This window comes from Cygnus atratus, chromosome 14, assembly GCF_013377495.2.
Source record: "Cygnus atratus isolate AKBS03 ecotype Queensland, Australia chromosome 14, CAtr_DNAZoo_HiC_assembly, whole genome shotgun sequence".
Lineage (NCBI taxonomy): Eukaryota > Metazoa > Chordata > Aves > Anseriformes > Anatidae > Cygnus > Cygnus atratus.
In genome coordinates, this window is record NC_066375.1 from 12,282,217 (window position 1) to 12,405,672 (window position 123,456).

Sequence of the window (123,456 nt, forward strand, 5' to 3'; positions counted from 1 at the left end):
GGGTGCATGAGAAAATTAGCAGTCATTTAGTTTGAAATTAAGTCCTTGCATTCAGCTGAGTGTGGGGTGCATACCCTCCTGTTAAGCCCTGACATATTTGCCATCCTAAAAAAATAAATGAAATGTAAGTATTTAGTTTCTCTTTGTGACACACAAGAGAACTGCAAAGATAGAGCAGAAAGGTTTTTTGTTGTCTGTGGTTTTATTGAAGAAATTATGCTTCCTCGACTAACAACTACTATATTGCCATTGTAGTAGTGCATTATTGTATGTCCTTTCCCCCCAGCTGGAACATTATGGTACTTGACTAAGGCATACGGAAAAATGTCCAGAAAAAAGTAACATTTAAGCTCACAAATTTCTTGTGGGGGTGTTGATCCTCTCTGTTATTTCCTAGAAAGGCAGAAGAACAAGATACAAGCAAACCAGGATGTCTCTGGACTGCACTAGTGACAATTGCCTGATACAGGTGATCGAGGAATCAAGGACAGGAAGTTCTTTGCTGGACTGGATACTTACAAACTAGTACGAACTGGTGTGGGGTGTCATCCCTTAGCCTTAGGGATGACACAATGGTGGAGTTAAGGATTCTGAGAGGAGAGAACTGAGCTGGTAGCAGGCTCTCAACCCTAGGTTTCAGCAGCGCAGGCTTTGGCCTGTTCAGAGACTGGTTTTAACAACCCCGTAGGAGGTGGCCCTGCGAAGGAGTGCAGGAGATTTCCAAGTTTTACATTCTCCAGGCTCCAGAATGGTACACCCCTATGTATAGATAATGAAACAGAGGTAGTGGAAGGCTTACATGGGTGAACTCTACTGGGCCTGGCTGGGATGGAGGTAACTTTCCGTGCAGCAGCTCATACAGTGCTGTGCTCTGCACTTGTAGCTAGAACAGCATTAGTATCACACCAGTGCTTTGTCTACTGCTGAGCAATACTGGCACAGCATCAGGACTCCCTCCAGCCTCCCCCCCACCAAGAGCCAGCAGGCTGGGAGTGGGTAAGAGGTGGAGAGGGGAAACCACCAGGGCAGCTGACCTAAAACAACCAAAGGGATATTCCATATCATATAATGTCACACTCAGCAATAAAAGGTGGAAAACGGGAAGGAGATATGAGGGGTTGTCCTCATTATGAAAAATTCTGTCCTTCCAAACAACGGCTACACATATTGAGGCCTTGATTCAAGGATGTGGTCAAGCATTGCTTGTTGGTGGGAAGTAGAGAGTAATTTATTTCCTCTCTCCCTGTGCTTCCACGTGGCTTTTTTTTTCCCTTTAGTTAGTTTGTTTAATTTTCCCTTAATAATATTTTTACCTTAATTATTACTTTTCCTTTAATGTAATTATCCATATCTTAACCCGTGAATTGTTTTTTTTCTTCTTCCCCTCCTCTTCTGAGGAAGAGGAGTGAGAGAATGGTTGTGGTGGAGTTCAGCTGCCTAGCAAGGTAAAACCACCACAGTTCTTTTTTGACTCCCAAAGTGGGGCTTGAAGGAGCTTCTGCCATAACTCATAACATAAAAAGGAAGCATACAAAAGATGAAAGAAGGAACAGGTTGTCCCAGAGGAAGGCAGAGACACTGCCCAAGTGTGCAAGGATGAAATTAGGAAAGCCAAAGCCCATCTGGAATTGAATGTCATAAGAGATGAGAAAGGCAACAGGCTTTTATGGTATATCAGCAGCAAAAGGAATACTAGGAAAATGTATATCTGCTGCTGAATGACATGTAGAGGTGGTGACAAAGAACAAGGAGAAGGCCAAGGTGCTCAATTCTTTCTTTGCCTTGGTCTTTACCAGTAAGATTTGCCCTGAGGAATCTCAGGTCTCTGACACTGGTAGGAAAGTCTGGAGCAATAAAGACTTACCCTTGTTGGAAGAGGATTGGGCTAGGGAACATTGTATAACAATCCCTAAACAGGATATGCACAGGTTCATAGAATGGGTTGGGAAGCACCTACAAGTGTTGACGGAGCTGGCTTATGTCACTGCAAGGCTATTCTCGTTCTTTGGAAAGTCATGGTGTTTGAGGGAGGTTCCCGAGAACCATAAGAAAGCAAGTATCACCAGTGTATTTGAGGCAGGCAAGAAGGAGGAGCTACAGAACTACAGCCTGTCAGACTCTCCTCAGCCCCTGGGGACACGGTGTAGCAAAGACTCCTGGAAACCATTTTGAAACGTATGAAGGGCAAGAAGGTGACTGGGAGTAGTAAACATGGATTTATGAAGGGGAAATCATGCCTGGCCATCCTGATAACCTTCTATAATGAGACGACTATCTCACTGGATGAGGAAAGAACAGTGGGTGTTGTTTACCTTGACTTTAATAAGGCTTTCAGCACTATCTCCTATAACATTCTTACAAACTGATAAAATATGGCCTGAATAAGTGGACACTGAATTGGACTGAAAACTGACTGAACTGCCAAGATCAAAGGCTTGTGTCCAGAGTTAGGAAGACCCACTAGAGACCAGTATGAGGAGAGGCTCAGAATGCTGACAGAGCTCATCCTGGAAAGGAGAAGGCTTAGAAAGTCTATTCTAAGCATAAGAAAAAACTCTTCTATGCTCTAAGGGTAATTGACCACTGGAATAGGTTGATCAGAGAGACTCTGAAGTCTTCATTCCTGGAGATACTCAAAACCCACTATCTGAGAGCCTGAGCAACCTGCTTTAGCTGGCCCTGCTTTGAGGAGAGATGAGATTGAAAGGGATGATCTCCAGAGGGTACCTTCCAACCTCATTTGTTCTGTGGCTCTGGGAATGATGGGAAAACTGGTTTCTGATGAAGCAGCTTGACAGTGGGCTCCCAGGAAGAAAAGACAACTCTGGAATCAAATAAAGTATGTCACGTTTAGATAGTGTACAGTTCATACCCACTTAAGTCGAATATGAGGCAGAAAAACATGGGAATTTGGTTAAAATGAGTAAAAGTAGTGTATTATGCTTCTATGATTAGTTGATCAAAAGATATTGGGGGTAGGCAGATACATCTAATTGATGAAATTGAACAAATTAAAAATCAATCTACATTTTATCTTTTGATTTCATATACTTAATTTCAAAGCCAGATTTTTCCTTTTGTGAGCTTTTCCTGCTGTATACTCTTAATCATTGTATTTTCTAATTTAGCAGTATACATTATTATGTCAAATCAGTTTTATGTCCATAGTTTCCTTCTGTGATATTTGTTACCACTGTGAAATATTCTGTCAGATTTGATTGGAGTAATCCCCCAACTGTGAATCCCACAGAGTCAAACTCTCCTTAATTAAATCATAACAGTCCAGCTGGCCTGCTCCATCTAGGCTTAACAGTGTCTTCTGTTACCCTTCCTGTCTTAAATCTGCATTTTATTTTTTTAGTCTTGTATTTTCCTTAATGTAAAAGACGGGTGTTACTTTAGAATCTTTCTAAATGTCTCCTTACTTCCAGAAGTGTACTGAATATATATGCTAATTTTGGCCCAGTTTTTCTAGCAGTTGCCTCAGGATTCTGGGAGACTTTCACGTTTTGTACAGTTTCTTAATCTTCAAATGCACTACTTCTTTTATTTCTTTGTTGTTGTTTATTTTCCAAGTATCAGATCTGGCAACACGCCAGTTTCCTTCAACAGGCTTTATTTTCTAAAATAACGTTATTTTATAAAATACCTATTCTTGGGAAAGTGGCTTGCTTTAATGATTATACATTTTTTAGTAGTTCCCATGTATGTTCTTGTTTGCCATGTAACTGAGATACTGTTGTCTGTTGTTAACTGATGATTGATATCATGCTTACTGCTGAACAGTCAGGCCATGAATCCTTTGTAAAAAAAAAATAATATATACAGTCTACACAAAAACAAACTTGTTCAAAAATATTGTATATCTGTTGTGATAAAAACAAGGTGGTGGTGCAAACTTTTGCCTTATGATGACGATTTAATAAGTGATGCAAGTAATACAAAGTGTAACTATGGTGAAAAGGTGAAACAATTTCTTTCTCGTGCCTTTCCTTTTCTTTGTATAGCTGGATTAATTTAAAGCTGAGGTTAAATATGGAATTTTGATAGTAGGAATGCTAATTTGTTTCAGTAAATGCAGCACATCCTCTTAAATTTTAGGTAGTTCTGTGTAAACTTCTATTTTTCTCTTATATAATTTACATTTGGAGAAGAGCTATTAGAAGGCAAATGATCGAGTAGGTCAAAAATATTGCTTGTTCTCTTTCCTGGTTTCTATTTCTCAGTTTTACTCCAGAATATTCACAAAAATCTGCTATAACCAACTTCTGAGTGTGATTTTAGGTGGAAATTATGTTTGGATTTACAAGGATCAATATGTAAATAAACCACAACTGTTCCTCATTGTATAGCCTACATCTTCCCCTAAGCCATTTTGTGCACATGGTTAGTTTCTTAGCCCTGTGCCTCTGCTATTCCTTGCTTGATTGTTGACACTTATTTTTCTGTAGACTTTTATCTCACCTCCTCATCTTCTTCTCTCTAAGCTATACATTTTTAGTTCTGTTTCCTCACATTTAATTTCCTTCAAGACTTTTATCAGTTGATAATATTTCCTTGGATCAGCTGAGTTTATGAACACATAACATTTGATTTGTTCTGTGTGATGTGGCTATCCATTTATTTTAATACGGATATTATAGAAACAGAGAGAATATAAATCAGTCAGAATTATACATGGACCTGGGAACTGCAGTTAATTAAAAATATTACAAAAGCTTCATGTCTGCTGTTTAGAAGATAGGAAGCTTACTGAAAGTTCATTGTATTAAACAAAGTACAGAGATACAGGAATGTATTTGAACTTGTTGTCTTTTTAATTTACGGTGGATTGTATGAAGAACTATATGAACAAAACAGAAAGCAACAATGTGGGAAATGGCCAAAATACACAGTTGTCTTGCTGTGACACATACTCTCTGCTCCTGTACTTGATATATGTCTTGCTCAGGCTTATGAACCACAGTAGGCCTCAATTTGACCATTCCCTGAACTGGACAACACCAGGTGGGTGCTCGCGACCACAAACAAAGAGAGTACAGCTCTAGAACAGGTGATCCATTTAAATCCCTCACAGAGAAATAATGAATTGCATCAAGAGGTTGAAAGCAATGTGGTGACATTATAAGTTTGACTATGAGCCAATCACCTTGTCTTATAGATATAGCCATCAGAGAAAGCCTAATCTGAGCTATCTTTCCTGAAGCAGTGGGCTGCATGACAGTGATCACCCTTTGGGCTGGGGCACCTCTCAAGGTTATTCCTCAAGGTCAAGAGATCTTTACTAACTATGCTTATTGGTGAGTGAAACTTTAATTTTTAAAAGAACCTGATTTATGTTAAGATTTAGCAACATAAATATGCAACCACATGGATCAAGGTAGGTACAAACAATCAAAATATGACCATTTGGCCAAACAGCTGGCATTCTAACTACTAACTAATAATGCATGGGAAATCTGAGATCCCCAAAGTTCATCTGTCTTTAGTGGTAATATGCTTCCCCAACACAATATATATGTTGTCAGAACTCAAAACATCTTTTATCATAATAAATGTGACTTCTAAAACTTCAGGCAAGGAAGTTTCCTGAGGGATGCTGGTTTTGCCTCAAATCCTCCTTGTGAACCACACCATAGAAACCAAACAGCATTTTTGCATCAGACATTCTCTTTTCTAGGTATGTCCAGAGCTGCTACCTGCATGGTCTGCTCTTTCACTTCTTCTGGAACTTTTTGTCTTCAAATACAGTGAATTTACCTTATTGTACTCTCAGGCTGAACTGGAACAGTGATACAATTGCAGTGGCAAACTTCTGAATTTTCAGAAACTTGTACAGTCTAGGGTTTGGAAGACGGCTGATTTAGAAAGAACAGAACAGAACAGAATAGAATAGAATAGCTCAGTTGGCAGTGACCTACGAAGATCATCTAGTCTAACATGCTGACCACTTCAGAGTTAACCAAAAGTTAAACCATATTATTGAGGCCATTGTCCAGATATCTCTTGAACACTGATGGACATGGGGCATCAATCAACTCTCTAGGAAGTGTGTTTCAGAGAGGTGAAATTTTGTCCTCACCATAAAGAATTTTTTCCTAACGTTCAGTCTGAACCTCCCCTGTCACAGTTTTGTGCTGTTCCCTTGTGTCCTATCATTAGTTACCAGGGAGAAGAGACCAGCACCTCCCTCTCCATTTCCTCTTCTCAGGAAGTTGTAGAGAGCAATGAGGTCATACAATCATGCAAGTTTGAAAAGACCTCTAGGATCATCTAGTGCAACTTTTAACCTTTAACCTAGTACTGACTTTAACCTACTACCTAGGTCACTTCTCAGCCTTCTCTTCTAGAGACTAGACAACATAAGTGTCCAGTCTTACACTTCTCCCAGACTGCCACGTGTCACTCATGACTCCTGGGACTGGCATGTAACACCTCCTCATGTAAGAAGGCTATGGATGATATCTTGGAGCATGAGATGTCCCTGAATATTAGAATCAAGCTCACTAGGAAATTGGATTTAGGAAAAAAGTGTTATCTTCTTACAGATCCTGTCTACTCCTTTTATCAGGTCCTTATTATTTTTTAAAAGTTCTAAAAAAGAATGCACAAGTCATGAGAACAGCATTCAGTATGAAAAAATTAATATGGTATTTATTTCATATATGAAATTCCACCTTTATTTAAGCCAAGCTCCGTGCTAGCCTCTTTTCCTTTAACATAGCACACAGTTTCTTAGTCTGCTGGTTAAAACACATGGGTTTTTATATAGAAGGCACAGAAAGGCACATAGTCAAATTACTAGGAAAAGTTTCGTGAACCAGAAAAAGTTGTAGTATGCCACAAATAAGTCAGAGGATTCAAAAAATCCTCATGTTAATCAATCCAAACTAAGGGCAGGTTTCTCCTGTCTCTGTCATACCTGATCCTAATGAAGATATAACTATAATTCATAGAATCATAGAATGGTTTGGATTAGAAAGGACCCCAAAGACCATCTAGTTCCTACCCCCATGCCATTTGCAGGGACACCACCCACTAAATCAGATTGCCCAGGGCCTCATCCAACCTGGCCTTGAACACCTCCAGGGATGGGGTATCCACAGCTTCTCTGGGCAACCTTTTCCAGTGCCTCACCACCCACAGAGTAAACAGTTTCCTCCTTATATCTAATATAAACCTACCCTCTCTTAGTTTAAAGCTGTTACTCCTTCACTGCACTCCTTGACAAAGAGTCCCTCCCCAGCTTTTCTGTAGGCCCCCTTTAGGTATCGGAACACTGCCGTTAAGGTCTCCTGGAGCCTTCTCCTCTCCAGGCTGAACAACCCCAGCTCCCTCAGCCTGTCTTCATAGGAGAGGTACTCCAGCCCCTTGATCATCTTTGTGGCCCTCCTCTGGACTCATTCTAATACTTCCATCTCCTTCTTGTGCTGGGGGCCCCAGAGCTGAATGCAGTACTGCAGATGGGGTCTCACAAGAGCAGAGTAGAGGGGGACAATCACCTCCCTCACCCTACTGGCTATGCTTCTTTTGATGCAGCCCAGGATACAGTTAGATTTTTGAGCTGCAAGTGCACATTGGTTGCTCAAGTCAAGGTTCTCATCAACCAACACCCCAAGGTCCTTCTTATCAAGGCTGCTTTCAACCGATTCTCTGCTCAGCCTGTATTTGTGTTTGGGATTGCCCCGGCCCATGTGTAGGATCTTGCACTTGGCCTCATTGAACTACATAAGGTTCTTACAGGCCCACTTCTCAGGTTCCTCTGGATGGCATCCCTTTCCTCCAGTGTGTCGAGCACACCACACAGCTTGGTGTCATTGGCAAACTTGCTGAGAGTGCACTCAGTCCCACTGTCTATGTAATGAACAAACATGTTAAAGAGTGCCGGTCCCAATACTGACCCTTGAGGAAAACCACTCATTACAGAACCTCACTTGGACACTGAGTTGTTGACTGCAACTCTTTGAATGGGACCATCCAGCCAATTCCTTACCCATTGAGTAGTCCATCCATCAAATCCACATCTGTTCAATTTAAAGACAAGGATACTATGGGGGACAGAGTCAAATGCCTTGCACAAGTCCAGGTAGATGATATCAGTTCTCTTCCCCTATCCACCAGTCTTGTAAGCACTGTAGAAAGCCACCAGATTTGTCAGGCATGATCTGCTGTTAGTGAAGCCATGTTGGCTGTCACCAATCACCTACTTATTTTAAATGTGCCTTAGCATAGTTTCCAGGAGGATCTGCTTCATGATCTTGCCAGGCACAGAGGTGAAACTGACTGGCCTGTAGTTCCCTGGGCTTCCATTTTTCCCTTTTTTGAAAATGGTAGTTATGTTTCCCCTCCTCCAGTCAGTGAGAACTTCACTGTACTGCCACAACTTCTCAATTATGATGGATAGTGGCTGAGCAACCACCTGCACCGATTCCCTCAGAACCCATGGATGTATCTCATCAGGTCCCATGGACTTGTGCATCTTCAGTTTCCTTAGATGGTGTCAAACCTGATCTTCTCCTACACTGGGCAGCTCATTATTTTTCCAGTTCCTGACTTTGTCTTATGGGACCTGGGCCATGTGGCTGGAGCTTTTGTTGGTGAAGACTGAGGCAAAATAGTCATCAAGTACCTCAGCTTTCTCCATATTCTGAGTGACCAGGTCTCCTGTTTCCTTCCAGAGAGGGCCCATGATTCTCTAGTCTTTCTTTTAACACCAATGTACCTATAGAACCCTTTCTTATTGCCCTTGATGTCCCTGGCCTAATTTAATTCTAAATGGTCTTTGGCTTTCCTAACCTGATCCCTGGTTGCTCGGATGATTTCTCTGTATCCCTCCCAGGCTATCTGTCCTTGCTTCCACTCTCTGTAGGCCTTCTTTTCTGGTTAAGCTTGGTCAGGAGTTCCTTGTTCATCCATGAAGGTCTCCTGGCATTTTTGCCCAACATCCTCTTTGTTGGGATGCATTGCTCCTGAGTTTGAAGGAGATGATCCTTGAATATTAACCAGCTTTCTTGAGCTCCTCTTCCCTCCAAGGCTTTGTCCCATGGTACTCTACTGAGGAGATCCCTGAAGAGGCTGATTTTTCAAAGTCCAGGATAGTAAGTTTGCTGTGCTCCCTCCTCACTACCCTCTTAATGCAAAACTGCACCATTTCATGATCACTGCAGCCAAGGCTGCCCTTGAGCTTCACATTGCCCACCAGCCCCTCCTAGTTGGTGAGAATGAGGTCCAGCATAGCACCTATCCACATTGGCTCCTCTATCACTTGGAGAAGGAAGTTATCAATGCATTCTAGGATCATCCTGGATTGTCTATGCCCTGCTGTGCTGTTCCTCCAACAGATATCAGGGTGGTTGAAATCCCCCATGAGAAGAACCAGGGCATCTGAATGCGAGGCTACTTCTATCTGTCTGTCTATAGAGGGCCTCATCTGCTTGACCTTCTTGATCGGGTGGCCTGTAGCACACTCACACTATAATGTCCCCTGTCCCTGCCCTCCTTGTAATCCTGACCCACAAGATCTCTGTCAGATCCTCACCAATCCCCAGGCAGAGTTCCATGCACTCCAACTGCTCATTGACATAGAGGGTAATGCCCCCTCCTCGCCTCCTCTGCCCACATTTCCTAAAGTGCCCATATCCTTCCATTCCAACACTCCAGTCCCACCATGTCTCTGTAATGCCAATGAGGCCGTATCTTCATTAATTAAACAGCAATAGCTATTAATTAAATAGCAAATAATTATATATTAATAAACTATTAATAACTAATAACTATTGGTTAACAACAATTAATTAAACAGCAATAATTATTTTAATTTACTTGTGGCACTCTACCTACATTTTAAAGCAAACGTTTTTGTGCTCAGGTGGTGTGCAGAAGTTTCTGTCTTTACCCTGTTCTCCTTTACCAGCTCCTCCAGATCTTTCTGTATGTAATCAGCTCTTCTTTTCACCTTGAAAAAAAAAAAAAGCAAAAAAAAAAAGCTAGAGCTGAGAGCTGGGGTACCTGCTCTTTCAGTAAATGTGAGACTGAATAAGGGAAGGAATGAGAAAGCTGAAAGCTGGTGTTTCATAGGTCTTCTGGCAGAATAGATGTCCATTTAATAAGTAACTGGCAGATATCAAACAGTAAACTAATTTTCTATTAATAACTTATTAAAATCATCATAAACAGTTTGGGTTTAAAGAGTTATGTTTGGACTTTTTTTTTTTTGGCATAGAGAGTACTTATTCTTTTCCATCAGTTTCACTTGCATCCTAGTACTTTGCTATGAAATATCTTCCAGAACTTTTCTCAAACTTGGCTACCATTAAGACAAAAGGCAGAAGTGAGTGTAAAATGTCAAGACACTGGAAAAAACAGTGTCAAAAATAAACAATTATATGATCTTGTGGAGTTAATGCAATCATTAGCAAAGGACTCAGGGGTTGACTAAAGATGTCCTGTACAATAATCATTTTTTGTTAGTTCATGGGAACTATAGCTGTAAACCTTGCCCTTGAGGAAACACTGTTGATGAAATATTACAGTTTGCATGGGTAACACAGGGAATCTGTCCCTGTAGCCAAAGTACTATTCCAGGATTAATTAATATTTCTTTGAAATCTCTGATCTCTACTCTTTCAAAGCTTTATTTTCTTGCAGACAGTGATGTCTGTGCTAAAGGTGACATGTGAGTTGCTTTGCTGACTTTCATACACGCACACTTTCAGCATCTCTCCCAAAATGTCTCCCATTAAGTTTTACTTTCAGCCTTTCTGCAAAGCTCTCTACTTCAAAATACCTAACATAAATCCTCCCTCCTGGTTCCTGTTGGTAGTATTCATGTATTCATCACTGTATAGCGCTTCCAAGGAACAAACTTTTTTTTTTTTTTTTAACTACTCTACTTTCTACCCACATCCTAGTTATATTTAGAAACATCTGCCCAATACTTTTCTCCTGTCATATGGAGAAAACATGTCCCCAGTGTTTTGTTTTGTTTATTGTTGTTGTTGTTGTTTTGGGGGGAATTTGCCTTTCTCTTTAAACTGCTCCATTACAAATTAAACCACATGGAATTAGAGAGCATTCCTAGGCTTATTAGGAGAATGAAAGTCAAATGTGAAATACAGAATTCTGATTTTATACTCTTGAGTAAATTCAGGTCATTGTTAAACAGACACCCCCAGCATTATTCATGACAAGTGGAAAGAAAGTCTTGTGAAGGCAGCAAAATATGCCCTAAAATCAGCACTAAGCTGTTTTGCACCATTACCTCATCTGGGATCAGGCCTAGCAAATGGCAGAAAATCAATACTTGACAGTATTATGGCTTAAAGAAGCTCTTAATAGAATAAAAAGAACAATGAAACATCGCTGAAATGTTCATTCAAGCAAATAGAAGGATGGGAGAATCAAAGGGACACAGTTCACAGTTTGATGTGGTGGTTGAAGGTGCACACAAGCCTTAAGCTCTTTGTAGTATGCTAGTGTACTATTTGTATTATTACTTTGTAGAAACTGAGACTGAGGATCTTCAGAAAGGCATGGGCATTTGTACCACTGATGAGATGTGTGTTCCTCTACCTCCACTGGCAACCAGTTTGACAGTTTATGAAGAAAAAATATGGAACACACTTCAGGAACCAGGAAAACACTTCTTTCATTAAAAGATTGTCCTTATAGACTTTTTTATACTTTATAGTGTAAATAGGAACTGAAACTCAGGAAAATCAGGAGAATGGGATACAAGGACCTGCTGGTGATACATGTTCCTGTATTTGTGTGAGATTCTATGACCTGAAAATAAAGCCCAGAGAATTTTTGAGTATGGTTTTCTACAAAAAAGGGTAATTATTTAAAATCTATGACTGTTTCCTGGCAATAAATAAAGCTCTGTTTAAGTCAGGAAATATAGTGTGATCAAGAAGCTCCACAATAAGAATCAAGAGTTATGGGGAAAATAAAAACAAAATTAAAAAATAAAAAAGCGGAAATATGAAGATAACCTTCAGTTAACCAGTACTTGGAGGCATCCAGTGCCACAGGGGAAGGGAAATAAGCAGACTTCTAATCCCTTGAACTCAGTTCTGCTCTATAGGAGTCTTCTTGAAAGATAATTACTAACATGATGAAACTAAATCTTTCTCAGTAGGTATATGATATTAGAGGGAGGAACAGCCATGAACTGCAACTTGGAGCAAGTTAAATTGCTGGTTTAAATCACTGGGCTTCAGAAAAGCAGATTTTGCTGATTCAGGGAACTTTTTTGGCAGGATCTTATGGGAAACAGCAGTGAAAGGCAAAAGAACCAAGGACAGACCACAGAGTTTCAAGGACAGACTCCTAAAGCACAAGAATGGGCTATTCCAACACATGGGAAGTCACAAATAAACAGCAAAATCCTGTCTGAGCTCAAATGCAAAAAGGAGTTACTTATAGAGTGAGAGTGGAGACAGGCTATTCAAAAGGAATATCAAGACCTGACTTGATTCTGCAGAGGTGAGTGGGATTACCTGACTTGATTCTGAGCAGGAGTGGGATGTAGTGAGAGATATCAGGGCTACAAGAAGGTTCACAAAGGTACATAAATATCCCCCCTGCCCCCCCTTCACCCCCCCGCCCAAAAAAAAAAAGACTATGGAAAATGGCAGCACACTGCTCAATGAAGCAGGTGATGTAGTGACAAAGGACATGTCAAAAGCTGCCCTGTCCCAGTTAATGCAGATTAAACTCATATTTCACTTAAAAAGCAATGGTGCAAATATAGGATTTAAGAATCCCATGTTTGCTGTTTTACTGAACATGGATCAAGCATGTTCCTAAAATAATCAAGAAGTATTATTTTTATTGCTGGGAAACATCATTTCTGATGAGATTCAGACTCTTTGCACTGCCTGCTTGGTGGATAGGTGCATTAGGAAAGACAGAAATTTAACACACCACATTGATATCTTCTGAAAGCTCATGGTTTCAGGATATGCAAGACAGGGAAGTATCTGAACACAGCCATTAATAATGCTAGCATATGATCCTGCAGACACATCTTCATTAACACTTCAGTTGATATTTGTGATGCAGAGCAGAGCTGGTTTTAAAGCTTTCAAAGGGAAAAAAAAAAAAAAAAGCTAAATATATACATATAGCTAGAAGATCAGGGGGATATCTACTTTTCAGAAGACAATTGGAATGGAAAAGTCATATTTCCAAAATGTCAGAATCTGCTCCCCCCCAAAAAAGACAGAAGTCCCACTTAATACATGTGTATGCATTTCCTGAGGGACAGCACAGAGGTGAGTTTGTCATTTGAAAGAATCCTGTGAGAAATGGGTTCACAGAAAGCAGTATTTGATGCTCACGTATGTCTCAATCAGAAGCAAAGAGATGTTTTTGTTTCCAAAGGTTTGAAGTTTAATCTTTATTTTTATTTCAGTAACTTTCGTGAACATCTCTGGTTTTACTTAACACAAAGGTGAATAAAAGCTGACTTTTGCTCTTTATGTTGTTTAAAAATGTAAATGGATTTTTTTCAGTCTCTGTGTCCTGTTCTCTAGATCATTTATCACTCTCACTGCTCCTCTGTGAACTATCAACAGCTTTGAAGTGCACACATGGAGGCTGTGTTCCAATGTCTTGCATCAACAAAAAGGTCTATTTTTTTTATATATATATATATATATAAATGTATTCAGTGTTCCTTTGCAATATCCATGCTTTGTGTAAGCCTTCCCAGTAGTGCTCAAGAGATTGCCTAAAGAAGTTTCCAGTCTGTCCAGAGCCAATGATTTCTGGAGCACTGTCTAGCAACGTATCTGCATCTGACTCTAGGTTCCTGCAGGCATGATACTGTGTTTTGCTTTATTCTATTAAAAAAGTGCCTTATATGTTACTATCTGCCATATCAAGAATTCCACAACTCTGTGAACTGCTTATTGGCTTTCTTGTTTATCACCATTCCAATATTTATATCATCTGAAAACTTCCCAAGAATGAGCATATATTTACACTATCATTAAATCTCTATACTATTGAAAAGAGTATAATATAGGCAAGGCACAAGATAAAGTCTTTATAGGACTTTACTAGCCTCACTGCGACTATTTGATACATCTCCATTAATCACACCAAGATTATTAGTTAGACAAATTTAATTCAATTCAGTACGTGTGGTTCTGATTTTCCATAGTGCTATTGTTTTCACTTTTTTCCCTGAATTTTAGAGGGAGAAAGCCAGGTCTTACAAAAGTCTAATTATATTACATCACCAGTGCAATTTCCATTATCATTCACATTTGCAGTCTTGTCAGAAAAAGATATCAAATCTCCACGACATAATTTGCTTTCCATTAAGCCACACTCTCCCCAGGAGACTTGTGATGAGACTTTAAGATCTTGCCACACAATGAGAGGAGTATCTGTAAGAAAGTAGTAAAAAAGATACGATACGGTACAAAGTGGGGGGTTGATTTGTTCATATCATCTGTTTCCTGATGACTCAGAGCACTTCCTTTCCCCTGCTTGTGACTTCTGTTGTTTGCCTTTGGGCCCAAGTCCAATTATTATGTTTTGGAAGCAATAGGTCAGGCTCCTGCTGGTTGGTGGCCAGTGCTGCATGCCAAAGTAACCAGGATATACACAGAAGGCTGGAAGATGCAACACAAGACTTATTGAAGGTGCAACACAGGATTTGTTGGAGGCCTATATCCTTCTGGTACTGAAGAACAAGACAGGAGCAGAGCAATGGTAAATTTGGGGGGGGCGGGGGGCAGAAATATCTCTGAGGTCTCTGAGTTGGGGTTATGGAGATCCGTGACAATGGCCAGGATATCTCTAAGGCACTGACAGGACAAGAGCAGTAGAGGAAAGTTTAGGGTGGTCCTCAGCATTGGCACAGCCACCAAATAAATCTTTAAAAAATATAGATATGTATTTAATGGAGCAGCAAGTGAAATAACACACAAGATGGGGAGCTTTTGCTGGGAAATATATATTTGCCAACATGGCTATCTTATCACTTTCATACATATTTTTGCAAAGAATGATGATCATTTTTGGCCTAATTACTGAAACAACAAGTTTAAACTGCTATATACTTCTACAAACATTTTGGAAATAACGGATCAGATGTTTATACCTGTTGAATGTCTGCAAAATTTGGCCTTCAGCAATGCTCAGCTAGTTAATTGAAGTGTTAAGAGCCAAATCATAGTCTATTACCTGACTTGGTTCCATATTTGATTAAACTTCATCCCCCTCAACATCCAGTTGTACTGGGTCTGGCTGGGATGGAGTTAACTTTCCCTGCAGTGGCCATACAATGCTGTGCTCTGCACTTGCAGCAGGAACAGCAATAGTATCACACCAGTGTTTTGTCTATTGCTGAGCAGCACTGGCAGAGCACCAAGACTCCAAAACCCCCCACCCCCCTCCTCTCCCAAGCCAGTAGGCTGTGGTGGGCAAGACATGGGGAGGGGACATGGCCAGGGTAGCTGACCTAAATCAACCAAAGGGATACTCCATGCCATATGGGGTCACACTCAGCAATACAACGTGAGAAAGGGGAATGAGAGAGGGTGCTTTCGTTATGAAGATATTTGTCCTCCTGAACAACCACTGTGCATATTGAGGCCCTGCTTCCTCAGACATGGTTGAGCATCACTCATTATTGGGAAGTGGAGAATAATATTTTTTCCGTCTCACTGTGCTTCTGCATGACCTTTGCTCGTTTTTGTTTTGTTTTGTTTTGTTTTTCTCTCTTCCTTTTCCCTTTAATTGAATTATCCGTATTTCAACCTGTGAGCCTTTTTTTTTTTTTTTTTTTCCCCAGCATATTTTCTTTTCCCCCTCTTCTTCTGAGGAGGGGGAGTGAGAGAGCAGTTGTGGTGGAGTTCAGCTGCCCAGTAGGGTAAAACCACCACAACAATGTAACTCTGATGAAGAACAGAATAGCAGTGGGGTTGTATATACTTGCAGAGGAATACCCTCAGAGGACTAGTTCACAATATCACTCACATGAACAAAATCAGTGGATTTCTATGTATACTATTCTTTGTGGAAAAATCATATTTATAGGTAAGATACTGAGTGACATGGAAATGTACAGTGTTTTCACCTAACTCTTTTGCACCGATATTCCTGTGTTCTGTCCTAACTTTGCCATTTTTTCAGGTAACAAAAGTTACAAACAAACAAACAAAAGACAAAATAAGTCCTAAGACCCTAAAAGGTCCTAAGAATTTAGGAAATTGCTATCTCATTAAAAAATGCCATTTCCAGTTTTCCTGTAAAAGTACATTAAAAAAAGACTAAGGAATAGGTTTTCTCTACTGGTCATAGCATAGTTAAAACAATACCTATGTTTTCCCCAGCATAGGGAGGTTTACAGAGTTAATTCAGAAAGCTTTGGAGTAATCTTAGAATTTTGTTTCCATGGGCCAAGGAACAGGCCCTGTAATCCTCTGAAATGTCCACAGTGTCTTTCACTGTTTCATTAACTCACAACAGAATCACTTTTCAAGCTTGATCTTATTTTTAACTGCGTATGATAGCACACATTTTTATTTCAGAAGTGAGTGCAAATGTCTGTTAGATAGGAAGAGTGGTTTTTTTTTCTGAAATTTGATGTGAAACTTCAAATGATGCATGAAAAGCTTTTGTGTGAGCAATATTTCAACTTTTTAAATAAATTCACTTGAACCTTCATATCAAGTCGTTTTAACTGGAATATCCTACTGGCTTGTTAGTTATACCAGCTTGTATTATTATTATTGTTAGTATTATTGTTGATGATTGTTATTGTTATTATCATTAGTACTTGTTGAAAAAAAAGTCTGATTTCACCATTTGCATTCAATTCACAACAGTTTATTCCTAGGGGAATCTTTAGGGTTTTGATTGCTTCAGCTATGATAACTCAGTTCTGACACTCTCTTACATTTCCTTCTATTAGCTCCTGATTCTATGACTTTTGCCTGTCTGGCATTTATATGTGTCTTCTCTTTGCTGGACAACATTTCATTATACCCTTTAATAGTCATTTTAGTACAAAGCAAAGCTCTCTTTAAAGCTTTAGAAGCTTTAGAAACAACAAATTGCAGAAGGATGCATTACATGATGCACCCTCAGTTCAGAGGTTCTTTCAGCAGACTGCACTTAGTGGTATTGAACTTTGCGATGGGGTCATGACAGTTCATGCAGCTCTGCCTAAAATTTCTGTCCAGTATCATGCTACTGTTCCTGTATCCTATATGTGGTATGTGTGTTGTGGTAATATTACAACTAATTTCAAACAATTGACAAGAGATACATGGTTTGTAGGTAACAACAGAAAGTACCAGCATATTTCAGACTCTGATAACTTTTTCCTAAAAGAATTATATGTTCTTAGAAACAGTATACATCAAAAGCTGCCTGAGAGAGACTGCAAGTATTAATAAGTTCTCTGTCTATATTCAATTCCTCAGATTTTCTTACTCCTCCTTCCCCTGCAGCTACAAATAAACCAATTTTTTTTTTGTAGTTTTGAAAACTGTTAAATCAGTTACCCAATTTTATCACATAGCTGCTTTTCTAATCTAGTTTTTGTTTTTAGTACTAGGCCTCAATGATTTTCTCCTTTGCAACATTCTGGAAAATATTGAATATTTCCCTGTGGAAGATGTATTTTCAGCCAGCTGTGTCCAAAGTCAGATAGTATTTGAGCCATCAATGGTACAAGAGGGAGAGAAAGTTAAAAACCTTAGATTTTGGGAGATATCATCTATAGACATATCTGAATGCTAAGTAAATTTAAAGTATTTTTTTCTTTTTTTTTTCTTTTTTTTCTTTTTTTTTCTATTTTTTTCTGGATTTCAAGTGTAGGCAATGTTGTCTTGAAGATTTATTTTTTTCCTGTATCATAGTGATGCTGAATCTCAATTATTTGTGCAGGTCAACACCTGTCTTGATTTTTCTCATGTTTTACTCCTGAGGCATATTCATAAATAAATGAAGGTTGTGTACAAAGTAAGAAATGCTGCATAGGTTTATTATGTTCAGCCTAAAGGTTTAGCCAAGTAGGTTTTTTTTATGTCTTTTTGTTATGTGTATTTACTGGGAAGTGTTAATAAAAAATGAGACTGCTAGGATTCTATTGCTTTAACATTTTTATGTGGAAGTAACTCGTTCCTACTCCATCTACCGAACAACATTGCAATGAACATTTATCTGTTATTGTACTCAAAACCTTGTTTTTACTCTCAGAAAGGCAGATGATGGTGAATACAACACAGAGCTGTTTTCTTCCATATGTTCAAAATTATACAAATCTAGATTTGGGCTTGGTATTAAAATGTTCAGCTTAAGGGACATGCTCCTTGTTCAGATCAGAATCAGCCTGTATTAATTCTTAATGCTCTCCTACAATCACTGGCATTTTTGTGGAGCATTTCTTTCTTTAGCTACCTTGATTAATATATCAAGCAATAGCATGAGATATGTGAAAGAAAGCAAGTAAGGAAGCAAAGATGCTGATTAAGTTGTGGACTAACATATGCTTGAGACTATAACATGTTTCAAGAGGAAGGCTAAAAAACACTCCAATTTCATGCCAAAGTTCCTACAGTCTAATATCCAGAAGTAAGTTTGAACTCTTTTAGGCAGAATTTAACTTTGAAGCCTAAAAATATGACTGTATCAGAAATAATTTAATAATAATAATAATAATAATAATAATAATAATAATAATAATAAAGTGTGTGTGTGTGTCATAAAATATTTTTCACTTTTTTAATTTTAAAAAGAAAGTACTACATTTTGCATAGCAACACTGAATTCTGTGTAGGCTGTGCACAATGTCTATCCTTTAAATGTTAAATGAACCTAGCCACGTCTAGAAGACAGACATGAGATCATGACCTTCTGGACCCCATCTGAGTGCATAAAGGAAGAATCAAGTTGCTTGATAATGTCAGGATATGTGGGAATGGCAGAAACAGAATTCTGCAAACTTAAAGAACTCTACTGCTAAAAAGCTAATGCTCTTTACCAGTGTATCTCCAAGTTCAGGAGACACTGATCTGGGCTTTCAGGATTACACTTTTAGAAATTTGTTCAAAATTTCCAGTTAAGACATATTTTAAGTAGTCTCTTGTCATCTGGACCTTCAGAGCTAATCTTAACTTCATGCAAAGAAATTGATGAGGTTGAGCAAGACATTTTCTACACACATAATTTTCTTCAGCAATGGAAGTCTTATGTATATACAGATTTATTTTCCTCTCCTTTAACACAATACAAAACACACTGCCCATTTACGTTTCAAATATCTTTACCTACTTAGATTTTTTTTGGTGGTTTATTTTATTTATTTATTTATTTATTTGCTGAACTAGAGATCTAAAGCTGTACAGTCCGTGCAGTATTAAACAATAAACCGATCCTGGACAGAACTGAAATTGTACTGTGAAGCACAAGTTTGGTCTACTTATTTATTTTGCACATAACTCTATTAAAGAGAAGAAAAAATGAGACAAAACTCATTTTGGAGATCTCTATAAATCTCATGGGAGATTTATATATATATATATATATAAATCTCTCATGGGAGATTTATAGTGCATGAATTTCTTGCTTAAAAATCACATGTAGTTACTGTACCTTGACTGAAACTTCTTGACATTAGATGCCTCCACAGAATAATCTTATCAAAAAATCTTTACATAAACTTTTTAGGTGCATTTTCTTTAACATCTTTCAAATGTATGAATCACTTATGGATGACTCTGTGAATTTCACTGTAAATTGAGGTGTGTGGTTAATAATATTATAGATTTGAACTCCTGAAAACTCTCTCTCTCTAAATCCCCTTTCTTTGTCTTCTCTAAAGGCTAAACCAGAATATAAACAAATGGTAATGAATGTGGACACACTTCTTCAAGAGAATTTAAAATAGTGTAAATATTTTCTGCATTAGACACACTCTAGTTTGACAGGGAAGGAAATTAAGAGATTATTCAGCTCTGATGTCTGTTACAACAATCCCTCATTCCCAGGGCTTAAATTGACTGCTGTCCCCGCTTGCCCTGCAGTCCCAATGCTGGGGGGAACCATCACACTGCTCAGTACTGTTTTAATTTCATTTTTGATCCGTGGCGTGGGCAGGAAGCCAGTGTTAGAGTCCCCAAGGTTTAAAAAGATCTCCATGGCTGCTCTGTGACCTACATCCCCTCCCAAACCCGGGTTGTTTCAAAGTACCGGGTCCCCCCTCAAAGTCCTACTGCCTCACTAATGCCCCATAATTCCCATTTCTCTCCAGCCTCCCACTCTGAGCCTAAAAGTCTCTCGATTTGAGTTTGTTTCTGTAGATCTGAGGGTGTGCTCTTCACCAGCTACCAAGCAGCGAACAGGAGTCAGCTCCTGTGGACAAGGACGCCAATAAATAGATGGATGGATGGATGAATAGATGGATGGATAGATAAATAGATAAAAAGACCTGCCTCTCTCCGCGGGACCCTGCCCTAGACGAACCCGATGCTGCGGAGCCCGGTTGTTTCCAAGCCATTTTCAGCCCTTCCTTTTCATGACTTGCAGATTCACGGCTCGGTTTCTTTCCCTGGTGGCGGCTGCCCTCCGCCGTCGCGGAATGGGTTTTGCAGCAGAATATCCCCCGCCTGCCCAGTCAGGGACGTGACAGCAGCTCCGGCCCCGCTGCCCCTGCTCCATCCTGGGCAATCCAGGGCAGGGCAGGGCGGGACCCAGTTGCTGGTGGACCTGAAACTGCGTGTAATTGATGCCCAGGGTTGGCTGTGCCAAGTCTCATCACCTTCTTGTTGGTCTTGAGAATATAATATTTTTATATATGACAGGGCCTATAAACTACAGGTTGTTTTCCATTAGCATTCTAAACCATTGATGGAATCTCATCACTTTAATTAAAAGGTATATATATATATATTTTTCTCCAGAACTATGAGTCCAGCAGTCAAAGAATCTTGACATAAAAAGAGTGCTGCACCTGTCCAAGTATAAATTCTTCGGAAAGTAAATTAATTGTAATGCACCTTCATCAGTACCTGCTAAATGCACTGCTTTCTTATTTGCTTGCTTTATAATAATTCGTTTTTCATGTGAGTGTGTGTGAATGTGCATTATCTTTAATTTGTGTTCAGTTTTTCATTGTATATTGTGTCCATTCTGTTCCTAAATGTGATATTGGTGTGAATATATGTCTGTTGCCTAAAAGATAAACAAATCCTATCTGGATTTCTCCCCATAGGATGGATGAATTCTGTTCTGGAAGGCCCATAGATAGTCTGAAAGAAAGACTACCTATGTGTCATCAATCAGCAGTACAGAGAGTGTTAGAACATCCTCAAAAAGAAAGATGGCTTTGCACAGTTCAGCTTTGTCAAGATACATATGTGAAACAAACCAGCAAAGATACCATGGTTTATCCTGGCATACTCAGAGCCTACATCTCACTACTTTGTGTCAAAATGTGCCATAAAGTTCACAAGTCACTCTGTGTTTCCAGGAATGGTTTAGTTGTGTCAGTGACCTGGTCTGCAGTTGCTGCTGGAACTGTAATGTGAGATGTGGAGACCTGTAGCTGAGGGCAGAGAAGCAGGACTTAAACAGAGGACATTAAAAGACTTTGTCTTCCAAGTTACCTTCCCAACACAGGAGATCTCTGCTGCTTCTGCAAAGCATAAGCCAAATTTCTCTTGAGCTGGGATTAAAATGACCTTACCATTTAGCTGGATTTGGCTTACAAATAGCACTGGCCACTTAGAGACTGTGAACCACTGGACTATTCACTAGCATCTTCAGAAGCAGTAGATGTTAAGCAGGGTGCCCTTTTGTTGACCCAAATCTGTGTTCATCTATGTCATGAGTAAACATGACAGCTCCTTTGATCTCTCTGTCTCCTTTGAAAATCTCTGTTCAGAAGCTCTGTTTTCCTTCCAGGCAGTGATTACTCTGTCCATGAAGTTGTGCTTGACCACTTACCTCCCTTTTAGGTGGCACTGGACCAGGTGTTTCCATTTTCTAAATGTTTTCATGCCACTTACTGAGAATGAAATCCAAGGGCTACAGAACTGGGGAAATAGGTTTGAAGATGACCAAGACTGGCATCAGGGAGGGAAGTAGAGCACTGCTGATTGCTTTCTCTGTGCAGTTCATCCTCTTAAGCTGGCTGAGATACTAAGGTTCCCTTTGTTTTGCTGATACTTTCTGCTAATTTTCTTGCTCCCTGAGTGGAAACAGAGACATTCTGAGGAAGAAAGATGAAAAAGAGGGATTTGAGGTCCTCACGCAATCCTGGGAATGGGGGAAGGACAGGCACAAACTAGAAGGCTGTATCTCAGCTTTTCTTCCTACCTCTCTCTCCTAATAGTTTTGTTCCTTCCTTCTTTATGTGCATTTCATCTTCTTTCTGATCCATACCCCTGCTTTGTCTTCAGATTGTATCTACTCCCTTCCTGATTTTCTCCAGATTTTTCCATGTCCTTTTCAATGATTGAACCCCATTTTCCCTTTGATAATTACCACTCTGATTCTTTTCTTACTGATGCTACATTGACAAGCTCCTCCTACGTTGCCTTCAGGATGGATACTACATACATTTCTCTGTCTTTACCCTCCTTAATCAGCCTTGGCATCCAAGCGGGTTCATACTTGTATTCTCTTGGGTTCTCTTTCATGGCATCTTTCCCTCTTCTAACCATTGTTATCTTTCCTTCTCCTTTCCCTTTCTTTCCTTCACTTCCAAATCTGCTTCTCATTTCAAGCTCTCCTCAGTAGACCAGCTAGAATTTCAAAATTAGTCTTTCCCAGTCCAATCTCTCCCCAAGTCCTTTCGTTCTTGGTTTGTGCATTGAAAAATGCACACAGAAAATTTCTGTGTCCAAAACAGCATACAATATGTCTACTTCTCTTTTACTTACTATGTCACTCACTGGTTTTCCTTCAATCACTCCTATTCACCGTCTTCAGGTAGTCAATTGGAGAAACATTTGTCCACAAGTTGGAATTTTCTTGCTCTTGTTCCTGTGATTCCTTTGGGGCCCTTCTGTCCCTGAACTCATTTTCAAGGTTGCCCAACTGTCACTATCACCTTACTCTCCTCTTTTGTTTCATGAAAATTTGGAAAGCCAGAACTATTAATAGAGTGGGCTTGAATTACTTAGCAACTTCGTGCTTGTCTGTTCATCACATGACTTTTCCATGTGTATCTCCTGTTCAACTGAAATTGCCACTCCAGAAAACTGTGGAAGCAGTCATAAAAAAGAATGGGATTTAAAAAAAATAAAGCAGGAAAAAAATCTTAATAAATGTTACTTCTCCCCACGAGATATATTAACATAGACCTAGAGATTATAATATTATTTGTGGGCTATTTGAGATCACCATGAAAACATGCTGTTCTGGGAATTTATGAAGAACTATTTCCTGCTGTATATTTGACCTAGGAGTGAGGATGAAGATGGAGAAACTGGATCTCACTGAGCACAAAACTTACAAAGATGAGAGTAATTACTTAGTTGGCTCCAGAAGGCATTAGTAGTAGCAAAGTGATGAAGTTGAAAAGGTTTAATTTTAAAATAAGTATTGAAGACTACCAAGACTAAAGAGATAAAAGTGAGAACTCCTTGCCTCCAAATGAGGGACATGGAAAAAGTATGGGTAGATGTTTGGCTGGTATCTTCTGTCCAGCTTTATCTTTGGAGACTGAAGAGTGTGTCTATCAGAATTTCTCTGAGAATGTATATGAATTTAGACATTTGAAGCAGGGGATTTCCCTTCATTCTCCAATCTGGAAGATATTCAGGAGAGATTTTAGAGCAAATATCCTCGAGAACTGGTGTTAGTAGAAATTAAGTACTGTTAAACAGGAGGAAATACGTTGATATTAATACCGAGCTAATTCTTCACTTCAGATTACCTTAGGGAGAACACAGAGCAGCTAGAGATCCTCTTGTGAAAAAGAAAGTACCCAAAGCACTGAGCCTCCTGCAACCAGTGTGTGCTTGAAAACGCGTAGATTGTCTCTCTGCTTCCAGAATAAGTTCTGTACAATGCACAAGCAGTCTCCCAATGTTTGCCCATAGCACACATCTTTGTCAATAACATTTAACACAAGGTTTGTATAGGACATCTTCAGGACGTTTCATACCGGCTTGGATTCTTAGTGCCAGACGAGATGTCTCAGTAAGTACTAAGTAAGTGTGTATTTGCCAAATACTTCAGGTGGGAAGTGTATTTCGTAATTTGCTCTAGCAATAGCCAAGACCTGACGGAGGAGGGGCGTGCTGAGGCTGGCGGGTAGACGCCCATGTGTAGTTCCTGCGCTGGACGCCCAGTGCCGCTGCTGGGCAGGGAGAAACCAGTGAGCACCAGCTGGATGCTGCACGGCTGACGTTAGCTGAGACCCCAGCCGAAATATTCTACTTGCCCTGGAATACACCCCAGTTCTAAGGCTTTCCAAGGGATCTGCCGCATCAAGAACCGTCTGGAACTTCCAAGCGCACACGACAGAATTGGGAATGTGAAGGAGAGAGAAGGTCGCCCAGGCTGTAATCGCCTGCTGGTGCCATACGCTGCTGTTCCAGGGGAATATGGAGTCAGGCAGAGCCCGTTGGCTGGTAAGCATCGGCTTAATACAGCGAGAAAGAAATGTTTGCATTTAACAGAGTGATGGGGGAAGCATTAACTGGACTGAATGCAGAGAGGAGGCTGGTTTGTCTCTGAGTAAACCACAGATAGGATATATACCAGTCGTATTTGTCGTATAAAGGAGAGCCAGGATGTGCGGAACGATTCTCCCGACTTTCGTCACGTTTGCATCCAGCTGAGGAGCTCAGGGCAGAAGCTCTGCGGGAGCGCTGGGGATTCAGAGTGCCAGAAGAGAGAGAAGAAAATCGTCCTGAGAGCTGGCTGGGAAGGATAGCGTGGCTCCCTCCTTGCACTCGGCCATGGAAAGCACATTGGTTCCGGAAAGCATCTGTGCTTTATTTCTGAGGGAATGCTCCTCCCGAGCCACAGGGCGTGCCGGAGAAGACGGTTCTCACAGCCGTGGGGCAGTGGCTCCAGGGATGGTGCAGAAGTTTTTATTGGGGGGAGCCAAACGTGACCTGGGAACAGTGAGCTTTCACTTGCATGATCTGAATTTCCAGACTGAAGACCAAGGAGGGGATTTTGAAACTGAAATTGCCCAGGATGCAGAAATGCGGGAAGAATTCTATTTTAGGAACGCTGTGTCCTTAAACTTGGAGACCCAACAGGAACTGAGCAAAATATGTTGCCGTGGCTCTTTCCCAGATTTAAGATGCAAGTCTTTTAGAAAAGAACTGGGTTTTGTTTATTTTAAACGACGTTCTTAGGGTAAAGGAGTTATCACTAAACAAAAAGTCAAGGAAGCCTGCAACATCACTATGTGTTCAAGGAGATAAGCAAATTCTCCGACAAATTTATGAAGATTATATAATCTTATTATGGCTATGGTTCTTTAGTCTGTCCTACACACAATGTACCTTCACCTGGCAGTACAGTTACTTCTTGCTTTTCCTGTGAGGCTTTTCCATACACACTCATTTTATTGTTTTAACTCAATGGAAGACAGCATCATTAGCTATCCAATGATGCATGGTAAGTGACTTACTTCATTTTGTGTTTCTCCACAATCTGAAGGAGTGTGACCTTGAATCTAAGGGCAACAACAAGGACGGAAGGACGGAAGGAAGGACGGAAGGACGGAAGGACGGAAGGACGGAAGGACGGAAGGACGGAAGGACGGAAGGAAGGAAGGAAGGAAGGAAGGAAGGAAGGAAGGAAGGGAGGAAGGCAGGCAGGAAGGCAGGAAGGCAGGAAGACGGGTCTCGGAGGCAGCTCTGTGCATCATCGGTACCTTGTGTGTGTCCTGGCCAGATCTCGCCCAGAGTCCGCAGGAGCAGTCGCAATGTAACGCGATCCTCAGGGCTGGCGATGTGTGACCTGCGGATCTTCTCTCTTATCTGGCACGCTCCCGACCCCCCTCCTCCACTTCCTTGCATTTATTCCTCCCAGATCCTCCCAGAGAGGCGAATTATACCTTTTCCTGAGAATGATCCTGCCTCTAATCATCCCATAATAAATTCTGAAGCTTCCTACACACACCTCCAACATCTCATAATCAGTTTGTTGTTTCTTACGACATCCTTTCTGACAATCCACGATAATGTTCCATCTTTTTCTTTCTTTCTTTCTTTCTTTCTTTCTTTCTTTCTTTCTTTCTTTCTTTCTGTTCCTTCCTTCCTTCCTTCCTTCCTTCCTTCCTTCCTCCCTCCCTCCCTTCCTTCCTCCCTTCCCTTCCCTTCCCTTCCCTTCCCTTCCCTTCCCTTCCCTTCCCTTCCCTTCCCTTCCCTTCCCTTCCCTTCCCTTCCCTTCCCTTCCCTTCCCTTCCCTTCCCTTCCCTTCCCTTCCCTTCCCTTCCCTTCCCTTCCCTTCCCTTCCCTTCCCTTCCCTTCCCTTCCCTTCCCTTCCCTTCCCTTCCCTTCCCTTCCCTTCCCTTCCTTCCCTTCCCTTCCCTTCCCTTCCCTTCCCTTCCCTTCCCTTCCCATTGTTTTATTTTATTTTATTTTATTTTATTTTAATTATTTCTTGTTCATAAAGTGTCTGGAAGAACCTCTTGGAATCTACACTTGGATGGCTCCTTTAATGGCCCATCAGCCAGTGTCCTAAGGTTCCTGGTGTTTGTCATTGTTTCCATTAGATCCTGGTCATTAAGGTTTGTGTCTCTAGGTGTCTAATTTTCTCGCCTTTTGTATTAAATAGCCTTAAATAACCTTACACAAGTGCAGGAGTTCAGGTTTGATCTCTGAGTACAGCGTCCTTGCAGGTATTTCTAAATCGTGTGGTAATATCAGAGGAGAAAGGGAGATACATCTCCAAAATGTGAAAGCAGGTTGCAGAATTTTTATGTTTGTGTACGGCTGGGGACATTTTTCATGAATGTGTGAGTACTGTGTTTTGTGGTGACACACCTTAGCGTGGGAGCAAAGGAAGATTCACGGCCAATTCACGGAGGAAGACGCTTTTCACACAGCAAAGCACGGGAATCCTGTGTTCTCTGGGCGAAGTGTGACACACAATGTGACGTGAACGACGTTAAGATGATGTGTCATTTTAGTATCATTTTAGTGAAATTGCGAGATAGAGTGGGCATGCCCCACTTGCTAATTGTCCTGTGCAGATTAACAAGAGGAGAAAAGAAGGCAAATACCACAATTCATCCCGTGGAAGTGACATCTTTTCGTAATTCCTCTACAGCACAGAGGAAAAATGAAAGCTGTATTTGAAGAGTTCGCGGTGGTGAGCTGGAAAATGATACCCAACGTGGTGTCACTGTGTGCGGGGAGCAAGGCTTTTTCAAACACGGCAAATATTTACACTACGCCTTTGACTTCTGTTTGCAAGAAGAGTGGAGATTCAAGCAGCAAACATGAGATCAGCAGCTCTGTCCCGAATGCAAAGAAAATATTCCCCCTTGAAACGCTGGGTGGGGATGTTGGCCACGGACCGGCAGGTTCCTCTCTGCACCGGCTTTTCAGACACAGGGAGACAGAAAAGCCGTGCGAGCTGCTGGAAGGGCGGCGGGGCACGGAGCCGGGGGGCTTTCAGGCTTCAGGATTCCTGACAAACACTACTCTGCCTCGGACACTGCTTTAAAGTACAGGGAGCCACGGCGAATGCCCGTAAAGGAGGGCTTATTTGGAGAGTCATGGCGTTTGGGAGACAGAGCAGAGGCACTGAGAGGCAAGTGGTCTTGTTTGTTCTGTGCGTTTGCGTGTGTCAGAGCGGGGCCGAAACCCTCTGCTATTCTCTGGCGGAGGAAATGGAGAGGGACTCCTCTGTCGCCAATATCGCAAAAGACTTGGGCGTTTCTCCGAGCCAGCTCGCGTCTCGCAAGGCCCGCGTTGTGTCTGAGGGGAACGAGCAGTATTTCCACCTCAGTCTAAATACCGGAGTCCTGACGGTAAAGGAGACGCTGGACCGAGAGGCGATCTGTCCGCAGAGCGATATCTGCACACTCTTCTTTAAGATATTCTTTGAAAATCCGGTGCAGCTGATCCGAGGGGAGGTGGAGGTTCGTGACATGAACGACAACTCCCCCGTGTTCCCGGAGAAGGAAATGGTTTTAGAGATTCTGGAAACGGCATCCCCTGGGTCTCGTTTCCCCCTAGAAAGAGCACGCGATAAGGACGTGGGGAGCAACGGCTTGCAGAACTACAGCCTCGGATCCAATTCACATTTTTCCCTGGCTCTCGGAACAGGGAAAGGTGGAGCAAAATACCCCGAACTCATCCTACAGAGGCAACTGGACCGCGAACAGCAGAGGGAGGTGAATTTACTACTGACCGCCACCGACGGGGGCACGCCGCCCAAGTCGGGCACGGCTCAGGTCCGGATCGTAGTGCTGGATGCCAACGACAACATCCCGGTCTTCTCCCGGGAAGTCTACGAGGCCCGCGTGGCCGAAAACAGCCCCCCAGAGCAGCTGGTGGTCAGGGTCACGGCCGCGGATCCCGACGAAGGGTCCAACGGCAGAGTGCGGTATGCCTTCACACAGACATCGGAGCGGTACCGCCAGCTCTTCGAGCTGAACGCTGCCACCGGAGAGATCCGGGTCTCGGGCAACCTGGACTTTGAGGAAGTAGAAAGCCACGAGATGGTGGTCAAAGCCACCGACGGCGGGGGGTTGTCTGCGCATTGCAAAGTGCATGTGGAGGTGCTGGACGTGAACGACAACGCCCCGGAGATAGCGCTCACCTCCCTCACTGCCTCCATCCCCGAGGACGCCCCGCCCCGGACCGTGGTGGCCCTGTTCAGTGTGCGGGACCGGGACTCGGGGGACAACGGCAGAACGGAGTGCGCGATCGAGGGCGATTTGCCCTTCAGTCTCACCCCCACTTTCGACAATTACTACGAGCTGCGCACAAACGCGGCCCTGGACAGGGAAAGGACGGCGGAGTACAACATCACCATCACCGCCATGGACTGGGGCAGATCTCGGCTGAGTTCTCGGGAAAGCATCTTCGTGCAGATATCCGATGTGAACGACAGTCCCCCGGAGTTCACAGAGAATGTTTACACCATATCAGTGAACGAGAACAACAACCCCATGCTCCGGATCGGCAACGTAAATGCCACGGACGCCGACACGGGTAAAAACTCCCGTGTGAGCTACGCGCTGGTGCGAGAGAAGGGCAAGGAGCAGCCCAATGTGTCGATCAACTCTGAAAACGGGGACGTTTACATCCTCCGCCCGCTAGACTACGAAGAGGTGCATGCCTTCGAGGTGACCGTGCGCGCCGCTGACGGGGGCTCGCCGGCGCTCAGCGCCGAGGCGCTGCTGCGGGTGCTGGTGCGGGACGAGAACGACAACGCGCCCGTCGTGCTGCACCCGCCTCCCGACGGCAGCGCGGCGGCGGGCGAGCTGGTGCCGCGCTGGGCGCAGGCGGGTTACCTGGTGGCCAAGGTGGTGGCAGTGGACGCGGACGCGGGGCAGAACGCGTGGCTGTCCTACGAGCTGGCCAAGGCGACGGAGCCGGGGCTCTTCCGCGTGGGGCTGCACAGCGGCGAGGTGCGCACGGCGCGGGCCGTGACCGAGCGCGACGCGCCCAGGCACAGGCTCGTCGTGCTGGTGCGAGACCGCGGGCAGCCGCCGCGCTCCGCCACCGCCACCCTCGCCATCGCCCTGGTGGACGGCTTCTCCGAAGCCCACTTGCGGGTGAGCGAAGAGGCGCCGGCCGCCGATCCCGACGGGCGGCTCACTCTGTACCTCATTATCTGCTTGGCCTGCGTGTCCGCGCTGTTCCTGGCCACCGCGGCGGCCGCCGTGGTTGTGAAGGTGCGGCGGGCCAGGCAGAGCATGGCGGGGTCCTTGCCCACTTTCCCGAAATCTGCCGCTGAGAGCAGCGCTGGATCCTTGCCCCGTAGCTACGTGTACGACGTCTGCTTCGCCGCCGGGACCGTCAACAGCGAGTTCCGCTTCCTTAGGCCCCTCTTCCCCTGCTTCCCAGCTGGGCTGCCCCACGGCCCGGGCGACCAGCGGAGCTCGGTGTGCTCGGCCAGCCTCGGGGAAGAAGTCGACTGGGCTGCACAGGTGAGGGACCTGCGCGGGCCGAGGTGACGGGGGGAGCGGGGAGAGAGCAGAGGGGTCGGGAATCACCCCTGAATGTAGAAGTGGGGCAGTAGGGAGCAGCAAAGCGGCGGAGCTGGTCCTGAAGGAGTCGCCGGAACGATAGGAGCGGGTGGAGGTTGTGTCAGAGCCGCCGCCGAGCGCTCGGCTGCTCCCCAAGTGCGAGCTAACCGCGGCTCTGCATCCGGCTTTATGCCCTGGTCATTTGTGTGAGATTACGTCTGTGGTGTCATCCCAAAGGGGGGCAGCTGGGCCATGAGAAGATGCGAACCAGGAGGATGGATGCGGGAGCCACACAGTGGGTCCTGCCCACGTTTTGTGTAGAGTCCGTATGGGCCGGGTGCAGGAACGACACCACTCCCGGAGACACCATCCCTGAGGTCGTAGTGTCCTTGTCCATTGGTAGCAACAGGGTCTGCGGGGGTAGCGGTGGGTCGGGGTGTCACCTTACTGATGGCGTCCTCTGCACTGTTTTCAAGAGCTGGTGCTCGGCGCTGGCAGCTGCCGCTTACCAGGATGGTGGTGCTGAAGCCAAGCTGTCTCACAATCTGCTGTGGGCCACGGAGCTATGTATCATGAAAATCCGATATATTTTTGTGGCCTTTCTTAACAAAAGCCATCAAAATAATTTTTGGCCATCAAAAAAAAAAAATATTGGCCATCAAAGTATGGAGATTGGGGCTTTACAAGGCACCCTCCCTGTCCCTTCCTGGCCCAGCCGGGTGCTCTCCGACAGTACCAGTATCTCACTTCACGGTGCTGTGTACTTATAATGAGTCATATCTAAGGCGTTTAACCTCCGTCTGTTTAAACAATGTGTGGGAGACCAATAACGGTTATCGAAACAGCTCCTCCCCTCCTCATTCTCACATTGAGTCCAAGTTGCCTCTAAACGTGGGGTTACTTGTTTGCGATGCCCATCTAGAACTTCACGCGAGTCTGCACAATGGACATATATGAGAAAGGAGACCCACAAACACCTTTTTATGGTCACTCCGTAACATCTTCAAATTGGATAACCACTGATGACTTGGCCTCACATTACCACAGGTTCTCAGAACTGCCATCGCAGTGGCATTAAGAGGACACAAAGACCCACCTCGAAATATCAACATTAAATCACGTTTTCTGTTTGCGAGAAAGAGATTTGGAGCTCTTCCTGTTTTAAATCCTCTCCTCCCCCCCACCCCCCCAATTCCCCCCCCCCACAATTCATAAAAGGTTTCCAGTGGTGACTGTTGTCCATACTGGAGGACGCTTTATGGCTTTTATTTTACCCCGTTCAGGTCAGAGACCTGACTCCCATCCTTCCTCCCTTTTTGACTCACGCACTGGTTTAACACAAGCCCTCTAAGCGTCTCGCTGACACCTGCTTACCCTCAGCGTCCAAATGTCAACCCTCCATTCTGCTCTTTGCAGGGTCGAGTTCCCCTCTCCGAAGGCACGGGTCCCAGGCCAGCAGAGGAAAATGCCAGTTCTGATCAAAATCCTTGGCTCACCCATCAGTAAGTGAGGAGAAAGACAAACATCTTGGTCCTCACTGGCTAACGTCCTCACAGGGAAAGGAGAGCAGAGAGACCGAACATGCACCAAAAAAGTACCAGTGAGGTACAAGACTTCTCTGTGAGAGAGCAAAGACTCTCTCATCTTAAACAGTATTTTGTTCATATAGGTATTTTGAAATTGTGATAAGGATGGAGGAGGACTATGTTGCATGCTGGTTACACTGAGACTTGATGTATGATTGTGAGAGTGCTACTTCTCCCAAATGTTAAGGGAAACATGAAAAACAGAAACAGATCTTCAAGATCTGCTTTTCCTACATCAGCATTTCTGTATTTGTTATTGTGAAGAGGGTTCCTTCATAATGTTTTAGTTTTCTGCTATTTGTTCAATGCCAGGCCATACAGCTATTAAATTAAATGATACTTGCAAGGGAGTTTTTTAATAACAAACAGAAGCTAATTACATTCGAAGTGGCTGACATTGGCTCACTGTGTAATCGATCATGAGTTTATATATTCTCCATAAAGTAAAGAGTGGTCTTTGAGCACTGTATTCCCTTTTTTTATTTGTTTCTTTTTCTTTTATAATAAAGCCGAAATGAACAGTTACAGAGCATTTCAGGATTATCGAATATAATGTAGTAGAGAATTAAAAATACTGTTTGTGTTTTAACAGTAAAACGTTTACAATAATCTTAAGGCACTCTAGAATATAGAAAGTCAAGGAGCATTCCATTTTCATTTACTTTTATTAATCGGTATTAAAATATAAAGGAAGGTAATATGTCGTGTCACTCACACGTTTAAAAGAGTCAAACGCCTGATGACAAAATAAACAATAAAAGGTACCTGTAAATCCCTCGGGTGAGTGTGCTATCTCAAAGATCACTTGTCACAGCAATCGCCTAGGTAATACCCACTCCAAGAGTTGTATTTTGGGAATAAATCCATGCATTAGAAGTGGATTTTTTGCAAGGCAAATGAGAACATCTTGGGAAGAGGGTGTTCTCCTGCCAGAGAAGGGTGGGGTGGGTTTGTCTGAGTCACGCTAAGATCGGTGAGAAAAGAGAGATGCTGCCCGAGCCCCTTTGCAAGGGCTCCTGGCCTGACAGGTTGTGAATCGGAAACAATTTCAATCCATTCAAGAAAACAGTCCAAGAACTAGTAAAGGGAACCACCTAGCGATCACTGGCAACGTTCATGGACCAGCTCATTCTGGATGCTGGACACTTATAGTAGTACACAGCTTTTTAGCTAAAGGGCCTGAAAATCATTTATTTACTATGCATAAAAAGTTGGAGCCATTTTAGGGAAGGACACTAGGAAAAAGCAGCCTTAGATAAATCTCATTTTCAGATAAAAGGCGAACAGAAGCATTGTTCATTCGCACTTTTAACAGTATAGTACGGGAAGTTAAAGATAGTTTCAGAACAGAGAAATCGAGCAGTTTGTCTCTGTTTTTGCGGTTTTTCAGAGATCTCCGTGTACTTTCTCACGCCGGCCGCCTGGTGTCGCTGCTGACCGCAGAGGCTCCGCGCAGCTCCCGGCTCCACGGTCCCTGGGCTCGACCAGCCGGGGCTGCTCCGCTCGGGGGTCGGCGGGATAGATCGACACCTCCGTCCTGCTCACGGAGGGGGAAGGAAAGTTAGCCGAGAGGGAAATGGAGCTGAGAAAGAGGGAGGAACCGCTCCCAGGGCGAGCGTTATTTGTGATACTGCTCCTCTGCGTGTCGGCGGGGAGAGCAGAAACCGCCCGGTACTCTGTGCCCGAAGAGGCGGCAAGAGGCTCCCTTGTGGCAAATATCGCTAAGGATTTGGGACTGACCGCTGAGGAATTGTCGACTCGACAGGTCCGACTCGTTCCTGAAGGAGAAAAACAGTATTTTCAACTGGATCGGCACACCGGGGATTTGGTTGTGCGAGAACAGATGGATCGGGAGGAGCTGTGCGGGCAGAGCGAGCCATGCCTGGTACGTTTCGATGTGTTGTTGGAGGGTCCACTGCAGTCCTTCCGCGCCGAGGTAAGCCTCACAGACATTAATGATCATGCTCCCGTGTTCTTAAATAAAGAGATAATTTTAAAGATCTCGGAAACTACAAAGCCGAAAGCTCGTTTTTTACTGGAAAGTGCTCAGGATCCAGATGTGGGCAACAACAGTGTTCAGCATTACAGCATCAGCTCGAACGGTTATTTCCATGTCTACACCCGGCAGCGTAGTGACGGCAGGAGGCACGCCGAGCTTATGTTGGACAGAGAGCTAGACCGGGAAAAGCAGGCAGAAGTGGCTTTCAGCATCACGGCTGTGGATGGTGGGTCTCCACCGCGCTCTGGTACAGCCGTAATCCGCGTGGTAGTCCTGGATGCAAATGACAACATTCCAGTATTTACGCAGAGCCTGTATAAGGTCCGAGTATTAGAAAATAGCTCCGAGGATACCTTGGTGGCAGTGGTGTCTGCTAAAGATTTAGATTCAGGAATGAACGGGGAAATAGCCTACTCCATAGTTCAAAATTCAGAGGATAATCGAGAGACCTTTAAAATAAATCCAGAGACAGGGCAGATTAGACTCAAAAAAACACTGGATTATGAAGAAACAAAGACTTACGAGATAGACGTGCAGGCCACGGATGGAGGAGGCCTGTCTGCGAACTGCAAGGTGGAGGTGGAGGTGCAGGACGTGAACGACAACGCCCCCGAAGTAACAATCACCTCCCCCACCAGCAGCCTCTCCGAAGCGGCCCCGCCGAACACGGTGGTGGCCCTCTTCAGCGTGCGGGACCGGGACTCAGGGGACAACGGCAGGACGAGTTGCGAGCTGCTGGGCGAGCAGCCCTTCAGCATTTTGCCGCTGGTGGGTGAAGCGTACGCGCTAGTGACATTGGAGGCGTTGGACCGGGAGGAGGTGTCGGGGTACAACGTGACGGTGCGGGCCAGTGACGCGGGTACTCCTGCGCTCTCAACATCGGAGACGCTGTTGGTGCGGCTCTCGGATGTGAACGATAATGCGCCTACCTTCTCCCAGGCCGTTTACAGCATGGTGCTACGCGAAAACAAGCCCGCTGGGACGATCCTGGGCCGCCTTAATGCCACGGACGCCGACACAGGTGAAAACGCCCGTGTGAGCTACATGTTGGTGCCGACTCCACTGGGGGTCTCCGCTGCGCGGTCCTTCTTGTCGGTGGAGGCCGAGAGCGGCATAGTGCGGGCTCTGCGTCCAGTGGACTACGAAGAGGTGCACGCCTTCGAGGTGACCGTGCGCGCCGCTGACGGGGGCTCGCCGGCGCTCAGCGCCGAGGCGCTGCTGCGGGTGCTGGTGCGGGACGAGAACGACAACGCGCCCGTCGTGCTGCACCCGCCTCCCGACGGCAGCGCGGCGGCGGGCGAGCTGGTGCCGCGCTGGGCGCAGGCGGGTTACCTGGTGGCCAAGGTGGTAGCAGTGGACGCGGACGCGGGGCAGAACGCGTGGCTGTCCTACGAGCTGGCCAAGGCGACGGAGCCGGGGCTCTTCCGCGTGGGGCTGCACAGCGGCGAGGTGCGCACGGCGCGGGCCGTGACCGAGCGCGACGCGCCCAGGCACAGGCTCGTCGTGCTGGTGCGAGACCGCGGGCAGCCGCCGCGCTCCGCCACCGCCACCCTCGCCATCGCCCTGGTGGACGGCTTCTCTGAAGCCTTCCTGCAGCTTTCGCAGGCTCCCGCGGGAATCCCGCAGCAGGAGGAGGGCGACCACGACCTTCTCACCACCTGCCTCATCGCCTCCCTCTGCTGCGTCTCCTCACTCTTCCTTGTATTCGTCGCCGCCTTTTCGGGGACCACGCTGTGCAAGGGTCGCCTCTGCCCGGCGCTCCCGAACTCCTCGGCCCGCAGCTCTGCTGACAGCGACTTGACCGCCGATGCCAGGGACGTGGCCGGCAGGGGAGACCTGTGGCCGGGTTACCACTACGAGATGTATTTGACCAGCGGCTCGGGGCAGAGCGACTTCAAGTTCCTGAGGCCCGTCCTGCCGAGTCCGCAGAGTCCACCAGGCTGCGCGGAGGCTGGCAAGGGCGATATGCTTGAGTGCAGCCCGCAGCGCGCTGGCCAGAAGGGAGCCGAGCAGGGGACAGCAGCCCCTCCGTCGCTCTAACTGCCTGCCCGCCCTCCTCAAGCCCGGGCAGTTGCAGCGCGCATGCCTGCACGGCAGAGCGGGAGGTGCGTCTGTGCTTGCACCTGTCTGGGAGTGTTTCCCGTGTCTCGTCCCCACCATGCGATCTCGAGTAGATGTAGTGATGTGCTGTTTTGCTGCGTGCATAATACCTGACAGGGAGATCCACGCGGAGGCCCCTTCCTGGTTTCTCAGAGCGGAGAAGGCGGGCGGGTGCCTCCGGACAAAGCCTCCGCCCCGCTGTGCGGGGTTGAAAGGACTTCTCCTAGTCCTCCTTGTCCTTCTCCTTGGCCCTCGGAATTGTGTTTGTCCTTGTGTTACCGGCGGGTTTGTGGCAGGGCGTCGCGGCGGGCTCCGGCAGATCGTAGCGGGCAGAGAGGCTGTGAGCTGCGGGCCCTACCGGTGCGTTTGTGTCAAGCTCGGCGTTTGCGCCCGCTGCGGGCTTTACCTTTGCCTTTAAGTGTGTGCGGCGGGCAGCGGGACATGTATACATGTGCGCGATGGAGCATGGCTGCGAGAGGCAGCGGCCAGGAGCAGGAGCAGGAGCAGTCCACAAGGAGAGGTGAAAAGTCCTTCACTTGGGGAGAAAGAATCCCTTGTTCCAGGAAAGCAGCCTAGTGGAAAAGGCCCGGGGGGTCCCGATGGACATCAAAATGAACCTGAGACAGCAGTGTGCCCTTGCCATAAAGAAGGCTAATGTTATCTCACGTTGCATCAGCGGAGTATCTCAAACAGGTTAAGGAAAGTCGTCCTTCTCCTCTGATCACCATTGATGAGGCAAGACCCCGTCTACTGTTTTAGAGCTGAAAGGAATCTAGCTCATGACACTTACCCTTGTTTCCTGGAGACTAAACCTGCACTTGTAATTGGCCTAGCAAATGACCCTCTGAGAAGTCAGATGTATGATTTTCTTCACCCCCCAAGAGAAAAATAAATTAAATTAAAGAAACTTAAGTGTCCTTCCTTCAGGAAATGATATGTTTCATCTCGGCAGTAGATTTTCTGAAATGCTTCATTAGTAGGGTTTGGCTCTTTAAATTGGCTCGTTAAGTTCTATGGCTCCTTAAATTTTTTGGCTCCTTAAATCCTTTGTCCTGCTTGTTAGGGAGCACGGAGGACCTCACCCTGTCTTTTCTGGGATGTAACATAAGGGTGAGATTGGGCAGACAAAGATCATTCTCACGCTAATGCCGCTTGGCCATCCTGCCTTAAAAGCAAAGCGAGTCACGCTCATGTAATGCACTTTAGCCATGTTCCCATGTCAGCAGGGAAAGGATGGTGTGAGTCCTGTGTTTCAATGCAGTACAAGTACTGCTCTCTTTCTTAGCTGGGTCCTCGATCTCCGTGTCTGAGATGCATGGGCCCAGTGTGTGCTTGTGATGTGTGTTCCTCCAGCTTGGCCAGCAAGAGAGGTGCTTAGACTGAGTGCTGTCACCTCCAGGGGACAGAAAAAACGTGCACAACCAGTGATCCCTTTGGTTTAGAAAAGGAGGGTTGGCTCTCTCCTGGAGATTGACTCAAAACTCTAGGAGCAATCATGAATCTGAGATAGGCGGTAACTAACGCTGATTGACCATTAGTTTGCCTGGATTCTAAGGTAAATGAACGATGATTAGTCCCTAGATAAACTTTAAAAGGCTCTCCCAGTTTTACCGCATCATTTTCCTTCCCATTTCCTGTAGGTTCTCCATGAGACTAGAGTGCAGTCCTGACATGATTTTTCATGAGTTTAATTCCATGGTTTTAGAAAGCTCTCATTCTCCTTTTTCCCTTTCCCTTTTCCTGTATGAGTTGTGTTTGAGCATTGTGTTTCCTATTCCCCTGAAGAAGGACTGTCACCAGAAGGAAGAAGAATAGGTTACTGGAACGACGGTGGTATGGCACTGAACATTGGGAAAAGCTCACGCTGCTTTGCGCTGCAGTCATAAGCCGCATGACCGCCAAGCAGGACGCGCTTTCCTGGAAAGGTGACCTGGAAAGAACACCCGAGCGCGATTCCTGCCACAAAAAGGCTGCTGCTGTTGGGAGAGTCCTTGTAGCGATGCTATTTGCAAGCAAGCTCTGTGAGCACGCCGGCGTTTGGCAAAGGCTGAGAGACGGCGGCCAGGAGCGCGTCCCGTTCCGGAGCAGTCCCGCCGCGGGCCGCAGGGTGGTGCTCCTGGCCAAGGCGGCGGCGAGCGGCTGCGGGCGGGGAGGCGGCCGAGCCCAGTACAACGCAGCGCAGCGCAGCCGGGAGGCGGCGACGAACGGTCCTCCGCGCCGTCCTCCGCAGCATCCGCTGGCCGTCCCGGACGGCCGCGCTGCGGGCCGCCAGCCGGCCTCGGCGAGAGGGAGAGAGGGAGGCCGCGAGGGAGGGCGCCCGCCGCTTCCCGCCGCGCTGCTGCCGGGCGCCGCTTCCCGCGGAGGACTGCGGCACACGGAGGGTGTCCGCCGCCCCGCCATGGCGTCTGCAAGGCAAGTGCTTTGTGTGTGTGCTTTGCTGTGCGTGCCGCGCGTTCGCTGCGAGCCCATCCGCTACTCCGTAGCCGAGGAGGGGGAGAGCGGCTCCGTGGTGGCCAACGTGGCGGAGGACGCGGGGCTGACCCCGGCGCAGCTCTCGGCTCGCCGGGCACGCATTGCCTCACCGGCCGGCCGGCAGCACTTTCGCTTAGAGCGCGCCACCGGCCGCCTCGTCCTGGCGGAGCGGCTCGATCGCGAGGAGATGTGCGGCCGCTCGCTTACCTGCACGCTCGCCTTCGAGCTCCTGCTCGAAAACCCGCTGCAGTTCTTTCGGGTCGAGGTGGCCGTGGAGGACGTCAACGACCACTCGCCGGTCTTTCCCGAGGAACGAGTCACTTTTCAGATCCCGGAAAGGGGCGACCCTGGCTCGCGATTCCCCGTGGAGGCGGCTCAGGACTTGGACGTTGGCAGCAACAGCATCCAGGCTTACAGCATCGCTCCCGAGAATGAGTACTTCAGTGTTTCTTTCGGGACTCACAGTGACGATGACAAGTATGTCGACTTAGTCTTAGATCAAACACTAGACAGAGAGGAGCAGCCAGAGTTGCTTTTCAGTCTCATTGCTACAGACGGTGGCTCTCCACCTAGGAGCGGGAGCACCCAAATTCATATCATAGTTCTAGATGTAAATGATAATGCTCCTACCTTCACACAGAAGCTTTACATTGGTCGGGTTTTGGAAAATGCCCCAATGGGCTCTGTGGTTCTCAGTGTCGTGGCTACTGATCCAGATGTGGGACTGAATGGTGACATCTCCTATAGGTTCAGCAATGTTCTTGGGGACATCCAGTCCACATTCACAATTGACACCAAGAGTGGTGAAATTCGAGTCGCAAAGTCCCTGGACTTCGAGGGCACACAGAAATATGAGCTCAGTGTGCGGGCAACTGATGGTGGGGGCCTCTCGGCACTCTGCAAGGTGTTGGTGGAGGTGGTGGATATGAATGACAATTCACCGGAGCTGGTGGTCAGTTCCTTCAGCAGCCCCGTCCCTGAGAATGCAGAGCCTGGGACAGTGGTCGCCCTCTTTGCTGTGAGAGACCAGGATTCTGGTGTGAATGGGGAGATCACCTGTGCCCTTGAAGACCAGCTCTCCTTCTCCCTAAGGCCAGCCTATAAGAATTACTATGAGCTATTGACCGTGAGCACATTGGACCGTGAGGAGACAGCTCAGTACCTTGTAGTCATCACAGCGGCAGACGCAGGGTCTCCTCCCCTCACCACTACCCAGACATTCACAGTGGACATCTCCGATGTCAATGACAATGCACCTGTTTTCAACCAGACATCATACACCATGTATGTGCGAGAGAACAATGTCCCTGCAGTGCTTGTTGGGGCTGTCAGTGCAGTGGACTCAGATGCAGGACCCAATGCCAAGGTGATCTATTCCCTGAGGCCTGTGCACCCTGCAGAGCGGGACTCCTGCTCCTGCATCTCCGTGAACTCAGAGAACGGACATGTGTTTGTGCTGCGTCCACTGGACTATGAGCAGGTGAGGCAGCTTGAGGTGCTGGTGAGTGCCACCGATGCGGGGTCCCCTCCCCTCAGCACCAATGTCACTGTCCGCCTCCTCGTTGTGGACGAGAACGACAATGCCCCACTGGTGTTGCACCCTGCACAGGACAGCAGCCCGCCATCCAGTGAGCTGGTGCCAGCCTCGTCTGAGGTGGGGGACCTGGTCACCAAAGTGGTGGCTATTGATGCCGACTCTGGTCAGAACTCATGGCTTTCCTTCCACCTTCTAAGGGCTACAGATCCTGGGCTGTTTGCAGTGGGTACCCAAAATGGGGAGGTACGGCTGAGAAGGCTAGTGACAGAGAGGGATGCCATGAAGCAGAAGCTCGAGGTGCTGGTGCGTGACAATGGGAGGCCATCACTGTCAGCCACTGCAGCACTGAGCATACTCCTCCTCAACGGCCTCTCACAGGAACACCTGCCACAGCAGGAGGTGGCTGTGCAAGATGAAGACAGCTCCCTGACAATCTTTTTAATCATTTCACTGGTCTTTGTCTCCCTCCTCTTCCTCACATCTGTCGCAGCCTTTGTTGCTTGCAAGGTGTGCAAGAGAAAGGAGCTGAAAGGAGGGCACGTGCTGTATGGCACAGGCAACTTGCAGAGCAGTCTGGCTGATGGGGCTGCTGCTGGGACCCTGCCCCACACCTATTGCTACGAGATCAACCTGACCACGGGCTCAGGCAACAGCGAGTTCAAGTTCCTGAAGCCCATCCTCCCCAGCCTGCCACCACAGCACTCTGGCACAGGCAGGGGTGTTGATGGTGCAGAGGATTTCCCACCAGTCCCTAACTCCATGGGGGATGCAGCCCTGGACATCTCTGGTCCACCATCTGTTGGACACTTTAATGGGCTTCCCTTTAACTAGGTCTGAGTCCATGCAGTGAAAGGCTTCATGCCTTGGAGCTGGAAGGGATCTGGCTTATTACACTCAGTCTTGTTTCCTGGAGATTAAATCTGCCTTGATAATTGGCTTCACATGTGACCCTCTAAAACTGAGTCAGATGTGTGTTTTTCTTCATCCCTCTAAAAGGATTAGAAATAAAAAAAAGAACTATGGTCTTTCTCCTCATGCAATGATGTGTTTCAGCTCTGATATTGAGTTCTCCAGAGTGCTTCATGAGTGATCCTGACTCCCTGTGTAAATGCTTGACATTCGGAAAAACCTTGACAATCACCCTTATTGTGTGCTGAAACACAGTGTTAAGGTTGGGCAGATGAGAGTGCAGTATAGCCCTTCTCCCTTGTCTGCAGGGAAGAAAGGCATTAGCCCTGTGTTTCACTGCAGTGCAAGTGCTCCTCTCTTTGTTTGCTGAGTCCTGGATCTCTCTGTGTGAGACCTGTGAGCACCAAGTGTTTTTGCACTGCATTTTCTTCCACCTCGGTTGGCAAGAAGCATGTTTTGTACTGAGTTCCACCGTCTCATCTTCTCCAGGACACAGCAAAAATGTGGAGAGCCAGACTTTGCAGTGGTCCATCTGCGTGGGATTGACTCAAAACTATAACAGCACTGAAGATTCCGGTATAGACTCTAATTATACAGGGCTTTGACCGTGATCATTGTGTTTCGGTGGATTGAACTTCAAGTCTCCATGTTGCCTCAGAGGACCTTTGTCTACAAGTGGAACCAAGATAGATTTTAAAAGTAGAATACAGTTTGGTGTCATTGTTTTCATTCCTGCTTGCCGGGATTCCTCAACGAGAGTTGAGAGCTATCATAGTATGGTTTTCTGGATTTTTGTTAGAATGCTTACATTTTCCTTTTTTCCCCTTCTCCTTTGGCTGTATGTTTAAGCATTGTCTTACGAATTCCCCTTAAGAAGGACTGACACCCAACCTGTAACAATGGGTTGTTGGAAAGAAGTTGTTACTGGACTGGATATTTAAACACCCTCATGTTATGTTGTGCTGCATTACACGCCATATCATTTTTAAGCTGGTATACCCTTGTATGTAAAAGTGAAATGAACTGAATGCCTGATTGCCGTTCTGGCAATAAAAAGGATGCTGTTGTGGAGAGAGTCTTTGTAGTAATATTCTTTCTAGGAAAGCTCTGTAAAGCACCCATTTTTAGTTTTCCAAATTCTGGGAGGGGTTTATTATTATATGGTTCCTTGACTGAGGTTTTGTAATGGGGGCACATATCCGTTACCACGAGATGTGGCCGCTGGTGCCTGGAGGGAAAGAATGGGTACCAGGGATTTGCTAGAACGCCTTTTGTTGGTCTTGTGAGCACTGAGCATAAGAAGTGGTGGAGCAGCTGGGCCCAGAAGGGTGGTGATCAGTGGCACAAATTCCGGTTGGATGCCAGGAAATCTTGGTGTACATCATGGGTCAATACTGGTTGCATTCCTGTTTACCGTCCTTATAAATAATCCCAATGATGGGACAGAGTGTAACTCTGTAAATTGGCAGATGCCATAAAATGGGAGTGTGTGGGGAGGAGGTGGCAGTGTTGGCTACAGCAGAGGATGCTGCTGTCATTGAAAGAACCAGGAGAAAAGGGCTGACAGGAGCCTCATGGAATTCCACAAGGAGAGGTGCAAAGTCCTTCTCTTGGGGAGGAACAATCCCATGTTCCAGAAGAGCAGCCTTGTGTAAAAGGCATAGGAGGTCCTACGGAGGCAAGTCGAACCTGAGCCAGCAGCGTGTCCCTGCCATAAAGAAGGCTAACGGTGTCTTAGGTTGTATCAGCAGAGTGTCATGAGCTGGTCAAGGGAGTATCTTGAGCAGGTGAAGGGAAGTCTTCCTTCTCCTCTGTTCACAAATGGTGAGGCCAAACCCTATCTAGTATTTTAGAGCTGGAAGGGATGTAACTCATGACACTTACCTTTGTCTCCTGCAGAGTCAATGTACACTTGTAACTGCACTCACATATGACCCTCTAACACTAAGGAAAATGTAATTTTTTCCTCCCCTCCAAAATAAATAAAGAAATAAATGAAATGAAAGAAACTAAAGTCTCTGTCCTTCAGGGAATTATATGTTTAAGCTCTTATATTGTCTTTTCCGAAGTTTTTCGTGAGCTGGGGTTGCTCTTTGCGAAATACTGGCAATAAAATGATGTTGTTGTAGAAAAAAGTTTTTGTAGTAATGTTCTTTGCAGGAAAGCTCTGTAAAGGATCCTTTTCTTTTTTTTCTACAACTGGGAATTATTTATTTATTTTTGGGGGTGTTCTTTAATTGAGGTATTGTTATGGGTGCATGTGTCTTCTACCTGGAGGTGTGGTGGCTAGTGCCTGAAGGAAGAGAGTGGGTACCGGGGATTTGCTGGAAGGTCTCCTGTGGGCCTTGTGAACACTGAGCATAAGAAATGGCTGAGCAGCTGGGCCCCGAAGGGTGGTGATCAGTGGCACAAAATCCGTTTGGATGCCAGGAACTCTTGGTGTACCCCATGGGTCAATACTGATTGCACTCCTTTTTAATGTCCTTAAAAATAACGCTGATGGGACAGAATTTATCCCGTGTAAGTTGGCAGGTGCTGTAAAACAGGTGTGGGGGTGAGGGAGGGGAGTGTTGGCTACAGCAGATGGTGTTGCTGTCGTTGAAGGGACCTGGAGAAACTGGAGAAATGGACTGATAGGGCCCTCATGGAATTCCACAAGGAGCAATGGAAAGTCCTTCACTTGGGGATGAACAATGCCATGTTCCAGGAAAGCAGCCTGGTGGAAAAGGCGCTGGGGGTTACAGTGGACTGGACCTGAGCCAGCAGCATGCCCTTGCCATAAAGAAAGCTAATGATGTCTCAGGTTGCATCAGCAGAGTATTGTGAGCAAGTCAATGGAGTATCATGTGCTGGTCAGGGGAAGTCATCCATCTCCTCTGTTCACCACTGGTGAGGCCAAACCCTGTCTAGCATTTTAGAGCTGGAAGGGATCTAGCTCATGACACTTAGGTGTTTTGTTTGTTTGTTTGTTTGTTTGTTTTTCCTGGAGAGTAAATTTGTACTTGTAATTGGCCTTGCAAATGACCCTCTAACACTAAGTCACTGGTATCTTTCTCTACTCCTCGAAAATAAATAATATGAAACAAATAAAATAAAAAGAAAGAAACTAAGTCTCCATCCTTCAGGCAATGATATGTTTCATCTCGACAGTATCTTTTCTGAAGTGCTTCATTAGTAGGGTTTGGCTCTTTAAATTGGTTAAGTTCTTTGTCTTGCTAAATACATTGGTTCCTTAAATTCATTGTCCTGCTTGTTAGGGAACGCTGTTGACCTCACCCTGTCTTTTTCTGGGATGTAACACAGGGGTGAGATTGGGCAGACAAAGATCATTCTCATGGCAATGCCGCTTGGCCATCCTGCCTTAAAAGCAAAGCAAGTCACGCTCATGTAATGCACTTTAACCATGTTCCCATGTCAGCAGGGAAAGGATGGCGTGAGTCCTGTGTTTCAATGCAGCACAAGTGCTGCTCTCTTTCTTAGCTGGGTCCTCGATCTCCCTGTCTGAGATGCGTGGCCCAGTGTGTGCTTGTGATGTGTGTTCCTCCAGCTTGGCCAGCAAGAGAGGTGCTTAGACTGAGTGCTGTCACCTCCAGGGGACAGAAAAAACGTGACCAACCAGTGATCCCTGTAGTTTAGAAAAGGAGGGTTGGCTCTCTCCTGGAGATTGACTCAAAGCTCTAGAATCATTCACAATGCTGAGATTGATAGTAGCTATAAAGCACTGTGAACTTCAGTTTGCCTGGATTCTAAGGTAAATGGACGACTGTGTCCCAAGACAAAGTTAAAAACAGGTGTCCCATTTTCATCCCATCGCTTTCCTTCCCATTTGCTCGAGCTTCTCCATGAGACGAGAGTGCAGTCCTGAAATGATTTTTTCATGGTTTCACGGTTTTAGAAAGCTCTCATTCTCCTTTTCCCTTTCTCTTTTCCTGTATGAGCTGTGTTTGAGCATTGTGTTACCTATTCCCCTGAAGAAGGACTGTCACCACAGGCAGAAGAAAGTTGAACAGGTTGTTGGAACAACGATGGTATGGCACTGAGCATTTGGAAAAGCTCACGCTGCTTTGCGCTGCAGTCATAAGCCACATGACCGCCAAGCAGGACGCGCTTTCCTGGAAAGGTGACCTGGAAAGAACACCCGAGCGCGATTCCTGCCACAATAAAAAGGCTGCTGCTGTTGGGAGAGTCCTTGTAGCGATGTTGTTTGCAGGCAAGCTCTGTGAGTACGCCGGCGTTTGGCAAAGGCTGAGAGACGGCGGCCAGGAGCGCGTCCCGTCCCGGAGCAGTCCCGCCGCGGGCCGCAGGGTGGTGCTCCTGGCCAAGGCGGCGGCGAGCGGCTGCGGGCGGGGAGGCGGCCGAGCCCAGTACAACGCAGCGCAGCGCAGCCGGGAGGCGGCGGCGAGCGGTCCTCCGCGCCGTCCTCCGCAGCATCCGCTGGCCGTCCCGGACGGCCGCGCTGCGGGCCGCCAGCCGGCCTCGGCGAGAGGGAGAGAGGGAGGCCGCGAGGGAGGGCGCCCGCCGCTTCCCGCCGCGCTGCTGCCGGGCGCCGCTTCCCGCGGAGGACTGCGGCACACGGAGGGTGTCCGCCGCCCCGCCATGGCGTCTGCAAGGCAAGTGCTTTGTGTGTGTGCTTTGCTGTGCGTGCCGCGCGTTCGCTGCGAGCCCATCCGCTACTCCGTAGCCGAGGAGGGGGAGAGCGGCTCCGTGGTGGCCAACGTGGCGGAGGACGCGGGGCTGACCCCGGCGCAGCTCTCGGCTCGCCGGGCACGCATTGCCTCACCGGCCGGCCGGCAGCACTTTCGCTTAGAGCGCGCCGCCGGCCGCCTCGTCCTGGCGGAGCGGCTCGATCGCGAGGAGATGTGCGGCCGCTCGCTTACCTGCACGCTCGCCTTCGAGCTCCTGCTCGAAAACCCGCTGCAGTTCTTTCGGGTCGAGGTGGCCGTGGAGGACGTCAATGACCACTCGCCGGTTTTTCCCGAGGAACGAGTCACTTTTCAGATCCTGGAAACCAGCGACCCTGGCTCACGTTTCCCCGTGGAGGCAGCTCAGGACCTGGACGTTGGCAGCAACAGCATCCAGGCTTACAGCGTCGCTCCCGAGAATGAGTACTTCAGTGTTTCTTTCGGGACTCACAGTGACGATGACAAGTATGTCGACTTAGTCTTAGATCAAACACTAGACAGAGAGGAGCAGCCGGAGTTCCTTTTCAGTCTCATTGCTACAGACGGTGGCTCTCCACCTAGGAGCGGGAGCACCCAAATTCATATCATAGTTCTAGATGTAAATGATAATGCTCCTACCTTCACACAGAAGCTTTACATTGGTCGGGTTTTGGAAAATGCCCCAATGGGCTCTGTGGTTCTCAGTGTCGTGGCTACTGATCCAGATGTGGGACTGAATGGTGACATCTCCTATAGGTTCAGCAATGTTCTTGGGGACATCCAGTCCACATTCACAATTGACACCAAGAGTGGTGAAATTCGAGTCGCAAAGTCCCTGGACTTCGAGGGCACACAGAAATATGAGCTCAGTGTGCGGGCAACTGATGGTGGGGGCCTCTCGGCACTCTGCAAGGTGTTGGTGGAGGTGGTGGATATGAATGACAATTCACCGGAGCTGGTGGTCAGTTCCTTCAGCAGCCCCGTCCCTGAGAATGCAGAGCCTGGGACAGTGGTCGCCCTCTTTGCTGTGAGAGACCAGGATTCTGGTGTGAATGGGGAGATCACCTGTGCCCTTGAAGACCAGCTCTCCTTCTCCCTAAGGCCAGCCTATAAGAATTACTATGAGCTAGTGACCGTGAGCACATTGGACCGTGAGGAGACAGCTCAGTACCTTGTAGTCATCACAGCGGCAGACGCAGGGTCTCCTCCCCTCACCACTACCCAGACATTCACAGTGGACATCTCCGATGTCAATGACAATGCACCTGTTTTCAACCAGACATCATACACCATGTATGTGCGAGAGAACAATGTCCCTGCAGTGCTTGTTGGGGCTGTCAGTGCAGTGGACTCAGATGCAGGACCCAATGCCAAGGTGATCTATTCCCTGAGGCCTGTACCTCCTGCAGAGCGGGACCCCTGCCTCCTGCATCTCCGTGAACTCAGAGAACGGACATGTGTTTGTGCTGCGTCCACTGGACTATGAGCAGGTGAGGCAGCTTGAGGTGCTGGTGAGTGCCACCGATGCGGGGTCCCCTCCCCTCAGCACCAACGTCACTGTCCGCCTCCTCGTGGTGGACGAGAACGACAATGCCCCACTGGTGTTGCACCCTGCGCAGGACAGCAGCCCGCCATCCAGTGAGCTTGTGCCAGCCTCGTCTGAGGTGGGGGACCTGGTCACCAAAGTGGTGGCCGTTGATGCCGACTCTGGTCAGAACTCGTGGCTTTCCTTCCACCTTCTAAGGGCCACAGATCCTGGGCTGTTTGCAGTGGGTACCCAAAATGGGGAGGTACGGCTGAGGAGGCCAGTGACAGAGAGGGATGCCGTGAAGCAGAAGCTTGAGGTGCTGGTGCGTGACAATGGGAGGCCATCACTGTCAGCCACTGCAGCACTGAGCATACTCCTCCTCAACGGCCTCTCACAGGAACACCTGCCACAGCAGGAGGTGGCTGTGCAAGATGAAGACAGCTCCCTGACTATCTTTTTAATCATTTCACTGGTCTTTGTCTCCCTCCTCTTCCTCACATCTGTCGCAGCCTTTGTTGCTTGCAAGGTGTGCAAGAGAAAGGAGCTGAAAGGAGGGCACATGCTGTATGGCACAGGCAACTTGCAGAGCAGTCTGGCTGATGGGGCTGCTGCTGGGACCCTGCCCCACACCTATTGCTACGAGATCAACCTGACCACGGGCTCAGGCAACAGCGAGTTCAAGTTCCTGAAGCCCATCCTCCCCAACCTGCCACCACAGCACTCTGGCACAGGCAGGGGTGTTGATGGTGCAGAGGATTTCCCACCAGTCCCTAACTCCATGGGGGATGCAGCCCTGGACATCTCTGGTCCACCATCTGTTGGACACTTTAATGGGCTTCCCTTTAACTAGGTCTGAGTCCATGCAGTGAAAAGGCTTCATGCCTTGGAGCTGGAAGGGATCTGGCTCATGACACTCAGTCTTGTTTCCTGGAGATTAAATCTGCCTTGACAATTGGCTTCACAAGTGACTCTCTAACAGTAAGTCAGAAGTATGTTTTTCTTCACCCCTCCAAGAGGATTAGAAATAAAAAATGTGAGAAAAACTAAGGCATTTTCCCTCAGGCAGTGATATGTTTCAGCTCTGATATTGTATTTTCCAAAATGCTTCATGAGGAAGTTTTGATCCAGGCTCCCTGGCTAAGTGCTTGTTATTAGGAAAAACCTTGGCTGTCACCCTGTTTCATTCTGTGCTGAAACACAATGTTGTGGTTGGGCAGATGACAGTGCAGTATAGCCCTTCTCTCTTGTCTGCAAATTAAGGAAAGCGTTAGCCCTGTGTTTCACTGCAGTGCAAGTGCTCCTCTCTTGTTTGCTGAGTCCTGGATCTCTCTGTGTGTGACCTGTGAGCACCAAGTGTTTTTGCACTGCATTTTCTTCCACCTCGGTTGGCAAGAAGCATGTTTTGTACTGAGTTTCCACCGTCTCATCTTCTCCAGGACACAGCAAAAATGTGGAGAGCCAGACTTTGCAGTGGTCCATCTGCGTGGGATTGACTCAAAACTATAACAGCACTGAAGATTCCGGTATAGACTCTAATTATACAGGGCTTTGACCGTGATCATTGTGTTTCGGTGGATTGAACTTCAAGTCTCCATGTTGCCTCAGAGGACCTTTGTCTACAAGTGGAACCAAGATAGATTTTAAAAGTAGATACAGTTTGGTGTCATTGTTTTCATTCCTGCTTGCCGGGATTCCTCAACGAGAGTTGAGAGCTATCATAGTATGGTTTTCTGGATTTTTGTTAGAATGCTTACATTTTCCTTTTTTCCCCTTCTCCTTTGGCTGTATGTTTAAGCATTGTCTTACGAATTCCCCTTAAGAAGGACTGACACCCAACCTGTAACAATGGGTTGTTGGAAAGAAGTTGTTACTGGACTGGATATTTAAACACCCTCATGTTATGTTGTGCTGCATTACACGCCATATCATTTTTAAGCTGGTATACCCTTGTATGTAAAAGTGAAATGAACTGAATGCCTGATTGCCATTCTGGCAATAAAAAGGATGCTGTTGTGGAGAGAGTCTTTGTAGTAATATTCTTTCTAGGAAAGCTCTGTGAAGCACCCATTTTTAGTTTTCCAAATTCTGGGAGGGGTTTATTATTATATGGTTCCTTGACTGAGGTTTTGTAATGGGGGCACATATCCGTTACCACGAGATGTGGCCGCTGGTGCCTGGAGGGAAAGAGTGGGTACCAGGGATTTGCTAGAACGCCTTTTGTTGGTCTTGTGAGCACTGAGCATAAGAAGTGGTGGAGCAGCTGGGCCCAGAAGGGTGGTGATCAGTGGCACAAATTCCGGCTGGATGCCAGGAAATCTTGGTGTACATCATGGGTCAATACTGGTTGCATTCCTGTTTACCGTCCTTATAAATAATCCCAATGATGGGACAGAGTGTAACTCTGTAAATTGGCAGATGCCATAAAATGGGAGTGTGTGGGGAGGAGGTGGCAGTGTTTGGCTACAGCAGAGGATGCTGCTGTCATTGAAAGAACCAGGAGAAAAGGGCTGACAGGAGCCTCATGGAATTCCACAAGGAGAGGTGCAAAGTCCTTCTCTTGGGGAGGAACAATCCCATGTTCCAGAAGAGCAGCCTTGTGTAAAAGGCATAGGAGGTCCTACGGAGGCAAGTCGAACCTGAGCCAGCAGCGTGTCCCTGCCATAAAGAAGGCTAACGGTGTCTTAGGTTGTATCAGCAGAGTGTCATGAGCTGGTCAAGGGAGTATCTTGAGCAGGTGAAGGGAAGTCTTCCTTCTCCTCTGTTCACAAATGGTGAGGCCAAACCCTATCTAGTATTTTAGAGCTGGAAGGGATGTAACTCATGACACTTACCTTTGTCTCCTGCAGAGTCAATGTACACTTGTAACTGCACTCACATATGACCCTCTAACACTAAGGAAAATGTAATTTTTTCCTCCCTCCAAATAAATAAAGAAATAAATGAAATGAAAGAAACTAAAGTCTCTGTCCTTCAGGGAATTATATGTTTAAGCTCTTATATTGTCTTTTCCGAAGTTTTTCGTGAGCTGGGGTTGCTCTTTGCGAAATACTGGCAATAAAATGATGTTGTTGTAGAAAAAAGTTTTTGTAGTAATGTTCTTTGCAGGAAAGCTCTGTAAAGGATCCTTTTCTTTTTTTTCTACAACTGGGAATTATTTATTTATTTTTGGGGGTGTTCTTTAATTGAGGTATTGTTATGGGTGCATGTGTCTTCTACCTGGAGGTGTGGTGGCTAGTGCCTGAAGGAAGAGAGTGGGTACCGGGGATTTGCTGGAAGGTCTCCTGTGGGCCTTGTGAACACTGAGCATAAGAAATGGCTGAGCAGCTGGGCCCCGAAGGGTGGTGATCAGTGGCACAAAATCCGTTTGGATGCCAGGAACTCTTGGTGTACCCCATGGGTCAATACTGATTGCACTCCTTTTTAATGTCCTTAAAAATAACGCTGATTGGACAGAATTTATCCCGTGTAGTTGGCAGGTGCTGTAAAACAGGTGTGGGGGTGAGGGAGGGGAGTGTTGGCTACAGCAGATGGTGTTGCTGTCGTTGAAGGACCTGGAGAAACTGGAGAAATGGACTGATAGGGCCCTCATGGAATTCCACAAGGAGCAATGGAAAGTCCTTCACTTGGGGATGAACAATGCCATGTTCCAGGAAAGCAGCCTGGTGGAAAAGGCGCTGGGGGTTACAGTGGACTGGACCTGAGCCAGCAGCATGCCCTTGCCATAAAGAAGCTAATGATGTCTCAGGTTGCATCAGCAGAGTATTGTGAGCAAGTCAATGGAGTATCATGTGCTGGTCAGGGGAAGTCATCCATCTCCTCTGTTCACCACTGGTGAGGCCAAACCCTGTCTAGCATTTTAGAGCTGGAAGGGATCTAGCTCATGACACTTAGGTGTTTTGTTTGTTTGTTTGTTTGTTTGTTTTCCTGGAGAGTAAATTTGTACTTGTAATTGGCCTTGCAAATGACCCTCTAACACTAAGTCACTGGTATCTTTCTCTACTCCTCGAAAATAAATAATATGAAACAAATAAAATAAAAAGAAAGAAACTAAGTCTCCATCCTTCAGGCAATGATATGTTTCATCTCGACAGTATCTTTTCTGAAGTGCTTCATTAGTAGGGTTTGGCTCTTTAAATTGGTTAAGTTCTTTGTCTTGCTAAATACATTGGTTCCTTAAATTCATTGTCCTGCTTGTTAGGGAACGCTGTTGACCTCACCCTGTCTTTTCTGGGATGTAACACAGGGGTGAGATTGGGCAGACAAAGATCATTCTCATGGCAATGCCGCTTGGCCATCCTGCCTTAAAAGCAAAGCAAGTCACGCTCATGTAATGCACTTTAACCATGTTCCCATGTCAGCAGGGAAAGGATGGCGTGAGTCCTGTGTTTCAATGCAGCACAAGTGCTGCTCTCTTTCTTAGCTGGGTCCTCGATCTCCCTGTCTGAGATGCGTGGCCCAGTGTGTGCTTGTGATGTGTGTTCCTCCAGCTTGGCCAGCAAGAGAGGTGCTTAGACTGAGTGCTGTCACCTCCAGGGGACAGAAAAAACGTGACCAACCAGTGATCCCTGTAGTTTAGAAAAGGAGGGTTGGCTCTCTCCTGGAGATTGACTCAAAGCTCTAGAATCATTCACAATGCTGAGATTGATAGTAGCTATAAAGCACTGTGAACTTCAGTTTGCCTGGATTCTAAGGTAAATGGACGACTGTGTCCCAAGACAAAGTTAAAAACAGGTGTCCCATTTTCATCCCATCGCTTTCCTTCCCATTTGCTCGAGCTTCTCCATGAGACGAGAGTGCAGTCCTGAAATGATTTTTTCATGGTTTCACGGTTTTAGAAAGCTCTCATTCTCCTTTTCCCTTTCTCTTTTCCTGTATGAGCTGTGTTTGAGCATTGTGTTACCTATTCCCCTGAAGAAGGACTGTCACCACAGGCAGAAGAAAGTTGAACAGGTTGTTGGAACAACGATGGTATGGCACTGAGCATTTGGAAAAGCTCACGCTGCTTTGCGCTGCAGTCATAAGCCACATGACCGCCAAGCAGGACGCGCTTTCCTGGAAAGGTGACCTGGAAAGAACACCCGAGCGCGATTCCTGCCACAATAAAAAGGCTGCTGCTGTTGGGAGAGTCCTTGTAGCGATGTTGTTTGCAGGCAAGCTCTGTGAGTACGCCGGCGTTTGGCAAAGGCTGAGAGACGGCGGCCAGGAGCGCGTCCCGTCCCGGAGCAGTCCCGCCGCGGGCCGCAGGGTGGTGCTCCTGGCCAAGGCGGCGGCGAGCGGCTGCGGGCGGGGAGGCGGCCGAGCCCAGTACAACGCAGCGCAGCGCAGCCGGGAGGCGGCGGCGAGCGGTCCTCCGCGCCGTCCTCCGCAGCATCCGCTGGCCGTCCCGGACGGCCGCGCTGCGGGGCCGCCAGCCGGCCTCGGCGAGAGGGAGAGAGGGAGGCCGCGAGGGAGGGCGCCCGCCGCTTCCCGCCGCGCTGCTGCCGGGCGCCGCTTCCCGCGGAGGACTGCGGCACACGGAGGGTGTCCGCCGCCCCGCCATGGCGTCTGCAAGGCAAGTGCTTTGTGTGTGTGCTTTGCTGTGCGTGCCGCGCGTTCGCTGCGAGCCCATCCGCTACTCCGTAGCCGAGGAGGGGGAGAGCGGCTCCGTGGTGGCCAACGTGGCGGAGGACGCGGGGCTGACCCCGGCGCAGCTCTCGGCTCGCCGGGCACGCATTGCCTCACCGGCCGGCCGGCAGCACTTTCGCTTAGAGCGCGCCGCCGGCCGCCTCGTCCTGGCGGAGCGGCTCGATCGCGAGGAGATGTGCGGCCGCTCGCTTACCTGCACGCTCGCCTTCGAGCTCCTGCTCGAAAACCCGCTGCAGTTCTTTCGGGTCGAGGTGGCCGTGGGAGGACGTCAATGACCACTCGCCGGTTTTTTCCCGAGGAACGAGTCACTTTTCAGATCCTGGAAACCAGCGACCCTGGCTCACGTTTCCCCGTGGAGGCAGCTCAGGACCTGGACGTTGGCAGCAACAGCATCCAGGCTTACAGCGTCGCTCCCGAGAATGAGTACTTCAGTGTTTCTTTCGGGACTCACAGTGACGATGACAAGTATGTCGACTTAGTCTTAGATCAAACACTAGACAGAGAGGAGCAGCCGGAGTTCCTTTTCAGTCTCATTGCTACAGACGGTGGCTCTCCACCTAGGAGCGGGAGCACCCAAATTCATATCATAGTTCTAGATGTAAATGATAATGCTCCTACCTTCACACAGAAGCTTTACATTGGTCGGGTTTTGGAAAATGCCCCAATGGGCTCTGTGGTTCTCAGTGTCGTGGCTACTGATCCAGATGTGGGACTGAATGGTGACATCTCCTATAGGTTCAGCAATGTTCTTGGGGACATCCAGTCCACATTCACAATTGACACCAAGAGTGGTGAAATTCGAGTCGCAAAGTCCCTGGACTTCGAGGGCACACAGAAATATGAGCTCAGTGTGCGGGCAACTGATGGTGGGGGCCTCTCGGCACTCTGCAAGGTGTTGGTGGAGGTGGTGGATATGAATGACAATTCACCGGAGCTGGTGGTCAGTTCCTTCAGCAGCCCCGTCCCTGAGAATGCAGAGCCTGGGACAGTGGTCGCCCTCTTTGCTGTGAGAGACCAGGATTCTGGTGTGAATGGGGAGATCACCTGTGCCCTTGAAGACCAGCTCTCCTTCTCCCTAAGGCCAGCCTATAAGAATTACTATGAGCTATTGACCGTGAGCACATTGGACCGTGAGGAGACAGCTCAGTACCTTGTAGTCATCACAGCGGCAGACGCAGGGTCTCCTCCCCTCACCACTACCCAGACATTCACAGTGGACATCTCCGATGTCAATGACAATGCACCTGTTTTCAACCAGACATCATACACCATGTATGTGCGAGAGAACAATGTCCCTGCAGTGCTTGTTGGGGCTGTCAGTGCAGTGGACTCAGATGCAGGACCCAATGCCAAGGTGATCTATTCCCTGAGGCCTGTACCTCCTGCAGAGCGGGACCCCTGCTCCTGCATCTCCGTGAACTCAGAGAACGGACATGTGTTTGTGCTGCGTCCACTGGACTATGAGCAGGTGAGGCAGCTTGAGGTGCTGGTGAGTGCCACCGATGCGGGGTCCCCTCCCCTCAGCACCAACGTCACTGTCCGCCTCCTCGTGGTGGACGAGAACGACAATGCCCCACTGGTGTTGCACCCTGCGCAGGACAGCAGCCCGCCATCCAGTGAGCTTGTGCCAGCCTCGTCTGAGGTGGGGGACCTGGTCACCAAAGTGGTGGCCGTTGATGCCGACTCTGGTCAGAACTCGTGGCTTTCCTTCCACCTTCTAAGGGCCACAGATCCTGGGCTGTTTGCAGTGGGTACCCAAAATGGGGAGGTACGGCTGAGGAGGCCAGTGACAGAGAGGGATGCCGTGAAGCAGAAGCTTGAGGTGCTGGTGCGTGACAATGGGAGGCCATCACTGTCAGCCACTGCAGCACTGAGCATACTCCTCCTCAACGGCCTCTCACAGGAACACCTGCCACAGCAGGAGGTGGCTGTGCAAGATGAAGACAGCTCCCTGACTATCTTTTTAATCATTTCACTGGTCTTTGTCTCCCTCCTCTTCCTCACATCTGTCGCAGCCTTTGTTGCTTGCAAGGTGTGCAAGAGAAAGGAGCTGAAAGGAGGGCACATGCTGTATGGCACAGGCAACTTGCAGAGCAGTCTGGCTGATGGGGCTGCTGCTGGGACCCTGCCCCACACCTATTGCTACGAGATCAACCTGACCACGGGCTCAGGCAACAGCGAGTTCAAGTTCCTGAAGCCCATCCTCCCCAACCTGCCACCACAGCACTCTGGCACAGGCAGGGGTGTTGATGGTGCAGAGGATTTCCCACCAGTCCCTAACTCCATGGGGGATGCAGCCCTGGACATCTCTGGTCCACCATCTGTTGGACACTTTAATGGGCTTCCCTTTAACTAGGTCTGAGTCCATGCAGTGAAAGGCTTCATGCCTTGGAGCTGGAAGGGATCTGGCTCATGACACTCAGTCTTGTTTCCTGGAGATTAAATCTGCCTTGACAATTGGCTTCACAAGTGACTCTCTAACAGTAAGTCAGAAGTATGTTTTTCTTCACCCCTCCAAGAGGATTAGAAATAAAAAAATGTGAGAAAACTAAGGCATTTTCCCTCAGGCAGTGATATGTTTCAGCTCTGATATTGTATTTTCCAAAATGCTTCATGAGGAAGTTTTGATCCAGGCTCCCTGGCTAAGTGCTTGTTATTAGGAAAAACCTTGGCTGTCACCCTGTTTCATTCTGTGCTGAAACACAATGTTGTGGTTGGGCAGATGACAGTGCAGTATAGCCCTTCTCTCTTGTCTGCAAATTAAGGAAAGCGTTAGCCCTGTGTTTCACTGCAGTGCAAGTGCTCCTCTCTTTGTTTGCTGAGTCCTGGATCTCTCTGTGTGTGACCTGTGAGCACCAAGTGTTTTTGCACTGCATTTTCTTCCACCTCGGTTGGCAAGAAGCATGTTTTGTACTGAGTTCCACCGTCTCATCTTCTCCAGGACACAGCAAAAATGTGGAGAGCCAGACTTTGCAGTGGTCCATCTGCGTGGGATTGACTCAAAACTATAACAGCACTGAAGATTCCGGTATAGACTCTAATTATACAGGGCTTTGACCGTGATCATTGTGTTTCGGTGGATTGAACTTCAAGTCTCCATGTTGCCTCAGAGGACCTTTGTCTACAAGTGGAACCAAGATAGATTTTAAAAGTAGAATACAGTTTGGTGTCATTGTTTTCATTCCTGCTTGCCGGGATTCCTCAACGAGAGTTGAGAGCTATCATAGTATGGTTTTCTGGATTTTTGTTAGAATGCTTACATTTTCCTTTTTTCCCCTTCTCCTTTGGCTGTATGTTTAAGCATTGTCTTACGAATTCCCCTTAAGAAGGACTGACACCCAACCTGTAACAATGGGTTGTTGGAAAGAAGTTGTTACTGGACTGGATATTTAAACACCCTCATGTTATGTTGTGCTGCATTACACGCCATATCATTTTTAAGCTGGTATACCCTTGTATGTAAAAGTGAAATGAACTGAATGCCTGATTGCCATTCTGGCAATAAAAAGGATGCTGTTGTGGAGAGAGTCTTTGTAGTAATATTCTTTCTAGGAAAGCTCTGTGAAGCACCCATTTTTAGTTTTCCAAATTCTGGGAGGGGTTTATTATTATATGGTTCCTTGACTGAGGTTTTGTAATGGGGGCACATATCCGTTACCACGAGATGTGGCCGCTGGTGCCTGGAGGGAAAGAGTGGGTACCAGGGATTTGCTAGAACGCCTTTTGTTGGTCTTGTGAGCACTGAGCATAAGAAGTGGTGGAGCAGCTGGGCCCAGAAGGGTGGTGATCAGTGGCACAAATTCCGGCTGGATGCCAGGAAATCTTGGTGTACATCATGGGTCAATACTGGTTGCATTCCTGTTTACCGTCCTTATAAATAATCCCAATGATGGGACAGAGTGTAACTCTGTAAATTGGCAGATGCCATAAAATGGGAGTGTGTGGGGAGGAGGTGGCAGTGTTGGCTACAGCAGAGGATGCTGCTGTCATTGAAAGAACCAGGAGAAAAGGGCTGACAGGAGCCTCATGGAATTCCACAAGGAGAGGTGCAAAGTCCTTCTCTTGGGGAGGAACAATCCCATGTTCCAGAAGAGCAGCCTTGTGTAAAAGGCATAGGAGGTCCTACGGAGGCAAGTCGAACCTGAGCCAGCAGCGTGTCCCTGCCATAAAGAAGGCTAACGGTGTCTTAGGTTGTATCAGCAGAGTGTCATGAGCTGGTCAAGGGAGTATCTTGAGCAGGTGAAGGGAAGTCTTCCTTCTCCTCTGTTCACAAATGGTGAGGCCAAACCCTATCTAGTATTTTAGAGCTGGAAGGGATGTAACTCATGACACTTACCTTTGTCTCCTGCAGAGTCAATGTACACTTGTAACTGCACTCACATATGACCCTCTAACACTAAGGAAAATGTAATTTTTTCCTCCCCTCCAAAATAAATAAAGAAATAAATGAAATGAAAGAAACTAAAGTCTCTGTCCTTCAGGGAATTATATGTTTAAGCTCTTATATTGTCTTTTCCGAAGTTTTTCGTGAGCTGGGGTTGCTCTTTGCGAAATACTGGCAATAAAATGATGTTGTTGTAGAAAAAAGTTTTTGTAGTAATGTTCTTTGCAGGAAAGCTCTGTAAAGGATCCTTTTCTTTTTTTTCTACAACTGGGAATTATTTATTTATTTTTGGGGGTGTTCTTTAATTGAGGTATTGTTATGGGTGCATGTGTCTTCTACCTGGAGGTGTGGTGGCTAGTGCCTGAAGGAAGAGAGTGGGTACCGGGGATTTGCTGGAAGGTCTCCTGTGGGCCTTGTGAGCACTGAGCATAAGAAATGGCTGAGCAGCTGGGCCCCGAAGGGTGGTGATCAGTGGCACAAAATCCGTTTGGATGCCAGGAACTCTTGGTGTACCCCATGGGTCAATACTGATTGCACTCCTTTTTAATGTCCTTAAAAATAACGCTGATGGGACAGAATTCATCCCGTGTAAGTTGGCAGGTGCTGTAAAACAGGTGTGGGGGTGAGGGAGGGGAGTGTTGGCTACAGCAGATGGTGTTGCTGTCATTGAAAGGACCTGGAGAAACTGGAGAAATGGACTGATAGGACCCTCACGGAATTCCACAAGGAGCAATGGAAAGTCCTTCACTTGGGGATGAACAATGCCATGTTCCAGGAAAGCAGCCTGGTGGAAAAGGCGCTGGGGGTTACAGTGGACTGGACCTGAGCCAGCAGCATGCCCTTGCCATAAAGAAGGCTAATGATGTCTCAGGTTGCATCAGCAGAGTATTGTGAGCAAGTCAACGGAGTATCATGTGCTGGTCAGGGGAAGTCATCCATCTCCTCTGTTCACCACTGGTGAGGCCAAACCCTGTCTAGCATTTTAGAGCTGGAAGGGATCTAGCTCATGACACTTAGGTGTTTTGTTTGTTTGTTTGTTTGTTTGTTTTCCTGGAGAGTAAATTTGTACTTGTAATTGGCCTTGCAAATGACCCTCTAACACTAAGTCACTGGCATCTTTCTCTACTCCTCGAAAATAAATAATATGAAACAAATAAAATAAAAAGAAAGAAACTAAGTCTCCATCCTTCAGGCAATGATATGTTTCATCTCGACAGTATCTTTTCTGAAGTGCTTCATTAGTAGGGTTTGGCTCTTTAAATTGGTTAAGTTCTTTGTCTTGCTAAATACATTGGTTCCTTAAATTCTTTGTCCTGCTTGTTAGGGAACGCTGTTGACCTCACCCTGTCTTTTTCTGGGATGTAACACAGGGGTGAGATTGGGCAGACAAAGATCATTCTCATGGCAATGCCGCTTGGCCATCCTGCCTTAAAAGCAAAGCAAGTCACGCTCATGTAATGCACTTTAACCATGTTCCCATGTCAGCAGGGAAAGGATGGCGTGAGTCCTGTGTTTCAATGCAGCACAAGTGCTGCTCTCTTTCTTAGCTGGGTCCTGGATTCCTCTGTCTGAGATGCGTGAGCCCAGTGTGTGCTTGTGATGTGTGTTCCTCCAGCTTGGCCAGCAAGAGAGGTGCTTAGACTGAGTGCTGTCACCTCCAGGGGACAGAAAAAACGTGCACAACCAGTGATCCCTGTAGTTTAGAAAAGGAGGGTTGGCTCTCTCCTGGAGATTGACTCAAAGCTCTAGAATCATTCACAATGCTGAGATTGATAGTAGCTATAAAGCACTGTGAACTTCAGTTTGCCTGGATTCTAAGGTAAATGGACGACTGTGTCCCAAGACAAAGTTAAAAACAGGTGTCCCATTTTCATCCCATCGCTTTCCTTCCCATTTGCTCGAGCTTCTCCATGAGACGAGAGTGCAGTCCTGAAATGATTTTTTCATGGTTTCACGGTTTTAGAAAGCTCTCATTCTCCTTTTCCCTTTCTCTTTTCCTGTATGAGCTGTGTTTGAGCATTGTGTTACCTATTCCCCTGAAGAAGGACTGTCACCACAGGCAGAAGAAAGTTGAACAGGTTGTTGGAACAACGATGGTATGGCACTGAGCATTTGGAAAAGCTCACGCTGCTTTGCGCTGCAGTCATAAGCCACATGACCGCCAAGCAGGACGCGCTTTCCTGGAAAGGTGACCTGGAAAGAACACTCGAGCGCGATTCCTGCCACAATAAAAAGGCTGCTGCTGTTGGGAGAGTCCTTGTAGCGATGTTGTTTGCAGGCAAGCTCTGTGAGTACGCCGGCGTTTGGCAAAGGCTGAGAGACGGCGGCCAGGAGCGCGTCCCGTCCCGGAGCAGTCCCGCCGCGGGCCGCAGGGTGGTGCTCCTGGCCAAGGCGGCGGCGAGCGGCTGCGGGCGGGGAGGCGGCCGAGCCCAGTACAACGCAGCGCAGCGCAGCCGGGAGGCGGCGGCGAGCGGTCCTCCGCGCCGTCCTCCGCAGCATCCGCTGGCCGTCCCGGACGGCCGCGCTGCGGGCCGCCAGCCGGCCTCGGCGAGGAGGGAGAGAGGGAGGCCGCGAGGGAGGGCGCCCGCCGCTTCCCGCCGCGCTGCTGCCGGGCGCCGCTTCCCGCGGAGGACTGCGGCACACGGAGGGTGTCCGCCGCCCCGCCATGGCGTCTGCAAGGCAAGTGCTTTGTGTGTGTGCTTTGCTGTGCGTGCCGCGCGTTCGCTGCGAGCCCATCCGCTACTCCGTAGCCGAGGAGGGGGAGAGCGGCTCCGTGGTGGCCAACGTGGCGGAGGACGCGGGGCTGACCCCGGCGCAGCTGTCGGCTCGCAGGGCACGCATTGCCTCACCGGCCGGCCGGCAGCACTTTCGCTTAGAGCGCGCCACCGGCCGCCTCGTCCTGGCGGAGCGGCTCGATCGCGAGGAGATGTGCGGCCGCTCGCTTACCTGCACGCTCGCCTTCGAGCTCCTGCTCGAAAACCCGCTGCAGTTCTTTCGGGTCGAGGTGGCCGTGGAGGACGTCAACGACCACTCGCCGGTCTTTCCCGAGGAACGAGTCACTTTTCAGATCCTGGAAACCAGCGACCCTGGCTCACGTTTCCCCGTGGAGGCGGCTCAGGACCTGGACGTTGGCAGCAACAGCATCCAAACTTACAGCATCACTCCTGAGAACGAGTACTTCAGTGTTTCTTTTAAGCACCCAAGAAATAAGTTCATAGAATTGGTTTTGGAAAAGCCTCTAGACAGAGAGGAGCAGCCAGAGTTGCTTTTCAGTCTCACTGCTGTGGACGGTGGCTCTCCACGTAGGAGCGGGACCACCCAAATACACATCGTGGTTCTAGATGTAAATGACAATGCTCCCATCTTTACTCAGGACATGTACGTTGGTCAGGTTTTGGAAAGTGCCCCAGCAGGCTCTGTGGTTCTCAGAGTTGTAGCCACAGATGCAGATGTGGGACTGAATGGTGACATCTCCTACAGGTTCAGCCAAGCAGTCAGTGAAAGCCAATTGGCTTTCACGATTGACACCATGAGTGGTGAAATTCGAGTCACAAAGCCCCTGGATTTTGAGACCACACAGAAATATGAACTCAGTGTGCGGGCAACTGATGGTGGAGGCCTCTCAGGCATGTGCAATGTAGTGGTGGAGGTGATGGATGTGAATGACAATGCACCAGAGGTGGTGGTCAGTTCCTTCAGCAGCCCCCTCCCTGAGAACACACTGCCTGGGACACTGGTAGCTGTATTTGCTGTGAGGGACCAGGATTCTGGTGTGAATGGGGAGATCACCTGTGCCCTTGAAGACCAGCTCTCCTTCTCCCTAAGGCCAGCCTATAAGAATTACTATGAGCTAGTGACCGTGAGCACATTGGACCGTGAGGAGACAGCTCAGTACCTTGTGGTTATCACAGCGGCAGATGCAGGGTCTCCTCCTCTCACCACTACGCAGACCTTCACGGTGGACATCTCCGATGTCAATGACAATGCCCCTGTCTTCAACCAGACATCATACACCATGTATGTGAGAGAGAACAATATCCCTGCAGTGCTTGTTGGGGCTGTCAGTGCAGTGGACTCAGACGCAGGACCCAATGCCAAGGTGATCTATTCCCTGAGGCCTGTACCGCCTGCAGAGCAGGACTCCTGCTCCTGCATCTCTGTGAACTCAGAGAACGGACATGTGTTTGTGCTGCGTCCACTGGACTATGAGCAGGTGAGGCAGCTTGAGGTGCTGGTGAGTGCCACCGATGCGGGGTCCCCTCCCCTCAGCACCAACGTCACCGTCCGCCTCCTTGTGGTGGATGAGAATGACAATGCCCCACTGGTGTTGCACCCTGCACAGGACAGCAGCCCGCCATCCAGTGAGCTGGTGCCAGCCTCGTCCGAGGCTGGGGACCTGGTCACCAAAGTGGTGGCCGTTGATGCCGACTCTGGTCAGAACTCATGGCTTTCCTTCCATCTTCTAAGGGCCACAGATCCTGGGCTGTTTGCTGTGGGTACCCAAAATGGGGAGGTACGGCTGAGGAGGCCAGTGACAGAGAGGGATGCCGTGAAGCAGAAGCTTGAGGTGCTGGTGCGTGACAATGGGAGGCCACCACTGTCAGCCACTGCAGCACTGAGCATACTCCTCCTCAACGGCCTCTCGCAGGAACACCTGCCACAGCAGGAGGTGGCTGTGCAGGATGAAGACAGCTCCCTGACAATCTATTTAATCATTTCACTGGTCTTTGTCTCCCTCCTCTTCCTCACATCTGTCGCAGCCTTTGTTGCTTGCAAGGTGTGCAAGAGAAAGGAGCTGAAAGGAGGGCACGTGCTGTATGGCACAGGCAACTTGCAGAGCAGTCTGGCTGATGGGGCTGCTGCTGGGACCCTGCCCCACACCTATTGCTACGAGATCAACCTGACCACGGGCTCAGGCAACAGCGAGTTCAAGTTCCTGAAGCCCATCCTCCCCAGCCTGCCACCACAGCACTCTGGCACAGCCAGGGGTGTTGATGGTGCAGAGGATTTCCCACCAGTCCCTAACTCCATGGGGGATGCAGCCCTGGACATCTCTGGTCCACCATCTGTTGGACACTTTAATGGGTTTCCCTTTAACTAGGTCTGAGTCCATGCAGTGAAAGGCTTCATGCCTTGGAGCTGGAAGGGATCTGGCTTATTACACTCAGTCTTTTTTCCTGAAGATTAAATCTTCATTTGTAATCGGCTTTACAACTGACCCTCTAACACTTAGTCAGATATATGTTTTTCTTCACCCTTCCAAAAAGATTAAAAATAAGAAAAATATAAGAAAAATATGGCCTGTCTCCTCATGCAATGATATGTTTCAGCTCTGATATTGGCTTTTCCAAACTGCTTCATGAGGAATATTTTATCCAGGTTCCCTGGCTAAGTGCTTTTCATTAGGTAAAACCTTGGCTGTCACCCTGTTTTATTCTGTGCTGAAACACAATGTTGTGGTTGGGCAGATGACAGTGCAGTATAGCCCTCCTCCCTTGTCTGCAGGGAAGAAAGACATTAGCCCTGTGTTTCAGTGCGATGCAAGTGCTCCTCTCTTTGTTTGCTGAGTCCTGGATCTCTCTGTGTGAGACGTGTGAGCACCATGTGTTTTCGCACTGCATTTCTTCCACCTCCGTTGGCAAGAAGCATGCTTTGTACTGAGTTCCGCCATCTCATCTTAACCACGGCACAGCAAAAACCAGCAGAGCCAGACTTTGCAGTGGTCCATCTGCTTGGGATTGACTCAAAACTATAGCAGCACTGAAGATTCCAGCACAGACTCTAAGTATACAGAGCTTTGACTGTGATCATATGTTTGGGTGGATTGAAAGTTGAGTTGACACATTGCCTCAGAGGACCTTTATCTACATGTAGAACCAAGATAGACTAAAAGTAGAATCCAGTTTGGTGTCATTGTTTTAATTCCTGCTTGCTGGTGTTCCTCAATGAGAGTTGAGAGATATCATGGTATGGTTTTCTGGATTTTTGTTAGAATGCTTACATTTTTCCTTTTTTCCCTTTCTCATCTGGCTATGTGTTTAAACATTGTCTTACCAATTCCCCTTAAGAAGGACTGACACCCAACCTATAGCAATGGGTTGTTGGAAAGAAGGTGTTATGGGACTGGATACTTGAACACCCTCATGTTCTGTTGTGTTGCATTATACACTGTATCATTTTTAAGCTGGTATACCTTTGTCTGTAAAAGTGAAATGATATGAAATGAATGCCTGAGTGCCATTCTGGTAATAAAAATGATGCTGTTGTGGAGAGAGTCTTTATAGTAGTATTCTTTGCAGGAAAGCTCTGTAAAGGATCCAGGGTTTCTCCAAAGTCTGGGTGCTTTTTTTTTTTTTTTTTTTTTAATTTGGTTTCTGGATTGAGGTATTGTTTTGGTGGCACGTGTTCTCTACCTGGAGATGTGGCACCTAGTGCCTGGAGGAAAAGAGTGGGTAGCAGGAATTTTCTGGAGGCCTCCTGTGGGCCTTGTAAGCACTGAGCATTAGAAGTTTCTGTGCAGCTGGACCCAGAAGGGTGGTGATCAGTGGCACAAAGTCCTGTTGAATGCCAGGAACTCTTGGTGTACATCATGGGTCAAAACTGGTTGCATTCCTGTTTAATGTCCTTATAAATAATTTTGATGATGGGACAGAATGTACCCCCTGTAAGTCGGCAGGTGCCATAAGACGGAGGTGAGTGTTGGGGAGGGGAGTGTTGGCTAGAGCAGATGGTGTTGCTGTCATCGAAATGACCTGGAGAACCTGGAGAAATGGGCTGTCTGGACCCTCACAGAATTCCACAAGGAGAGGTGGAATGTCCTTCAGTTGTGGACGAACAACGCTACGTTTCAGGAAAGCAGCCCGCTGGAAAAGGCCCTGAGGGTCCCATTGGACACCCAGTTAAACCTGAGCCAGCAGCATGGCCTGGCCATATTTAAGACTAATGGTATTTCAGCTTGCATCGGACGAATATCGTGAGCAGGTCAAGGAAATATCTCAAGCAGCACAAAGGGAAGTCCTCTTTCCCCTCTGTTCACCACAGGTGAGGCCAGACTGTCTAGTGTTTTAGAGCTGGAAGGGATCTAGCTCATGACACAGCTTTATTTCCTTGAGACTAAATTTGCACTTGTAATTGGCCTTGTAAATGACCCCCTAACCCTACATCAGATGTAGTTTTCCTTCACCCTTCCAAAATTTATAAAAAATTTACATAAAATGAAAGAAACAAAGGTCTCCCCCCTTCAGGAAATATGTTTCAGCTCAGTCGAGGTCTTTTCTGAAGTCCCTCATTAGTAGGGTTTGGTTCTTTATATTGGCTCGTTAAGTTCTATGGCTCCTTAAATTATTTGTCCTGCTTGTTAGGGAGCACGGAGGACCTCACCCTGTCTTTTTCTGGGATGTAACATAAGGGTGAGATTGGGCAGACAAAGATCATTCTCACGCTAATGCCGCTTGGCCATCCTGCCTTAAAAGCAAAGCAAGTCACGCTCATGTAATGCACTTTAGCCATGTCCCCATGCCAGCAGGGAAAGGATGGTGTGAGTCCTGTGTTTCAATGCAACACAAGTGCTGCTCTCTTTCTTAGCTGGGTCCTCGATCTCCCTGCCTGAGATGCGTGGGCACTCTGCGTATTTGTGATGTGTGCTCCTCCAGCTTGGCCAGCAAGAGAGGTACTTGGACTGAGTGCTGTCATCTCCAGGGGACAGAAATAACGTGCACAACTAGAGATCCCTTTGGTTTAGAAAAGGAGGGTTGGCTGTCTCCTGGAGATTGCCTCAAAACTCTAGAAGCATTCACGATGCTGGGATCAATGGTAACTATAAAGCACTATGAGCTTCTGTTTGCCTGGATTCTAAGGTAAATGAATGACGACTCTGTCCCTAGACAAACTTAAATACGGTCAACCAGTTTTATCCCACCATTTTCCTTCCCACTTCTTGTAGATTTTCCATGAGACTAGGGTGCAGTCCTGACATGATTTTTCATGGTTTTAATTCCATGGTTTTAGAAAGCTTTCATTCTCCTTTTCCCCTTTCCCTTTTCCTGTATGAGCTGTGTTGGAGCATTGTGTTACCTATTCCCCTGAAGAAGGACTGTCACCACAGGCAGAAGAACGGGTTGTTAGAACGACGGTGGTATGGCACTGAACATTGGGAAAAGCTCACGCTGCTTTGCACTGCATTCATAAGCCGCATGACCGCCAAGCAGGACGCGCTTTCCTGGAAAGGTGACCTGGAAAGAACACCCGAGCGCGATTCCCGCCACAAAAAGGCTGCTGCTGTTGGGAGAGTCCTTGTAGCGATGTTGTTTGCAGGCAAGCTCTGTGAGCACGCCGGCGTTTGGCAAAGGCTGAGAGACGGCGGCCAGGAGCGCGTCCCGTCCCGGAGCAGTCCCGCCGCGGGCCGCAGGGTGGTGCTCCTGGCCAAGGCGGCGGCGAGCGGCTGCGGGCGGGGAGGCGGCCGAGCCCAGTACAACGCAGCGCAGCGCAGCCGGGAGGCGGCGGCGAGCGGTCCTCCGCGCCGTCCTCCGCAGCATCCGCTGGCCGTCCCGGACGGCCGCGCTGCGGGCCGCCAGCCAGCCTCGGCGAGAGGGAGAGAGGGAGGCCGCGAGGGAGGGCGCCCGCCGCTTCCCGCCGCGCTGCTGCCGGGCGCCGCTTCCCGCGGAGGACTGCGGCACACGGAGGGTGTCCGCCGCCCCGCCATGGCGTCTGCAAGGCAAGTGCTTTGTGTGTGTGCTTTGCTGTGCGTGCCGCGCGTTCGCTGCGAGCCCATCCGCTACTCCGTAGCCGAGGAGGGGGAGAGCGGCTCCGTGGTGGCCAATGTGGCGGAGGACGCGGGGCTGACCCCGGCGCAGCTGTCGGCTCGCAGGGCACGCATTGCCTCACCGGCCGGCCGGCAGCACTTTCGCTTAGAGCGCGCCACCGGCCGCCTCGTCCTGGCGGAGCGGCTCGATCGCGAGGAGATGTGCGGCCGCTCGCTTACCTGCACGCTCGCCTTCGAGCTCCTGCTCGAAAACCCGCTGCAGTTCTTTCGGGTCGAGGTGGCCGTGGAGGACGTCAACGACCACTCGCCGGTCTTTCCCGAGGAACGAGTCACTTTTCAGATCCCGGAAAGGGGCGACCCTGGCTCACGTTTCCCCGTGGAGGCGGCTCAGGACCTGGACGTTGGCAGCAACAGCATCCAGGCTTACAGCATCGCTCCCGAGAACGAGTACTTCAGTGTTTCTATTCGGAAACGGAGTGAGGTTGACATGCACGTCGAACTTGTATTGGAAAAGCCTCTAGACAGAGAGGAGCAGCCAGAGTTGCTTTTCAGTCTCATTGCTACAGACGGTGGCTCTCCACCTAGGAGCGGGACCACCCAAATCCACATCGTAGTTCTGGATGTAAATGACAACGCTCCCATCTTTACTCAGGACGTGTACGTTGGTCAGGTTTTGGAAAGTGCCCCAGCGGACTCTGTGGTTCTCAGAGTCGTAGCCACTGATCCAGACATGGGGCTTAATGGTGACATCTCCTACAGGTTCAGCAATGTTCTGGGGGACATCCTGTCCACATTCACAATTGACAGCATGAGTGGTGAAATCCGAGTCGCAAAGCCCCTGGATTTTGAGACCACACAGAAATATGAACTCAGTGTGCGGGCAACTGATGGTGGGGGCCTCTCGGCACTCTGCAAGGTGTTGGTGGAGCTGATGGATGTGAACGACAATGCACCGGAGCTGGTGGTCAGTTCCTTCAGCAGCCCCGTCCCTGAGAACACACTGCCTGGGACAGTGGTCGCCCTCTTTGCTGTGAGAGACCAGGATTCTGGTGTGAATGGGGAGATCACCTGTGCCCTTGAAGACCAGCTCTCCTTCTCCCTAAGGCCAGCCTATAAGAATTACTATGAGCTAGTGACCGTGAGCACATTGGACCGCGAAGAGACAGCTCAGTACCTTGTGGTTATCACAGCGGCAGATGCAGGGTCTCCTCCTCTCACCACTACGCAGACCTTCACGGTGGACATCTCCGATGTCAATGACAATGCCCCTGTCTTCAACCAGACATCATACACCATGTATGTGAGAGAGAACAATATCCCTGCAGTGCTTGTTGGGGCTGTCAGTGCAGTGGACTCAGACGCAGGACCCAATGCCAAGGTGATCTATTCCCTGAGGCCTGTACCGCCTGCAGAGCAGGACTCCTGCTCCTGCATCTCTGTGAACTCAGAGAACGGACATGTGTTTGTGCTGCGTCCACTGGACTATGAGCAGGTGAGGCAGCTTGAGGTGCTGGTGAGTGCCACCGATGCGGGGTCCCCTCCCCTCAGCACCAACGTCACTGTCCGCCTCCTCGTGGTGGACGAGAACGACAATGCCCCACTGGTGTTGCACCCTGCACAGGACAGCAGCCCGCCATCCAGTGAGCTGGTGCCAGCCTCGTCTGAGGTGGGGGACCTGGTCACCAAAGTGGTGGCCGTTGATGCCGACTCTGGTCAGAACTCATGGCTTTCCTTCCACCTTCTAAGGGCCACAGACCCTGGGCTGTTTGCAGTGGGTACCCAAAATGGGGAGGTACGGCTGAGGAGGCTAGTGACAGAGAGGGATGCCATGAAGCAGAAGCTCGAGGTGCTGGTGCGTGACAATGGGAGGCCACCACTGTCGGCCACTGCAGCACTGAGCATACTCCTCCTCAACGGCCTCTCGCAGGAACACCTGCCACAGCAGGAGGTGGCTGTGCAGGATGAAGACAGCTCCCTGACAATCTATTTAATCATTTCACTGGTCTTTGTCTCCCTCCTCTTCCTCACATCTGTCGCAGCCTTTGTTGCTTGCAAGGTGTGCAAGAGAAAGGAGCTGAAAGGAGGGCACGTGCTGTATGGCACAGGCAACTTGCAGAGCAGTCTGGCTGATGGGGCTGCTGCTGGGACCCTGCCCCACACCTATTGCTACGAGATCAACCTGACCACGGGCTCAGGCAACAGCGAGTTCAAGTTCCTGAAGCCCATCCTCCCCAGCCTGCCACCACAGCACTCTGGCACAGCCAGGGGTGTTGATGGTGCAGAGGATTTCCCACCAGTCCCTAACTCCATGGGGGATGCAGCCCTGGACGTCTCTGGTCCGTCATCTGTTGGACACTTTAATGGGCTTCCCTTTAACTAGGTCTGAGTCCATGCAGTGAAAGGCTTCATGCCTTGGAGCTGGAAGGGATCTGGCTTATGATATTCAGTCTTGTTTCCTGGAAATAAATCTTCATTTGTAATTGGCTTTACAACTGACACTTCAGCACTAAGACAGATGTATGTTATTCTTCACCCGTCTAAAAAGATTAGAAATAAAAAAAATATAAGAAAGCTAAGGCATTTCTCCTCAGGCAATGATATGTTTCAGCTCTGATATTGGCTTTTCCAAAGTGCTTCATGTTTAACATTTGATCCAGGCTCCCTGGCTAAGTGCTTGTTATTAGGAAAAACCTTGACAGTCACCCTATCTTACTCTGTGATGTAACACAATGGTTGGGCAGATGACAGTGCAGTATAGCCCTTCTCTCTTGTCTGCAAATTAAGGAAAGCGTTAGCCCTGTGTTTCACTGCAGTGCAAGTGCTCCTCTCTTTCTTTGCTGAGTCCTGGATCTGTGTGAGACCTGTGAGCACCATGTGTTTTCGCACTGCATTTTCTTCCACCTCGGTTGGCAAGAAGCATGCTTTGTACTGAGTTCTGCTGTGTCATCTTAACCACGGCACAGCAAAAATGTGCACAGCCAGACTTTGCAGTGGTTCATCTGCTTGGGATTGACCCAAAATTACTGGTGCACTAACGATTCCGGCATGAAAGACAAGTCGACACATCACCTCAGAGGACCTTTGTCTACAGGTAGAGCCAAGAATGACTTTAAAAGTAGAATCCAGTTTGGTGTCATTGCGTTCATTCCTATTTGCCAGGGTTCCTCAACTGCAGTGAAGTGCTATCATGCTATGGTTTTCCATGTTTTTGTTAGAATGCTAAATTTTCCTTTTTTCCCCTTCTCCTTTGGCTGTATGTTTAAGCATTGTCTTAACACTTCCCCTTTAGAAGGACTGATACCCAGCCTATAACAATGGGTTGTTGGAAAGAAGGTGTTATGGGAATGGATACTTAAACACCTGTATACTTAAACTGATACTTAAACTGTATCCTTTTTAATCCAAGATACCCTTGTCTGTAAAAGTGAAATGAAATGAATGTCCAAGTGCCATTCTGGCAATAAAAAGAATGCTGTTTTGGAGAGAGTCTTTGTAGTAATGTTCATTCTAGGAAAGCTCTGTAAAGGATTCAGGGTTTTTCCAAAGTCTGGGTGCTTTTATTTATGTATATATTTATTTTTACCTTGTTCCTTGCTTGAGGTATTGTTCTGCGGTACGTGTCCTCTACCTGGTGATATGACCGCTAGTGCCTGAAGGAAAAGGGTGGGTACTGGGGATTTGCGGGCAGGCCTCTTGTGGGCCTTGTGAGCCCTGAGTGTAAGAAGTGGCTGAGCAGCTGGGTCCAGAAGAGTGGTGGTCAATGGCACCAAGTCCTGTTGGATGCTGGGAAGTCTAGTCATACCCCATTGATCAATACTGGTTGCATTGTTTTACGTGTGCAGGATTTTCTGCTCCACCTGGATTCATACAAGTCCATGGGTTTGGATGGGATTCGTCTCAGGGTGCTCAGAGAGCTGACTGACATCATCGTGGGACTTCTCTCAATTATTTTTCAATGTTTGGGGGAACCTGGAGAGGTCCCAGTTGACTGGAAGCTGGCAAATGTACCATTTTTCAAGAAGGGCAAGAAAGAAGAACCTGGAAACTACAGGCCTGTTAGTCTCACGTCAGCGCCTGGTAAAATTATGGAGATTATCCTGGGAGTTATTGAATCACACCTGGGGGACAGTGTAGTCATTGGTCCCAGCCAACATGGGTTCACGAGGGGTAGGTCCTGTTTAACAAATTTGATTTCCTTTTATTATAAGATCACCCATCTAGTTGATCAAGGGAAACCAGCTGATGTAATCTTTGTGGATTTCAGAAAAGCTTTTGACACAGTTTCCCTTAGGATCCTTCTGGACAAAATATCCAGCATACAGCTGGACAAAAACACCATATGATTGGTGAATAATTATCTGATGGTTAGAGTTCAAAGGGTTGTGGTAAATGGGGCTGCATCAGGCCAGTGGCCGGTCACCAGTGGGGTCCCCCAAGGGTCCATTTTAGGGCCAGTTCTCTTCAGTGTTTTAATAAACGATTTGGATGGAGGACTAGAAGGTGTTTTGAGCAAATTTGCTAATGATGCTAAACTGGGAGGAGTTGTTGACTCTGTTGAGGGTAGAAAGGCCTTGCAGAGAGATCTGGACACATTGTAGAGCTGGGCAATCACCAACCACATGAAGTTTAACAAGAGCAAGTGCTGGATCCTGCATCTGGGAAGGGGCAACCCTGTCTATGCGTACAGGCTGGGTGACGAGACACTGGAGAGCAGCCCCGCAGAGAGGATCTGGGGTTTTGGTTGATAGCAAGCTGAATATGAGCCAGCAGTGTGCCCTGGCAGCCAGGAGGGCCAACCGTATCCTGGGATGCATCAAGCATGGCATTGCTTGTTGGTCAAGGAAAGTGATTGTCCAGTACTACTCTGTGTTGGTGTGGCCTCACCTTGAGTACTGTGTGCAGTTCTGGGCACTGCATTCCAAAAAGCATGTGAAACTATTGGAGAGTGACCAGAGAAGGGCTACTAAGATAGTGAAGGGCCTAGAGGAGAAGAGGTACGAAGAGCGGTTGAGGTCACTTGGCCTGTTCAGCCTGGAACAGTAGAGGCTTAGGGGAGACCTCATTGCGGTCTACAGCTTCCTCACGAGGGGGAGTGAAGGGGCAGGCGCTGATCTATTCTCTTTAGTGACCAGTGATAGGACCCAAGGGAATGGTGTCAAGCTGTGGCAGGGGAGGTTCAGGCTGGATATCAGGAAGAGGTGCTTCAGAGAGGGTTGTTGTGTGCTGGAACAGGTTCCCCAGGGATGTAGTGATGGCATCAAACCAGTTGGAGTTTAAGAAGCACTTGGGCTGTGCTCGTAGTCACATGGTCTGAATTTTGGATTAGACCTGTGTGGAGCCAGGAGTTGGACTCCATGATCCATATGGGTTTCTTCCCCCTTGGGATATTCTGTGATTCTGTGATGAACGTCCTTATAAATAATCTCGATGATGGGACAAAGTGTACCCCCCGTAAGTCAGCAGGTTCTGTAAAACGGGAGTGTGGCTGGGGTAGAGAAGTTTTGACTACAGCAGAAGGCATTGCTGTCATCAAAAGGACCAGGAGAACCTGGAGAAATGGGCTGACAGGACCCTCATGGATTTCCACAAGGAGAGGTACAAAGTCTTTCACTTGGGGAGGAACAATCCCGTGTTCAAGGAAAGCAGCCTGGTGGAAAAGGCTCTGGAGGGTCCCAGTGGATACAAAGTTGCAAATGTGCCAGCAGCATGCCCTTGCCATAAAGAAGGCTAATGATGGTTGAATCAGCAGAGTATTTTGAACAGGTCAAGGGAATATCTCGAGCAGTCCCAGGGAAGTCGTACTTCCCCTCTGTTCACCACTGGTGAGGCCAGGCCCTGTCTAGTGTTTTAGAGCTGGAAGGGATCTAGCTCACCACCCTTACCCTTGTTTCCTGGAGAGTAAACCTGGACTTGTAATTGGCCTTGCAAATAACCCTCTAAAAATGTCAGATATATGTTTTCCTCCACCCCTCCAAAATAATTAAATAAATAAATAAATTGAAGGAAACTAAAATCTCCATCCTTCACGCAATGATGTTTCACCTCAGGTGGGGTCTTTTCTGAAGTGAGTAGAATTGGGCTCTTCAAATTGGCTCGTTAAGTTCTTTGTCTCGTTAAATTCTTTGGCTCCTTAAATTCATTGTCCTGCTTGTTAGGGAGCACGGAGGACCTCACCCTGTCTTTTTCTGGGATGTAACATAAGGGTGAGATTGGGCAGACAAAGATCATTCTCACGCTAATGCCGCTTGGCCATCCTGCCTTAAAAGCAAAGCAAGTCACGCTCATGTAATGCACTTTAGCCATGTCCCCATGCCAGCAGGGAAAGGATGGTGTGAGTCCTGTGTTTCAATGCAACACAAGTGCTGCTCTCTTTCTTAGCTGGGTCCTCGATCTCCCTGCCTGAGATGTGTGGGCACTCTGTGTATTTGTGATGTGTGCTCCTAAAGATTGGCCAGCAAGAGAGGTGCTTAGACTGAGTGCTGTCATCTCCAGGGGACAGAAAAAATGTGCTCAACTAGAGATCCCTTTGGTTTAGAAAAGGAGGGTTGGCTGTCTCCTGGAGATTGCCTCAAAACTCTAGAAGCACTCACAATGCTGGGATTGACGGTAAATATAAAGCACTGTGAACATCTGTTTGTCTGGATTCTAAGGTAAATGAACGACGACCCTTTCCCTAGACAAACTTAAATACAGTCTCCCAGTTTTATCCCATTATCTTCCTTCCCATTTCCTGTAGGTTCTCCATGAAACGGGAGTGCAGTCATGACATGATTTTTCGTGGTTTTAATTCCATGGTTTTAGAAAGCTTTCATTCTCCTTTTCCCCTTTCCCTTTTCCTGTATGAGCTGTGTTGGAGCATTGTGTTACCTATTCCCCTGAAGAAGGACTGTCACCACAGGCAGAAGAACGGGTTGTTAGAACGACGGTGGTATGGCACTGAACATTGGGAAAAGCTCACGCTGCTTTGCACTGCATTCATAAGCCGCATGACCGCCAAGCAGGACGCGCTTTCCTGGAAAGGTGACCTGGAAAGCACACCCGGGCGCGATTCCCGCCACAAAAAGGCTGCTGCTGTTGGGAGAGTCCTTGTAGCGATGTTGTTTGCAGGCAAGCTCTGTGAGCACGCCGGCGTTTGGCAAAGGCTGAGAGACGGCGGCCAGGAGCGCGTCCCGTCCCGGAGCAGTCCCGCCGCGGGCCGCAGGGTGGTGCTCCTGGCCAAGGCGGCGGCGAGCGGCTGCGGGCGGGGAGGCGGCCGAGCCCAGTACAACGCAGCGCAGCGCAGCCGGGAGGCGGCGGCGAGCGGTCCTCCGCGCCGTCCTCCGCAGCATCCGCTGGCCGTCCCGGACGGCCGCGCTGCGGGCCGCCAGCCGGCCTCGGCGAGAGGGAGAGAGGGAGGCCGCGAGGGAGGGCGCCCGCCGCTTCCCGCCGCGCTGCTGCCGGGCGCCGCTTCCCGCGGAGGACTGCGGCACACGGAGGGTGTCCGCCGCCCCGCCATGGCGTCTGCAAGGCAAGTGCTTTGTGTGTGTGCTTTGCTGTGCGTGCCGCGCGTTCGCTGCGAGCCCATCCGCTACTCCGTAGCCGAGGAGGGGGAGAGCGGCTCCGTGGTGGCCAACGTGGCGGAGGACGCGGGGCTGACCCCGGCGCAGCTGTCGGCTCGCAGGGCACGCATTGCCTCACCGGCCGGCCGGCAGCACTTTCGCTTAGAGCGCGCCACCGGCCGCCTCGTCCTGGCGGAGCGGCTCGATCGCGAGGAGATGTGCGGCCGCTCGCTTACCTGCACGCTCGCCTTCGAGCTCCTGCTCGAAAACCCGCTGCAGTTCTTTCGGGTCGAGGTGGCCGTGGAGGACGTCAACGACCACTCGCCGGTCTTTCCCGAGGAACGAGTCACTTTTCAGATCCCGGAAAGGGGCGACCCTGGCTCGCGTTTTCCTGTGGAAGCGGCTCAGGACCTGGACGTTGGCAGCAACAGCATCCAAACTTACAGCATCACTCCCGAGAATGAGTACTTCAGTGTTTCTTTTAAGCACCCAAGAAATAAGTTCATAGAATTGGTTTTGGAAAAGCCTCTAGACAGAGAGGAGCAGCCAGAGTTGCTTTTCAGTCTCATTGCTACAGACGGTGGCTCTCCACCTAGGAGCGGGACCACCCAAATCCACATCGTAGTTCTGGATGTAAATGACAACGCTCCCATCTTTACTCAGGACATGTACGTTGGTCAGGTTTTGGAAAGTGCCCCAGCAGGCTCTGTGGTTCTCAGAGTTGTAGCCACAGATGCAGATGTGGGACTGAATGGTGACATCTCCTACAGGTTCAGCCAAGCAGTCAGTGAAAGCCACTTGCCTTTCACAATTGACAGCATGAGTGGTGAAATTCGAGTCACAAAGCCCCTGGATTTTGAGACTACACAGAAATATGAGCTCAGTGTGCTGGCAACTGATGGTGGAGGCCTCTCAGGCATGTGCAATGTAGTGGTGGAGGTGATGGATGTGAATGACAATGCACCGGAGCTTATGGTCAGTTCCTTCAGCAGCCCCCTCCCTGAGAACACACTGCCTGGGACACTGGTAGCTGTATTTGCTGTGAGAGACCAGGATTCTGGTGTGAATGGGGAGATCACCTGTGCCCTTGAAGACCAGCTCCCCTTCTCCCTGAGGCCAGCCTTTAAGAATTACTATGAGCTAGTGACCGTGAGCACATTGGATCGGGAGGAGACAGCTCAGTACCTTGTGGTTATCACAGCGGCAGATGCAGGGTCTCCTCCCCTCACCACTATGCAGACCTTCACGGTGGACATCTCTGATGTCAATGACAATGCCCCTGTTTTCAACCAGACATCATACACCATGTATGTGCGAGAGAACAATGTCCCTGCAGTGCTTGTTGGGGCTGTCAGTGCAGTGGACTCAGATGCAGGACCCAATGCCAAGGTGATCTATTCCCTGAGGCCTGTGCACCCTGCAGAGCGGGACCCCTGCTCCTGCATCTCCGTGAACTCAGAGAACGGACATGTGTTTGTGCTGCGTCCACTGGACTATGAGCAGGTGAGGCAGCTTGAGGTGCTGGTGAGTGCCACCGATGCGGGATCCCCTCCCCTCAGCACCAACGTCACCGTCCACCTCCTCGTTGTGGACGAGAACGACAATGCCCCACTGGTGTTGCACCCTGCACAGGACAGCAGCCCGCCATCCAGTGAGTTGGTGCCAGCCTCGTCCGAGGTGGGGGACCTGGTCACCAAAGTGGTGGCTATTGATGCTGACTCTGGTCAGAACTCGTGGCTTTCCTTCCACCTTCTAAGGGCCACAGACCCCGGGCTGTTTGCTGTGGACACCCAAAATGGGGAGGTGCGGCTGAGGAGGCCAGTGACAGAAAGGGATGCCATGAAGCAGAAGCTCGAGGTGCTGGTGCGTGACAATGGGAGGCCACCACTGTCGGCCACTGCAGCACTGAGCATACTCCTTCTCAACAGCCTCTCGCAGGAACACCTGCCACAGCAGGAGGTGGCTGTGCAGGATGAAGACAGCTCCCTGACAATCTATTTAATCATTTCACTGGTCTTTGTCTCCCTCCTCTTCCTCACATCTGTCGCAGCCTTTGTTGCTTGCAAGGTGTGCAAGAGAAAGGAGCTGAAAGGAGGGCACGTGCTGTATGGCACAGGCAACTTGCAGAGCAGTCTGGCTGATGGGGCTGCTGCTGGGACCCTGCCCCACACCTATTGCTACGAGATCAACCTGACCACGGGCTCAGGCAACAGCGAGTTCAAGTTCCTGAAGCCCATCCTCCCCAGCCTGCCACCACAGCACTCTGGCACAGCCAGGGGTGTTGATGGTGCAGAGGATTTCCCACCAGTCCCTAACTCCATGGGGGATGCAGCCCTGGACATCTCTGGTCCACCATCTGTTGGACACTTTAATGGGCTTCCCTTTAACTAGGTCTGAGTCCATGCAGTGAAAGGCTTCATGCCTTGGAGCTGGAAGGGATCTGGCTCATGACACTCAGTCTTGTTTCCTGGAGATTAAATCTGCCTTGACAATTGGCTTTCACAAGTGACTCTCTAACAGTAAGTCAGAAGTATGTTTTTCTTCACCCCTCCAAGAGGATTAGAAATAAAAAAATATAAGAAAACTAAGGCATTTTTCCTCAGGTAGTGATATGTTTCAGCTCTGATATTGTATTTTCCAAAATGCTTCATGAGGAAGTTTTGATCCAGGCTCCCTGGCTAAGTGCTTGTTATTAGGAAAAACCTTGGCTGTCACCCTGTTTTATTCTGTGCTGAAACACAATGTTGTGGTTGGGCAGATGACAGTGCAGTATAGCCCTTCTCCCTTGTCCGCAAGGTAAGAAAGGCATTAGCCCTGTGTTTCACTGCAGTGCAAGTGCTCCTCTCTTTCTTTGCTGAGTCCTGGATCTCTCTGTGTGAGACCTGTGAGCACCATTTGTTTTTGCACTGCATTGTCTTCCCTTTCGATTGGCAAGAAGCATGTTTTGTACTGAGTTCCACCATGTCATCTTAACCTCGGTACAGCAAAAACCAGCAGAGCCAGACTTTGCAGTGGTCCATCTGCTGGGGATTGACTCAAAACTATAGCAGCACTAAGTATTCCAAGATAGACTGCAATTATACAGAGCTTTGACCGTGATCATTGTGTTTGGGTGGATTGAACTTCAAGTCTACACATTGCCTCAGAGGACCTTTGTCTGCAGATGGAATCAAGATAAACTTTCAAAAGGGAAACTCATCTTGGTATTATTGTTTTCATTCTTGCTTACCAGATTTCCTCAATTGCAGTGAATTGCTATTATGGCATATTTTTCCAAGTTTTCATTAGAATGTTTAAAATTTCCTTTTTTCCCCTTCTCCTTTGGCTGTATATTTAAGCATTGTCTTACGAATTCCCCTTAAGAAGGACTGACACCCAACCTGTAACAATGGGTTGTTGGAAAGAAGTTGTTATTGGACTGGATATTTAAACACCCTCATGTTATGTTGTGTTGCATTACACACCATATCATTTTTAAGCTGGTATACCCTTGTATGTAAAAGTGAAACGAAATGAATGCCTGAGTGCCATTCTGGCAATAAAAAGGATGCTGTTGTGGAGAGAGTCTTTGTAGTAATATTCTTTCTAGGAAAGCTCTGTAAAGCACCCATTTTTAGTTTTCCAAATTCTGGGAGGGGTTTATTATTATATGGTTCCTTGACTGAGGTTTTGTAATGGGGGCACATATCCGTTACCACGAGATGTGGCCGCTGGTGCCTGGAGGGAAAGAGTGGGTACCAGGGATTTGCTAGAACGCCTTTTGTTGGTCTTGTGAGCACTGAGCATAAGAAGTGGTGGAGCAGCTGGGCCCAGAAGGGTGGTGATCAGTGGCACAAATTCCGGCTGGATGCCAGGAAATCTTGGTGTACATCATGGGTCAATACTGGTTGCATTCCTGTTTACCGTCCTTATAAATAATCCCAATGATGGGACAGAGTGTAACTCTGTAAATTGGCAGATGCCATAAAATGGGAGTGTGTGGGGAGGAGGTGGCAGTGTTGGCTACAGCAGAGGGTGCTGCTGTCATTGAAAGAACCAGGAGAAAAGGACTGACAGGAGCCTCATGGAATTCCACAAGGAGAGGTGCAAAGTCCTTCTCTTGGGGAGGAACAATCCCATGTTCCAGAAGAGCAGCCTTGTGTAAAAGGCCTAGGGGTCCTGTGGAGACAAGTTGAACTTGATCCAAAAGTGTGGCCTTGCCATAAAGAAGGCTAACGATGTCTAAGGTTGCATCAGCAGAATACTGTGTGCTGGTCAAGGGAGTATCTTGAGCAGGTGAAGGGAAGTCTTCCTTCCCCTCTGTTCACAGATGGTGAGGCCAAACCCTATCTAGCATTTTAGAGCTGGAAGGGATCTAGCTCATGACACTTACCCTTGTTTCCTGCAGAGTCAATGTACACTTGTAACTGCACTCACATATGACCCTCTAACACTAAGGAAAATGTGATTTTCTCCTCCCCTCCAAAATAAATAAAGGAATAAATGAAATGAAAGAAACTAAAGTCTCTGTCCTTCAGGGAATTATATGTTTAAGCTCTTATATTGTCTTTTCTGAAGTTTTTTCTGAGCTGGGGTTGCTCTTTGCGAAATACTGGCAACAAAATGATGCTGTTTTGAAGAAAGTTTTTGTAGTAATGTTCTTTGCAGGAAAGCTCTGTAAAGGATCCTTTTCTTTTTTTCCTACAACTGGGAATTATTTATTTATTTTGGGGGGGGGGGTTCTTTAATTGAGGTATTGTTATGGTTGCATGTGTCCTCTACCTGGATGTGTGGCCGCTACTGCCTGGAGGATGAGAGTAGGTACTGGGGATTTGCTGGAAGGTTTCCTGTGGGCCTTGTGAGCACTGAGCATAAGAAATGGCTGAGCAGCTGGGCCCAGAAGAGTGGTGATCACTGGCACAAAGTCCGTATGGATCCCCAAAAATATTGGTGTATGCCATGGGTCAACAGTGTTTGCATTCCTGTTTAACATCCTTATAAATAACCTCGATGATGGGAGAGTGTACCCCCTGAAAGTCGGCAGGTGCTGTAAAACAGGTGTGGGGGTGGGGTAGGGAAGTGTTGGCTACAGCAGATGGTGTTGCTGTCATTGAAAGGACCTGGAGAACCTGGAGAAATGGGTTGTCAGGACCCTCACGGAATACCTCAAGGAGAGGTGCAAAGTCCTTTAGTGAGCAGGAACAATCACATGTTCCAGGAAAACAGCCTCGTGGAAAAGGTGCTGAGGGTCCCATTGGACACCAAGTTGAACCTGAGCCAGCAGCATGCCCTTGCCATAAAGAAGGCTAATGATGTCTCAGGTTGCATCAGCAGAGTATCGTGAGCAGATCAATGGAGTATCTTGTGCTGCTCAGGGGAAGTCATCCATCTCCTCTGTTCAGCACCAGTGAGGGCAGACCCTGTCTAGTGTTTTAGAGCTGGAAGGGATTTAGCTAATGACACTTAGGTGTTTGTTGTTTCCTTTTTTTTTTTTTTCTTTTTTTTCTGGAGAGTAAATATGCACTCGTAATTGGCCTCACAAACGACCTTCTGGGAAGTCATATGTATGATTTTCTTCACCATTCCAAAATAAATAAATTTTAAAAAATACAATAAAAAGAAAGAAACTGAAGTCTATGTCTTTCATGCAATGATATTTTTCATCTCAGACAATATCTTTTCTGAAGTGCTTCATTAGTAGGGTTTGGCTCCTTAAATTAACTCATTAAGTTCTTTTTCTAGTAAAATTCTGTGGCTCCTTAAATTCTTTGTCCTGCTTGTTATGGAGCACTGTGGACCCCACCCTGTCTTTTTCTGGGATGTAACACAAGGGTGAGATTGGGCAAAGATCATTCTCATGGTAATGCAGCTTGGCCATCCTGCCTTAAAAGCAAAGACAGTCAAGCTAATGTAATACACTTTAGCCATGTCCCCATGTCAGCAGGGAAAGGATGGTCTGAGTCCTGTGTGTCAATGCAGGACGAGTGCTGCTCTCTTTCTTAGCTGGGTCCTCGATCTCCCTGTCTGAGATGCATGGGCCCAGTGTGTATTTGTGATGTGTGTTCCTCCAGCTTGGCCAGCAAGAGAGGTGCTTAGACTGAGTGCTGTCATCTCAATGAGTCAGAAATAACGTGCACAACTAGAGATCCCTTTGGTTTAGAAAAGGAGGGTTGGCTGTCTCTTGGAGATTGCCTCAAAGCTCTAGAAGCACTCACAATGCTGGGATTGACGGTAAATATAAAGCACTGTGAACTTCTGTTTGTCTGGATTCTAAGGTAAATGAATGACGACCCTTTCCCTAGACAAACTTAAATACAGTCTCCCAGTTTTATCCCATTATCTTCCTTCCCATTTCCTGTAGGTTCTCCATGAAACGGGAGTGCAGTCATGACATGATTTTTCGTGGTTTTAATTCCATGGTTTTAGAAAGCTTTCATTCTCCTTTTCCCCTTTCCCTTTTCCTGTATGAGCTGTGTTGGAGCATTGTGTTACCTATTCCCCTGAAGAAGGACTGTCACCACAGGCAGAAGAACAGGTGAACAGGTTGTTGGAACGACGGTGGTATGGCACTGAACATTTGGAAAAGCTCACGCTGCTTTGCGCTGCAATCATAAGCCGCATGACCGCCAAGCAGGACACGCTTTCCTGTAAAGGTGACCTGGAAAGAACACCCGAGCGCGATTCCTGCCACAAAAAGGCTGCTGCTGTTGGGAGAGTCCTTGTAGCGATGTTGTTTGCAGGCAAGCTCTGTGAGCACGCCGGCGTTTGGCAAAGGCTGAGAGACGGCGGCCAGGAGCGCGTCCCGTCCCGGAGCAGTCCCGCCGCGGGCCGCAGGGTGGTGCTCCTGGCCAAGGCGGCGGCGAGCGGCTGCGGGCGGGGAGGCGGCCGAGCCCAGTACAACGCAGCGCAGCGCAGCCGGGAGGCGGCGGCGAGCGGTCCTCCGCGCCGTCCTCCGCAGCATCCGCTGGCCGTCCCGGACGGCCGCGCTGCGGGCCACCAGCCGGCCTCGGCGAGAGGGAGAGAGGGAGGCCGCGAGGGAGGGCGCCCGCCGCTTCCCGCCGCGCTGCTGCCGGGCGCCGCTTCCCGCGGAGAACTGCGGCAGACGGAGGGTGTCCGCCGCCCCGCCATGGCGTCTGCAAGGCAAGTGCTTTGTGTGTGTGCTTTGCTGTGCGTGCCGCGCGTTCGCTGCGAGCCCATCCGCTACTCCGTAGCCGAGGAGGGGGAGAGCGGCTCCGTGGTGGCCAACGTGGCGGAGGACGCGGGGCTGACCCCGGCGCAGCTGTCGGCTCGCCGGGCACGCATTGCCTCACCGGCCGGCCGGCAGCACTTTCGCTTAGAGCGCGCCACCGGCCGCCTCGTCCTGGCGGAGCGGCTCGATCGCGAGGAGATGTGCGGCCGCTCGCTTACCTGCACGCTCGCCTTCGAGCTCCTGCTCGAAAACCCGCTGCAGTTCTTTCGGGTCGAGGTGGCCGTGGAGGACGTCAACGACCACTCGCCGGTCTTTCCCGAGGAACGAATCACTTTTCAGATCCCGGAAAGGGGCGACCCTGGCTCGCGATTCCCCGTGGAGGCGGCTCAGGACCTGGACGTTGGCAGCAACAGCATCCAGGCTTACAGCATCGCTCCCGAGAATGAGTACTTCAGTGTCTCCTCTGAGAGTCATGTTGAGGGTAACAAGTATATAGAATTGTTATTGGAAAATCCTCTAGACAGAGAGGCACATTCGGAGTTGCTTTTCAATCTCATTGCTACAGACGGTGGCTTTCCACCTAGGAGCGGGACCACCCAAATACACATTGTGGTTCTAGATGTAAATGATAATGCTCCTACCTTCACACAGAAGCTTTACATTGGTCGGGTTTTGGAAAATGCCCCAATGGGCTCTGTGGTTCTCAGTGTCTTGGCTACCGATCCAGATGTGGGACTGAATGGTGACATCTCCTACAGGTTCAGCCAATTGGTGGGTGAGAGCCACTTGCCATTCACCATTGACAGCATGAGTGGTGAAATCCGAGTCGCAAAGCCCCTGGATTTCGAAGATGCACAGAAATATGAGCTCAGTGTGCGTGCAACTGATGGTGGTGGCCTCTCAGGCATGTGCAATGTGATGGTGGAGGTGGTGGATGTGAACGACAATGCACCGGAGCTGGTGGTCAGTTTCTTCAGCAGTCCCCTCCCTGAGAACGCAGAGCCTGGAACAGTGGTCGCCCTCTTTGCTGTCAGGGACCGGGATTCTGGTGTGAATGGGGAGATCACCTGTGCCCTTGAAGACCAGCTCTCCTTCTCCCTAAGGCCAGCCTATAAGAATTACTATGAGGTAGTGACCGTGAGCACATTGGATCGGGAGGAGACAGCTCAGTACCTTGTAGTCATCTTAGCGGCAGACGCAGGGTCTCCTTCTCTCACCACTACGCAGACCTTCACAGTGGACATCTCCGATGTCAATGACAATGCACCTGTTTTCAACCAGACATCATACACCATGTATGTGCGAGAGAACAATATCCCTGCAGTGCTTGTTGGGGCTGTCAGTGCAGTGGACTCAGATGCAGGACCCAATGCCAAGGTGATCTATTCCCTGAGGCCTGTGCACCCTGCAGAGCGGGACCCCTGCTCCTGCATCTCCGTGAACTCAGAGAATGGACATGTGTTTGTGCTGCGTCCACTGGACTATGAGCAGATGAGGCAGCTTGAGGTGCTGGTGAGTGCCACCGATGCGGGGTCCCCTCCCCTCAGCACCAACGTCACTGTCCGCCTCCTCGTGGTGGACGAGAACGACAATGCCCCACTGGTGTTGCACCCTGCACAGGACAGCAGCCCGCCATCCAGTGAGCTGGTGCCAGCCTCGTCTGAGGTGGGGGACCTGGTCACCAAAGTGGTGGCCGTTGATGCCGACTCTGGTCAGAACTCATGGCTTTCCTTCCACCTTCTAAGGGCCACAGACCCTGGGCTGTTTGCAGTGGGTACCCAAAATGGGGAGGTACGGCTGAGGAGGCTAGTGACAGAGAGGGATGCCATGAAGCAGAAGCTCGAGGTGCTGGTGCGTGACAATGGGAGGCCACCACTGTCGGCCACTGCAGCACTGAGCATACTCCTCCTCAACGGCCTCTCACAGGAACACCTGCCACAGCAGGAGGTGGCTGTGCAGGATGAAGACAGCTCCCTGACAATCTTTTTAATCATTTCACTGGTCTTTGTCTCCCTCCTCTTCCTCACATCTGTCGCAGCCTTTGTTGCTTGCAAGGTGTGCAAGAGAAAGGAGCTGAAAGGAGGGCACGTGCTGTATGGCACAGGCAACTTGCAGAGCAGTCTGGCTGATGGGGCTGCTGCTGGGACCCTGCCCCACACCTATTGCTATGAGATCAACCTGACCACGGGCTCAGGCAACAGCGAGTTCAAGTTCCTGAAGCCCATCCTCCCCAGCCTGCCACCACAGCACTCTGGCACAGCCAGGGGTGTTGATGGTGCAGAGGATTTCCCACCAGTCCCTAACTCCATGGGGGATGCAGCCCTGGACGTCTCTGGTCCGTCATCTGTTGGACACTTTAATGGGCTTCCCTTTAACTAGGCCTGAGTCCATGCAGTGAAAGGCTTCATGCCTTGGAGCTGGAAGGGATCTGGCTTATGATATTCAGTCTTGTTTCCTGGAAATAAATCTTCATTTGTAATTGGCTTTACAACTGACACTTCAGCACTAAGACAGATGTATGTTATTCTTCACCCGTCTAAAAAGATTAGAAATAAAAAAAATATAAGAAAGCTAAGGCATTTCTCCTCAGGCAATGATATGTTTCAGCTCTGATATTGGCTTTTCCAAAGTGCTTCATGTTTAACATTTGATCCAGGCTCCCTGGCTAAGTGCTTGTTATTAGGAAAAACCTTGACAGTCACCCTATCTTACTCTGTGATGTAACACAATGGTTGGGCAGATGACAGTGCAGTATAGCCCTTCTCTCTTGTCTGCAAATTAAGGAAAGCGTTAGCCCTGTGTTTCACTGCAGTGCAAGTGCTCCTCTCTTTCTTTGCTGAGTCCTGGATCTGTGTGAGACCTGTGAGCACCATGTGTTTTCGCACTGCATTTTCTTCCACCTCGGTTGGCAAGAAGCATGCTTTGTACTGAGTTCTGCTGTGTCATCTTAACCACGGCACAGCAAAAATGTGCACAGCCAGACTTTGCAGTGGTTCATCTGCTTGGGATTGACCCAAAATTACTGGTGCACTAACGATTCCGGCATGAAAGACAAGTCGACACATCACCTCAGAGGACCTTTGTCTACAGGTAGAGCCAAGAATGACTTTAAAAGTAGAATCCAGTTTGGTGTCATTGCGTTCATTCCTATTTGCCAGGGTTCCTCAACTGCAGTGAAGTGCTATCATGCTATGGTTTTCCATGTTTTTGTTAGAATGCTAAAATTTTCCTTTTTTCCCCTTCTCCTTTGGCTGTATGTTTAAGCATTGTCTTAACACTTCCCCTTTAGAAGGACTGATACCCAGCCTATAACAATGGGTTGTTGGAAAGAAGGTGTTATGGGAATGGATACTTAAACACCTGTATACTTAAACTGATACTTAAACTGTATCCTTTTTAATCCAAGATACCCTTGTCTGTAAAAGTGAAATGAAATGAATGTCCAAGTGCCATTCTGGCAATAAAAAGAATGCTGTTTTGGAGAGAGTCTTTGTAGTAATGTTCATTCTAGGAAAGCTCTGTAAAGGATTCAGGGTTTTTCCAAAGTCTGGGTGCTTTTATTTATGTATATATTTATTTTTACCTTGTTCCTTGCTTGAGGTATTGTTCTGCGGTACGTGTCCTCTACCTGGTGATATGACCGCTAGTGCCTGAAGGAAAAGGGTGGGTACTGGGGATTTGCGGGCAGGCCTCTTGTGGGCCTTGTGAGCCCTGAGTGTAAGAAGTGGCTGAGCAGCTGGGTCCAGAAGAGTGGTGGTCAATGGCACCAAGTCCTGTTGGATGCTGGGAAGTCTAGTCATACCCCATTGATCAATACTGGTTGCATTGTTTTACGTGTGCAGGATTTTCTGCTCCACCTGGATTCATACAAGTCCATGGGTTTGGATGGGATTCGTCTCAGGGTGCTCAGAGAGCTGACTGACATCATCGTGGGACTTCTCTCAATTATTTTTCAATGTTTGGGGGAACCTGGAGAGGTCCCAGTTGACTGGAAGCTGGCAAATGTACCATTTTTCAAGAAGGGCAAGAAAGAAGAACCTGGAAACTACAGGCCTGTTAGTCTCACGTCAGCGCCTGGTAAAATTATGGAGATTATCCTGGGAGTTATTGAATCACACCTGGGGGACAGTGTAGTCATTGGTCCCAGCCAACATGGGTTCACGAGGGGTAGGTCCTGTTTAACAAATTTGATTTCCTTTTATTATAAGATCACCCATCTAGTTGATCAAGGGAAACCAGCTGATGTAATCTTTGTGGATTTCAGAAAAGCTTTTGACACAGTTTCCCTTAGGATCCTTCTGGACAAAATATCCAGCATACAGCTGGACAAAAACACCATATGATTGGTGAATAATTATCTGATGGTTAGAGTTCAAAGGGTTGTGGTAAATGGGGCTGCATCAGGCCAGTGGCCGGTCACCAGTGGGGTCCCCCAAGGGTCCATTTTAGGGCCAGTTCTCTTCAGTGTTTTAATAAACGATTTGGATGGAGGACTAGAAGGTGTTTTGAGCAAATTTGCTAATGATGCTAAACTGGGAGGAGTTGTTGACTCTGTTGAGGGTAGAAAGGCCTTGCAGAGAGATCTGGACACATTGTAGAGCTGGGCAATCACCAACCACATGAAGTTTAACAAGAGCAAGTGCTGGATCCTGCATCTGGGAAGGGGCAACCCTGTCTATGCGTACAGGCTGGGTGACGAGACACTGGAGAGCAGCCCCGCAGAGAGGATCTGGGGTTTTGGTTGATAGCAAGCTGAATATGAGCCAGCAGTGTGCCCTGGCAGCCAGGAGGGCCAACCGTATCCTGGGATGCATCAAGCATGGCATTGCTTGTTGGTCAAGGAAAGTGATTGTCCAGTACTACTCTGTGTTGGTGTGGCCTCACCTTGAGTACTGTGTGCAGTTCTGGGCACTGCATTCCAAAAAGCATGTGAAACTATTGGAGAGTGACCAGAGAAGGGCTACTAAGATAGTGAAGGGCCTAGAGGAGAAGAGGTACGAAGAGCGGTTGAGGTCACTTGGCCTGTTCAGCCTGGAACAGTAGAGGCTTAGGGGAGACCTCATTGCGGTCTACAGCTTCCTCACGAGGGGGAGTGAAGGGGCAGGCGCTGATCTATTCTCTTTAGTGACCAGTGATAGGACCCAAGGGAATGGTGTCAAGCTGTGGCAGGGGAGGTTCAGGCTGGATATCAGGAAGAGGTGCTTCAGAGAGGGTTGTTGTGTGCTGGAACAGGTTCCCCAGGGATGTAGTGATGGCATCAAACCAGTTGGAGTTTAAGAAGCACTTGGGCTGTGCTCGTAGTCACATGGTCTGAATTTTGGATTAGACCTGTGTGGAGCCAGGAGTTGGACTCCATGATCCATATGGGTTTCTTCCCCCTTGGGATATTCTGTGATTCTGTGATGAACGTCCTTATAAATAATCTCGATGATGGGACAAAGTGTACCCCCCGTAAGTCAGCAGGTTCTGTAAAACGGGAGTGTGGCTGGGGTAGAGAAGTTTTGACTACAGCAGAAGGCATTGCTGTCATCAAAAGGACCAGGAGAACCTGGAGAAATGGGCTGACAGGACCCTCATGGATTTCCACAAGGAGAGGTACAAAGTCTTTCACTTGGGGAGGAACAATCCCGTGTTCAAGGAAAGCAGCCTGGTGGAAAAGGCTCTGGAGGGTCCCAGTGGATACAAAGTTGCAAATGTGCCAGCAGCATGCCCTTGCCATAAAGAAGGCTAATGATGGTTGAATCAGCAGAGTATTTTGAACAGGTCAAGGGAATATCTCGAGCAGTCCCAGGGAAGTCGTACTTCCCCTCTGTTCACCACTGGTGAGGCCAGGCCCTGTCTAGTGTTTTAGAGCTGGAAGGGATCTAGCTCACCACCCTTACCCTTGTTTCCTGGAGAGTAAACCTGGACTTGTAATTGGCCTTGCAAATAACCCTCTAAAAATGTCAGATATATGTTTTCCTCCACCCCTCCAAAATAATTAAATAATAAATAAATTGAAGGAAACTAAAATCTCCATCCTTCACGCAATGATATTTCGCCTCAGGTGGGGTCTTTTCTGAAGTGAGTAGAATTGGGCTTTTCAAATTGGCTCGTTAAGTTCTTTGTCTCGTTAAATTCTTTGGCTCCTTAAATTCTTTGTCCTGCTTGTAATTGGCCTCGCAAATGACCCTCTAATAGGAAGTCAGACGTATGTTTTTCTTCACTCCTCAAAGGAAAAATACAATAAAACAGATAAAATAAAAAGCAAGAAACTAAAGTTTCTTTCCTTCAGGCAATTTGTTTCATCTCGGACAGTATCTTTTCTGAAGTGCTTCATTAGTAGGGTTTGGCTCTTTATATTGGCTCGTTAAGTTCTATGGCTCCTTAAATTCTTTGGCTCCTTAAATTCATTGTCCTGCTTGTTAGGGAGCACTGAGGACCCCACCCTGTCTTTTTCTGGGATGTAACACAAGGGTGAGATTGGGCAGACAAAGATCATTTTCACGCCAATGCCGCTTGGCCATCCTGCCTTAAAAGCAAAGCAAGTCACGCTCATGTAATACACTTTAGCCATGCCCCTGTGTCAGCAGGGAAAGGATGGTGTGAGTCCTGCGTGTCAATGCAGCACAAGTGCTGCTCTCTTTCTTAGCTGGGTCCTCGATCTCCGTGTCTGAGATGCATGGGCCCAGTGTGTATTTGTGATGTGTGTTCCTCCAGCTCGGCCAGCAAGAGAGGTGCTTAGACTGAGTGCTGTCATCTCCAGGGGACAGAAATAACGTGCACAACTAGAGATCCCTTTGGTTTAGAAAAGGAGGGTTGGCTGTCTCCTGGAGATTGCCTCAAAGCTTTAGAAGCATTCACGATGCTGGAATCAATGGTAACTATAAAGCACTATGAGCTTCTGTTTGCCGGGATTCTAAGGTAAATGAATGACGACTCTGTCCCTAGACAAACTTAAATACGGTCAACCAGTTTTATCCCACCATTTTCCTTCCCACTTCCTGTAGATTTTCCATGAGACATGCAGTCCTGACATGATTTTTCGTGGGTTTAATTCCATGGTTTTAGAAAGCTTTCATTCTCCTTTTCCCCTTTCCCTTTTCCTGTATGAGCTGTGTTGGAGCATTGTGTTACCTATTCCCCTGAAGAAGGACTGTCACCACAGGCAGAAGAACGGGTTGTTAGAACGACGGTGGTATGGCACTGAACATTGGGAAAAGCTCACGCTGCTTTACGCTGCAATCATAAGCCGCATGACCGCCAAGCAGGACACGCTTTCCTGGAAAGGTGACCTGGAAAGAACACCCGAGCGCGATTCCTGCCACAAAAAGGCTGCTGCTGTTGGGAGAGTCCTTGTAGCGATGTTGTTTGCAGGCAAGCTCTGTGAGCACGCCGGCGTTTGGCAAAGGCTGAGAGACGGCGGCCAGGAGCGCGTCCCGTCCCGGAGCAGTCCCGCCGCGGGCCGCAGGGTGGTGCTCCTGGCCAAGGCGGCGGCGAGCGGCTGCGGGGCGGGGAGGCGGCCGAGCCCAGTACAACGCAGCGCAGCGCAGCCGGGAGGCGGCGGCGAGCGGTCCTCCGCGCCGTCCTCCGCAGCATCCGCTGGCCGTCCCGGACGGCCGCGCTGCGGGCCGCCAGCCGGCCTCGGCGAGAGGGAGAGAGGGAGGCCGCGAGGGAGGGCGCCCGCCGCTTCCCGCCGCGCTGCTGCCGGGCGCCGCTTCCCGCGGAGGACTGCGGCACACGGAGGGTGTCCGCCGCCCCGCCATGGCGTCTGCAAGGCAAGTGCTTTGTGTGTGTGCTTTGCTGTGCGTGCCGCGCGTTCGCTGCGAGCCCATCCGCTACTCCGTAGCCGAGGAGGGGGAGAGCGGCTCCGTGGTGGCCAACGTGGCGGAGGACGCGGGGCTGACCCCGGCGCAGCTGTCGGCTCGCCGGGCACGCATTGCCTCACCGGCCGGCCGGCAGCAATTTCGCTTAGAGCGCGCCGCCGGCCGCCTCGTCCTGGCGGAGCGGCTCGATCGCGAGGAGATGTGCGGCCGCTCGCTTACCTGCACGCTCGCCTTCGAGCTCCTGCTCGAAAACCCGCTGCAGTTCTTTCGGGTCGAGGTGGCCGTGGAGGACGTCAACGACCACTCGCCGGTCTTTCCCGAGGAACGAGTCACTTTTCAGATCCCGGAAACGAGTGACCCTGGCTCGCGATTCCCTGTGGAGGCGGCTCAGGACCTGGACGTTGGCAGCAACAGCATCCAGGCTTACAGCATCGCTCCCGAGAATGAGTACTTCAGTGTCTCCTCTGAGAGTCATGTTGAGGGTAACAAGTATATAGAATTGTTATTGGAAAATCCTCTAGACAGAGAGGCACATTCGGAGTTGCTTTTCAGTCTCATTGCTACAGACGGTGGCTTTCCACCTAGGAGCGGGACCACCCAAATACACATTGTGGTTCTAGATGTAAATGATAATGCTCCTACCTTCACACAGAAGCTTTACATTGGTCGGGTTTTGGAAAATGCCCCAATGGGCTCTGTGGTTCTCAGTGTCATGGCTACCGATCCAGATGTGGGACTGAATGGTGACATCTCCTACAGGTTCAGCCAATTGGTGGGTGAGAGCCACTTGCCATTCACCATTGACAGCATGAGTGGTGAAATCCGAGTCACAAAGCCCCTGGATTTCGAAGATGCACAGAAATATGAGCTCAGTGTGCGTGCAACTGATGGTGGTGGCCTCTCAGGCATGTGCAATGTGATGGTGGAGGTGGTGGATGTGAACGACAATGCACCGGAGCTGGTGGTCAGTTTTCTTCAGCAGTCCCCTCCCTGAGAACGCAGAGCCTGGAACAGTGGTCGCCCTCTTTGCTGTCAGGGACCGGGGATTCTGGTGTGAATGGGGAGATCACCTGTGCCCTTGAAGACCAGCTCTCCTTCTCCCTAAGGCCAGCCTATAAGAATTACTATGAGGTAGTGACCGTGAGCACATTGGATCGGGAGGAGACAGCTCAGTACCTTGTAGTCATCTTAGCGGCAGACGCAGGGTCTCCTTCTCTCACCACTACGCAGACCTTCATGGTGGACATCTCCGATGTCAATGACAATGCACCTGTTTTCAACCAGACATCATACACCATGTATGTGCGAGAGAACAATATCCCTGCAGTGCTTGTTGGGGCTGTCAGTGCAGTGGACTCAGATGCAGGACCCAATGCCAAGGTGATCTATTCCCTGAGGCCTGTGCACCCTGCAGAGCGGGACCCCTGCTCCTGCATCTCCGTGAACTCAGAGAACGGACATGTGTTTGTGCTGCGTCCACTGGACTATGAGCAGATGAGGCAGCTTGAGGTGCTGGTGAGTGCCACCGATGCGGGGTCCCCTCCCCTCAGCACCAACGTCACTGTCCGCCTCCTCGTGGTGGACGAGAACGACAATGCCCCACTGGTGTTGCACCCTGCACAGGACAGCAGCCTGCCATTGAGTGAGCTGGTGCCAGCCTCGTCCGAGGCTGGGGACCTGGTCACCAAAGTGGTGGCTGTTGATGCTGACTCTGGTCAGAACTCATGGCTTTCCTTCCATCTTCTAAGGGCCACAGATCCTGGGCTGTTTGCTGTGGGTACCCAAAATGGGGAGGTACGGCTGAGGAGGCCAGTGACAGAGAGGGATGCCGTGAAGCAGAAGCTTGAGGTGCTGGTGCGTGACAATGGGAGGCCACCACTGTCGGCCACTGCAGCACTGAGCATACTCCTCCTCAACGGCCTCTCGCAGGAACACCTGCCACAGCAGGAGGTGGCTGTGCAGGATGAAGACAGCTCCCTGACAATCTATTTAATCATTTCACTGGTCTTTGTCTCCCTCCTCTTCCTCACATCTGTCGCAGCCTTTGTTGCTTGCAAGGTGTGCAAGAGAAAGGAGCTGAAAGGAGGGCACATGCTGTATGGCACAGGCAACTTGCAGAGCAGTCTGGCTGATGGGGCTGCTGCTGGGACCCTGCCCCACACCTATTGCTACGAGATCAACCTGACCACGGGCTCAGGCAACAGCGAGTTCAAGTTCCTGAAGCCCATCCTCCCCAGCCTGCCACCACAGCACTCTGGCACAGGCAGGGGTGTTGATGACACAGGGGATTTCCTGCCCGTCCCTAACTCCATGGGGGATGCAGTCCTGGACAGCCCTGGGACACCATCTGCTGGACACTTTAATGGGCTTCCTTTAACTAGGTCTGAGTCCATGCAGTGAAAGGCTTCATGCCTTGGAGCTGGAAGGGATCTGGCTTATGATATTCAGTCTTGTTTCCTGGAGATTAAATCTGCCTTGATAATTGGCTTCACAAGTGACTCTCTAACAGTAAGTCAGAAGTATGTTTTTCTTCACCCCTCCAAGAGGATTAGAAATAAAAAAAATATAAGAAAACTAAGGCATTTTCCCTCAGGTAGTGATATGTTTTCAGCTTTGATATTGTCTTTTCCAAAATGCTTCATGAGGAAGTTTTGATCCAGGCTCCCTGGCTAAGTGCTTGTTATTAGGAAAAACCTTGGCTGTCACCCTGTTTTTATTCTGTGCTGAAACACAATGTTGTGGTTGGGCAGATGACAGTGCAGTATAGCCCTTCTCCCTTGTCCGCAAGGTAAGAAAGGCATTAGCCCTGTGTTTCAGTGCGATGCAAGTGCTCCTCTCTTTCTTTGCTGAGTCCTGGATCTCTCTGTGTGAGACCTGTGAGCACCATTTGTTTTTGCACTGCATTGTCTTCCCTTTCGATTGGCAAGAAGCATGTTTTGTACTGAGTTCCACCATGTCATCTTAACCTCAGCACAGCAAAAACCAGCAGAGCCAGACTTTGCAGTGGTCCATCTGCTGGGGATTGACTCAAAACTATAGCAGCACTAAGTATTCCAAGATAGACTGTAATTATACAGAGCTTTGACCGTGATCATTGTGTTTGGGTGGATTGAACTTCAAGTCTACACATTGCCTCAGAGGACCTTTGTCTGCAGATGGAATCAAGATAAACTTTCAAAAGGGAAACTCATCTTGGTATTATTGTTTTCATTCTTGCTTACCGGATTTCCTCAATTGCAGTGAATTGCTATCATGGCATATTTTTCCAGGTTTTCATTAGAATGCTTAAAATTTCCTTTTTTCCCTTTCTCCTTTGGCTGTATGTTTGAGCATTGTCTTACGAATTCCCCTTAAGAAGGAATGACACCCAACCTGTAACAATGGGTTGTTGGAAAGAAGTTGTTATTGGACTGGATATTTAAACACCCTCATGTTATGTTGTGCTGCATTATATACCATATCATTTTTAAGCTGGTATACCCTTGTATGTAAAAGTGAAATGAAATGAATGCCTGAGTGCCATTCTGGCAATAAAAAGGATGCTGTTGTGGAGAGAGTCTTTGTAGTAATATTCTTTCTAGGAAAGCTCTGTAAAGCACCCATTTTTAGTTTTCCAAATTCTGGGAGGGGTTTATTATTATATGGTTCCTTGACTGAGGTTTTGTAATGGGGGCACATATCCGTTACCACGAGATGTGGTCGCTGGTGCCTGGAGGGAAAGAGTGGGTACCAGGGATTTGCTAGAACGCCTTTTGTTGGTCTTGTGAGCACTGAGCATAAGAAGTGGTGGAGCAGCTGGGCCCAGAAGGGTGGTGATCAGTGGCACAAATTCCGGCTGGATGCCAGGAAATCTTGGTGTACATCATGGGTCAATACTGGTTGCATTCCTGTTTACCGTCCTTATAAATAATCCCAATGATGGGACAGAGTGTAACTCTGTAAATTGGCAGATGCCATAAAATGGGAGTGTGTGGGGAGGAGGTGGCAGTGTTGGCTACAGCAGAGGGTGCTGCTGTCATTGAAAGAACCAGGAGAAAAGGACTGACAGGAGCCTCATGGAATTCCACAAGGAGAGGTGCAAAGTCCTTCTCTTGGGGAGGAACAATCCCATGTTCCAGAAGAGCAGCCTTGTGTAAAAGGCCTAGGGGTCCTGTGGAGACAAGTTGAACTTGATCCAAAAGTGTGGCCTTGCCATAAAGAAGGCTAACGATGTCTAAGGTTGCATCAGCAGAATACTGTGTGCTGGTCAAGGGAGTATCTTGAGCAGGTGAAGGGAAGTCTTCCTTCCCCTCTGTTCACAGATGGTGAGGCCAAACCCTATCTAGCATTTTAGAGCTGGAAGGGATCTAGCTCATGACACTTACCCTTGTTTCCTGCAGAGTCAATGTACACTTGTAACTGCACTCACATATGACCCTCTAACACTAAGGAAAATGTGATTTTCTCCTCCCCTCCAAAATAAATAAAGGAATAAATGAAATGAAAGAAACTAAAGTCTCTGTCCTTCAGGGAATTATATGTTTAAGCTCTTATATTGTCTTTTCTGAAGTTTTTTTCTGAGCTGGGGTTGCTCTTTGCGAAATACTGGCAACAAAATGATGCTGTTTTGAAGAAAGTTTTTGTAGTAATGTTCTTTGCAGGAAAGCTCTGTAAAGGATCCTTTTCTTTTTTTCCTACAACTGGGAATTATTTATTTATTTTGGGGGGGGGGGTTCTTTAATTGAGGTATTGTTATGGTTGCATGTGTCCTCTACCTGGATGTGTGGCCGCTACTGCCTGGAGGATGAGAGTAGGTACTGGGGATTTGCTGGAAGGTTTCCTGTGGGCCTTGTGAGCACTGAGCATAAGAAATGGCTGAGCAGCTGGGCCCAGAAGAGTGGTGATCACTGGCACAAAGTCCGTATGGATCCCCAAAAATATTGGTGTATGCCATGGGTCAACAGTGTTTGCATTCCTGTTTAACATCCTTATAAATAACCTCGATGATGGGAGAGTGTACCCCCTGAAAGTCGGCAGGTGCTGTAAAACAGGTGTGGGGGTGGGGTAGGGAAGTGTTGGCTACAGCAGATGGTGTTGCTGTCATTGAAAGGACCTGGAGAACCTGGAGAAATGGGTTGTCAGGACCCTCACGGAATACCTCAAGGAGAGGTGCAAAGTCCTTTAGTGAGCAGGAACAATCACATGTTCCAGGAAAACAGCCTCGTGGAAAAGGTGCTGAGGGTCCCATTGGACACCAAGTTGAACCTGAGCCAGCAGCATGCCCTTGCCATAAAGAAGGCTAATGATGTCTCAGGTTGCATCAGCAGAGTATCGTGAGCAGATCAATGGAGTATCTTGTGCTGCTCAGGGGAAGTCATCCTTCCCCTCTGTTCACCACCGGTGAGGGCAGACCCTGACTCGCGTTTTAGAGCTGGAAGGGATTTAGCTAATGACACTTAGGTGGTTTTTTTTTTTTTTCTTTTTTTTCTGGAGAGTAAGTTTGCACTTGTAATTGGCCTCGCAAACGACCTTCTGAGAAGTCCATATGTATGATTTTCTTCACCATTCCAAATAAATAAATTTTAAAAAATACAATAAAAAGAAAGAAAACTGAAGTCTATGTCTTTCATGCAATGATATTTTTCATCTCAGACAATATCTTTTCTGAAGTGCTTCATTAGTAGGGTTTGGCTCCTTAAATTAACTCATTAAGTTCTTTGTCTAGTAAAATTCTGTGGCTCCTTAAATTCTTTGTCCTGCTTGTTAGGGAGCACTGAGGACCCCACCCTGTCTTTTTCTGGGATGTAACACAAGAGTGAGATTGAGCAGACAAAGATCATTTTCACGCCAATGCCGCTTGGCCATCCTGCCTTAAAAGCAAAGCAAGTCACGCTCATGTAATACACTTTAACCATGTTCCCATGTCAGCAGGGAAAGGATGGTGTGAGTCCTGTGTGTCAATGCAACACAAGTGCTGCTCTCTTTCTTAGCTGGGTACTCGATCTCCCTGTCTGAGATGCATGGGCCCTGTATGCATTTGCGATGTGTGTTCCTCCAGCTTGGCCAGCAAGAGAGGTACTTGGACTGAGTGCTGTCATCTCCAGGGGACAGAAATAACGTGCACAACTAGAGATCCCTTTGGTTTAGAAAAGGAGGGTTGGCTGTCTCCTGGAGATTGCCTCAAAACTCTAGAAGCACTCACAATGCTGGGATTGACGGTAAATATAAAGCACTGTGAACATCTGTTTGTCTGGATTCTAAGGTAAATGAACGACGACTCTGTCCCTAGACAAACTTAAATACAGTCTCCCAGTTTTATCCCATTATCTTCCTTCCCATTTCCTGTAGGTTCTCCATGAAACGGGAGTGCAGTCATGACATGATTTTTCGTGGTTTTAATTCCATGGTTTTAGAAAGCTTTCATTCTCCTTTTCCCCCTTTCTCTTTTCCTGTATGAGCTGTGTTGGAGCATTGTGTTACCTATTCCCCTGAAGAAGGACTGTCACCACAGGCAGAAGAACAGGTGAACAGGTTGTTGGAACGACGGTGGTATGGCACTGAACATTTGGAAAAGCTCACGCTGCTTTATGCTGCAGTCATAAGCCGCGTCACCGCCAAGCAGGACACGCTTTCCTGTAAAGGTGACCTGGAAAGAACACCCGAGCGCGATTCCTGCCACAAAAAGGCTGCTGCTGTTGGGAGAGTCCTTGTAGCGATGTTGTTTGCAGGCAAGCTCTGTGAGCACGCCGGCGTTTGGCAAAGGCTGAGAGACGGCGGCCAGGAGCGCGTCCCGTCCCGGAGCAGTCCCGCCGCGGGCCGCAGGGTGGTGCTCCTGGCCAAGGCGGCGGCGAGCGGCTGCGGGCGGGGAGGCGGCCGAGCCCAGCACAACGCAGCGCAGCGCAGCGCAGCCGGGAGGCGGCGGCGAGCGGTCCTCCGCGCCGTCCTCCGCAGCATCCGCTGGCCGTCCCGGACGGCCGCGCTGCGGGCCGCCAGCCGGCCTCGGCGAGAGGGAGAGAGGGAGGCCGCGAGGGAGGGCGCCCGCCGCTTCCCGCCGCGCCGCTGCCGGGCGCCGCTTCCCGCGGAGAACTGCGGCAGACGGAGGGTGTCCGCCGCCCCGCCATGGCGTCTGCAAGGCAAGTGCTTTGTGTGTGTGCTTTGCTGTGCGTGCCGCGCGTTCGCTGCGAGCCCATCCGCTACTCCGTAGCCGAGGAGGGGGAGAGCGGCTCCGTGGTGGCCAACGTGGCGGAGGACGCGGGGCTGACCCCGGCGCAGCTGTCGGCTCGCCGGGCACGCATTGCCTCACCGGCCGGCCGGCAGCAATTTCGCTTAGAGCGCGCCGCCGGCCGCCTCGTCCTGGCGGAGCGGCTCGATCGCGAGGAGATGTGCGGCCGCTCGCTTACCTGCACGCTCGCCTTCGAGCTCCTGCTCGAAAACCCGCTGCAGTTCTTTCGGGTCGAGGTGGCCGTGGAGGACGTCAACGACCACTCGCCGGTCTTTCCCGAGGAACGAGTCACTTTTCAGATCCCGGAAACGAGTGACCCTGGCTCGCGATTCCCTGTGGAGGCGGCTCAGGACCTGGACGTTGGCAGCAACAGCATCCAGGCTTACAGCATCGCTCCCGAGAATGAGTACTTCAGTGTCTCTCCTCGGATTAAAGGTGACAGTGACATCTATGTCGAACTTGTATTGGAAAAGCCTCTAGACAGAGAGGAGCAGCCAGAGTTGCTTTTCAGTCTCATTGCTACAGACGGTGGCTCTCCACCTAGGAGCGGGACCACCCAAATCCACATTGTAGTTCTGGACGCAAATGACAATGCTCCCATCTTTACTCAGGATGTGTATGTTGGTCAAGTTTTGGAAAATGCCCCAATGGGTTCTGTGATTCTCAGAACTATAGCCACTGATCCAGACATGGGACATAATGGTGACATCTCCTACGGGTTCAGCCAAGCAATCAGTGCGAGCCACTTGCCTTTCACAATCGATGCCATGAGTGGTGAAATTCATGTCACAAAACCCCTGGATTTTGAGGTCACACAGAAATATGAGATCCGAGTGCGAGCAACGGATGGTGGGGGCCTCTCGGCACTCTGCAAGGTGTTGGTGGAGGTGGTGGATGTGAACGATAATGCACCAGAGCTTATGATCAGTTCCTTCAGCAACCCCCTCCCGGAGAATGCAGAGACTGGGACGGTGGTTGCCCTCTTTGCTGTGAGAGACCAGGATTCTGGTGTGAATGGGGAGATCACCTGTGCCCTTGAAGACCAGCTCTCCTTCTCCCTGAGGCCAGCCTTTAAGAATTACTATGAGCTGGTGACAATGAGCACATTGGACAGGGAAGAGAGAGCTCTGTACCTTGTGGTTGTCACAGCGGCAGATGCAGGGTCTCCTCCCCTCACCACTACGCAGACCTTCACGGTGGACATCTCTGATGTCAATGACAATGCCCCTGTCTTCAACCAGACATCATACACCATGTATGTGCGAGAGAACAATATCCCTGCAGTGCTTGTTGGGGCTGTCAGTGCAGTGGACTCAGATGCAGGACCCAATGCCAAGGTGATCTATTCCCTGAGGCCTGTGCACCCTGCAGAGCGGGACCCCTGCTCCTGCATCTCCGTGAACTCAGAGAACGGACATGTGTTTGTGCTGCGTCCACTGGACTATGAGCAGGTGAGGCAGCTTGAGGTGCTGGTGAGTGCCACCGATGCGGGGTCCCCTCCCCTCAGCACCAACGTCACTGTCCGCCTCCTCGTGGTGGACGAGAACGACAATGCCCCACTGGTGTTGCACCCTGCACAGGACAGCAGCCCGCCATCCAGTGAGCTGGTGCCAGCCTCGTCCGAGGTGGGGGACCTGGTCACCAAAGTGGTCGCCATTGATGCTGACTCTGGTCAGAACTCATGGCTTTCCTTCCACCTTCTAAGGGCCACAGACCCCGGGCTGTTTACCGTGGGTACCCAAAATGGGGAGGTGCGGCTGAGGAGGCCAGTGACAGAAAGGGATGCCATGAAGCAGAAGCTCGAGGTGCTGGTGCGTGACAATGGGAGGCCACCACTGTCGGCCACTGCAGCACTGAGCATACTCCTGCTCAACGGCCTCTCACAGGAACACCTGCCACAGCAGGAGGTGGCTGTGCAGGATGAAGACAGCTCCCTGACAATCTTTTTAATCATTTCACTGGTCTTTGTCTCCCTCCTCTTCCTCACATCTGTCGCAGCCTTTGTTGCTTGCAAGGTGTGCAAGAGAAAGGAGCTGAAAGGAGGGCACGTGCTGTATGGCACAGGCAACTTGCAGAGCAGTCTGGCTGATGGGGCTGCTGCTGGGACCCTGCCCCACACCTATTGCTACGAGATCAACCTGACCACGGGCTCAGGCAACAGCGAGTTCAAGTACCTGAAACCCATCCTGCCCAGCCTGCTGCCAGAGCACTCTGGCACAGGCAGGGGTGTTGATGACCCAGAGCATTTCCGACCTGTGCGTAGCTCCATGGGGGATGCCACCCTGGACAGTCCTGGGACAGAATCTATGGGACAGTTCAATGGGTTTTCGTTTGACTAGCTGCAAGTTCACCCAGCCAAAGGCTTCATGCCTTGTAGCTGGAAGGGATCTGGCTTATGAAACACTGTCTTGTTTCCTGGAAATAAATCTGATCTTATAATTGGCTGCATGAACAACCATCTAACACTAAGGCAGATGTATGTTTTTCTTCACCCCTCTAAAAATATTAGAAATTAAAAAAAAAAAGAAAAAAGAAAGAAAAAAGAAAACTAAGGCCTTTCTTCTTCAGGCAATGATATGTTTCAGCTCTGCTAATGGCTTTTCAAATCTGCTCCATGAGTAAGGTTTGATCCAGGCTCCTTGGCTAAGTGCTTGTTATTAGAAAAGACCTCAGATCTCACCCTGTTTTATTCTGTGCTGAAACACAATGTTGTGGTTGGGCAGATGACAGTGCAGTATAGCCCTCCTCCCTTGTCTGTGGGGAAGAAAGGTGTTAGCCCTGTGTTTCACTGTAATGCAAGTGCTACTCTCTTTCTTTGCTGAGTCCCAGATCTGTCTGTGTGAGATATGTCATCACCATGTGCTTTTGCACTGCATTGTCTTCCACCTTGGTTGGCAAGAAGCATATTTTTTATTGAGTTTTGCCGTCTCATCTTCTCCATGGCATAGTGAAAACATGCAGAGCCAGACTTTGCAGTTGTCCATCTGCTTGGGATTGACTCAAAACTATAGCAGCACTAAAATTCCACCATAGACTCTAATTATACAGAACTTTGACTTTGATCATTGTGTTTGGGTGGATAGCAGGGCATCTTGACACGTTGCCTCAGAGGACCTTTGTCTACAGGTAGAACCAAGATAGATTTTAAAAGTAGAATCCAGTTTGGTGTTGTTGTTTTCATTCCTGCTTGCTGGGATTCCTCAATGAGAGTCGAGAGCTATCATGGTATGGTTTTCCAGATTTTTGTTAGAATGCTTACATTTTCCTTTTTTCCCCTTCTCCTTTGGCTGTATGTTTAAGCATTGTCTACTAATTCCCCTTAAGAAGGACTGACACCCAACCTATAACAACGGGTTGTTGGAAAGAAGTTGTTATTGGACTGGATATTTAAACACCCTCATGTTATGTTGTGCTGCATTATACACTGTATCATTTTTAATCCAGGATACCCTTGTCTGTAAATGTGAAATGAAATGAGTGTCCGTGTGCCATTCTGGCAATAAAAAGGATGCTGTTGTGGATAGAATCTTCGTAGTAATGTTCTTATCAGAAAATCTCTGTAAAGGATCCAGGCTTTTTTCCAATTCTAGGTTCTTTTTTTTTTTTTTTAAATTTTGTTCCTTGATTGAGGTATTGTTTTGCAGTCACGTGTCCTCTACCTGGAGACATGGCCACTAGTGTCTGAAGGAAAAGAGTAGGCACTGGGGAATTGCTGGCAGGCCTCTTGTGGGCTTTGTGAGCACTGAGCATAAGAAGTGGCAGAGCAGCTGGGCCCAGAAGGGTGGTGATCAGTGGCACAAAGTCCTGTTGAATGCCGGGAACTATTGTTGTATCCCATGTGTCAATACTGGTTGCAGTTCTGTTTATCGTCTTCATTCATGATTTGGTTAACAGGGCAGAGCATACCTTCTGTGTGTTGTCAGATGAGACAAAACTTCACCAAGGAGAACTACAAAGTCCTAACATATGTTATTTAACAACCCCAGGCACCAGGACATGCTGGGTGTTACCATGCTGGAAAGACAATTTGCAGAAAAGGGCCTCCAGGTCCTGTTGCACAACAGGTTGGACATGGCCAATGGGCCCACACTGCAAAGAAGGCTAAGAGTGTTCTTTGTTGGATTAGGCAAAGTATTTCCAAGAGTTTAAGGGGGGTGATCCATCCAACCCATTAACTCAACTCTGGTTTGGCCATACTTGTAGTAGTGTGTGCAGATCAGAGAGACATGAACATACTGGAAAGACCCGAGCATATAGCCACAAAGATGCTGAAGGGACTGGTGCATCTCTGCTATGAGGAAAGGCTGAAAGAGCTAGGGCTGTTCAGATGGGAGAAGGGAAGGATCAGGGGTACTTGTCTATATATGCAAATACCTGAAAGGAGGGTGAGAGGAAGACAGAGCCAGGCTCATTTCAGTGGTGCCCAACACCAGGACAAGAGGAAATAGACACACACGCACTGGAACAGAAGAAGTTCCCGCTGAACATCAGGAAACACTTCTTTACTGTGCAGGAGTCTGAGCATCAGCACAGGTTGCCCAGAGGTGTTACGGAGTCTCTATCCTTACAGATCTTCCAAAGCTGTCTGGACTTGGTCCTTGGCAACCTGTTCTAGGTGGCCCTGCTGGAGCAGGGATTGGACCAGATGACCTCTAGAGATTCCCTGACAAGCTCAACTGTTCTGGAAGTCTGGGATCCTGAGCATATGACTGTGACACAGCTCTGTTACTTGCTGGACAAAGGAAAGTGGCCTTTCCACTAGCTGGGACCCTGAGTGTGCAAAGGCCTCTGGAAAGCGGTGATGTTGGGCAGTGACCTTTCTGACTCTCTCAACAGCTCCAGAGATGAATGGCAATTGTAAGACCTTTGGGCACAAAGCATTTGTGCAAAGTAGGAGTGTCAATTGACAGATGGCTCAAAGTCATTGTATATCTTCCTCTGGTGACATTTCTGGGGAGCACCAGGAGATGGGCATTTGGTAGGAAAAACTACTCTCGGTGGGAGGCTTTGCTGTCAAGAACTGCAGCAGACTAAGGCTGGCCCTTCTGCAAGGGTCCCAATAAAGAGTTATGTGCCAAAGACAGGTTTTGTGATTCTGACAACAAGACCATTGCCCACTGAGGAGTGACCAAACATGTGTAAAGGTAACCTGAGCAGATGAAGGCCTGTGTTGTGCTGCATAATCCCTTGGTCGCAGAATAAACTCTTCCAGCTCCTTGTAAAAGCAGAGCCTGCAGGCACTACTTGCTCTGTACTGGTCACATCTACACTGAAGAAGTATACTGTTCATCTAACAGTATAGCAAGAACTTTTTGGTAGAAATGATGAATAGAGTTGCTTTCTTGCAGAAAACCCTAAAATAGCCTGAATGACCAATGAGGGGACACTCACAATCTCCTGCAGATGGGGTTTGCATGGTACATGGCATGTAGCTGGAATCCATTTGGAAGATGTGCCACTCAGGGTTCCCAGCCTCTAAAGGGAGATGAGATTACTCATACTCATCTCTTCTTATCATCTTCACTCTATTCACTGGAATTGTGATTGACACCTCTCAGAGTCTTAGTGTCTTTCTTACTGGCATTGCAATGAACCAGCACCTCCTGCTGTAAAACTGCTGATTCTCAGTTGTTCTAAGCCAAATATCAGCATGTCTGAGGCAGTTCAGAAGGTCTTCTGATAGCTTAAATGCTATAACAGTGAAGATTGTTGCCTAGGGGGCCCTAAGAGGTGCCATTTAGGAAGCAATGCACTGGGCAGGACTTGTCAGAAGGAGAGGCAGAAGGCAAAGGCCAGGTTCTGGTACCTCAGCGCCGTCTCCACCCACAGTCAGTCCCACAGACCGCTGCCTCGTTTAAACAGTGTGTTCTGGGGTGCAGTAACTCGTTTCTGTTGTGGAAACAAGGAATTGTGGCTGATGGGGTGGGACGACAGTGCACACAAAAAGCGTTTTCCTCCTCTAACTGGCCATGTTTTTTATACAAGCTTTTCCGCCCAGGTCCTTGTTGCCGTTAAGTACAGATATTGCCAGGCACTTCGATCTCCCCGCGAGGTCTTCAGTGCTCCGAGATGGTTTCATGGCGATTAGGGTGAGACATGCTATCGTGACGGCACAGCTGTTCGGTGTGTGTCAGGCCTTATTTCATGAGCAGCAAGCGAGTAGCAGCGGACCTGCCGCGCGAGCGAACACGGGACACTGAAGAGGCACAAGATTGCAGTTGTTGTGTGAGGCTGCGAGTGTCGCTGTTGGTTAAGGCTGGGCTACCAGGTCCAAGGCAAAAGGGGGCGCGGGGTCAGTGAGCCCGGACAGGCTGTTCGGGACGAGGCTTGTCGGGAGGAACGCGGAGAAAGCGGGGACGGCTCTGGGCCTGAAAGGGAGAGCGGGAGCCGGAGACCGGTCTGGGAAATGACGGCGAGAGAAGGGCGCTGGGGCCGGAGGCAGCGAGCGCTGCTGTGCTGCGCGCTGGTGGCGGCGTGGGAGGCGGCGTGGGGGCAGCTGCGCTACTCGGTGCCCGAGGAGCTGCCCAAGGGCTCTTTCGTGGGCGACGTGGCCAAGGACCTGGCGCTGCAGTTGGCCGCGCTCCGCGACCGCGGCGCCCGAGTTGTGTCGGCAGATAGGACGCGGTATTTCGCCCTGCATGCGAACAGCGGCCACCTGGTGACGGCGGAGAGACTAGATAGAGAGCAGCTTTGCCGGCTGGTGGAGCGATGTGTGCTGCGCTGTGAGGTGATCGTGGAGGGCGAGATGAAGGTCTACGGCATCGAAGTAGAAATCACAGATATTAACGAAAACGCGCCAAGCTTCGGATATGCAGATGTGGAACTGAGAATGAGCGTGACGACAGCGGCGGGGTCGCGGTTTTCCCTGGCCGATTCTCACGACTCGGACGTGGGAGTGAATTCCTTACAGAGCTACGAGCTGAGCGGCGACGAGCATTCTCGCTGTCCGTGCAGGCGGGAGCCGACGGCGAGAAGCGTCCCGAGCTGGTGCTGGCCAAGGCGCTGGACCGGGAGGAGGCAGCATTTCACGAGCTGGTGCTGAGGGCGAGCGACGGCGGCGAGTCGGTGCGGACGGGCACGGCGCTCATCCGCGTGTCTGTGCTGGACGCCAACGACAACGCGCCCGTGTTCAGCCAGGCGGTGTACGCGGTGCGCGTGCCTGAGGACGTGCCCGTGGGCTCCACGCTGCTTACCCTCACGGCCACCGACGCCGACGAGGGACTCAACGCAAACGTGAAATTCTCTTTGAAGAAAATAACTGAGGAAGCCTCAACGATATTCCACCTGCATCCCGAGTCGGGATCCATCAGGCTGATGAGGAGCCTGGACTTCGAGGAAGACGACACCTAGGAATTCAGGGTGCAAGGACGGGATAGCAGGGAGCTTTTAGACACAGCTACAGTCACGATCTCGTTGACCGACGTGAATGACAACGCGCCCGAGATGACTGTGTCGTCGGCGCTGAGCGAGATCTCGGAGGACGCGCCATCGGGGACGGCGGTGGCCCTGCTGCACGTGCAGGACCGGGACTCGGGCGCCAACGGCGAGGTGCGGTGCTCGCTGGTCGGCGACGTGCCGTTCCGCCTGCGGAGCTCGGTGGGCAGCTACTACAGCGTGGTGACGGCGCGGGAGCACAACGTGACGGTGCGGGCGGCGGACGGCGGGTCGCCGTCGCTGCGGAGCAGCGCGGTGCTGGCGCTGCGCGTGCTGGACGTGAACGACAACGCGCCGGTGTTCGCGGAGGCGCGCTACAGCGCCCGTCTGGCCGAGAACAACGCCGAGGGCGCGCTGGTGCTGACGGTGCGGGCGCGGGACGCGGACTGGGGGCAGAACGCGCGCGTGCGGTACCGGCTGGCGGAGGGGCGTGTGCGGGGCGCGCCGCTCTCGTCGTACGTGTCGGTGCAGGCGGAGACGGGCGCGCTGTACGCGCTGCGCTCCTTCGACTACGAGGAGGTGCGCGAGGTGGGGCTGTGGGTGCGGGCGGAGGACGGCGGCGCGCCGGCGCTGAGCAGCAACGTGTCGGTGCGGCTGCTGATCGTGGACGAGAACGACAACGCGCCGCAGGTGCTGTACCCGCCGGCGGCGGCGGCGGGGGCGGCGGCGGGCGCGGTCTGGACGGGCGTGGAGCTGGCGCCGCGCTCGGCGGAGCCCGGCGCGCTGGTGGCCAAGGTGGTGGCGGTGGACGCGGACGCGGGGCAGAACGCGTGGCTGTCCTACGAGCTGGCCAAGGCGACGGAGCCGGGGCTCTTCCGCGTGGGGCTGCACAGCGGCGAGGTGCGCACGGCGCGCTCGCCGCTGGCCCGCGACGCGCCCAGGCACAGCCTGGTGGTGGTGGTGAAGGACCAGGGCCGGCCGGCGCTGTCGGCCACGGCCACGCTGACGGTGGTGCTGGCCGAGAGCGTGGCCGAGCTGCTCTCGGAGCTGGGCAGCGCGGCGGCGCCGGCCGAGCCCGCCGGCAGCCTGACGCGCTGGCTGGTGCTGGCCGTGGCGGCCGTGTCCTGCCTCTTCCTCGCCTTCCTGCTGCTGCTGCTGGCGCTGCGCCTGCGGCGCTGGCGCCGCTCGCAGCTGCTGCCGCCGGCCAGCGGCGCCTTGCGCGGCGTCCCGGCCTCGCACTTCGTGGGCATCGACGGCGTCCGCGCCTTCCTGCACTCCTACTCGCACGAGGTGTCGCTCACCGCCGACTCGCGCAAGAGCCAGCGGCGCTGGGCGGCCGACAGCTGCTGCAACACCCTCCCGGCCCGGCCGTCTTCGGAGGTTTCGCTTGCTCTCTCGCCTAATGAAAATTACATTGTCGAGTACGGAGACTGAGTTTCCTCTCAGGTATTTCCGTTTTCTTAACTTTTTTTTTTTTGTGTGTGTGTGCCGTTTTTTTTTTTTTCGTTTGGTTGTTTATGTTTTTCTTCTACTTTTTTGTTTGTTTTTGTTTGTTTTTTTCTTTTCTTTCTAATCGTTTTTGGTTGGTTGGTTTTGTGTTTTCCATTTTCATTTCACCTTTTTACTGCATTTATGAAGTGGAGGTGACTTGAGATCAGGTATTTTCCGTGTTATAAACTCGCTGCTTAGGGCACCCGGGGACATGGCAAAATGCGGAAAGAGCAGCCCTGGATATGAAAGGTTGAGATACCTCCTCATTCTCTCATGTGTTTTTTGTTTTTCTATGTGACAGCTTCTGTACGGGTTTGTCAAAGTCCATCATATCGTATCCTTCTCTAAAGCTGAAAGGTTCTATTGTTTGTACACCTGCGCTAGGAAATTTCCTTCTGTAATTGTTTTTCTAATTCTCTCTGGAAATTTTTATAGTGCTTTAGGGTACCTAGTTTCCAGAATTTCTTTGCCATTCCCAGTATAAATTCTCAAGTATTAATAGAATTGGGTAACTCTTCACCTTGTAGCCAGAAAACCAGCCCCTCTGAAGTACCATGTGACTTGGAACTCTATCTGCAGCAAGCAAATTAATCAGTCCCACCTAAGGACCTTCATAAATCTACGAATATATGCATGCTACTTGGTAAAAACTAAATGTCTTTGATATGCATTTGATATGTCTTTGACACTCTTCGATGTGTTTCCCACTGCTGGGCTTCTTGAGTTAACTTTTGAGTTTGACAGAAATGTAATCATTGATTTGTATGTATGTGTAAATGTCAAGATGTGGAGAATATATGTACTTGCGTACAAATGGAAAATATTTTAAAATAAAGTGTAATTTATCGTGCTATGTTTGCTTTCCTTATAACATTGTTGTGGTTTAATCTGGCAAGGAGCAAAATACCACACAGACACTTGCTCATTCTCCCCAGGTGGGACTGTTGAGAGAATCAGAAAAGTAAAAGTGCGAGAACTCATTGGTTGAAATAAAGACATTTTACGGGATAAAGCAGAAACCATGCACACAAGCAAAGCAAAACAAGGAATTCATTCATTATTTCCCATCATTAGACAGGTGTTCATTCGTCTCCAGGAAAGCAGGGCTCATCATGCATAATGGTTTCTTGGCAAGACAAATGCCATCACTCAGAACTTCCCCCCCCCTTCCTCTTTCTTACCCAAGATTTTATTGCTGACCATGACATCATATGGTATGGAGTAACTCTTTAGTCAGCTTCTATCAGCTGTCCTGGCTGTGTCCCCTCACAGATTATGATGCTACCCCCAGCCTCCTCACTTGCAGGGCAACATAAGAAGTAGAAAAATCCTTGGCTCTATGTAAGCACTGCTCTGCAACAACTGAAAACATAGGTGTATTATCACCACTATTTTCATAAAAAATCCAAAACACAGCATCATATGAGCATCTACGAGGAATATTAACTCTATCACAATCAAAACCATGAGAAACATTAAAACATTTTTTTTTCCTACCAAACATGCTATTCTTTTCTGAGGACACATGTACAAAAGAGGCTGTCTTGGAAACTACCTTTCCTTATTTCCTCTGCTACTGATCATTCATCATGGATTTAACAAGCTTTTAGGACTTCAGAAATATGTTTAATGAATAAAATAATATTACTTCATTTTATTATTGTTATGCCATTTAAACTGCTGGTATATTGTAGTATTTCGGTTTAAGCAAAATAAGTTTGTGAAGCATAAAAACTCCTGCTTATAAGTTCAGAACAGAGTTGTTGAGAGAAAATTGTTCTGTAAGATTCCCCGTGAAAGGTTTACAAAGATCTTTCTCTTTCTCTCTTTCTCTCTTTCTCTCTTTCTCTCTCTCTCTTTCTCTTTCTCTTTCTCTTTCTCTCTTTCTCTCTTTCTCTCTTTCTCTTTCTCTTTCTCTTTCTCTTCTCTTTCTCTTTCTCTTCTTTCTTTCTCTCTTTCTCTTTCTCTTTCTCTTTCTTTCTTTCTCTCTTTCTTCTCTTTCTCTTTCTCTTTCTCTTTCTCTTTCTCTTTCTCTTTCTCTTTCTCTTTCTCTTTCTTCTCTTTCTTCTCTCTTCTCTTTCTCTTTCTCTTTCTCTCTTTCTCTTTCTCTTTCTCTTTCTCTTTCTCTTTCTCTTTCTCTTCTCTTTCTCTTTCTCTTTCTTTCTCTCTTTCTCTTTCTTTTCCTGTTCCCTGTTCCTCCCCTCCCCTCCCTTCCCTTCCCTTCCCTTCCCTTCCCTTCCCTTCCCTTCCCTTCCCTTCCCTTCCCTTCCCTTCCCTTCCCTTCCCAACTTCGTGCATCCCAAGGACTAAACTTGTGGCTGTTATCCTGTAGTGGGTTTACGTGGCAAGGTTTTGGTAGCAGGGGACCATAGGGGTGGCTTCTGTAAGAAGAATCTAGAAGCTGCCCCATATAAGGTAAGGGCCCTGCTGCTGACCAGAGCTGAGACAATGAGCGATGTTGTTTGCACCTCTGTGAGAGCATATTTAAGAAAGGGAAAAACAAAACAAAACAAAACAAAACAAAACAAAAACATACTGCTTCACACAGTAGCTGGGAGAGTGAGAGGAGTGAGAAACATCCTTGCAGGTGCCAAGGTCGGTGAAGAAAGAGGGGGAGAGGTGCTCAAGGTGCTGGAGCAGAAGTCCCCTGCAGCTGGTGGTGAAGACCATGGTGAAGCAGGCTGTCCCCCTGCAGCCCATGAAGTACCACGGTGGAGCAGGATTCCACTCTGCAGCCCATGGAGGAGACAACGGTGGAGCAGGTGTACCCACACTGATGGAGGCTGCGGCCTGTGGAGGACCCCCACTGGAGCAGATTCCAGGTTGGACCTGGAGAGGAGCCCAAGCAGGAGCAGGTGACATGGCAGGAGCTGCTGCCCGTGGGGGACCCAAGTTGGAGCATTTTGCTCCTGATGGATAGACCCTGTGGTACGGACCCATATCTGGAGCAGTTCTTGAAGAGCTGCTGCCTGTGGGAAGCCCATGTCAGATCAGTTCGGGAAGGATGGCATCCCGTGGGAGGAACTCCATGGCACAGGGGATGAGAGTGATCGAGAAGGAGGGGTGGAGACAAAGTGCCATAGACTGACTGCAGTCCCCATTCCCCTGCACCACTCGGGGGGAGGAGGTGGAAGAGGATGGATGGGGGGAAGATGTTTTTGGTTTCTTTCCTTTGTTTCTCACTTCTCTAGCTTGTTACTAAAAGGCAATAAATATTACTATCTCTCTGTGCTGAGTCTGTTTTGCCCATCACGATAATTGTTGAGTGATGTCCCTGTCCTTATCTCAACCCTTGAACCCTTTGCATTGTATTTTTTCCCCCTTTCTCTTTGACGAGCGGGAGTGAGAGAGCAACTCAGCCACCCACCCGAGTAAAAACCACCACATATCCTTTTCAGCTGCCACCCATTAGACACAAAATCATATGTGATATGGATGTGGGAAGAAAATGTTTCCCTTTTTGATGCAGGCTTGTTCTTATCTGTGTCTTCCTGGAATAGATCTGTGCTCTGGTATTCAAAGGGAATGAGAGAATCTTGGAATTAGGAGAAAAACAGTCTCCACTGGAAATGCAGAGATTTTGAAAGGTGCTTCAGCATGGAGAATGAATACATCTGGGTTGTGATAGGCACCATATAAGAGGCAGTGAATTGACCATGATGTTTCATCAGAGTCCCCAGGTTCCTATATACATATCCAAATCCTTCCCACATTCTATCCAGGACTTGAAATACAGATGTCCATGTCTGCTACCTCTTAACTCCTGAAATACTATGAATTAAAAAGAGTTTTTTATTATGAAAGCTTATTAATTTGTTACCATGACTTTTGTGTAAGTGTAGCTTGGAGGAAAAGAAATTATCGTCCTTTGGATGTCTGGCCAGAGTTAGCAGAAAAATACATTTTCTAGCAACACCTTATTGAGAAGGGAAGGAGATATTCACATCAGTATCTAGAGAGAATCAACATTGGTATACACGCGGGAGCTCCTTCACTGGTTAAGGTACTGTGGAGAGTTTTCTAATCTTTTCATGTCTTCTGCTTAATGTGCTGTGGTGATATAGCCTTCCTTCAGGTCTTTTTTTCTCTGTAGAGAGAAATGTTTTAATGCTCAGGTGAGATACAATACCTTTTCCTGAGGGTGGCATTTGTCTGCTTTCCCATGGATTGTTCAAGCAATAGTAACTGCCCACAACATTTGCCAGAAAAAGTTTTTAAATTATGGGACCCACTGCAATAACAACCAGTTTAGTCAAGAGACGTGGCCATGCTTTATCAAAGCAACGCTTGTAAAAGAGATTGGGGGTTAGGTTGTACAGCACTAATATGATGATGATGGCTTTTGAATGCCAAAAGAGATGGGATCCGGTAGGTCTGATGTGACCACTGTGTTTTTCTCAGTGACTGAGATTCCCAGCTTTGCTTGGCCATCAGTAATAATACCTTTCCAGGTGGGAAAGCTGACTCTTAGCTTGTGCTCTTCCAACTATCAAAAATAAAACCACAATTTACACACAGTACTTCAGCCTTCCACTCATCCTGCTATTTTTCTCATGGTAGTGAGAGGACAGCAACAGGAATAATCAGGTGCCCTGACTCTATAGGCCAATAAGATCATTATGGTGCAGAGGTAAGAGATCCTGTTCTTCTGCGAGCAGTGGGAGAGGGCTTATCTGGAAGAAGACTTTCAAGTGTAAGAAAGTCAAATGTAGGTTTGTTCAGATAGAATCATCACAGAATCATGACACAGAGTGGTTTGGGTTGAAGGGATCATAAAGATCATCGAGTTCCTCCCACCCCCACCCCCACCCGCGCCATGGGCAGGGACACTTTCAGCTAGATCAGGATGCCTTAAGCCCCATCCAACCTGGCCTTGAACAATTCCAGGGATGGAACATCCACAGCTTCTCTCGGCAACCTGTTCCAGTAACTTAACACACTCAGAGTAAAAAATTTATTCCTAATGTCTAACCTAAATCTACCCTCTTTAATTTTAAACCATTACCCCTTGTCCTGCCACTACACTTTCTGATAAAGTCCCTCACAAATTTTCCTGTAGGCCCACTTTAAGTATTGGAAGACCTCTATAAGATTTCCCTGGAGCCTTCTCTTCTCTAGGCTAAACAGCTCTAACTGTCTTAGGCTGTTTTCATAGGAGAGGTGTTCCAACCCTTTGATCATCTTCACGGCTCTCCTCTGGACCTGCTCCAACAGGCCCATGTCCTTCTTGTGCTGGGGGGACCCAAAGCTGAATGCATCACTCTAAGAGGGGTCTCACAAGATTGGAGTATGGGGGAGAATCACCTCCCTCGACCTGCTAGTTACACTTGTTTTGATACAGCCCAGCATGTAACTGGCTTTCTGGGCTGCATGCAAACATTGCTGGCTCATATTCCGTTTTTCATCCACCAGCAGTCTCAAGTCCTCCTCCACAGGGCTGCTCTCAATCTACTCCTTGTCTAGCCTGTATTCATGTTTAGGATTGACCCTACTCAGGTGCAGAACACAGCACTTGGCCTTGTTGATCTTCATGAGGTTCTCATGGGACCGCCTCTGAAGCCTGTACAGGTTCCTCTGGATCCTGAACTCTCTCCCTCCAGTGTGTTGACTGCACTGCTCAGCTTGGTGTCGTCTGCAGACTTGCTGAAGGTGCACTTAATCCCACCGTCCATGTCACCGACAAAGATGTTAATTCCGGTGCCAGTGGAGATCCCTGAGTGACACCAGATGCACAGCTTCCGTGCATATGCAAGTCTTCTGTTTTGCTCTACTGACAGCGTGCGTGATTCCCTACCCGTGTTGGAGTGGGGTTTAAGAAAACGAATGGCATACAATTCGGGCTGCGGTTCTTAGGCGCGGACTCAGGGTGTCACTGTTGGCCAACACGGAGAAGCCGCTCCGCCGCTGGCGCCTCCCCGGCTCTGGCGCCCACGCAAAGCCGCTCCGCACGGAGCAGAGCAGAGAGAAGCAGGACGACCCTGCCCGGCTCCAGCTCGTCCTCCAACCGGCAGTAAGGATTTCATGTATTTGCTTTTTTCTGGCATTGATTCAGCCGCTTGGCAAGCATATTTTCAAGTCGTCTGCAGACTACGCTTCAGCAAAGCAGAGAATGGAGATCCGACCGACAGCACGGAGCCGCGGAGCCGCCGGGCGGGTCGCACTGTTGGTTGAGCTGTTGGCCGTGCTGCCGCCGCTGTGCTGCCGGGCGGCGCCGGAGCGGCTCCGCTACGCGATCCCCGAGGAGCTGAGCAGGGGCTCGCTGGTGGGGCCGCTGGCGCGGGACGTGGGGCTGAGCCCGGCCGAGATGCCGGTACGCCGGCTGCGGATTGTTTCCGGTGATGAAAAGCAATACTTCTCTCTGGGGGCAGATAATGGAAATCTACTTGTAAACGAGAGGATAGACCGAGAGGGCATCTGCGGGGACGTGTCGCCTTGTGTCCTAAGTTTGGAAGTTGTCGTGGAAAACCTTTTCAATATATATCATGTGAGCGTTGCTATCCAGGATATCAATGACAATGCACCGCACTTTGACAGAGAATTTGTTGCCATAGAAATGATCGAGTCCACTCCTCCCGGGACCAGGTTCCCACTGGACAGTAGCAGAGACCCCGACATTGGGGCGAACTCATTGCAAAACTACCAACTTACCCCCAGTCCGCTCTTCTCCCTTGTAGTGAAGGAGAGTCCCGATGGAAGGAAACATGCGGAATTGCTACTGGAGAAAAATTTAGATCGAGAAAAACAGAGAAATCACCAGTTGATACTGACGGCGGTGGACGGCGGGGATCCAGTCCGATCTGGGACAGCTCAGATTAAGATTGATGTGACCGACGCAAATGACAATCCGCCGCTGTTCACCAAAGAGATCTACAAGATTCGACTGCTGGAAAATCTGCCAGAGGGCTCCTTAGCTTTTCAGGTGAAAGCCACTGACAGCGACGAAGGTACAAATGCAGACATTACCTATTGCTTCAGTCACATCGCAAACAGTGCTCGCCAGACCTTCAGTCTGGACCCCAAGACAGGGGACGTGAAGATTACTGGTCCCTTAGATTACGAAGACGTGAAATATTATGAAGCGACTGTTGAAGGCAAGGACGGGGGCGGGCTGAGTGCGCACGCCAAAGTCCACATAGACATTATAGACGTGAACGACAACGCTCCAAGCCTTACCCTCCTTCCTATCTTGAACCCGGTACCCGAAGACTCGGTCCCGAGCACAGTTATAGCTGTGATCAATGTTCGTGACAGAGACTCTGGAGACAACGGAGAAGTGACCTGCAATATCGACGGTGATTTGCCTTTCAGACTAGCAGAGTCATCAGAGAACACCTACAAACTCGTAATTGAGAGTAGCTTAGACAGAGAAAAAATCTCTGCTTACAACATCACAATCACTGCCAGAGACCACGGCAGCCCGGCGCTGTCGAGCCGCGCGGCGCTGGCGTTGGAGGTGTCGGACGTGAACGACAACGCGCCGGTGTTCGAGGAGGCCGCCTACAGCGCCTACGTGGCGGAGAACAACGAGGCGGGCGCGCCGGTGCTGCGGGTGCACGCGCGGGACGCGGACGCTGGTGCCAACGGGCGCGTGAGCTACTGGCTGGCGGGCGAGGGCGCGGCGGCGCCGTACGTGTCGGTGGAGGCGCGGAGCGGCGCGGTGTACGCGCAGCGCTCCTTCGACTACGAGCAGTGCCGCGAGTTCGCAGTGGCGGTGCGGGCGCAGGACGGCGGGGCGCCGGCGCGCAGCGCGACGGCGACGGTGCGCGTCTTCGTGCTGGACCGCAACGACAACGCGCCGCGGGTGCTGTGGCCGGCGGCGGCGAGCGGGGCGGCGAGCGGCGGCGCGGGCGCGGTGCCGTTCGAGGTGGTGCCGCGCTCGGCCGAGGCCGGCTACCTGGTGGCTAAGGTGGTGGCGGTGGACGCGGACGCGGGGCGCAACGCGTGGCTGTCCTACGAGCTGGTGCAGGCGCTGGAGCCGGGGCTCTTCCGCGTGGGGCTGCACAGCGGCGAGGTGCGCACGGCGCGGGCCGTGTCGGAGCGGGACGCGGCGAAGCAGCGGCTGGTGGCCGTGGTGAAGGACCACGGGCAGCCAGCGCTGTCGGCCACGGCCACGTTGCACGTGGTGTTGGCCGAGAGCTTGCAGGAGGCGCTGCCGGAGCTGAGCGAGCAGCCAGCAGCAGCCGCCTCGCCGGCGGAGCTGCAATTCTCCCTGGTGCTGGCGCTGGCGCTGCTCTCCGCCTTGTTCCTGCTGAGCGTAGCGCTGGCCGTTCTGTCGCGGCTGCGCCGGGCCGGGCCTCCGGCCGTCCTGCGCTGCCTGGACGCGCAGCGCTTCTCGTCGGCCGGCCCTGCAGTGCCGGCCGACTTCTGCGAGGGCACTTTGCCCTCCTCCTACAACCTGCGCGTGGCGCCGGGCCGTGCCGTCGCCGAGGGCGCGTGGCTGCTGCCTCCCGCCCGGCTACCCAGCCTGGCCGCCGAGGACCTTCTGAGCGGGGAGCCCTCCGGGAAGCCGAGCCCGAGCAGCAGCGCCGGCCCGGGAGAACCGTCTGACGACCCCGGCGCCCCACAGGTCTGTAAGCCTACTGCATCTTCTGAGCCTTTGTTAACTTCACACGAATGTACTCGTTTTTGATCTTCAGATTTTCCGTTATCTGTTTTGAACAGCTGATCTGCATTTAACTGACAGAGAGAAAAATTGCCCCCTTTTTTAACAGCCGGCAGTTAGTTCTCTTCTTAGTTCATCAGTGATTACAGTGGAAGGCTAAGTGGAGACGTACTGGCCATTAACCTCATTCTGTACAAAGTAATACAAGTTTGTAACAGTGATTGTGGCCCATGATATGATATAAAGACATCTACTGATGGTGCATGTCAACACTGGAGAATGTGATTGACGTTTTGTTCTGCAGAATTCTTTTTCTCAATTCTTCTTCCAAAAAAAGACATTCTTGGATCTAATCGATAGTGTTGGTGTTTGTTGTTTGGTACTGGATCATCTTGGATAACTTGGGGATGCTTATGTTCAAAGCTTGACTGGGATGAGGGGGCTGTGCTTGATCTTTGAGGGAAGAGCAGATCAATGTGTGTGGACAGCTGGTAGATAGTGCTGCTGGCTTCAGAAACCTCGCTGGATGTCCGTAAACTTCAAGTCTTATTTCTGTGTTTAGCTGTACAGATGTTCATATCTCCATCGAAACGTATGTAGAGATGCATATTTCCAACGTTTGTCCCATTCCTGAGTGCCTACCCTGTTCAGTTACGGTGGAAGGTTGCTCCAAGAAAAAAGTACTGGTAGTCATCCTTTTCATTCAGGACTGACTTCTGTGTTTAATTTTTCATCCTCATGGTAAGTCACTTGAGACACGGTGCTCATCTCATCCTGTCCCTAGAGATGTGTCACCGTCTTTGAACCTCTGCTTTTGTTCTCTCGTCCTCGAACGGTGCTCTAATGATTTATATTGTGTATACTCCACGACAAACGGAGTACTCCTTTACCTTCATACCTCCTCCTCTCTCAGTCTACCAGTATTGTTTGGTTAAAGCTCTATATGGCTCTTCACCTCCAGCAGAAAGATTACAATTAATTGGTAAGGTAAGGTGTTAGGATGTCTTATGTAACCTAGCAGAATCTGCAAGAAAATTGACTGTTTACAAGACTTTGTTATAGTAGGTATACCAGTAATAGTCAGATAATCCCAGTAAACTCTAATAGGACAACCGATCTTGAGGCATCCTGACTGGTAATTAAATATGCAGCCAGTCCGCAAACTATGACATAAATACACTGAGAAAAAAAAAAAAAAAGAAAAAACAGAAAAAAAAACCACGAATAATATTCAGCTAAGGATCTGTAAGTCACCTAAAAGAGGCGGTCTCACCCTTGCAGTACCGGGTGGTGGCTGCGGGCGCCGCTGTTCACCACGGAGGAGAGGAAGGAGCGGCGCGCTGCAGCCAGCCCCGCCCGCTGCGGCCGGGCCGCAACAGCGGCCGGCTCATCCGCTCTTTCGCTGTCTCTGCGGCCGGGCGGGCTGCAAGCGGCTCCGCGGTGCAGAGCCGTGCTGCAGCGAGGCGGAGGGGCCGGCGAGAGCGGACTGCTGCGGGGCCGGAGTCGGGGACGGGAACCGGAACAAGAGCCGGAGAGACAGTCTAAGCCAAAGCGAGTGTCTGAGCCGAAGCCGGGGGCGGAAACCGGATCGAGATTCTGATCCAGAGTCGGAGGCGAAGAGTCGGGGCGGCGGCGGGGAGCTGTCGGCGGGCGTCCGGTGACGGCGGGGCCGTGGCGGAGATGTGCCCGGCGAGAGAAGGGCGCTGGGGCCGGAAGCAGCGAGCGCTGCTGTGCTGCGTGTTGGTGGCGGCGTGGGAGGCGGCGTGGGGGCAGCTGCGCTACTCGGTGCCCGAGGAGCTGCCTAAAGGCTCTTTCGTGGGCGACGTGGCCAAGGACCTGGCGCTGCAGCTGGCGGCGCTCCGCGACCGCGGCGCCCACATACTGGAACGAGGTAGGACGCGGTATTTCGCTCTGCATGCCAACAGCGGCCACCTGGTGACGGCAGAGAGGCTAGATAGAGAGCAGCTGTGCCGGCTGGTGGAGCGATGCGTGCTGCGCTGTGAGGTGATCGTGGAGGGTGAGATGAAGGTTTACGAGATCGAAGTGGAAATCACGGACATCAACGACAACGCACCAAGCTTCCGAGAGGCAGAAATGGAAATGAGAATGAGCGAGATGGCAGCTCCCGGGTCGCGCTTTCCCTTGTCTAAAGCTCGTGACCCGGACGTGGGAGTGAATTCCCTGCAGAGCTACGAGCTGAGCGGCGACGAGCACTTCTCGCTGTCCGTGCAGGCGGGAGCCGACGGCGAGAAGCGTCCCGAGCTGGTGCTGGCCAAGGCGCTGGACCGGGAGGAGGCGGCGTTTCACGAGCTGGTGCTGATGGCGAGAGACAGCGGCGAGCCGTCGCGGACGGGCACGGCGCTCATCCGCGTGTCTGTGCTGGACGCCAACGACAACGCGCCCGTGTTCAGCCAGGCGGTGTACGCGGTGCGCGTGCCCGAGGACGTGCCCGTTGGCTCCACGCTGCTTACCCTCACGGCCACCGACGCCGATGAGGGACTCAACGGGAACGTGAAATACTCGCTTAAGACAGCGACGGACATAGCATCGGAAATCTTCCACCTGCATCCCGAGACGGGATCGATCAGGCTGGTGAGGAGCCTGGACTTCGAGGAAGGCGACTCCTACGAATTGGAGGCGCAGGCACAAGACGGCGGTGGCCTTTCCGACACAGTTACTGCCACGATATTGGTGACGGACGTAAACGACAATGCGCCCGAGCTGACTGTGTCGTCGGCGCTGAGCGAGATCTCGGAGGACGCGCCGTCGGGGACGGTGGTGGCCCTGCTGCACGTGCAGGACCGGGACTCGGGTGCCAACGGCGAGGTGCGGTGCTCGCTGGTCGGCGACGTGCCGTTCCGCCTGCGGAGCTCGGTGGGCAGCTACTACAGCGTGGTGACGGCGCGGGAGCTGGACCGGGAGGAGGTGTCGGAGTACAACGTGACGGTGCGGGCGGCGGACGGCGGGTCGCCGTCGCTGCGGAGCAGCGCGGTGCTGGCGCTGCGCGTGCTGGACGTGAACGACAACGCGCCGGTGTTCGCGGAGGCGCGCTACAGCGCCCGTCTGGCCGAGAACAACGCCGAGGGCGCGCTGGTGCTGACGGTGCGGGCGCGGGACGCGGACTGGGGGCAGAACGCGCGCGTGCGGTACCGGCTGGCGGAGGGGCGTGTGCGGGGCGCGCCGCTCTCGTCGTACGTGTCGGTGCAGGCGGAGACGGGCGCGCTGTACGCGCTGCGCTCCTTCGACTACGAGGAGGTGCGCGAGGTGGGGCTGTGGGTGCGGGCGGAGGACGGCGGCGCGCCGGCGCTGAGCAGCAACGTGTCGGTGCGGCTGCTGATCGTGGACGAGAACGACAACGCGCCGCAGGTGCTGTACCCGCCGGCGGCGGCGGCGGGGGCGGCGGCGGGCGCGGTCTGGACGGGCGTGGAGCTGGCGCCGCGCTCGGCGGAGCCCGGCGCGCTGGTGGCCAAGGTGGTGGCGGTGGACGCGGACGCGGGGCAGAACGCGTGGCTGTCCTACGAGCTGGCCAAGGCGACGGAGCCGGGGCTCTTCCGCGTGGGGCTGCACAGCGGCGAGGTGCGCACGGCGCGCTCGCCGCTGGCCCGCGACGCGCCCAGGCACAGCCTGGTGGTGGTGGTGAAGGACCAGGGCCGGCCGGCGCTGTCGGCCACGGCCACGCTGACGGTGGTGCTGGCCGAGAGCGTGGCCGAGCTGCTCTCGGAGCTGGGCAGCGCGGCGGCGCCGGCCGAGCCCGCCGGCAGCCTGACGCGCTGGCTGGTGCTGGCCGTGGCGGCCGTGTCCTGCCTCTTCCTCGCCTTCCTGCTGCTGCTGCTGGCGCTGCGCCTGCGGCGCTGGCGCCGCTCGCAGCTGCTGCCGCCGGCCAGCGGCGCCTTGCGCGGCGTCCCGGCCTCGCACTTCGTGGGCATCGACGGCGTCCGCGCCTTCCTGCACTCCTACTCGCACGAGGTGTCGCTCACCGCCGACTCGCGCAAGAGCCAGCGGCGCTGGGCGGCCGACAGCTGCTGCAACACCCTCCCGGCCCGGCCGCCGCCCGACAAGGCCGCGCCGCTGCTCGGGGAAGACGCTGCCGGCGCCCGCGGCGCACAGCCCGACGCCCTCCCGGTGAGTCGCTCCGGACACCGCGACGCCCTCCCCTTCGGCGCTTGCCTCCCTTCCTGCTCCTTGCCTTTCCGTCCCCGCTCTCCTTCCCGAGCGTGGAGTTTTGCTGCTGGGCAAGGCACAGCTTCACTGGGCGGCAGGTTGTGGGGGGCTGCCTCTCGGTCAAGAGAGCCTAGCACGGGCTCTGCTGCCAGAATTACACTTGGTGCCGAAGGCAGGAGACGAGCAGGGGCTTTCACCTGCAGCTCTGCTGTAAATGGACTTCTTTTTTCCCAGTTTCCATGTGGTTGCTCCTTACATCACCTGACATATCATGCAGTTTTTCCGTTTTTTTTTTTTTTTTTTTTTTTGTGTGTGTGTTTGTGTTCTGAGTAAATTTAGACTTGACATTTTCAGGAAATTAAGATGTATCTTTTCGATAGCCCTTGTGTTTGATGAGTTGCGTGAGCTTGCCATAGAATCTTAAATGAAACAGAATCTTAATAGCCCCATTTTTCATTTGTCTCTTTCTCCTCCATACTGTATGCATCTTTTCTGTTGCTGCATTAACATTTGTGAAATATCCGTGCTGCTGTTTTTGTACATGTGTTGGGATAACAGCCTGTTCCACTGGTCTTTTTAGGATGTCTGTTTGCCGGTTATAGAGATCAAAGAGAATGGTAAAAGTTGTGTTTCAGATTGCAATGGAGGTGCTGTGTATGAAAGGCTGTTGGAAGAAGGACAAGTGTGTGAGCCTTGACCTCTCAAGAAATGAGCAGGCTTTGCTAGCATGTGCATGCTATGGCAATAGCTTTGTTGTGGCTTCATCGTTTGAATTTGTGTTGCATAATATGTGGTGAGATTGAAGAATGGGGTTTGAAGAGTGAGAGTGAAGTCCTTTTATTGTCCTGCAATTTTCGCATTTTTGCCTTGTTTGTTGTCAATGTCAAAAGTAGGCCTCAGTGTGGCAGAGAACCCTGAAAAGACTGGAAAAGACTTATTAATTGTGGGACTGGGGGAGGTGTTTCCATACATAACCTGAAAGTTTACTGCTCTGCTGTGAAAGTCTTTGACAGCCTTATGTATCCTTAAAATGGCCCTGAATGATGAGCGCTTATCAGTGGCCTTCATACAGTTAGAAGCTGGTTTTTGAGTGTGGTGCAACTGAATGCTGTGAATGTAGAGGAATGAGGGTGAGAGGTTGGTTCTGAATGTGGAAAGAAGGTGTGTCAGTAGTGATATTGTTTGGGCAGTGGTTTGATGTCATTATGAATGCCAATTTCTTTAGCATTTATTAAGTTTGATTTAATATTTTTTCCAATTCCTGCAGCATTTATGCACCATTTTATCCTGGTGTCACTAACTTGAAAGGCAATGCTAATCTTCTGATATTAAAATATTCTGCACAGAAACTGTGTATGTAGAGCTATGATGTCTGAGTATAGTGGCTTCTTATACCTATGAAAAACCTCATTAATGCACCCATATCTGCATTGGCTTATAGTGTTTCTCCCTAGTTGTAATTCTGTTTTCAGGCTTTTGTTTTCAGGAAGGCTGTGCTTCATATTTCCCATTTGTGGATAGGCTTTTCCCATGTTTCAGTAGGCCTTTTACATTTGAAAATGCAAAGTTTATATTTCAGCAAATCATTATCTCCCTTGAGAAGGTCCTGCCAGCCATCTGGAGACAAGATGTTGTGTAAGGGAAACAAATTGCTCACAAGATGTGTGAGATAAGGCCCCATAGTACAGCCTTTACATTTAAAGTTTCATTTTCATTCAAGATCAGCAGGCCACATCATGGAAAAAGTGATGAGAGCTGATGAGATTTTCTTAATATGATATCCCCTACTGTCTATCCAGATGAAGACTTCAGGGCCTTGTTTTTAGATTAAGGCCTGAGTCATTTCTTGGTGTTCTGGGGCGGAATTTTCTTGCATGCAGAGAAGACCATGTCGCCCTCCTAGTGAGTTTCTCTATCACGCTTTCTCTGTGAATGCTTCCTTTTGCTGCTTGTCTGATTTTTATCTTTCCCTGGTCTTCTGTCTAGATGTGTAGGCTGAGTTATCAGTAGCAGCATAGCTGTGTTGAGGAATATGCTATGTGTCCATAGGCCTTGCTCTGGTGAGGGAATAGCCAGAATTTTCCTTTCAGTGTTAGAATATCCGGAGGTTATGATGTATCTTTCCATTAGCCCATTCAGCACTCGCTATTCTCAGTAATAGCAAATTCTGATACTGAATTCTAATAATGAATGAGGAGGTCTGCACAGTGTTTTAGTAGAATGAGGTGATCTTGAATGAGAATCTTAAGTACCCCATGTTTCACTTAGCTGCTTTTCCTTTATACTCCATGCAACTGTTCTCTTGCAGCATGAAGATGGGTTGAGCAAAGGAATGTCTTTCTATGCATCTGTGCTGCTGTTTTGGTGTGTGTGTTGGAATAATAGTCAGGGTAATGAGTTCTTTTAGGCTTCATCACTTGAATTTGTGTTGCATAATATTTGGATAAGATAAAAAATGTGTGAAGTGTGAGATTGGATTCCGTTTCTTGTCCTGAAGTTTTCACATTTTTGCCTTGTTTGTTGCCAATGACACAACATGGCCTCATGTGCCAGAGAACCCTGAAAAGACTCTAAGATTTGTTATGACTTGTTGCACTGGGGGAGCTGTTTCCATACACACTATGCATGTTTACTGCTATCACGACAAAGTCTTTGATACCCTTATGTTTCCTTAAAATGTCACTGGATGATATGCTCTTGCCAGTGGCTTACATATGACTAGAACTTGGATATTGTGAGTGGTGCAACTGAATGCTGTGAATGCAGAACAAGAAAGGTGAGTGGTTTTGATTTTTTTGTTTGTTTTTTGAATGTGGAAAATAGGTTTCTGAGCAGTGATAATATTCAGGCAAATGTTTGATTTCATAATTTGTGCTAATTCCTGCAGCATTCATGCACAATTTTATCCTGATTTCCATGCCCTGAAAGGTAATTTTAATTCTCTGATAATAAAATGTTTTGCAGAAAAAACTCTGCATGTAGAATAATGATGTCTGCATATAAAGGCTTATAATACCTGTGTGAATCATCATTACTTCGCTCCTATTTATTGTAACATTTTGCCATAGTGTTTCGTCATAGCTATAATTCCATTTTCAGGTCTGTGTTCCCAGGAAGATTTTGCTTCATATTTTCCTTTTCTGGGTAGGGCTTTTGCATTTGAGAATGACTGAGTTGTACTGCAGGAAATCCTTACCTCCCTTGAGAAGGTCCTTTCACCCATCTGTAGAAAAATTTGGTGTAAAAGGAAGTGAAACTGAAACTAAAACTCAATCTCTCTTCATTGTTCCCAAGACTGAACATGAGAAAGAGTCCCATAATAAGGTCTTTTCTTTTATAGTTTCGTAGTCATTGGAGATAAGTAGGCCACATCATGGAAAAATGGAAGAGAGCTGATGAGCTTTTCTTAAAATGAAGTCCCCTCCAGCATAGCCCAGAAGAAGACTTTAGGGTCTTGCTTTCGGCTTAAGACCTCAGTGATTTCTTGGTGCTCTGGAGAGGAATTTTGGTGCCCACAGAGAAGACCCTGGTGACTTCCTCTACCAGGCTTTCTCTTTGAGTGCTTTCTTGTGCTGCTTGTCTGATTTTATCTTTTCCTGGTCTTTTGTCTAGGTGTGTAGGTTATCAGTAGCAGCATAGCTGTGTTGAGGAATGTGTTATGTGGTCATGTGCCTTGCTCATGTCAACCACTAGCTGGGTGTTTAAAAGGAGAGTTAGAGCTGGTGTGCAAGGCCAGAGATGTGAGGGCAATTGTGTATTCTCTTCCATTTTTCTTTCTGAGGAGTGGATGTAAAGTTGACATTAGTGGAACAGGCATGTCTGTTTGGAGCAGTGCATGATCCTAAAGGAGGGGGAGATTCCCCTCCAAAGACATTCCTGAGGACCCAGTCTCTGTTGGAGGACATCTCTGCTCTTTCCCCTTAGATCATTAGTGCAGTTTTGAGACTTACAGAGAAATGGTTCTCCCTTCTTGATCAACTTCGTTGGTGTGGTTGTGTGTGGTGTGTGCTTTAGGGGAATGTCCTGTTGAACCGGTTCTTTGGTAAGATGTGCTTGAATATTCTGTGTGTCCTGCAAAAGCAGAGACGTTGTGAAAAGTCTGGGCTGAGACATGTTGGGGGAATTGTGGTGCAACTGAATGCTGTGAATGTAGAGGAATGAGGGTGAGAGGTTGGTCCTGAATATGGAAAGCAGGAGTGTCAGCAGTGGTGTTGTTTGGGCAGTGGATTGATTTCATTTTGAATGCCAATTCCTGTAGCATTTATGTACCATTTTATCCTGGTTTCACTCTCGTGAAAGGCATTGCTAATCTTCTGATGCTAAAAGGTTTTGCACAGAAACTGTGTATGTAAAGCTATGATGTCTGTATATAATGGCTTCTAATACCTGTGAAAATTGTCATTAATCCACTCATACCTGCATTGGGGTATAGCGTTTCTCCCTAGTTGTAATTCCATTTTCAGGCTCCGTTTGCAGGAAAGTTGTGCTTCATATTTCCCATTTCTAGATAGGCCTTTTACATTTGCAAATGCAAAGTTTGTATTGCAGCAAATTCTTATCTCCCTTGAGAAGGTCCTATCAGCCATCTGGAGACAATTTTTTGTGTATAAGGGAAATGAAACAGAAGCTGAAACTGAATATGTCTTCATTTATTGCAAGATTTAGCATGAGAAAGGGTCCCATATCATGAGAAAGGATCCCTTAGCATGAGAAAGGCCTTTCCATTTATAGTTTTAAATTCATTGGAGATAAGCAGGCAATATCATGGAAAAGTGGAAGAGAGCTGATGATATTTTCTAGAAATGAAGTTGAGATGAACTCTCTAGGGCTTTCCATACAGCTTAAGACCTCAGTGATTTCTTGGTGATCTAGGGAGGAATTTTCCTGTACAGAGAGAAGACTGTGTCACATTCACGATGATTTCCTCTTCCACATTTTCTCTTTGAATGCTTCCTTGTGCTGCTTGTCTGATTTTTTTCTTTTCCTCATATTTTGTCTATGTGTGTATGTTGAGTGATCAGTAGCAGAATAGCTGTGTTGAGGAACGCGTTATGTGTTCATGGGCCTTGCTCATGTAAACCACTGAGTATTTCATCACAGTTTAAGCTGGTGTAGAAGGATGGAGACATGAAGGTACTTGTACGTTCTCTTCCATTTTTGTTTCTGAGGAGTGGATGTAAACATGATGTTCGTAGAAGAGGCATGTCTGTGTGGAGCAGCGCTTGCTCTTAGAGGAGAGCGACTTTCCCTTACAAATATATTTACAATGACCCAGTCTCTGTTGGAGAAAGAATTCTCTCTGTCTTTCCCTTATCTCTTTACTAGGCTTTAGAAACTTGCAGAGAAGTGTTTCTCCCTTCTTGGTATACTTTGATGGTGTGTTTGTGCGCGGTGCATGATATTGGGAAATGGTCTGTTGAACATTACCTTTGGTTAGATTTGCTTGCAAATTCTGAGAATGAAAGAAAAGCATTGAAATTTTGGAAGGTTTGAAGTGTCAGGTTGGGGGGAATGTTTTGTGAGGGGCTGTAGAAGGACAGATGCTCCTTTTTCTGTTTGTTTTAGTTATTTCATTCCACACACATCTGTAGTTTACACACTTTGAAGTCTGCCTAGTGATTAGTTTTTGCCTGAGGTATGTTATTGAGCTTGTATTGGGATCTTTGGGAGAGCCTTCTGGGGAATTCATTCCCTACTATCTACCTTATATGCTCTACTACTATGGATACTAAGAAATGTTCATGTGTATAACTTAGCTGCATATTGTTTATTCTCTTCACAGTGTTTATATTACATCCTGATAATGTGATGGAAAAACATTGTCTTTTGATATGTCTGTGGTGTAGTCTTTTTGAACGTTGTGAAGAAATGCACTGGGCGATTCATCCTTAGATAATGTCCTTTTGGCTTTCATGAAGAGGGAAGGCAATCGTAACAGTTGTGAATAGTTTGGGAATTCTTCATGTATGAAGGTCTCTTGGTGGAAAGTGGTGCCTTTGAACACTGACCTCTCAAGAATGCAGCTGGAAGTGGCCTTGCTGGCAGACACATGGCATGCCCAACCTTTACCCTATCACTGCAAAGTCCACCATTAACCTATGTCACTAAGCTCTGCATCTACATGCTTTTTGAAGATCTCCACGGATGGTGACTCAACTACTTCCCTGGGCAGCCTATTTGAATACTTCACAACTCTTTGAGGGAATAAATTTTTCCTAATATCCAACCTAAACCTCCCCTGGTGCAACTTGAGCCTATTTCCGCTCATCTTAACACTTGGTGCCTGGGAGAAGAGAACAATCCCCACTTCTGTGACTTTGGCTGGGGAATGCTTTGGTTTGAAATATTATGCCAAGGCCTGTGCCTCTTCTCTTCTGATCATGGTGTCCCTGTCCTTAGAGGCAATGAA

The 123,456-nt window shown here is 49.1% G+C and overlaps 12 protein-coding genes and 2 pseudogenes across 12 annotated transcripts; all 14 read left to right on the forward strand.

Moving 5' to 3' along the window:
• The first annotated feature begins 25,898 nt into the window (after positions 1-25,898).
• Positions 25,899-31,651, forward strand: LOC118256143 (protocadherin beta-15-like). Its single transcript, XM_035562881.1, has 3 exons — positions 25,899-25,915; positions 27,757-30,106; positions 31,562-31,651. Exons 2-3 carry the CDS (start codon positions 27,836-27,838, stop codon positions 31,649-31,651), a joined length of 2,361 nt encoding a protein of 786 aa, XP_035418774.1. The 5' UTR covers positions 25,899-25,915; positions 27,757-27,835.
• A 1,656-nt stretch (positions 31,652-33,307) lies between these two features.
• Positions 33,308-35,770, forward strand: LOC118256188 (protocadherin beta-16-like). The gene has a single exon (XM_035562926.1). The coding sequence runs from the start codon at positions 33,308-33,310 to the stop codon at positions 35,768-35,770; it is 2,463 nt and encodes an 820-aa protein (XP_035418819.1).
• Positions 35,771-37,721: 1,951 nt separating this feature from the next.
• On the forward strand, positions 37,722-40,670 carry LOC118256149 (protocadherin beta-15-like). Its single transcript, XM_035562889.2, has one exon. It carries the CDS (start codon positions 37,722-37,724, stop codon positions 40,668-40,670), a length of 2,949 nt encoding a protein of 982 aa, XP_035418782.2.
• A 4,527-nt stretch (positions 40,671-45,197) lies between these two features.
• On the forward strand, positions 45,198-91,770 carry LOC118256220 (protocadherin beta-4-like). Its single transcript, XM_050713711.1, is given in 3 exon segments — positions 45,198-46,828; positions 46,830-47,787; positions 90,600-91,770. Coding segments are annotated over 2 exon segments (2,442 nt in total). The 5' UTR covers positions 45,198-45,344; the 3' UTR covers positions 90,600-91,770.
• LOC118256221 (protocadherin beta-4-like) lies at positions 52,389-54,283 on the forward strand (annotated as a pseudogene).
• LOC118256215 (protocadherin beta-15-like) lies at positions 59,393-62,361 on the forward strand. Its single transcript, XM_035562952.2, has one exon. It carries the CDS (start codon positions 59,612-59,614, stop codon positions 62,045-62,047), a length of 2,436 nt encoding a protein of 811 aa, XP_035418845.1. The 5' UTR covers positions 59,393-59,611; the 3' UTR covers positions 62,048-62,361.
• On the forward strand, positions 65,519-91,770 carry LOC118256213 (protocadherin beta-4-like). Its single transcript, XM_035562950.2, has 2 exons — positions 65,519-68,087; positions 90,600-91,770. The coding sequence occupies exon 1, from the start codon at positions 65,646-65,648 to the stop codon at positions 68,085-68,087; it is 2,442 nt and encodes an 813-aa protein (XP_035418843.1). The 5' UTR covers positions 65,519-65,645; the 3' UTR covers positions 90,600-91,770.
• LOC118256214 (protocadherin beta-15-like) lies at positions 73,186-91,770 on the forward strand. Its single transcript, XM_035562951.2, has 2 exons — positions 73,186-76,041; positions 91,007-91,770. The coding sequence occupies exon 1, from the start codon at positions 73,201-73,203 to the stop codon at positions 75,634-75,636; it is 2,436 nt and encodes an 811-aa protein (XP_035418844.1). The 5' UTR covers positions 73,186-73,200; the 3' UTR covers positions 75,637-76,041; positions 91,007-91,770.
• Positions 80,134-83,888, forward strand: LOC118256216 (protocadherin beta-15-like). The gene has a single exon (XM_035562953.2). It carries the CDS (start codon positions 80,351-80,353, stop codon positions 82,790-82,792), a length of 2,442 nt encoding a protein of 813 aa, XP_035418846.1. The 5' UTR covers positions 80,134-80,350; the 3' UTR covers positions 82,793-83,888.
• Positions 88,010-91,770, forward strand: LOC118256218 (protocadherin beta-15-like; annotated as a pseudogene).
• Positions 91,771-95,072: 3,302 nt separating this feature from the next.
• Positions 95,073-98,873, forward strand: LOC118256212 (protocadherin beta-15-like). The gene has a single exon (XM_035562949.1). The coding sequence runs from the start codon at positions 95,317-95,319 to the stop codon at positions 97,756-97,758; it is 2,442 nt and encodes an 813-aa protein (XP_035418842.1). The 5' UTR covers positions 95,073-95,316; the 3' UTR covers positions 97,759-98,873.
• A 2,952-nt stretch (positions 98,874-101,825) lies between these two features.
• Positions 101,826-104,227, forward strand: LOC118256187 (protocadherin gamma-A2-like). Its single transcript, XM_050713688.1, is given in 2 exon segments — positions 101,826-102,354; positions 102,357-104,227. Coding segments are annotated over 2 exon segments (2,400 nt in total).
• Positions 104,228-110,393: 6,166 nt separating this feature from the next.
• Positions 110,394-112,913, forward strand: LOC118256185 (protocadherin gamma-B5-like). The gene has a single exon (XM_035562925.2). It carries the CDS (start codon positions 110,394-110,396, stop codon positions 112,911-112,913), a length of 2,520 nt encoding a protein of 839 aa, XP_035418818.2.
• A 1,653-nt stretch (positions 112,914-114,566) lies between these two features.
• Positions 114,567-117,744, forward strand: LOC118256184 (protocadherin gamma-A10-like). The gene is made up of 2 exons (XM_035562924.2): positions 114,567-117,008; positions 117,628-117,744. The coding sequence occupies exons 1-2, from the start codon at positions 114,567-114,569 to the stop codon at positions 117,742-117,744; spliced, it is 2,559 nt and encodes an 852-aa protein (XP_035418817.2).
• The last annotated feature ends 5,712 nt before the right edge of the window (positions 117,745-123,456 follow it).

What these genes read in the sequence shown, in the direction of transcription:
- LOC118256143 (XM_035562881.1), top strand. Translation starts at nt 27,836, where the DNA reads ATGGAGAGGGACTCCTCTGTCGCCAATATCGCAAAAGACTTGGGCGTT. An exon ending in AAGTCGACTGGGCTGCACAG is followed by an intron (nt 30,107 to 31,561) that starts GTGAGGGACCTG and finishes TGCTCTTTGCAG; the next exon opens with GGTCGAGTTCCCCTCTCCGA.
- LOC118256213 (XM_035562950.2), top strand. Translation starts at nt 65,646, where the DNA reads ATGGCGTCTGCAAGGCAAGTGCTTTGTGTGTGTGCTTTGCTGTGCGTG.
- LOC118256149 (XM_035562889.2), top strand. Translation starts at nt 37,722, where the DNA reads ATGACCGCCAAGCAGGACGCGCTTTCCTGGAAAGGTGACCTGGAAAGA.
- LOC118256188 (XM_035562926.1), top strand. Translation starts at nt 33,308, where the DNA reads ATGGAGCTGAGAAAGAGGGAGGAACCGCTCCCAGGGCGAGCGTTATTT.
- LOC118256185 (XM_035562925.2), top strand. Translation starts at nt 110,394, where the DNA reads ATGGAGATCCGACCGACAGCACGGAGCCGCGGAGCCGCCGGGCGGGTC.
- LOC118256184 (XM_035562924.2), top strand. Translation starts at nt 114,567, where the DNA reads ATGTGCCCGGCGAGAGAAGGGCGCTGGGGCCGGAAGCAGCGAGCGCTG. An exon ending in CACAGCCCGACGCCCTCCCG is followed by an intron (nt 117,009 to 117,627) that starts GTGAGTCGCTCC and finishes TGGTCTTTTTAG; the next exon opens with GATGTCTGTTTGCCGGTTAT.
- LOC118256216 (XM_035562953.2), top strand. Translation starts at nt 80,351, where the DNA reads ATGGCGTCTGCAAGGCAAGTGCTTTGTGTGTGTGCTTTGCTGTGCGTG.
- LOC118256212 (XM_035562949.1), top strand. Translation starts at nt 95,317, where the DNA reads ATGGCGTCTGCAAGGCAAGTGCTTTGTGTGTGTGCTTTGCTGTGCGTG.
- LOC118256215 (XM_035562952.2), top strand. Translation starts at nt 59,612, where the DNA reads ATGGCGTCTGCAAGGCAAGTGCTTTGTGTGTGTGCTTTGCTGTGCGTG.
- LOC118256214 (XM_035562951.2), top strand. Translation starts at nt 73,201, where the DNA reads ATGGCGTCTGCAAGGCAAGTGCTTTGTGTGTGTGCTTTGCTGTGCGTG.